At 49.5% G+C, this 116,004-nt stretch overlaps 7 protein-coding genes, 1 long non-coding RNA gene and 1 other non-coding gene across 43 annotated transcripts; 3 read left to right on the plus strand and 6 right to left on the minus strand.

Annotated features, from left to right (window-relative positions):
• Positions 1 to 11,332: 11,332 nt before the first annotated feature.
• RINL (Ras and Rab interactor like) lies at positions 11,333 to 21,828 on the minus strand. Of its 7 annotated transcripts, XR_015145947.1 has the most exons (14): positions 21,706 to 21,751; positions 19,801 to 19,876; positions 19,617 to 19,708; positions 19,258 to 19,417; positions 17,555 to 17,657; positions 16,127 to 16,199; positions 15,976 to 16,040; positions 15,335 to 15,484; positions 15,004 to 15,249; positions 14,842 to 14,923; positions 14,122 to 14,439; positions 13,741 to 13,872; positions 13,414 to 13,577; positions 11,333 to 13,331 (listed from the first exon to the last, which is right to left on the minus strand). XR_015145947.1 is itself a non-coding variant. In XM_086352378.1 (13 exons), the coding sequence occupies exons 6-13, from the start codon at positions 16,168 to 16,170 to the stop codon at positions 13,269 to 13,271; spliced, it is 1,344 nt and encodes a 447-aa protein (XP_086208504.1). In that variant the 5' UTR covers positions 16,171 to 16,199; positions 17,555 to 17,657; positions 19,258 to 19,401; positions 19,617 to 19,708; positions 19,791 to 19,876; positions 21,706 to 21,828; the 3' UTR covers positions 11,333 to 13,268. The 7 variants fall into 7 exon arrangements, 6 of the variants coding, with proteins under 6 accessions (XP_086208504.1, XP_086208500.1, XP_086208502.1 ...); XM_086352378.1 differs by having other exon boundaries at positions 14,842 to 15,249; positions 19,258 to 19,401; positions 19,791 to 19,876; positions 21,706 to 21,828; XM_086352374.1 differs by having other exon boundaries at positions 14,842 to 15,249.
• A 248-nt stretch (positions 21,829 to 22,076) lies between these two features.
• Positions 22,077 to 42,013, minus strand: SIRT2 (sirtuin 2). Its single transcript, XM_086352382.1, has 16 exons — positions 41,797 to 42,013; positions 40,918 to 40,964; positions 37,823 to 37,871; positions 37,446 to 37,559; positions 34,342 to 34,383; positions 34,104 to 34,210; positions 33,925 to 33,981; positions 33,238 to 33,306; positions 27,231 to 27,360; positions 24,854 to 24,913; positions 24,490 to 24,545; positions 24,264 to 24,340; positions 24,125 to 24,176; positions 23,134 to 23,204; positions 22,925 to 22,991; positions 22,077 to 22,807 (listed from the first exon to the last, which is right to left on the minus strand). The coding sequence occupies exons 1-16, from the start codon at positions 42,011 to 42,013 to the stop codon at positions 22,649 to 22,651; spliced, it is 1,374 nt and encodes a 457-aa protein (XP_086208508.1). The 3' UTR covers positions 22,077 to 22,648.
• Positions 42,014 to 42,143: 130 nt separating this feature from the next.
• On the plus strand, positions 42,144 to 52,816 carry NFKBIB (NFKB inhibitor beta). The gene is made up of 6 exons (XM_086352383.1): positions 42,144 to 42,427; positions 50,132 to 50,237; positions 50,319 to 50,652; positions 51,475 to 51,563; positions 51,654 to 51,923; positions 52,674 to 52,816. Exons 1-6 carry the CDS (start codon positions 42,249 to 42,251, stop codon positions 52,767 to 52,769), a joined length of 1,074 nt encoding a protein of 357 aa, XP_086208509.1. The 5' UTR covers positions 42,144 to 42,248; the 3' UTR covers positions 52,770 to 52,816.
• On the minus strand, positions 44,686 to 44,758 carry TRNAG-UCC (transfer RNA glycine (anticodon UCC)). The gene has a single exon. It is a non-coding gene; the product is annotated as a tRNA-Gly (tRNA).
• Positions 52,817 to 52,905: 89 nt separating the features above from the next.
• On the minus strand, positions 52,906 to 57,820 carry CCER2 (coiled-coil glutamate rich protein 2). Of its 3 annotated transcripts, XM_086352385.1 has the most exons (6): positions 57,216 to 57,820; positions 55,274 to 55,495; positions 54,981 to 55,021; positions 54,742 to 54,829; positions 53,891 to 54,399; positions 52,906 to 53,244 (listed from the first exon to the last, which is right to left on the minus strand). In XM_086352385.1, the coding sequence occupies exons 2-6, from the start codon at positions 55,344 to 55,346 to the stop codon at positions 53,155 to 53,157; spliced, it is 801 nt and encodes a 266-aa protein (XP_086208511.1). In that variant the 5' UTR covers positions 55,347 to 55,495; positions 57,216 to 57,820; the 3' UTR covers positions 52,906 to 53,154. The 3 variants fall into 3 exon arrangements, with proteins under 3 accessions (XP_086208511.1, XP_086208512.1, XP_086208510.1); XM_086352386.1 differs by having other exon boundaries at positions 54,779 to 54,829; positions 55,274 to 57,417; XM_086352384.1 differs by lacking the exon at positions 57,216 to 57,820 and having other exon boundaries at positions 54,779 to 55,021; positions 55,274 to 55,489.
• A 70-nt stretch (positions 57,821 to 57,890) lies between these two features.
• SARS2 (seryl-tRNA synthetase 2, mitochondrial) lies at positions 57,891 to 66,939 on the minus strand. 4 transcript variants are annotated; one of them, XR_015145948.1, is made up of 16 exons: positions 66,647 to 66,939; positions 64,277 to 64,372; positions 63,480 to 63,509; positions 62,801 to 62,941; positions 62,665 to 62,719; positions 62,326 to 62,389; positions 61,978 to 62,083; positions 61,193 to 61,240; positions 60,624 to 60,732; positions 60,315 to 60,360; positions 60,138 to 60,225; positions 59,948 to 60,057; positions 58,842 to 59,792; positions 58,647 to 58,739; positions 58,469 to 58,534; positions 57,891 to 58,369 (listed from the first exon to the last, which is right to left on the minus strand). XR_015145948.1 is itself a non-coding variant. In XM_086352380.1 (16 exons), the coding sequence occupies exons 1-16, from the start codon at positions 66,911 to 66,913 to the stop codon at positions 58,226 to 58,228; spliced, it is 1,557 nt and encodes a 518-aa protein (XP_086208506.1). In that variant the 5' UTR covers positions 66,914 to 66,939; the 3' UTR covers positions 57,891 to 58,225. The 4 variants fall into 4 exon arrangements, 1 of the variants encoding a protein (XP_086208506.1); XR_015145949.1 differs by having other exon boundaries at positions 58,842 to 58,935; positions 60,315 to 60,422; XR_015145950.1 differs by having other exon boundaries at positions 60,315 to 60,422.
• Positions 66,940 to 67,119: 180 nt separating this feature from the next.
• MRPS12 (mitochondrial ribosomal protein S12) lies at positions 67,120 to 69,182 on the plus strand. Of its 4 annotated transcripts, none has more exons than XM_086352405.1 (3): positions 67,120 to 67,240; positions 67,665 to 67,732; positions 68,378 to 69,182. In XM_086352405.1, coding segments are annotated over exons 1-3 (441 nt in total). In that variant the 5' UTR covers positions 67,120 to 67,238; the 3' UTR covers positions 68,749 to 69,182. The 4 variants fall into 4 exon arrangements, with proteins under 4 accessions (XP_086208531.1, XP_086208534.1, XP_086208535.1 ...); XM_086352408.1 differs by having other exon boundaries at positions 67,120 to 67,236; XM_086352409.1 differs by having other exon boundaries at positions 67,120 to 67,220.
• Positions 69,183 to 70,032: 850 nt separating this feature from the next.
• FBXO17 (F-box protein 17) lies at positions 70,033 to 101,929 on the minus strand. 21 transcript variants are annotated; one of them, XR_015145953.1, is made up of 9 exons: positions 101,633 to 101,848; positions 82,019 to 82,129; positions 80,575 to 80,943; positions 76,017 to 76,128; positions 75,558 to 75,614; positions 75,356 to 75,386; positions 74,075 to 74,170; positions 73,410 to 73,545; positions 70,033 to 71,346 (listed from the first exon to the last, which is right to left on the minus strand). XR_015145953.1 is itself a non-coding variant. In XM_086352393.1 (8 exons), the coding sequence occupies exons 3-8, from the start codon at positions 80,924 to 80,926 to the stop codon at positions 71,203 to 71,205; spliced, it is 897 nt and encodes a 298-aa protein (XP_086208519.1). In that variant the 5' UTR covers positions 80,927 to 80,943; positions 82,019 to 82,129; positions 101,617 to 101,857; the 3' UTR covers positions 70,033 to 71,202. The 21 variants fall into 21 exon arrangements, 16 of the variants coding, with proteins under 16 accessions (XP_086208519.1, XP_086208513.1, XP_086208523.1 ...); XM_086352393.1 differs by lacking the exon at positions 75,356 to 75,386 and having other exon boundaries at positions 101,617 to 101,857; XM_086352387.1 differs by lacking the exon at positions 75,356 to 75,386.
• A 258-nt stretch (positions 101,930 to 102,187) lies between these two features.
• LOC147353797 (uncharacterized) lies at positions 102,188 to 103,083 on the plus strand. Its single transcript, XR_015145956.1, has 2 exons — positions 102,188 to 102,726; positions 102,867 to 103,083. It is a non-coding gene; the product is annotated as an uncharacterized LOC147353797 (long non-coding RNA).
• Positions 103,084 to 116,004: the final 12,921 nt, after the last annotated feature.

A 116,004-nucleotide genomic window follows, 5' to 3' on the forward strand; every position in this document is an offset into this window, starting at 1 on the left:
GGCAACTAACCCAGGATCCCACCGCTTGTAAGTGGCAGATATAGAAGAATTTGCCGGAAAGACGCATAACCACTGCAGTGCCTGTTATGGAGTGGGGGTGGGGTGGGGCTGCAGTATACCCTGGAGATTAAGAGCGTGGGTCCCGGGGTCAGACTGTCAGCTTTCAGATGTGGACGGTGAACCTACTAGCTCTGTGGCATTGGAAAAGTGATTTCGCATTCTGGGGCCTCTGTTGGAGTTGGGTGCAGGTGCACTCAACTCACATCGTTAGCTGGTCTTGAGAGGTGCTGAGAATGTCCAAACGGAACCTCAGATCTACCTCCAGTTCAGAGACTGAGGCCGGGAGAAGGGAAAGACCAGCTGAAGATTAACTAGCCTCTGAAAAAATAAATCCTCCCCTCCTTAGCACCCCCAGGGCATAATCTAACCTTTGTGGGCCCATCTAAATCCACGCCTAACCCTTTCCCCTTGTCCTCCACGTGGCATGAACACTGGTTTTCCTTCTGTTCATCAAATACCCAAAGCTCATTCCTGATGCTGCACTGGCTACTAGTCTGTCTAGAGAACACTCTTCTCCCAAATATTTGCTCCTCATTTGACAGGCCTTGGCTCAAATGTCACTTGCTAAGCACCCTGCCTAGTTAGCCCCCATACATAATCACGGTTTCCCATCTTTGCTCTTATTGACATGTGAAAATATCTAATTATTTAATTTTTGTCACCTCACTAGCATCTGGGCTCTTTGGGAGCCAGAAGTAGGTATGTTTTAATTCCTCCAAGGACCATTCATTCATATAACAGATGTTTATTGAGCTCACACTATTTGGGGTATCTGGGATAAAATGATGAACAAGATAGGAAAAAACTCCCTCCTTCCTGGAGTTTACAATCTAGTGTAAAAGATGTACAATCCCAAGTAAAACATGTATCAGATGATGATAACTGCTATGAAGATAGTAAAATAAGGAAGGAGGATGAAACGTGCATGAGAGCAGTTGGCTCAGAAGGGTGTTCAGGGGAAGCCTCGCTGAGAAGATATTTATTTTATTATTGTATTTTAAAAATTTAAAAATTTTTTGGCTATGCCACACTTAGTTCCCCAACCAGGGATTGAACCTGAGCCCCCTGCATTGGAAGCACAAAGCCTTAACCACTGGACACCAGGGAAGTCTCTATTTTATTATTATTATTATTTACAAGATGACATTTTAGCAAAGCCTTGAAGTGGAGAGAGAGGAGGTCATGTAGATGCTGGGGGAAGAGCATTCCAAGGGAACATCCAGTGCAAAGACCCTGAGGTGACAGTGTGCCTGATGTGTTCCAGGAATTGGGGCTTCCCTATTGGCTCAGGTGGTAAAGAAACTGTCCACCATGCAGGAGATCGGGATTCGATCCCTGGGTCAGAAAGATCCCCTGGAGAAGGGAATGGCTACCAGTATTCTACAATATTCTTACCTGGAGAATCCCATGGGGTCACAAAGAATCAGACACTGCTGAGCGACTGACACTTTGTGGCAGGAGTAAAGGGAAGAAGGGGTAAATGGTAAGTGATGACATCAGGGAACAGGGAGAGGGCAGCTTGTGAGTGTCCTCCTGGGCCACAGGGAGGGGAGGACTTTGAGACGAGGTCTCAGGATGGTTATGAGCAGGGGAGGGCCCTGATCCGGGTCGGGTGTTCATGGGAGCCCTGTGGCTGTGGGCTGTGGGTGTGGGAAATTGTGGGAGGTGAGATGGGAGCAGGAAGACGGTGAGGAGGCTGAGTCAGTGGGAACGGCTGGAGAAGGTGGAAGAGATCAGGATGGGAGCCGTGGAGGGATTGAAGTGAGCAGGTTATGGATGTGTTTTGAACACCGAGCTCACAGGATGGTCTGAGGGGTCAAAATTCCTCATGATTTAAAACTATGCCATCTGCAGGGCTTGTGGTGGTTTAGTCACTAAGTCGTGTACAACCCTTGCAACCCCATGAACTGTACCCGGCCAGGCTCCTCTGTCCATGGGATTTTCCAGGCAAAAATTCTGGAGTGGGTTGCCATTTCCTTTTCCAGGGGATCTTCCTGACCCAGGGATTGAACCCACATCTCCAGCATTGCAAGTTGATTCTTTAGAGGCACAGATAATGCCTGCAGGGCTCATAGCGGTGGCCAACATCCCCAGCTATTTTTGGTCCTCTATCCACTAAGAGATGCTGCATTTTTAAGGAGAATCTCTTCTCCCTCTCCGTTTGACAAAGACCTGTTCCATGGCCTCCCAGGACCAGCTCTCCTGGGAGTGTGTCCATGTCAGTGTTGGGGGTGTGCATAACCACTCTAGAACACTTACAGCAAAACCCAATCCAGAGGGAGGTGGGGGTTCCTCTGGCTTGTAGCCTTAAAAAAAAAAACACAATTTTTTTTTTATTTTAAAATTTTATTTATGTATTTACTTTTTGACCACTGCATAGCTTGTGGGATCTGAGTTCTTGCACCAGGGATCAAACCCATGCCCCCTGTAGTAGAATCACCAATTCTTAACCACTAGACCACCAGGGAAGTCCCAGTAATTTTTTAAATTGAAGTATAGTGGATTTATGATATTGTGTGTCCCTCCCAAGGCCATACTTAGACCTTGTCTCACTAACCACAGCCTCTTTAGAACCTCAGTTTCACGTGTGTTACTCTGTATCTATTGCCTATCTGTTTCATTCCTTTCAGAAGCTCAACTCCAATAATTCATTAGCCCTACCATGTTTCCATGGCCGCTCAGCTCCCTCGTACCTTCACACAGATTAAATTCCTTGACCAACCACTGTAATCACTGCACCCGACCTTATGCCCATTCTCTATACACTCCACCCTACTCATCTTGCAAAACCACAATCCTTATTAAATCTAAGGCTCCATCTATCACATGCCTGCATCTGTGCAGGTGAATGTGGGTGGAGAAAAATACACAATCATGTTAACCGGTCTCACCTTAAATTCATTCCCATGGACTTGGAATGGATGCACAATGGTGTGTGATTTTCCTGTGTCCCCGGTCCCTTGGGCTTCCCTCATGCCTCAGATGGTAAAGAATTCGCCTGCCATGCGGGAGACCTGGGTTCAATTCCTGGGTTGGGAAGATCCCCTGGAGGAGGGCACGGCAACCCACTCCAATATTCTTGCCTAGAGAATCCCCTTGGACAGAGGTGCCTGGCGGGCTACAGTCCATGGGGTGGCAGAGTCGGACATGACTGAGCAACTAAGCATTCGTGTGCGTGCGCATATACGCACGCACGCACACATACACACATCCCTTGATTCTCCCAGAGGATATATCAGATCTTCTCCTCAAATCTCTACCAGCGGGTCTTCCCTGGTTGTCCAGTGGCTAAGACTCCATGCTCCCAATGCACAGGGCCCGGGTTCCATCCTGATCAGGAACTAGATACCACATGCCACAGCAAAGACTGAAGATCCCACGTGCTGCAACTAAAACCCAGAACAGCCAAATAAATAAAATAAATTAATCAAACCCTCTAACATCATATTCCTCTCAACAGTGTCTTTCTTCTTGCTTCCTGAGAGAACCACAGCCACCCTCCCCCCACATCCCCTCTCCTGCATCTTCACCACCCACTCCACCTTCCCACTTTTAAGTGGGGTAACTAGCCATGTTCCCATCTGCTCAGCTGCTTTTTTTTTCCCCTATGCATATTCTTATTTTTTTTTCTTCACTTATTCAAGAAATTGGTCTCCTGTGGGCTCAGGGTCTCAGGAGAGAAATGTGACAAGCCCTAAAGCAGGAATAGGTCAGCTTTCTTTTCGTTTTTTTAAAGCCTCTTCAGGGCTTTGAACGGAAATAGCTTCATGGTCTGTTGGGCCTCAAATTGAAAACTCAGATGCCTTTAGGGGTTAATGGGTAAAGCCGGCCTGGTAGGGGAAAAATTCTCAGTTGCATTACACAGTTGCAACTTAATTTTCCTCAAGCTTTATTGAGATATGCCTGACTTTCAAGAAACCATACATATTCAAAGTATACAGTTGCTGGGGACTTCCCTGGCGGTCCAGTAGTTGAGACTCCTAACGTCCAGTGCAGGGGGTACAAGTTTAATACCTGGTCAAGGAATTAACATCCTACGTGCCACACAGTGCAGCCAAAAATAATTTAAAAAAATAAAATTAAAACTATAAAGTATACAGTTGATGAGTTTTGACTTATGTATAAACCTGTGAAAATACCACCACAGTCAAGATAATGACCAAAAGAAACAAAAGACCTACTACTGTACAGCACAGGGAACTATACTCAATATTTCATGATAACCTATATGGGAAAAGAGTCTGAAAAAGAGTGTGTGTGTATATGTATGTATACATGTATACATGTATGTATGTATGTATGTATACACACACACACAGACTTCCCAGGTGATGCTAGCAGTAAAGAACCCACCTTCTAGTGCAGGAGTTCCATCCCCGGGTAAGGAAGATCCCCTGGAGAAGGAAATGGCAACCCAGTCCAGTATTTTGGCGAGGAGAATCCTATGGACAGAGGAGCCTCGTGGGCTACAATCCATATTGTTGCAAAGAGTCGGACATGACTGAAGCAATTTAGCATGCACACATGCATATATATATATATATATAATATACGAATCACTTAGCTGTACACCTGAAACTAACACATTGACATTGTAAATCAACTATACTTCAATAAAAAATAAGTTAATTAAAAAATTTTTTAAAAGGGAATCTGTAAAAGAATATATATGTGTATAACTGAAACACTGTGCTGTATACCTGAAGCTAACACAATATTATAAATCAACTATCCTTCAATTAAAAAAAAAAGGTGACTTCTCTGGTGGGCCAGTAGCTAAGACTCCATGCTCCCAACACAGGGGCCTGGTTTTGATCCCTGATCAGGAAACCGAATCCCCCATGCCACAACTAAAAGGTTCCCACATGCTACAAAGAGGATGGAAGTTCCCATGTGCCACAAGTAAGACCCAGTGCAGCCAAATAAATAACAACAACAACAAAAGAAGCAGCAGCAGCGACGGCTTAACCATGAAAACAACAAAAATTAAAAATAAATGAATAAGTTAAATGTATGTTCTGAAGAACGTCAAAAAAAAAAAAAAAAGATAATGACGCAAAACTAATGAGCATATCCATCATGTCTGAATTTCCTCCTGCTTCTTGATAAACCCTTCATCCCTCACCCTTCCACACACACACATCCCCAGACAAGCACCAATCTACTTTCTATCGCTATTGGTTAGTTTGCATTTTTTAGAATGATATTCTATAGTATGTACTCTCATGTCTGGCTTTTTCCCTTCAATATAGTTCTTTTGAGATTCGTATATGTTTAGAAATAATTCATTCTTTTTATTTCTGAGTACTGTTCCATTGCATGCAATAGTTTATTTATCAAGTCACCACAATTTGTTTACGAGTCACCCACTGGTGGGCATTTAGGTTATTTGTAATTTTTGGCAATTACAAATGAGGGTGCTATGAACATCGACGTGCATGTCTTTTTTTTTTTTTTTTTTTTAATCTTATTTATTTGGCTGAACTGGGTCTTGGTTGTGGTGTGTGAGATCTAGTTCCCTGACCAGGGATCAAACCTGGACCCAGTGCACTGGAAGCTCGGAGTCTTAACCACTGGACTACCAGGGAAGTCCTGATGTGCAAGTCTTGGTGTAGATAGTTTTCATTTTTTTTAGCCTATATACCCAGGAGTGGAATGCTTGGATCATATGGTGGGTATATATTCAACTTTTAAAGAAAAGTCATTTTCCGAAGTAGTTTACCGCAGTGTCCAACCAACGTCTATTACTTAAAAAAAAATATTATTTATTTATTTATGGCTATGTGAGGTCTTTGCTGCTGCTCAGGCTTTTCTCTAGTTGTGGAGAGCAGGGGCTATTCTCTAGTTGTGATCTTCTCATTGCAGTGGTTTCCCTTGCTTCAGAGCACAGGCTCTAGGGCGTACACGATTCAGTACTTGGGGTGTGTAGGCTAGGAGTTGCAGCTCCTGCGCTCTAGAGCACAGGCTCAGAAGCTCTTCCCCAACGAGGGATGGAACCCGTGTCTCCTGCATTGGCGTGTGGATTCTTCACTACTGAGCTACCAGGGAAGCCCTCAACTTCTATTACTTTTAAAAACAACAATAATAATAAACTGGTTGAAAGTTTAGTATTTATTTTAATTCATTCATTCCTTGATCAGACAAATATTTACTAGGTACTGCCAGACCCTGTTCTAGACACTGGGGATTCAGTAGTGAACAAGACACACAAAATTCCCACTCTTGGGCAGCTGGTGTTCAACTTAGAGCCTCTCTCAGCCCAGGTGAGTTGGTTTTCTAGGTTGGGACCACACACACGCAAAGGAGACAGATGACCTGGTCCAAATCCTGGCTCCGCCATTTCCTAACTATGTGGCCTGGGCAAGACCCCTTCCTTATCTCTGAGTCTTACACTGTGAAAAGGGGATGCTGATAATACCATCTTTACCTCCTAAAGTTGTGGCATTGTTGATTCACAAACTGGGCCCTGAACATAGAGGGTCAGAAGATGCCAAGAAAGAGGCATGTCCAGATAGAAAACTGACAGTGTTAGTCGCTCAGTCCCGTCCGACTCTTTGTGACCCCGTGGACCGTAGCTTGCCAGACTCCTCTGTCCATGAAATTCTCCAGGCAAGAATACTGGAGTGGGTTGCCATTTACTTCTACAGGGGCTCTTTGTGACTCAGGGGTCGAACTCGGGTCTCTTGCATTGCAGGCAGATCCTTTGCTGAGTCACCAGAGAAAACCTGGTGCTAGACGGCAGGTGTAACAAGCAAGGGAAAGTTTATAGGAGGCTTATCTTGGGCAGCCAAAAGATGAACAGATCTCTGCACCCACCTGCAAGAATCTTCAAACTCTATGTACAGAGGCCTTGACTGGGCCGTCAGGTATACCATCTAGATGGTCTCAACAACACCGTACTTTCCCAGAATTGTGTGCCCTTGGAACAACTCCCATTGTGGGAACAGTGGGCAGTGTACATTCCAAGGACAGGGGAGAGGGTGAGGAGCCTCTGATGGCCTGGGTCCAGCTCTCAGGTCAACTGGCAGTCATGTGTGTTCTCTTGATGACCTCCTCTAGCAGGCAGGCAAGCCACTAGACATTAGTTAGAATCTACCCTTGGGTTTCTGGGGAGCCAGAGAATAAATAAGTGAAACAAAGCATGCCTCTTTAAGGGTCATGAAATGGTGGCTTGTAGTGATTTTGATTTGCACTTCTTGAATGATGAGTGATATTTATTATCTTTTCAAGGCTTCTCTGATGGCTTGGTGGTAAAGAATCTGCTTGCAATGCAGGAGATATGGGTTCGATCTCTGGGTCAGAAAGATCCCCTGGAGGAGGAAATGGCAACCTGCTCCAATATTCTTGCCTGGGAACTCCCATGAACAGAGGAGCCTAGCGGGCTACAGTCCATGGGGTCTCAAAAGAGTTGGACACGACTGAGCACATTATCTTTTCATGAGCCTTTTAGCCACATGCATATCCTTTTTGGAGAAATCTCCATTTAATTCCTTTGCCTGTTTAAAAAACTTTATTGTTTGGGTTTTGTTGTTGTTGCTGCTGAGTTTTAGAAATCATATATATATATATCTATATCTCATATATATTCTGGATATTAACCCCTTATGATTTGCGGATACTTTCCCCTATTTCATGGGTTGATTTTACATTCTGTTGATTGTTCCCCGCCCCCCCCGCCACCTCCCTGGCCATGCTGTGTGGCTTGCAGGATCTTAGTTCCCCTAGAAGGGACTGAAACCAGCCCACAACAGTGAAAGCAACAAGTTCCCCACATTTTAAAATTTTTGATGTATTCCAGTTAATCTTTGTTGCCTGTCCTTTTGGTGTCATATCCAAGAAATCGTTGCCAAATCTAATGTCACAGAACTTTCCCCTATGTTTTCCTCTAATAGATTTATAGTTTTTACATTTAGGTCTTTCATCCATTTCAGGTTAATTTTTGTATACGTTTTTAGAAAAGGGTCCAACTTTATTCTTAAAAAAACTATTTTTAAAATTTTCTTGGCTGTGCTGCACAGCATGAGGGATCTTAGTTCTCTGACCGGGGATCTAATCTAGCCCCCTGCATTAGAAGCATGAAGTATTAACCACTGGACTGCAAGAGAAGTCCCCCAACTTAATTCTTTTGCATGTGGGTATCCACTCCAGTACTCTTGCCTGGCAAATCCCATGGACGCAGGAGCCTGGTAGGCAGCAGTCCATGGGGTCGCTAGGAGTCGGACGCTACTGAGTGACTTCCCTTTCACTTTTCACTTTCATGCATTGGAGAAGGAAATGGCAACCCACTCCAGTGTTTTTGCCTGGAGAATCCCAGGGACAGGGGAGCCTGGTGGGCTGCCGTCTCTGGGGTCGCACAGAGTCGGACTTGGCACAGACTTAGCAGTAGCATCCATCCAGTTTTCCCAATTCCATTCATTGAAAAGACGATTCTTCCCCAGTCCAATGATATGAAACCTTTGTCAAAAATCATTTGATCATACTTGCTGCTGCTGCTGCTGCTAAGTCACTTCAGTCGTGTCCGACTCTGTGCGACCCCATAGACGGCAGCCCACCAGGCTCCCCCGTCCCTGAGATTCTCCAGGCAAGAACATTGGAGTGGGTTGCCATTTCCTTCTCCAATGCATGAAAGTGAAAAGTGAAAGTGAAAAGTGAAAGTGAAATAGAAGTTGCTCAGTTGTGTCCGACTCTTAGAGACCCCATGGACTGCAGCCCACCAGGCTCCTCCGTCCATGGGATTTGCCAGGCAAGAGTACTGGAGTGGATTGCCATTGCCTTCTCCATTGACCATACTTGTGAGCATTTATTTCCAGAATTTGTATTTTTAACAAATTGCTGCTGAGAATGATTGATACATAGTATCAGATTGTTGCAGGAAGAGGTACTGCTTCTGTTACAAAGTCCAAGCTCTTTCTACTGGTCCTAGGCCATGAAAACAAGGTGTTGAGGCAAGGAATTCTACTTTATTTAGAGAGGTGACTGACCAAGAAGAGGGCAGGCTAATGTCTCAAATTAACCATCTTATCTGGGTCTCAATACCAAGTTCTTTTAAATATCAGAGAGGAGGAGGAGATAAGGAAACAAAGTAACATGGTCATTAATCTTGCAAATATCTCCTAGAATGGCAAACCTCAGGGAGATGTGTTAATTTCTTCCTTCCTGCCATCTACAGGTGGACAGGGTTCTGAGCAAAGGCACTTTAATAGTCAGGCAGAGGGGCAGGATTCTCTGAGGCAGGCCATTATGTATGATCATAATAATAAAAGCAAGTCAGAGAAACAGTTTCAACATGGAATCAGAATTGACTTCTCCATGCAACACTTCCAGGGTCTGAGTGAGGACTCTTTTCTAACACTCAGAAATGAATTTTTTGAGGAGACACCCTTGCTGATAAAGCAAAAGACTTTATTGGGAAGGGGCGCCCAGGTGCAGAGCAGCAGGTTAAGGGAACCCAGGAGAGCTGCTCTGCCACATGGCTTGCACTCTCAGGTTTTATGGTGACGGGATTAGTTCCCAGGTTGTCTCTGGCTAATCATTCTGACTCAGGGTCCTTCCTGGTGGTGTGTGCATCTTTCAACCAAGATGGATTCCAGCGAGGAAGATTCTGGGAGGTTGGCAGAACACAGCATCTCCTCCCTCCTCCTTTTGGCCCCTCCCAAATTCTTCTGAGTTAGTTTTTTTACAAGATATACAATGGGCTGGTGTCAGGACCTCCTGTTGTGAGACAACTCAGGCAAGTGGTTAGCATCATGCCTGGCCAAGGCAGGTGGTTTTGGTCAATGGTTCCCTAACAAGATAAACAGGAAGGGAGGCTGCACGTTTTGAGAAGTCATAGAGAAGATGATGCAGAGATGCGAGTTCGATCTCTGGGTGGGGAAGATCCCCTGGAGAAGGAAATGGCAACCAGCTCCAGTATTCTTGCCTGGGAAATCCCATGGACAGAGGAGCCTGGCAGGCTACCATCCATGGGGCTGCAAAAGAGCTGGACAAGTTGAATGACTAAACAACCACTGCCACAACAATAAACTTTGAGCCTTATTCTATGCTCATTGTAACACATTAGCATATGTTAAATGACATACCCCAGGCACCAGGACAGTTCCAAGGCTGACCATAAAAGGGTGGATTTCCCAAGATTGCTCTCACTTTCTGAGATGACCCTCTTTCTGCTTGTGGAATGTGTTTCTCTCTAAATAGAGTTGCTTTCACTTTACCACGGCTTGCTCTTAAATTCTTTTCTGCCCAAAGCCATGGACCATAACTTGGCAGCCCATCCCGAATCCTTGGCAGCCTACCCCATCAAGACCTGGGATGTGACCATTCTCTCACTCCCCCTTCTCCTGCAACACAGGTAGGGGAAAGTCTGGCAAAGGCCCTGGGCTGGGTGGATGCCTGGCAGGTGTGGGGAGCAATGAGGAGGTGAGTGAGGCTGAAGCAGGTGAATGAGGGGGCGAGTGGGAGGAGATGAGAGTCTGGCAGGCCCTATGGGAACTTGTGGGCTTCAAGGGCCCTGGGCAGCACTCAGGCCTTCACCTGGAGTGAGCTGGGCTACGTGACCTGGGCAAACAGTGGAACATCAGGATGAGAAGAGGCCTCAAGATCAAGACGGTGGGTTGTCTCCAGCTGACTTCTGTGACCAGGCCCTAGGATGAACCGGGGGGAAGTGGGAGGCTTATTGTATTAAACAAACAAATTAAAATTTCCTCTCAGGTTAAAATTTCTTCCCAACATGGTGGGAGGAGGGCTCAGCTTAGATATCAAAGAATAAAAAAATAAAATTGTGTTTCTTGCAAACCTAATTTTTGGCCTGAGAGGTAGATCTCTGATCTATTTTTAAAATTTCCTCTGGCTGCCACTTGGAGGGCATGGGACAGGATTCCCAGGACTGGGAGCCAGGAGGCAGGGGGAGGCTGGGGCTGGACCATGATGGAGCTGTGGAAGGGGAGGAAGTGGGGGGAAGCGGGAGGAGAGGAAGAGTCCAGGATGAGGCTTGGGCTCTGGTCTAGGGACTTGGGGATCATGAGGGCCCCCTGAAATGTGGACTAGAAGGAGGAATGGGTTTCTTGGAGATGCTGTGGCCAGTTTGGGACATCATGGGAATGGGAGTCCAAGAGGAGGTATCCGGTAGGAAGCCCAGAGCTTCAGAGTGAAGCCAAAGCCATAATTAACCAATGATACTCCAAACATCAGCCATTTAGTCTCACTTTCCCATACTTTGCCTCGTATCCATGTGTCACCTATACACTTAGCTACTTAATCATTTTCTTTAAATCAATTCACTTTTTAAAAAATTAAACACATTTATTTATACAGGAAACATCATTTCACTCCAGGAAGTGGAAAACTGCCATAAACAGAATAGAATAGTACAAATAAATCCAATGATTCAGCAAGGATCAAAGAGAGGTGTTGAGAGCATGGGCTAAAAAGTTGTTGGTGGGCAAGTTAGTCAGGGTCTCAAGATACCACCACAGAGTGTCAAAAAGCCGAATTGTGTTCCCTCCCCAAATTTATATGTTCAAGTCCTAACCCCGGAACTCAGAATGTGACTATATTTGGAGAAAGGGCTTTTAAGAGGTGGGTGATTAAGTGAAAGTGAAGTCATACAGATGGGCTCTGATGCAACATGAAAGAAAAGAAAGAAAGACAGTGAAGTCGCTCAGTCGTGTCCGACTCTGCGATCCCATGGACTGTAGTCTACCAGGCTTCTCTGTCCATGGGATTTTCCAGGCAAGAGTACTGGAGTGGGTTGCCATTTCCTTCTCCAGGGATGCAACATGAGTGGTGTCCTTACACGAAGAGGAGATTAAAACGCAGACACACACGCAAAAGAAAGACCATGTTGGGACTTCCCTGGTAGTCCGGAGGCTAACACTGCACTCCCAATGCAGGGGGCCTGGGTTTGATCCCTGGTCAGGGAACTAGATCCCACATGTTGCAACTAAGGGTTCACATGCTGCAACTAAAAATCCCCTCATGTTGCAACTAAGACCCAGCACAGCCAAATAAATAAAATAAATATTAAAAAAAATACCCACTCCAGTATTCTTGCCTGGAGAATCCCATGGACAGAGGAGCTTGGTGCTTGGCAGACTATGGTCCATGGGGTCGCAAAGAGTTGGACACAACTGAAGTGACTGAGTAAGAGTACTGTATATAAAGTAGGTAAACAACAAGGACCAAGTGCATAGCACAGGGAACTGTACTTAGCATCTCATAATAACCTGTGATGGAAAAGAATCTGAAGAATATATATATATTCTTTAAATATTCTTAAAACTAACACAACACTGTAAATTAATTATACTTCAGTTTTAAAAAACAAAGTCAAAAGCTGAGTCCCCTTCAGTTTTAAAAAACAAAGTCAAAAGCTGAGTCCCCGCTGAGATTCCAGGGGAAAATCCATTCCTTGTCTTTTCCAGCTTCTAGAGGATGCCTACATTCTTTGGCTCCTAGCCACATCACTCCAACCTCTGTGTGCATCATCATATCTCTTTCTCTGACTCTGATCTCCTTGCCTCGCTCTTATAAGGGGATTACATTGGGCCCACCTGAATCCAGGATAATCTCCCCATAGCAAGATCCTTAATTTAATCACATCGGTAAAGTCCCTTTTGGGCTTCTCTGGTGGCTCTGATGGTAAAGAATTCACCTGCAATGCAGGACACCCAGGTTTGATCCCTGGGTCAGGAAGATCTCTGGGAGAAGTGAATGGCAATCCACTCCAGTATTCTTGCCTGGGAAATCCAATGGACAGAGGAGCCTGGTGGGCTACAGTTCATGGAGTCTCAAAGAGTTGGACACGACTGAGAGACTAACACTATCACTTTTCAAAGTCCCTTTTACCACTTAAGGTAAAATATTCACAGATTATGGGTATTAGCAGGTGGACATCTTGGGAGGGGCATTATTCTGTTTACCCCAGGGAGGATCCAGTCAGAGAAGCTGTAGTTTTAGACAGCAGTGCCTGAGACAGCCTCACTAAGAAGGTGATGTCTACCTAAGGGTCTGAAAGAAGAGAAGGAAGGAGCAAGGTGGATATTGGGGAATGGCATGCCAGGAAACAGGAACAGCCAATGTAAAGGTTCAGAGGTCTTTAGGCCTGTTTCCTTTTCCTGGAAACCCCTGCCTCTAAATGACAGGGGTCAGAAGTTGGTGCTGTCCCAGATGCCTCCTGAATCTTGCTTGTGGGGCAGAAGTGTCTGAGATCTTTAATCATCTTTGGTCTCTTGCATAATCTCCATCGCCCATGGTTCCTCAAAGGGCAGCTTGGCCTGTGGGGAGAGGTAGGAGCCTGGGTCAGAAAGGAAACAGGTCCAGCCCTCCCTGCCACCCGCAGTCCTAAGGAGTGATCACCTGGTCCCCGGAGGGGCTCTGTCTGTGCAGCGTCCGCCTGCGGTGCCACTGGCGCAGAGAGGCCCGGACCTCAGAGCTGAGCCCCTTGTGCGCACGGGCCGTGTCAGGCTCGTAGTGGGCAATGTGGTACAGCGCCCCAAACCACGTGGTCAGGTAGTACCCGGCTACGGGCAAGAAGAGGAGGTCAGCGCAGCCATCTCAACTCCCCCGAAGCCCAACACCACCTCCCCCCCACCCCGCGCAGGTTGCCAGCCTTCCCTCCCACTGCAGGCAGGGGGCCTAGGGTGCCTCTTGTCGGGTCCCGGGGTTCTGAGGCTGGGGGCTCACCTTCTCCCCGTAGTTCGTCCGGATCCAGGAGCTCCATGAGAAACTCTACGTCCAGCTGCGTCTCCCCAATGTCTGGACTCCAGATCAGTTCCTCTGTCAGCGCTGGCAGGAAGGCGTCGGCCCCCAGGGGCTCTAAGGGAGGGGAGGACAGGCTCTGGGGTTGGAGGGGACGTGCTGGCAACTTCCATCCCATCCACAAGACCGCGAGTGCTGGCTACCCTTCCACTTTGCGGGATATGCAAACGACCCTCACTAGATTCCCGAGGTCCGCGTAAAGCTTGCCATCTTCTCCCGCTCGACGTGTGCACAACCGCCTGCTGCCTGGGTCTCACAACCCTCAAGTCACTCCACATCCAGGTAGACTCAAGACCCCTACTTTACCTTGGTTCTCCCCACGAGCCAGACCCTCGTATACGTCACTGCACACCGCCAGCAGGAGCGACACCTTGCGGCGCGGGGCGCAGGCGGCGTGGAGGTGCGCCAGGCGCTCATGAATGCGGCTCCGTAGGGCAGGGGCGGGGCTTCGCTTCTCACGCCCCGCCCCCTGGGCTCCCGGAGGCCCCGCCTCCGCCCGCAGGGCTACCTGTCGCCGCCGTAGTTGCCGCAGCTCTGGGGCGCGGAGCGTGCGGAGTCGCATCCACAGGGCGGGCTTCAGAGGCGCCAGCACCGCGCGGTACAAGGCCGCCTCCACTGCGGGGCCTGCAAGGGTTGAGATGGGGTTAGGCAGGGCCGCCAGGTTGACCCATGCCACGTTCTCTCCACTGACCCACCATCACCAATCACCACCCCTCCTTAGCCTCTGTCCACCCGCTTGTGTACACGTAGGTGTGAGCACATGTGGAAGAAGGATCCTGGGTATGAACAACCGCTTGGGAGAGAGAATATGCGCTGTCACACATGCGTGAAACGGAGCAGTGGTGAACAGAGTAGGTGTTGCTACTTGTGGGAAAGGGAGCGTGAGTAGAAAAGGAAACAGATGCGCTCAGAGATGGAGAGAACGAAGTTGGATGTGAACACCGATGTAGGGCCAAGAGATGGCAAATGTGAACCTGTGGGGGTTTGGAGAGTGTCCCTCGATTCCCTCTCAGTCCTCCCCCTTACCTAGCTCCTCCTCCTTCTGGGGGGCCCCAGGTCCCCTGCTTGCGAAGACAGCCCTGACATCGGGATCCTTTGCTAAGTGATCCTGGAGGTCAGTAAGGAGGTGCCGGACGTCCTGAAGCAGCTCCGTGGCCGGGTCCCCAGGCCTGTGGGGGCCCCCAGCACCTGAGGTGAGGCGCGCCCGGAAGCTCCGGAACTGCTTGGCCACGTAGCTGCTCCGGGCCCTGGCTAGAGCCCGGACGTGCTGAGTGAGCATGTCCTCAGGTCCTTCTTCATCATCTTTGTCATCCTCCTCCTCCTCATCCTCCTTCTCCTCCACCAGGCTGGCCAGAGCTGGCCTAAGATGGTGTTCCTCTGGGCTGAGTGGGCCCTCCACCCAGGAGACACGGTGAGGGGCTGGGTTCCTGGGGGCTGATGTGGGGAGAGGGTTGGGTTCCACAGAACAGCAGCAGCAGCTTCTTCATCCCTCAGGGGCCCCGGGCCCTGCTTATCTAACCTGGACCGTGTCTCTCCGCAGTCTCTGGAGTTGTCTCTGGCAGGGTCTGCTCCATCCCCCATCCTCTGTGGGTCTCCAGGTAGAGGTTGTTCACCAGGAAGAGCACCCTCCTTGAGGTGCTGAGTTGGATGCTGCCGATCTGCAGAGGATCTGGGGGACAGCAGGAGTGAGGTATCCCAGGTGTCCAAGGGGCCAGCCTTGGAGTCTTAGTGTTCAGCCTCATTACTGGAGGAACTGAGATTCAGTTTCTGGTACCTCCTCACTCAGACCCAGGAGCTGAGCACCACCCCCCTCAACTTTTTCAGGTCCCCTTGTGCTGTGTGCTTAGTCGCTCAGTCATGTCCAACTCTTTGCAATGCCATGGACTGTAGCCTGCCAAGTTCCTCTGTCCATGAGGATTCTCTAGGCAAGAATACTGGAGTGGATTGCCATGTCCTCCTCCAGGGGATCTTCTCAACTAGGGAATGAACCCAGGTCTCCCGCATTGTGGGAGGATTCTTTACCATCTGAGCCACCAGGGAAGCCCCTCCAGTCCCCTTTATCCTCCCTCAAACCCTGTAGTTTGGTCCCCCAGGTACCATCCTCCTGGATCGAAGAGGTGGATAGGTGGGCTCTTTCTCCCTTAGAGTATCATGTCTCACCTGTGTTTTGGTCTTCGGGCCCCAGGGTAGGAGGGGGCAAGAGCAATGTTCTAGGCAAAATATCCCTGAGAAAAGATAAGCAGGGGCCACAGTGTGGGTGGGGTGTCATAGGGAAGGATCCTCCTTAGCACCTTTAATGGATGACCTGTACCTGCTGGCTGATAGGAAGGCCAGGAGATGGGGCAGATCTGGCATGCAGAGCTTAGAGGATTCCAGACACACACCTGGGGTAGTGGAAGGGAAAGAGGGCAAGAAGGAATAAGTTAGAAAACTTGAGGGGTAGCAGCATTCTTTTTTCTGGGACTCTCTCTTCCCCAATCCTGCAGTTCCCCCCAAGAACCTTCAGAACAGAAAAATTTCTAGCCATTGCAGTCCCCTTCTTTTCCTGTATTCTTATGCTAGCATCCCACTTATGCCACCAGATATGATTCATTGATTAGGCAATATTTATTAAGATAACTATTTTCAGGCATTGGAGATATATTTGTCAAAAGACAGATACATTCACTGCCTACCTGTAGCTTACCTTTTAGTGGAGGGAGATGAATGAGCAAACAAATAATGCTAAGTGTATAGTGTATTGAGTGCAAGAAATGAAATAGAGTGATTGAAAGTGACTAGGCCTATCATTAGCTGTGGTGGTCAAAGAAGATTACATTTCTATAGAGGTAGAAAAGATGGAGACTAAACTAGCCATTCAAGGAAGGGCACTCATACAGGAAAAACAAATACAAAGGCCCTGAAGTTAGGACACATTTAGCCTGCTCAAGGAACAGAAAAAACAGTCTCTAGAGCAGAGAGAATGATGGGCAGTAGTGAGCAAGTGCTAATCATAATCTTATAGGCCATGATAAGGAGTTTATCTTTTAAATATTTATTTATTTGGCCATACTGGGTCTTAGTTGCAGCCTGTGGGATCTTCATTTTGGCATGAAAACAGTTGCAGCATGTACGATCTAGTTTCTCAACCAGGGATTGAACCCGGGCCCCCTGCATTGGGAGCATGGAGTCTCAGCCACTGGACCACCAGGGAAGTCCCATGAGGAGTTTAATGTTTATCTAAAATGTTGCAGGGCTTCCCTGGTGGCTCAGAGAGTAAAGCGTCTGCCTGCAATTCGGGAGACCCGGGTTTGATCTCTGGGTTGGGAATATCTCCTGGAGAAGGAAATGGCAACCCACTCCAGTATTCTTGCCTGGAGAATCCCATGGATGGAGGAGCCTAGTAGGCTACAGCCCACGGGGTCGCAAAGAGTCCGACACAACTGAGCGACTTCACTTTTTTTAAAGATGTTGCATGTCCTTTGCAGGGTTTAAGGCAGGAATGTATATCATCTGGTTGGTGTTTCAAAAGACCACTCTGGCTGCTGTGTCCAGAATGGACTGCAGGAAGAAAAGGGTGGGAGCACAGAGACCAGAGAGGTGGCTGCTGCAATTGTCTGGGCAAGAAGTGATGGTGGTTAGGATTAGGGTATGGAGGTAGAGAGGATTAGGAAGATTCAGGAGATATTTTACAATAAAAAATGACTGATCTTGGTGATAAATTTGTTGTGGACTGGAAACTTGAGGGTAGGCTCCTCACCTCCAGGAAGCTTCTGGATCTGGTAGGTGTTGACTTCCCCTGGTGAAGATCCTGTCTTCAACACCAGGACCTGTCTGGGATGATGTCCTATGACCAGGAAACTCTTGGGGAAGGGAGACAAAGGCCAGGTTGAAGAGGAATTCTGCAGAAGTCTATTACTATTGCCTGCCTAGTATCCATTTCCTTTATTTTGGGTCCCACACCCCAAATTTCCTTTAGAAAACTCTATTCCACTCTCTACTTTAGGTCCTGCAGGTTGGACTAACTCTCCCAAGAGCCCTAAGTGTGGGTCCATGACCTGACCTAGCCAATAGGATTGAGTGTTCTCTGACCACTGTGGTTAGTTCAGAGATGTGCATGTGAACCAGATCCAGCCAATGGAAATCTCCCATGGGAGCTCTTTGGAAAGAGGCCTCTTTTTACACTGGGGTTGCTAACCTGGTAAGATGTGGCCCTGTGCTTGGGCCAGCCATCTAGAATTGCTTTATCCAAATCTATTCCCTACTCCTTGCAGAACTCTAGCTTTGTTCAGGGCATTAACAGGCCCAGCCATAGAAGATAGGTAGTGATCGATGTAGGCACTGGTTCTCACCTCTGGCTACATAACTCCCAGGAGAGCTTTTATTTTTTGGTTTGTTTGCTTTCTGGCTGCACAGCATGGCTTGTAGGATCTTAGGTCCTCCACCAGGGGTCAAACCCGAGCCCTCAGCAGTGAAAGCTCAGAGTCCTAACCACTGGACTGCCAGGGAATCCTTTCCAGGTGAACTTTTAAAAAATATTGCTACCTGGGCCTTGTCTGTATATTCTGGATCAATTGTGAAGGCTTTTGTTTTTGCTGGTAAAAGGAAAAAATGCAGCTGGTGCCTCCTTTCTTCCTTCCTCCTGCTTGGAATGCACACATGTGCTTGGGTCTGGGGCAGCCACTGGGCAACCGTAAGGGAAGTCTAGGAGAACTGCTGAGATGTCCTTGATGTCGTTTGAGGAGCAGAACTAGAACCTTCAGCTGTCTTTCTGGTTATGTTAGAAAGATAAATGCCTACTTATCAGGATATTGAAGAACAAGTGTTTATTTGCAGTGAAAAATATTTAGAATTTCCCAAAGTTTAAAGCAAAGCCAAGGAAATCCCTGGAGGTCCAGTGTTAGGACTCTGCACTTCCATTGCAGGGGGCCTGGGTTCAAGCCTTGGTCAGGAAATTAAGATCTCAGAAGCTGTGCAGTGTGGTTAAGAAAACAACAACAACAAGAAATGGGATGAAGAGAAATATATATATATATATATAGTCTGATGTTCAAGATTCAGATATCCCTAAAATTACTTTTACTTCTGGACTTTTTGTGCTTCCCTGGTAGCTCAGATGATAAAGAATCTGCTTATAATGCAGGAGACCCGAGTTCGATCCCTGGGAAAATCCCTTGGAGAAGGAAATGACTACCCACTCTAGTATGCTTGCCTGGAAAATCCCAAAGACAGAGGAACCTGGCAGGTTACAATCCATGGGGTCGCAGAGAGTCAGACATGACTGAGCGACTAACACTTTCACTTTCACTGGTCTTTTCTGGACTTTTCAGTCATGTGAATCAATAAGCAGGATTTCAGTTTGCCTGGTTTGTGTTGTGCTTGTCCCTGGCAACCGGCAGGGTCCTAACTGGTTCAGGGTGTCATGGGGAGGGTCAGAGAGGGTGCCTGGGGGTGAGTACTTACCCCTGGTGGCCACAGGTCCAGAAGGGCTTTCGCACTGTGGGCATCCAGCTCTGGAATCTGCCACACCCCCCATGTCCTCTGAAGGCGAAGGAGTGACTCTGGGGTCCCAAGGACCCTTAAGGGGGTCTCACCAGCTCCATTCGCCTGTGATGGGATTAGTCTGGGACAGGCAGGGACCAGGAGACCAGGGGACAGAGGAAGGCAGTTGGACACTGAGATGGGGTCAGAGGTACAGGAAGGGGAAGCCTGGGGGCAAAGGGTAAGAGATGGGGTTCTGGGTCCTGTCTGGGGGTGGGTGGGAGTTGGATGGAAGGGGCTTCTGAATCCAGGGAGGCAGAGATGGCCTCAGCAACCCTCACCTCTCCTGGTCCGTGGGGCCTGCTGAGGCCTTGTCCTCTGGCTGGGCCGTCATCCTCAGGATGCAGGAGGCCAGGGAGCCATGGTCTGGCCTCTGGCAGGGAGGAAAGTATGTCTCAAGGCTGTTCCAGCCCAGGGGTAATATTCTAAATATTTACAACCCACATGGCAGAGACCTTGACCAACCAGGATGGACTTGAGATCCCTCGCTGTGCCAGGTGTTAATTCTTCAGTTCCTGGGTGGTGGGGAGATCTGGGGATCCTAGTGGGGAGGCCGGTAGGGGGAGAGGGAGGGGGAGGTAGGGGGAAAGGAAGAGGACTCAAAGTAGCAGCTATTTACCAAGTGGTAGGGTAATATTTTTTTAGGGAAGCCCAGGTGCTCAGCTGTAAAGAATCTGCCTGCCAATGCAGGAGAAGCAGATTTGATGCCTGGGTCAGGCTGACCCCCTGGAGAATGAAATGGCAACCCACTCCAGTATTCTTTTTTTTTTAATTGAAAAAATATTTACTTGGCTGCACCAGGTCTCATTTGCGGCATGTGGGCCCTTCAACGTTTGCCGCAGCCTGCAGTTTCTTCAGCTGTGGCATGTAGGATCTAGTTCCCTGACCGGGGATCAAACATGGGCCGCCTGCATTGGGAATGTGCAGTCTTAGCTACTGGACCACCGGGGAAGTTCCCCACTCCAGTGTTCTTCCCTGGGAAATCCTATGGACAGAGGAGCCTACAGTCCATAGGATCACAAAAGAATTGGACAGGACTTAGTGACTAAACAACAGGGTAATATTTTATATTTTAACATCCAGTGAAGCCTTATGAAAGTGGACCAAATGAATAACAACCATTGTCAAAACCCAGGGCCTGGAAAAGGGCTCTGCCCATTGGACAGTCTGTAAATGTGATCAATGTTATACGATGTCTCTTCTTCCTCCCTTCCCTGATCACAAAGGGGCCTTCAAATATTTTCTCCCAAGGTTTTATCATGAGAGATCTCAAACAGAAAAATTAAAATAGGAACTTCCCTGGTGGTCCAGTGGTTAAGAATTGGCCTTCCGATGCAGGGGATTCAGCTTTCATTCCTGGTCCGGGAACTAAGACCCCCACACGAAAGTGAAAGTGTTAGTCGCTCAGTCGTGTGGGACTCTGCGACCCCATAGACTGTCGCCCGCCACAGCCTCCTCTGTCCATGGGATTTCCCAGGCAAGAATACTGGAGTGGGTTGCCATTCCCTTCTCCAGGGGATCTTCCCCACTCAGGGATCGAATGTGGGTCTCCCACATTGCAGGTAGACTCTTTACCTTCTGGGCCACCAGGGAAGCCCAAGATACCACGCTGCAGAGCAAGTAAGCCCATGTGCACTGCAAATACTGAGCCCAGGAGTTCTAGACCATGCTGCTCAACAAGAGAAGCCCTCATGCCCAAATGAAGACCCAGTGCAGCCAAAATAAGCAAATTAAAAAAAACTGAAATGATTTTACAGGGAACATTTATGTACCCACTACCTAGATTCTACTATTGACATTTTACTCTTTTTGCTTTGTTGCACATCTGTCCCTCTAGCCACTGGATCCCAACTCTTAACCGGGTATAGCTTCCTATGGTGGGTTATCAGTTAAGGAGGGCATTCTAAAATATTTTCCTTGCAGCAGTCCCAGGAGCAGGAATCCATCCATCTATCCATGCACCCATACATTCAATAAATATTTACTGAAGTACAGGACCACAATTAGGCGCCTGGGGAAAGGGTGATGGGCAGAATAGGCCCCTGCTCCCAGGCGCTTCCCTTCTTCTTGGGGTGGGTATAAGGGATGGATAATAAACAGCTAAACCAATCCATCAGCCCACTGTCCCGAAGTCCAGGGTGTTAGGAAGTGGGGGACAGAGAGCAGGTGCCCTGCTTAGGGGAGAGCAGGCAGGAAGGGTGGGGAGAGGGAGGCAGAGGCTTGCCTGGGCCCCATGAGAAAGCAGAAGGAGACGAGGGGTGCTGGGCAGGGTGTGATGGGGGCAGCTGCCTGATGCCACAGGGAGGCTGCAGGTCAGTGTAGCGGAGTGGGGTGGTGATGCCAGCTGCTCGGTCCCCTGGGGGCCCCTACCTGTTCTCCGAGGGGAGGCCTGAAGTAGCAGGAAGTGAAAGTTCCTCACAGAGAGAGAGAGGAAGCTGAGCTGGCAGGGGAAGAGGCGGGGCTGGGGGGATCTGAAATGGACCCTCCTCCCTCTTTTTGGGGGCTCAGGTCTTAGGTGACCCGGCTTTGGAGGAAGGGACTCTGGCAGGTGTCTGGGAGTCCAGGGGTAACAGCCACGACCCGAGGCTCCCACGGCCCCAGGAGTCCGCTCTCGGCACCTTTCAGCGCTCTTCACTCTGCTTCTCACGATGGTTTCCTTAGCGGCCGGAGATCTAACCCCCTTCCTCCGACAGCTTCCCTCTGGGCCCCAGAAAAGAACAGCGAGGCCAGACAGCTAATCGTTAGTTGTTTTTTGTTTTTAATTCATCTCTAATAAGCAACACCATCTGCCCACCCCTGCCTGGGAAGGGGGATCCAAGAGAGGGGCCTAGCACCCACTTTCAGAGTTGGAGGCAGAGGCCTGGGAGGCCTTGAGGCTCGGATCTCCCCACTGGGTGCGTGGAGGGCACAACTCCCCACCCAGGGTAGGTTAGGTTTTATCTACTTGGCCACAGACCCTTGGGAGCAGTAGAGAGCGTGTGGGCCCTGGGGCTCTTGTCCTGGGACAGTTAGCAGTTTGGAGGTACCTGTGGCCCCCTGAGCAGTTAAGAGATTAGGGGGGCTGATCCTTGGCTGTAGGGGTGGTTAGAGGCTGTGGGCTGTTAGAGACAGGCTGCCCAAGCCTCTGCCCCCAAGAATGTTAGAGATTTGGTGAGGTCAGGGGTGCTGGGACACCAGTTTTGGGAGGGAATCGTTAATACATTGAAGAAATGTTCTGAGCTCCCCAGAAAAGAGCTGTAAGTTAGAGGAGGGCCAGGGCTGGTTGGGGCTCAGCTGTCCCAAGGCTGGGTGTCCTGCCTGGGAGACGCAGTGGTCACTGGGGTTTCTCTCCCTCAGTGGTCCTGGGCTCCTCCTTGGTGGGAGGTGGTGGAGAATTCCTGGGGGAAGCTGAAGTAGCGGGGTTGGAGGCCCCCGACCCCGACTGGGCATCTATGCTGGCATGCTCCTTCCGAACAAGGTCCTCCAGCTCCTTCTGCAGGGGGCAAAGTTCATAGAGGTCGGAGGTCATCGTGTGTCATTGGGTCGGAGGACCTGTGGGAGGGGGATCCAGGGACTGGGCTCGGGGTGAGCTGGGGTGATAGCTCCTCACCTTCCATCCAAGGAGGTCGGCGAGGGCCAGGCAGCCCTGGTCACAGTCGCCCAGCCAGGCCACGTCCCTGAGGGCGAGGGAAGAGTCTAAGCTCCCAGGCTTGTCCCAGCACCGGTGGTTCTGCCTGTCCTTTGCCTCCGTGCCTTCCCGCCCACCTGGGCCCTGTCCCTCGCAGGCTCCACCTCACCCGCTGCAGGCCCGGGCCTCACCTGTAGGCCTTCTTGGAGTCAAAGTCCATGCCTCCTCCGAGGGCCATCATCATCCCGAGGAAAGGGTCAGTCTGTGGGGGAGGGGGAGCTCAGAGCACAGACTCCGGAGCCAGGGGGCCTGGGTTTGAATCCCAGCTCTGTGACTTCACTCAAGTGGCCTGGCCTCTCTGAACCTCAGTTTCCTTCTCTGCAGAGTGGGGGTAATCACCACACCCACTCCTAAGATGACACTGTCAGAGAAAAAGCTGAGCACAGTGTCTGCCACACAGTATGTTTTTTGCCTGCTGGAGGAAACAGCTGTCCCCGGGAGGGAGCCCCTCCTGGGACAGAGGTCACCTCAGTTTGAAAAGAGAGCTGAGAGACGGCACAGCGACTCCAGGTGGCACTGCGGCCGGCCCGGGGACCAGCGAGCCCAGACTCTTCAGTCACAGGAAGCTCAAGGTTCCTGTTTTGGCTTAAGTTGCTTTGGGCTGGGGTTCTATCATCCCCTCAAAAGGGTGAATGGGACTTCCCTGGCGGTCCAGTGGTTAAGAATCCGCCTGCCAATGTAGGGGACATGGGTTCCATTCCTGGTCTGGGAAGATCCCACATGCTGTGGGACAACTAAGCCTGTGTACCCCAACTACTGAGCCCGTACCCTAGAGGCTGTGCTCTGAACAGGAGAAGCCACTGCAGTGAGAAGCCCGCCATGCACTGCAGTTAGAGTAGCCCCTGCTAGCCACAACTAGAGAGAGCCCAAGTACAGCAACGAAGGCCTACTATAGACAAAAAAGAGGATCAAAAAGGGTGACTGACCCAGAGGCCTGTGGAACCCTGGAGTCGAGGTAGCCTGGAATCTGACCCCTGAGGATTCCAAGATCCCCAGGTCTGAGCTGAGGGGCCCAGAGTATTGGGCTTCCCCAGAGACCTGTCCCCTGGTTCCCGGGGAGCCTGGGAGAGGTGATGTGGGGCTCGTGTGTGGGGGTGGCGGGGTAGGACGAAGAGGACTCACCTGGCCAGTTTTCTCCTTGTTGATGAGCAGGCGCGGGGTCGACAGGGGCGCCCTGGGGGATGGTGAGCTGAGTGGTGAGGGCCTGTCGCGGCTCCCCTGGCCTCCCAGCAGCCTCCCACGGCCCCAGCCCCCAACCTACTTGCCGATGAGGGACGCGAAGGGCTGCACCTGCAGGGAGGTGCCCATGATGATAAGGAGGTCCACCTTCAGGAAGTCCTACGAAGCGGGAGTGGCCAATGAGGTCGGCTGCTGGCCCCTGCCCCCCACTGCAAGCCCACCCGCAGCTATTTGGGGAAGCCACCTGCCACAGGGCAGGACCTAGGCTGCCCCCGTGTGGGCCGAGACGGGGCGGCTGGGACACTTACTGACTGCATGCAGGAGAAGAAACGCGCTGGGAGGTTCTCGCCGAAGAACACGATATCTGAGGGGGAGACAGACGGACAGACAGACACGGGGACAGAAAGAGATGGTGAAAAAGCGGCAGACAGAGACAGGGAGTGGGAGAGAGAATGGGCAGGAGAAGGCGGACCCCAGGGCTGGGGCGGGAGTGTGGACGGGGCAGTGGGGAATAGGCCAGGGGGCTATGGCACCCCCTCCCCTAGTTAGGGAGAGAGGGTGACCAGGGTGGGGTGGACGGATGGGGAGCGTGGCCTTCTTGGGAAGTGGTTGGCGGGTGTGCAGGGTCCCAGCCCGCATCTACCTTGGTTGGTCCCAGGCCCCAAGGCTCACCAGGCTTCACCACACTCTGACATTTCTCACACTTGGGAGTCACCTCGGAGAAGATCTTCTCTGGGCGTGGGGAAGGGGAGGAGGAGGAGGAGGTAAGAGGCCCTGGGTTGGGGCTGCAGCCTGCCCACACCACCCCCTTCATTGTCAATACAAATACATCTCAGTCATGGCAGAGCCTCCAGGGGCATTTGCCCTGCCCAGGAAGGACCTCCTCCCAGCAGCAGTCCACAGCTATTACATGAAAGAACAAACAAATAAGCAGACACTTGTCCCCAAAAGGGGCAACTGGGTTCCGCCAACCCCCAACTTGGGGAATCTGGACTTGGGAGTGAAGTTCTTCCCATGGGTCTTTTTTTTTTTTTTTTTTGATTTTTGGCCGTGCTGGGTCTTCATTGCTACACGGGCTTTTCTCTAGTTTCTGTGAGTGGGGGGCTACTCTCTAGTTGCGGTGCACGAGCTTCTCATTGAGGTGGCTTTTCTTGGAGCATGGGTTCTAGGGCTCATGGGCTTCAGTAGTTGAGGCTGCCGGACTCTACAGCACAGGCTCAATAGTTGTGGCGCACACATGGGCTTAGTTGCTCCACAGCATGTGGGATCTTCCCAGAGCAGAGATCAAACCTATGTCTTCTGCACTGGCAAGTGGATTCTTCACCACTGAGCCACCGGGGAAGCCCTTCCCATGGGTCCTTGAGGGCAGCCCTACTTCCATCATGGGTCAGGTCAGAGAGACCTGGTGGGTGCTAGGTTAGAGAGGGAAGAATTATGCAGATAATCCTGGGATGGGGACAAAACCTTAGGTCCAGGTGCTTCCCACTCTTAGGCTCAGTGACAGACCCCCTCCCCCCAACACACACACCATGCTATGACAATCCTCCTCCTTATTGCCTATTGATCAAAGCTGTAAAGGCCTCTGTCACTTGCAACCCACAGAATCCTAGCTTGTTCATTCAGATATTCACTCATTCCTTCAATATTTATATAGAGCAATGCGTTAAGGTCTGCCATTTACTTTAAAATATTTCTGCATTGACAGCTCATGATATTTTGTGGGTGATGCTCATGTCACTGCTGCAAGGGACACATAATGGGGTAATGTTAATTGTACATGACCCCCAGCTGCTTGTACTTGGGCTATTCAGGAACCCTTGCCCCAGGGGCAGTCAGCTGGCATTTTGTCAGAAGGGCTACATTCCAAAAGCCCTACTATCAGCACTGCAGCTGTCCTTGTCCCACATGGACACCAGAGGCTTTGTGAAATCAGCATAAAGGTCAGAAATGGGTTTGCATGGATGAAATAAGTGGCTTCTTAATTAGCACAATGGATATCAGAAATCAACTCTCACTGGCATTCTAGAAATGTGGATTGACTGGGGTTTTTTTTTTCTTTTCTTCTTCTCTTTTTGGACACTCTGCCCTCACGTGAACAGGGACAATGACTTTAGCAAGCCCTGGAGTCTCTTCCCTTAGAGACAGCCCCCACCAGCCTTCATACCAGCGCTGTGCGCAGCTTCACATGTCATGGGCTCCACTCACCTGAATCAGGCTAATGGGCTGGTTGAACCCTGTGTCTCCAGGGCAGTGCTGTCCAATATGGTGGTTAGAGCCACATGTGGCTTTTACATTTTAATTAATACAAGCTGAAGAAAGTTAGAGATTCGGTTCCTTGGTCATTTTAGCCACATTATAAGAGCTCAATTGCCTCATGGAGCAGATGGCTGCTATGTTGGACAGTGAAGATATATATAGAACATGCCCCTCACCACAGAAAGTTCTCCTGATACTTCTGCTCTTCTTAGAATGTAGTTGTGTTGGCCTGGATGAGGCCGTCATGTAAGAAGGGGTCAGAGCACCCAAAGGACAAAGGGCTAGGGTTTCATGACCTCACGCAACAGGCTGCATGACCACATGGAGGCCAGTATGCTAACACATGTTGCTGTGTCTGGAGCCTGCATCCGTTATACCCTGGCTATGAGATGGAGTTGGGAGCAGAGAACCCCCACTGCCACCTCACATCTTTAGGGGCTGCCATTACCTGCTAAAAAGAGCCGCAGGGACTTCCCTGGCAGTCCAGTGACTGAGACTCCACACTCCCAATGCAGGAGGCCTGGGTTTGATTCCTGGTCAGGGAACTAGATCCCACATGCCCCAACTAAAGACCCCACATGCTATAATAAAGGTTAAAGATCCTGCATGCCTCGATTGAAACCTGGCACAGCCAAATAAATAAACAAATAAATTTTAAAAAAAGAGAGAAAGGAAGAGCTGCAGAACTGCATAGGACAGAGCTGGTGTCTGTGTATGGAGACCCTTTCCCTGGTGCTGAGGAGCAGACAGAGGACAGGAAGCCTACCCTCGGGGGTAACCTCCAGCCCCTCACCTTTCATCCAGCTTAGTGAGTACTCCTGCCGGCAGCCTGAGCTGATGCAGTGGGATGTGTAGAAGGTGCCGTGGGCCTCCACCAGGTCTTCGGGCTCCAGCCCAGCCACTCGCTCCAGGGTGTCTATGTTCTGGAGGGAGACACAGAGGGGAGAGGGTCAGGAGTGAACCACCTTCCCTTCCCAGGGGTCAGAAGACAGAGCAGGGGACTGCAGCTGAGAGAGGCAAGTGGGATAGGCTGAGAAGAGAGGAGGGGAGAGGCAAGGGACAGAGGTGTGTCTAAAACTCTTTGGTTCCCCCTGATGGTGCCTCTGAAAAGTCAGTCATGGACGCTTCAAGTCAGGGGCCCAAACTCAAATGCCTATGAACCCAGGTCACTGCCACCAACCAGCCCTGGTGTTTTTCTGCAAAATCAGGTCATTTTCCTTCCCTTTTGTGGAAAATTTGTTCTGTTAGAACCAGACACTCTAGTGGCACCAGCCAGAAATTTGGTGAAATAAATGTACCAATCTTCAGTGTCTCTACTGTAAACACAGCCCTCTCAGATATGGCATCCTTGTGCAGTGCCCAACCTGCACAGCTGTCTGTGGCAGGCTTGGCCAGACATTAACACAAATCAATGAATCAGGAAGTTTTTTTGAGTTTATTTACAGTTTTCCTATTTAACAGTCGGGTTTCTTACTGTGATCTGCTGCATAGATAGTATATTAACTTGTATTCCTTTCAGACAGAATTACTTTCCTTAGTCAACACACAAGGATATTTGTCTCTTTCACATTTGTGGTTTCTCCAGCCATTTTGGAGCAGCTTTTGTTTGCCCACGAGGAATGCCAATGAGGCAGGTGCTTCTGGAGGACCTAGCAGATGTTACAGAGATGGCCAGGAACGTGTAGTCCACAGCTGACCCAATAAGGTTTCCCAGAGACTCTGCGAACCACCATTCCATTTCCAACTGCCCTCTGCTTCTAGTCAGCCATCAGTTTACCCCCGAAACATGCAGACAAGAGTCTGTGTTTCCAGACTTCCTGCAGCTCTCCCCTGCCCCAGCCTAGTAGAAGTTTCCAGACCTTCTGCAGCTTTCCCCTGCCCCAGCCTAGTAGAAATGCTAGTTTTGCCTTTGTTCCTCGACTTAGTTTGCCGACTTCCTCACACGCGAGTAAGCAGCGTGTGTGCAGATAACTGGGCTTCCCTGGTGTTCGGATGGTAAAGAAGGTGGAGACCTGGTTTTGATGGCTGGGTGGGGAAGATTCCCCTGGAGAAAGGAATGGCAACCCACTCCAGTATTCTTGCCTGGAGAATCCCATGGACAGAGGAACCTGGTGGGCTACAGTCCGTGCATGGGATTGCAGAGAGTTGGACACGACTGAGCAACTAACACTACTCAGTACTACTCATGCAAATAACTAAACGGCATATCAAAGGACTACCTACGTGCCTCTGTGGTACCTTTTGATGCCCCTTAAAAGAAATTATTTATTTGGTTGCACCAGGTTGTGGCATGAGGGATCTTTGATCGTCGTTGCTGCATGCAGGACCTTTGGTCGTGGCACGCAGGATTTTGTTCTCTGACCAGGGATAGAACCTGGGCTCCCTGCAATGGGAGCTTGGAGTCAGCCACTGGACCACCAGGGAAGTCCCCTGATGCCACTTTTGATGGGGCACCCACAAATAAACAAAAATGAATGTGGCTGGGGGAGTTCCCTGGTAGTCTAGTGCTTAGGACTTGGTCCTTTCACTGCCATGGCCTGGGTTCAATCCCTGGTTGGGGAACTAAGATCTTGTAAGCTGTGAGCACAGCCAAAAAGAAAAAAGAATGTGCCCAGACTTCCTGAGTGTTCTAGTGGTTAAGCATCTGCTGACAATGCAGGGGACATGAGTTCGATCCCTGGGCTGGGAAGATTCCACATGCCTTGGGGCAACTAAGCCCATGGGTCACAACTACTGAGCCTGTGCTCTAGAGCCCATGCACCACAACTACTGAAGCCACCACATCGAGAAGCCTTGGCACCACAATGAAGAGTGCAACTAGAATGCACTCTTCAACTAGAGTGCAGCCAATGAAGAGTAGCCCCTGCTCACGGCAACTAGAGAAGCCCGCATGTAGCAACAAAGACTCAGCGCAGCCAAAAAACAAACAAATAAATCTTGGGGGGAAAAAAAAATCTATCTTAAAAAAAAAAAAATGACGTGGCTGACCCGTATGTACTGGTATGAAGGAAATCTCTCCAAGATGTTAGAAGGCCCTGTGTACAAGATGTGGAAAAAATCAACATATGAATTTGTGTGTTTGCTTGCCTAAGTGTGGACTATTTTCAAAGGAAACCCAAGAAGCAGGCAACAGTAGTGGCCTCCAGAGAGGAAGCTGGGGCTGGGGAATACGGCCCAAGAGGCTCAGTATAAAGGACAAGCAGCAGTGACCGCATGGAGACACAGAGCAGCTGGTGTCTGGCCTCAGTGCCAGGCAGGGAACAGGGTGTGGTGAGGAGGTGGGCCATTCAGCTCTAGTCAACTGCTCCCTCCTCCACCCACCCCAGAAAGCCACCCGGGGTGCACCCAGTTCTTCCAGATCTTCAAGAGGAGCCTGAAGTCTGAGTTTTCATCTGCAATCTCTTTTGATTGTCAAACCTTAGCTCACTTTCGGTTTCAAGACATCACGTCTCTGACACGCTTTTGAAAAGCATGAATTGTGCTTCTCCAGTGGCTCAGTGTTAAAATATTCGTGTGCCGATGCAGATGTGAGTTTGATCCCTGGGGAAGATGTCACATGCCAAGGGACAACTAGGGACAACTTAACAATTACTGAGCCCATACAAAGCCCCTAAAGTCCGTGCTCCCGAACAAGAGAAATCACTGCAACGAGAAGCCTACGCACTGCAACTAGAGAGCAGCCCCTGCTTGCTGCAACTAGAGAAAAGCCTGTGCAGCAACGAAGATCCAGCACAGCCAAAAAAAAAAATATATAGGCTTCTCTGCTATAAATGGGAAATTTATTTTTAAATTAATAAAAAGCATGAAGCTGCTATGTGGCTGAGTATAAGGAAGGGTCTTCTAGATAAGGGCTTAAGGGAAAGAAAGCTGAGTATAAATCCAACGTATAATGTGAATGCCACAGATATAGATTTAAGAGTGGAGATCACAGGGACTTGACTGAAGGAGACAACTGTTCTGTTTGAATGGATACTCGGGTCTTGAGATAAAAATAGCATGGCTTCAAAAGTGCTACATCGTCACAATTCAGGAAGACATGAAGACAGTATGTTGCAGAAAACTGGGTCGATGACTCAAAAAGTGGCTGAGGTTGAAGAAGAGGGTGAGGAGGAGTTGAAAAAAAGAATGGCTACAAGAAACATGAGAGTGGAAAAAATGTTTCCACCTGTGTGTAATGTAATGCGCCAGTGTGAATATATATGTAGACTTAAATCTGTGCGTGAAATATTATAAGGGGAAATGCCACCACATTTCACACTGACCCGAGAACTTATTCATGTTGGCTTTCATGTAAAAATACCCTGCAGCTGGTGTGCTTTTGTGGTTTGGGGCAGGGGAGGGGGGTGCCCCATATGGAGGTGGGGAGTCAGCCCTCTGAGCATCTGGGATGAACCACATGGTCCTGGGCCTGTGTTTCTCGTGCTGGGACCCCTGTGATCTCCTGGTCTCCCTTGCTCTCCAGCTTGAGTCCAGATGCCTTAGTGTCTGGCTATCTGCCTACAGCTCCACATGGCTGTCTAATGGGCATCTCAACCTCGACGTGCCTTCAACCAAACTCCTCCTCTGCCCCCAACGCCTGCACATCTCACCATCTCAGTAAAAGACATCAGGTGCTCAGGCTGAGAGATGTCCGGCCATCCCTGACTCTTCTCCTCCTCTCAAGAACCACTCATTCAAACCAACAGCAAGTCCTGTTGGCTCCACCTTCAAAACGGGTTCACAAGTCACCCACTTCTCCCCTTGGACAGCCCTCTCCCCGGCCCAGCCTCCATCCTCTCCTGCTTGGACCATCACCGCAGCCCCCTTCCTGGCCTCTGTACCCACCCCCTACCCCCATTGCTCCCTCCCACAGTCTGCCCTCCACATGCAGCCAGAGGGACCCTGTGAACACCTGGGGCAGGTCATGTCTCGGCCCTGCCCAGAGCCCTCCTGTGGTTCCATCTCCCACCAGGGAAAAGACAAAGCCCTCCCAGTGGCCCCCAAATGCCCACATGGTCCACCTGTCACCTCCTGACCTCATCTCCTCTGTCCTTTCCTACTACTGTCCTCCTCGCTCACTCAGATCCAGCTATTTGAACACGCCAAGTGCAGCCTCACCTCAGGGCCTTTGCACTGGCTGTTCCCTTTGCCTCTCTCCCTGAGATGATCCCATGGCTCCCTCCCTCCCCTTAGGTCTTTGTTTAAATGTCCCTTTTTTCCACGAGGCCTTTCCTGACTTATTGTTCACAACAGCACCCTTCTCCCCACTCACACACAGAACTTCTGATTCCCCTTCTCTGTTCAGCCCAGTGCTCCACAGACATCTCAGCATTAAACAGACTAGATACTCAATTCATCCTTCTTGTCTACTGTCCCTCCCCACCTTAGAGTGTTAGCTCCCGGAGGACAGGGATGTCTGCTCCTTCTGTCTATTGCCTGCAGGGCCTGGCACTGGTTGGCACTTAGTAAACACCTGGACAGAAGCTGACAAACAGGATTGACAGCAGGGCCGTGGTGAAGATTTCATGAAATCACACAGAAGGTGCTTGGCTTCAGGTGAGCTGTTTGTATCATGTCTGAGTGTATTCCATGGATAAAACTGACTCTCTGAGAAGAAAGGTCAAGTTTATCCTGAGCTGGGGCTCCCCCTCAACCCCCACCAGCCCTAGGTGGGAGTACTTGCCCCCTTCTGAGAATTCTGGACCTGAACAAAAAGACTTCATCCTCCCCCTGGTGGCAGATTCTGAGGCTGCAGGCTCCAGATTGCCAGGCCAGGAAGAAAATAATAGAACACCTATTTCTATCCATGGGTTCTCTCTCTATTTTATAAATTTGGGTTCTGAGATATGAATTAGAGTAGGCATGGTATCACTGCTCTAGTAGATCATGTAATTCAACACGTATTTATAAAACAAAAGTAGAGGGACGCTTTTCACTATTGGGTGTGCGAGACCCCAAAAGTCTCACCAACTAGGAAGCCAAGAATGCGAGCTGTCCTTACCTGAGGACCTCTGGGTGAGGCCCTCAGCTAAGTGCCTGCCATACATAAGCCGTGGCCCATGGCCCACACAAGGCCTTTGTGCAAATTAGAAGAAGGTGCCCCTTTCTTAAGACTCTATAGCCACCAACTGGAAAACTGTCAGGGTGCAGCGGCCGTGGGAGCTTCCCTGATGCCTCGGATGGTAAAGAATCTGCCTGCAACGTGGGAGACCTGGGTTCAATCCCTGGATGGGGAAGATCCCCTGGAGAAGGAAATGGCAACCCACTCCAGTATTCTTGCCTGAGAAATCCCATGGACAGAGGAGCCTGGTGGGCTACAGTCCACGGGGTCACAAAGAGTCAGACACGACTGAGCGACGAACACTTTTACGCTTCAGTGATCATGCTAAACCAAGTCACTTCAGATCATCCGATGGAAAACCCAAAAAACTATGGTGCCAAAGGTGTCTGCTCAGAGAAGGGGTCCTTTCTCAGTACTCATGGGGTGGCCCTGAGGGAGGTCACCGCCACGTTACCACAGGCCTGAGAGGGTGAAGTGGTTCTGGCCTCTGCTTTTTTTTTTCACCCATCCTGTGGGGCGTGTGGAATCCTTGTTCCCTGAACAGGGATCAAACCTGTGTCTCCTGCATTGGAAGCAGCATGGAGTCATAACCACTGGATTGCCAGGGAAGTCCCTGGCCTCTGTTTCACAGAAAGGGAAACTTAAGGCTGAGAGAGGGGATGTGACTCACTGCAAGTCACACAACAGAGAGGCTGCGGCCTGAGCTCCTGACCCCTCCCGCCCGGCCTCTTCCTCCCAGGATGCCCGAGGTCCTGCCTACCTGTGTGTAGCAGCGCAGGAGCAGTCCTTTTTCCTTCAGCAGGCGGATGAAGTAGTGGCAGATGGTGGGCTGGAGGGAAGCAAGCATGGCAATGCTGAATGTGCACCGCCCTGTGCCAGGAACTGTTCCAGACCTGTTTCTCCTCATGGAATCTTCACACCATGAGGCACAGACCTTCATTATCCCCATTTCACAGGTAGGGAACTGAGGCTCAGGGAGGGTGACTGTCTGGCCAGAGTCACACAAACTGTGGAGTTGGGGTTAGCACAGAAGCAGCCTGGCTCCAGAGTCTGGGCTCTTACATGTGTCATTAGCTCATTTAAGCCTCACAGTATTTCTTTTCATGGACTATTATCTGCTCCATTTTACAGATGGGAAAACTGAGGTCCAAGGACACAAGAGCAGGAAACGAGAGAACAGGACTTGGACTCCGGTGATCTGGGCCCAAAGCCCACTCTGTTTTGTTCTGTTTTTTACTTTGCTTCAAGGCTTGCAGGATCTCAGTTTCCTGAACAGGGATTGAACCTGGGCCATGGCAGTGAAAACCCAGAATCCTAAAGATTAGGCCACCAGGGCCCATGTATTTAATGGTTGTAGGATATTTGTCTAAAGGGCCCTGAAGGGGTCCTTCCCATGCTTGCTGGCCCCCAATTTTTCCTGTCCCCACTTCCACAAAAAAGAGCTCACCTTGAACTGCCCAGGATAGAGTTCCTTGGCGAGAGCAAAGAAGGGCTCTGGATGTTTCTGTGGGAGAGAGAGCCGGAGGGCAGGTGGGCACCCAGATGCCCCCGGTGAGATGTGAGCAGGAGCCAGGAGGCCCCGTCCACCCCCATCACTATAGACCCTCCTCCCTGTGTGACACGTACCTTGAAGTAGCTGATTTCAAAGATGGCCTCCGGGTAGGGAAGACGGTATTTCTCCAGGTTGGCATAGAGGCCCGTGTTTGGGGACCGAAAGTCAGGGATACCCGCGGCTGGGGGAGGAGGGGTAATCAGTAAGGAACTCTGGCCCCTTTTCTTTCACACCCCCCAACACAGCTCCTCCCCAGGCCCTCACAGGGGCGCCCCAACCAGGAAGTGGCTTTTGGGGGAGGGGAGCACTTACAAGTGGAGATTCCAGCTCCCACCAAACAGATGACCCTGCGACCTGGAGGAGGAGAGTTTAGGCAGCATGTGCTTTTCTTGTTTTCAACTTACATTTGTTAATTGTTGCTTTGAACATCAAACATTGCTCCAAAATATGAACCATTTATCTTCAGAGAGTTGTCTTTGCCATAAATTAAGTACTGAGCTGATTGATGTTTACAATTGATTTTTGACAACTTAAAAAACTTATTAGTGGCACTGCTGTCTAGTAATCAGATATATTATCATAGACTGAATATAATGATTAAGAAAGTAAAGTTTAAAGAAAAAAAAGAGCAATGTGTCCCCTTCCCGTTCTTACCTTTAAGTAATTTCACCTATCACAGTCCCTGAAGCCATTTACTCTGTGCCAAGCCCTGTGGCGAGCACTTCAGATCCTTGAATGGGTCTCCCAGCCATCTCAAGGTGGGTGGTGTTAACATTCCCATTTTACAGATGAGGAAACTGAGGCTTAGACAGGGGAAGGGGTCATACAGCTGACTGAAGGAAGAGCCAGCATGGGGTCAAAGAATCCATTGGTTAAGATTACACCAGTGTAGTAAGATTCATAAAAAGGCTACTTGGAGAGAAATTTCTCCTCCTAGCTAGATCTAGACAAACACAGGAGATCTTAGTGAGAGGTAGATCTTAGGGAGAAGGCCGGGAGGGTGTGTTCCCATGGAAGTGCTGCATGTTATTGTGAAAAACAATCTCTGACCACCTCTTTATCTTCTGGACACAATATTGGACAGCCATCTATTTCCAGCATATGATACACATTCCTCCATCCTATTCCTTCCTTCTATAATCAAATGCATGTTAGCCACCAGAAGTCAATTAATTTTCAAGTGAGGATCCAAGCTGGGCCATTCTCAGCTCACACCCAGTGAGCAGCAGAGTGGATAAGGGCTTCCAATCCTGGCTTTCCTGTGCACCAGCAGAGTTGTGGAGGGGGTGGGGCGGGGGTGGGTCTTACTTCAGATCACCACGCTGGGCTTTAGCTTCCTGCTCTGTAAAATGGGCACAATCACTGCACTGGCCTCGAGGGGGCTGTTGAGAGAAGGAATTCTCTCCTGTGAAGCTGAGATCAATGCCTAGCACTAATGATTCTTCGAGACACTAGTACTCAACTTCTTCAGATCCGTGATTTGTATCCCTATGAGCACTTTGTTCCCCCAATGTCACCAGCTTTTGGAAAAGATGGGAAGGTGTGGGAGGGGAGAGGTGGAATCATTTCCCAAGCACGCAGGGCTGTGCGGAAGTAGCCTGGCTGCCTCTCTGGTGGCTGGCCAGTGGAATCATCTCACAAGCACGCAGGGCTGTGCGGAAGTAGCCTGGCTGCCTCTCTGGTGGCTGCTGGCAGCCCTGCTGCACAGCGCCCTTGGCATCTGTCAGTCGGCTGATGGACACACACGAGTGTGAGGGCCTCTGGGGTGTCAGGATGCCATCGGACCAGGCCTGGCACACCCAGTGGACCCAGTGGAAGGGAGTGAGTGTGCACTCTAGATTCAGGAGCCCTGACTGCCTCTTGCCCGTTGTGTAACCCCGCACCAGGTTACAACCTCTCTGTGTCTCAGTTTCCTCCTCTGCCCAGCTGACTCCTCACAGGTCTCCTGTGACGATCATATGAGGGGACGCCTGTCAAGTGCATAGCCCAGTGCCTGGCAAAAGGTGAGAGCCCAGTTCATTGTTATTAGTTATTACTATCCCCTCACAGGCACCATCAATAATTCTAAAACCCAGGTGCAGGAGGACGGACGGAACGAAAGCTTTGTAGCCACTGCCTGTATTCTCTTTGGGGCCCACCCAAGCCAGAAGATGAAGCTTCCTGAGTAGCTCCGTGGTAAAGAATCCACCTGCTAATGTGGGCTCGATCCCTGGGTCAGGAAGATCCCCTGGAGAAGGAAAGGGCAACTGACTCCAATATTCTTGCCTGGGAAATCCTATGGACAGAGGAGCCTGGCGGGCTACAATCCGTGGCATTGCAAAAGAGTCGGACATGGTTTGACTAAATGACAACAACAAAGGCAGGAGATGGCTGAAGGCCGCCGCTCCAGGAGAGGGGGGCTCAGGGCGTCCGGCCTGGCTGCCTGAGGAGAGATGGCAGCAGCTAGAGGACAGGGAAACTGCAGGAGACGTCCTCAACAAAAGGCTGTTCAGGACCCTCAAAGGGTCGATTGTTCTAGTCAAGGGCTGCTTAGGGCTCGGTTTCTCAGACTCTGGTGACTTCAACTCGAGGCAAGAAATATAAATTACCCGGTGACCGGGTAAAAAGATCTCTACACCACACCAGGAACAAGCCTCCTATAAGAATCGTCACGGGGAACACTTAGGCAACGCTTGCTCTGTTTCAGGCATTTATCTATGAATTTATGTAATCCCTCTTCATAATCCTGGGGCTTCCCTGGTGGCTCAGATGGTAAAGAGTCTGCCTGCAACGCAGGAGATGAGGGTTTGATCCCCGGCTCAGGAAGATCCCCTGGAGAAGGGCATGGCAACCCAGTCCAGTATTCTTGCCCGGAGAATCCCATGGCCAGAGGAGCCTGGCAGGCTACAGTCCATGTGGTCCCAAAGAGAAGGAAGGAAGCCATGGGGATACCTGGGGGAAGAGTCTATTCCATAATCTTATAAGGTAATTACTATAATATACTATTATTAGCATCTTCACTCTAGTAAACAAGCCTGACCAATAGAAACATGGTGATTGGTTCGGGGGGTAGGACTGTGACCCAAGCTGGGCCAATCGGAGCCAATCTCTGCTCTTGTGCTTGAACCACTGGGAGAAAGATGCTGTTTTTCAGTGGGAGCTGCTAGGCTGGTGGAACTTGTTTTTACAGCTGCCAGGAGCTCCGAATACAGAGAAGAGCCAAGAAAGGGCTCAGCATAGAAGTTGCTGAATCCAGCCACACTTCAGGATCAACAGTTACAGGATCAACACACTCCCTTTTTGGCACCAGACAGTTTGAGTTGGGTTTCTTGTGACTTGCAGACGTAAGCTGTGAATGGTTTGGGGCTGAGAAGTCATGAGAAGAAGTGGGGGTGGGGGGGAGTCATGCAGGAAGGGGCCCAGGGTGGGGAACTCACAGCGCTCGCTCTGCATGTAGCGGCTCACTCCTTCCAGGGTTAGTTCATCCAGGAGTCGCTCCTTCTGGGTGCCCAGGCCCAGAGTCTGGGAGAAGAAATTCCGCAGGAAGTCCACTGGCCAAAAAGAAGAGAGACAGCGGTTGGGTGGGTGTTTGTTCAAGGGGACACAGAGGCCCCGAGTGCCCCTGCCCAGCCCCGGGGTCTCCTGTCTTCCCACGACTAAAGGTTGGATGCCTGGCCCGGCCAGGGATCCCGAAATGCTGCATCTGTTCTTACACACTTTGCATGTCACCCCTGGTGGAGGTGAACACCCGGATCCCTGCCTTAAACCACCCTCCAGCACCCCCCAGAACCATGCTCCCAAGGCAGATACTCACTCTCTGCTTCTCCGCCAGTGGCTCCTGCCTCAGTGTCTGAATCTGAGTCCTGGAAGGGGTGGAGGTGGGGTGACGAGGCCCCAGAAGTGGTGTTAGGGAGGGGAAGAGGGGATGACACCAGGGTTCCAGGGTGTGGCTGGGAGGTGGGCCCGAGGGAGTGAGGAGCAGCGGGGACCACGCTGGGGGCGCGTGTGGGCTCTAGGACAGGCTGCCTGTGTTGGAAACCCAACTCTGCAACTCGAGAGGAGCGCGGCCTCCTATGGGTGACTGCGTTTTTTCTGAGGCTCCGAGCTCCTCCTCTCACAAGTGGAGCTCGGAGGACTGAGGAAGGCCACCTGGAGGGCTGTGAGCAGTGAGTTCCAATGTGAGGCTCTCAGAACAGCCATGGTTGGGGCGGCAGTGGTGGTGAGTGCTCAGGAAGTGCTCGTTACTGCTCTCATCACCTCCCATGGTCCACGTCCTCAACTTATATCCCCTCCAGTCCCCTGCCCTGCCCAGCCGCCCCGCAGCCCGCCTCACCTACGTCAATAACGCTGGTAGAAACGCCTCGGTCCTCACCCTGTGGCCGTCAGCCCTCTGGCTTAAAGCACCCCTACTCCACCTTTCCAACCCTTCCGTCTCCTTTATCAACTCCTCTCCTCGGCCAGGCGCCCAAATCGCGGGTCTGGGACTCCGTCCCGGGCCCTCCCTCCCGTTTCTGTCCGCCTTCCCTGGGCCAGCTCCCCCATGCACACCAGTGGTCTCAGCCTAGTTTCTGAGGATGCCACCTTTCTGTCTCCAGATCCGGGGTTTCCACAGCCCCCAGATGCCTCCCCCTAAGTGTGACCCCAGACCCCTCACTCTCACGGTGTCCCAAACTGGCCTCAGTATCTCTTCCAAACCTGCTCCTCCCCCTGGGCCCCTAACTCAGTGTGGCTTCTGTCCCCGTGTTTGCCAGATGTCTCCTGCCTCCCTCGCCTGCCCTCCTGTGGGAGCACGTCCCCTCCCCGGGGCTCCACGTGGGCCAGCCTGTCCCTCCAGGGGCCCTGCCCCGGCCTCCGCCGTAGCTCCCGGTCTCAGTCTGCATCTCTGATCTGCTCTCCTGCTGTTGACTTGTCTGGGTCCACCCTTTGCCCTCCACATCAAAGGCCTTTCTCTTTGGCTTCCCCAGTTTAATCATCTGATCACAAAAATCTGTGGCGTTTACCATGATGCCGGCTCCAAGAAGTCTGGGATTTTTCATGGTCACCACTGGGTAAAAATGTGTTAAGTCCCTCAGTTGTGTCCTACTCTTTGCAACCCCATGGACTGTAGCCCTCCAGGCTCCTCTGTCCATAGGATTCTCCAGGCAAGAATATTGGAGTGGGTTGCCATGCCCTTCTCCAGGGATCTTCCCAACCCAGGTCTCCTGCATTGCAGGCAGATTCTTTACTGTTTGAGCCACCAGGAAAGCCAGGTTTCCTTGCTTTAAGATTGTGTCTATAAGCTTTACAAAACTCTGACCGTTAGACAATGTATAACTTGAAGGTGCTTGCCTCCTGAGTCCCTCACCCACAGCCCCGCCTCCCCCACCCCATCCTCCCCTTCAAGATAGCCACTATTAACAGTACAGTGGTAATTACTCCAGATTTTTTAATCTGAATTGGTGATGGACAGGGAAGCCTGGCATGCTGCAGTCCACGGGGTTGCAAAGAGTTGGACATGACTGAGTGACTGAACTGAACTGAAAACTCATTATTTCCCCAGAAATGGGTCACCCCACAGTACAATGCTGCGCCTCGCATTTTCCACCAAACAATATATCACAGACCCGCCAGCTACAGAGTGTTGCATTGTACAGTTCATAGTTCATTTAACCCATCAACTGACAGTCGTTTGGGCTGTTTCCAGTTTGGCTGTATTGCACAATGCTGCAATTTACACCCTCGGATCTCTCTCTTTGGGACTGAGGGTCCCTTTTCCACATGAAACCTTTTTCTCTGACAGTGGCCAGGCTTTGGGAGCCAGGCGAGGGAGAAGCCTGGCCTGACAGGGAGCTCTTGTCCCCTTGGTGTGGCTCGGCCGCGCATCTGTGGGGTGCTCTCGTCACAGCTTCTGCTCTGCCCTACATGTGAACCGCGACCTCGTGTCTGTGGGTGGGCTGGCACGCTTTCAGGCTGCAGACAGTGAAGCTCTGTGGAAGGAGGCGAGGGCCCTGCCCAGCACGTGGGAGCAACTTGGTCTCAGGGGGGAGCTGAAGGTGATGGTGAAGCCTCTGTGACCCGTTTCCAGTGAAGTGTCTGGGAGGCAATATGTCAAGGCGCCGAGGGTTGCAAACCTGTCCCTGCTCTTCTAGCCAGTGGACAGAGGACAAGTTGTTAAAGAACTCAGTTTCCAATTCCTTGGCTATAAAATGACCACAGTAGACCTGCACCCCTCCCCTCCACCACTGCCCCCGGGATGCTAGGATGCCCATCAAACACGAAGCAGAGTACCCAGTTGGCTTAAATACTCGGTAAATGCTAACCATCAAGGTAATCAGCCACCTGAATCCTGAACACATGACACTCTTTCATGCCCCCCAGTATACCCTCTGCCTGGGACACCATTTCTCACCTTGCCTAAGAAAATCCTAAGTTACTCTACACTGACTACCATGTGCTGTATCTCAGTCCGACTCTGGATTGGCCTGTGGATTCTTCCCGGGAAGGGACTGGCTGGGAACTGTGTGATCTCACACAGTTTACTCCGTGCTCCCAAAGTGCCCTGCCCTATTTTCATGATCACCAGTAGAGCATTGTCGAGTCACACGTCTATGAGATCTGTGAATTCAGGAACCAAATCTCTTCCAAGCCCACTGGGAATGAGGTTCAGGAGGGAAGGTGGGTGGGAGGGGTGTACAGGGAGAAAGGAAAGTTTGCAAGGGCAGGCCTAGGCTTGAGGCCGCACACCCTTCTCTGACAGGCCCCAGAATCCACCATTCCCCCAGGAGCTGAACCACAAGGGGAGGTGGGGTGAGGGGCTGGGGCAGTGAGCTGAGGGCCCTGGGATATCTGACTCCCCTCTGCCACCTCCCCCCGGTGTGGGGTGTGGGAAGTCCATCTCTCTCCTTCCCTCCACCCTTGTCCCCATCTCACCTGAGCCTCCTGCACCTTCCCTGCCTGGGTCTCCTCAGGGTCAGAGGCTGGGGGAGGAGGGGGAGCAGACGTGGTTACGGTGAAGGGAGTGGTTAACGGGGAATGAAGGGCTTCCAAGTTGGGGTGCAGAGAGGGGCAACAAGACCCTCCAACCTAGTTATACGGGGTGGGGGTATAAAAAGGGAGTAGATGGAGGGAGGGAAAGGAAGAAAAGCAGATTTTATTAGAGTGGAGAGTGTTGGGAGGAGAGGTGGTTGGTGAAGGACAAAGAGGCTGGGACAAGGAGGCTTAGGAAAGCAAAAAGAAAGTAAAGCATATAAGGGCATGAAGGAAGACTTAGGAGGAGTTAGGAAAGACAGTAGTGTGTGAGTGTGTGCTGGGAGGGTTAGGTTTACAAGCAGAAAAAATGTAGAAAGAAAGAGAAGATAAGGGATACTGGGCCTGGAGGCAGGTTTGCAAGAAGAGGTGGCGGGGGCGGAACGGATGGGCGAGATGGTAGGTTTAGAAGAGGAAGGAAGGGATAGGAGGGGACACTAGGGGTCCACCTAGCACCCTACAGTTCCCACTAACAACCAGGTACCCTTAGCAACCCGGACAGCGGTATTCTAAGTCCCTAGTAACAAGGGTCCTTAGCAACTAAGGTGCGAGACACACGCTATCATTAGTAACTTAGGGGACATGGCAAATGGACCCTTAAAACCTCGCGACCCAGAAACCCACCAATCTAGCAATATGTATCACAACGGCTCCCTGAACCTCATTCCCCTCCATGCAGCCCCCATCTCATGCCCCACCACTCCCGCCCTCGGGCCCCGGGGCCTGCAGCCCTCAGCCAGGCCCCGGCGCGGCCCGACCCTCCCACCAGGGCCCCCGACTCACGATCCGGATCGGCCATGGGCGCGGGGCGGGGGCCCTCGGGACTGTCACCGACTGCTCTATCCCGTGACGGCACCGGAAACAGGAGGGGGCCGAGATAGGTCAAAGAACTACAACTCCCAGGAGCCATAGAAAACGTCCCGAGCGTGCTCCTCTGAGGTAAGAGGAGACACGCGAGAGCCGGACTACGAATCCCAGAGTGCCTCACGTCCGCAGCCATGTTGGTAAAGGGCGCGCGGAATGAGTGGGAAAGGGTAGAGAGTCGCAGTCCATCTGAATACTCTGATTGGTCATGGTGTATAATAAGGGCGGGGCGCTTACTATTTAGCCGACTCTGATTGGATGAGTCCGGGGGCAGTGTTGGGGAATTCCCAGCAGGGCGGAAGCATCAGAATTCCAGGCAGAGCCCAGCGACTGGCGGGCAGCCGCTGGGGTCCCCTGAGGCTTTGGGGGCTATGGCCGGGGTCGCGTGTTTGGGGAAAGCTGCGGACGCCGATGAATGGTGCGACAGCGGCCTGGGCTCTCTGGGTCCGGACGCGGCGGCCCCCGGAGGACCTGGGCTAGGCGCGGAGCTGGGCCCGGGGCTGTCGTGGGCGCCCCTCGTTTTCGGCTACGTCACTGAGGACGGCGACACGTGAGTGAACCTTAGCCTGCCCCACCGAGCCTTAGGATCCCATATCTGATTCCCTGTTAGTCCCTGATACTGATTTTCCAACCTCTTAATCCTAAATCTGTCTTCTAATGCTTACTCTGACCTCTAACCCCCAAGTCTAACCCTTGATAAAATCAGTTTCCAAACTAGTTTTTATCATAACCCCGTCCTTTCTGAAACTCTGGTCCTCAGAGTTTCACATCCATTGATTGATTCCACATTCAAAGCTCAATTTGAGCTTCCTGACCCCAGTCCTGAGACCTATCTTAAAACTATAGCTCACAGGCTCCTTCTGACATCTCACCTCCAAATATGATCTTTGATCCCTAGCTCCTAATTTAGGAGCTTTAAATTTTGATTTCCAAAATTAACATTTGGCTTTTGACTTTAAGGTCCCACTTTCTGAGCACTGATCTTCAAATCCTACACTGAAAGAGAAAATGTAAACTCTGTGACAGCAAGGATTCATCTGTTAAACAAGTATTTATCTAGCACCTACAACGTTTCAGGCCAAGTTGTAGATGCTGGTGATAAGGCAGTGAAGAAAGCACAACAACTTATGCCTTGTGGAGCTTACATTCTAGTGTGGGAGTCTATAAATGGAAGGGCAGACAGACTGACAGAAAGGAAGAAAGGAACGGTGGGAGGAACAAAAAAGAAAGAGAAGGAAAGAAAGAAACAGAAAGCCGTATAGACACAAAGTAAGAAAGAGAAGGAAAGAGAGAAGAAACAGAAAAATGAAAGAAAAAAAATGGTTTGTCAGAAGACAGTAATTTCCTTGGTGAAAAATAAAGCAGGAAAGAATGAGACAAGTAGATTATCTGGGGAGAACATTCCAGGTAGAAGGAACAATGTCATAAAGACCTAATTGAGGGAATGTACCTGGGGTTTTTGTCTGTTGTGTTTACTGTTATAGCCCCAGTGACAGAACAGTGCCTGACCCATAGGAGGCACTCAAGAAACACCGATCTTCTCAAAGAACCAGCTGTGGTTTCATTTATTTTCTCTCTCTTTTTTTGCTTTCTGTTGTGTTTATCTCAGTTTTGACTTTCGTTATTTACTTTCTTCTGCTTACTTTGAGTTTATTTTTGTTCTTTTTCCAGTCTCTTAAGGTGAAAGCTGAGGTCATTGATTTGAGGCCTTCCTATTTTTCTAATATAGGTTTCATGTAAATTTCCCAAAGTAGTGCTTTAGCTGTATCTCATCAATTCTAATGTGCTGTGCTTTCATTTCCACTTAATTCAGGATAGTTTCTAATTTCTCCTTTGATTTCTTCTTTGGGCGGTAGATTATTTAGGAGTATGTTATTTAGTTTCCAGATATTCCAAATATCTTCCTTTTATTGGTTTTTAGTTAAATTCTATCGTGCGTGCAGTTGAAAAGAATGTCCGTTATCTTGTCGTTCAGTGTAGTTCTTCAGATGTCAGTTAGAGGTTGTGTGGGTTTCTTTTCTAAAACTTTTATTTATTTATTTTTGGCTGTGCTGCGTCTTTCTTGCTGCCCACGGACTTTCTCTAGTTCCGGTGAGCCGGGGCTCCTCTAGTTGCCGTGCGAGGGCTTCTCATTTTGGTGGCTTCTCTGGTTGCGGAGCAGTGTCTCTAGGGCACAGGCGCAGTAGTTGCTGTGCATTGGCTTAGTTTCCCCGAGGCATGTGGGGTCTTCCCGGATTAAACATTGAGCCTGTGTTCCCTTGGCAGGTGGATTCAGGTGGATTCTTGGGCACTAGACCACCAGTACGTCCTGTGCTGGTTTCTTTGGTTCTTCTCTTTTTCAAGTCTACTATATCCTTGCCGGTAATTTCTGTCTATTTGATCTCAGTTATTGAGAGTGGGATATTGAAATCTTCAATAATAATTGTGGATTTCCTTGTTGTTTTATCAGGTTTTCCTTCATGTGATTGGATGCTCTGTTATAAAGGGTGCAAATGTTTTTGGTTTATTGTGTCCTCTTCCTGAACTGACCTCTTAATCATTGTGAAATAATCTTCACTATCCTGGGTAATATTCCTTGCTCTGAAATCTACTCTCATTTTAAAAAACTCCTACTTTCTTTTGACTGACAGGCGTTAGCATGGTATATCTTTTTCCATCTTTTTATTCTTAACCTACTTTTAAATTTATTTGAAAAGCTGTTACTTATAGGCATCATATAGTTAGGTTTTTCTTTTTTTTTCTTTTTTTAATATTTATTTTTAATTTATTTGGCTGCATCAGCTCCTAGTTGCAGCATGTGGGATCTTGTTCCCTGACCAGGGATTGAACCCTGGCCCTCTGCATTGGAAGTGCAATGTCTTAACCACTGAACCATCAGGGAAGACCCTAGGTTTTGCTTTTTTATCCAGTCTGACAGCTTCTCCCTTTTTGAACATTTGTGTTTATTTAGCTGTTTATTTTTGGCTGCACTGGGTCTTGGTTGCTGCGCACAGGCTTCGTCTAGTTGTGGCGAGTGGCGTCTGCTCTCAGCTGTGCTGTGCAGGCTTCGCACGGTGCTGGTCTCTCTTGTTGGGGAGCACGGGCTCTAGAGCACACGGGCAGCTGTGGCATATGGCATTAGTTGCCCCACAGCACGTGGAATCTTCCCAGACCAGGGATCAAACCCATGCCCCCTGACTGCCAGTGCGTTGGCAGGTGGATTCTTAACCACTAGACCACCAGGGAAGTCCAGTGTCTACCTTTCAATTGGAGTGTTTAGACTATTTGTATTTAATTAATTATTGATATGGTTACGTCTGTCATCTCGTTATTAGTCTTCTGCTTATCTCTCCTTTGTTTACCTTTTTTTTCTGCCTGTTGGAATGAGCAAATTTTGTTCCATTGCATTTCTTTTTTCAGCTTGTTACCTTTTACTCATTATTTTTTATTTTAGTGGTTGCTGTGAAAGATAGGTTGGCAAACTGGCCTCCAGGCAAAATCCCGCCAGCCGCCAGCTTTTGTATGGCTGTGAGCTAAGAATGGTTTTTTACCTTTTTAACCGGTTGGAGCAAAGTCAAAAGAAGAACGTTTCATGGCAAGTGAAAATTACATGAAATCCAAATTTTAGACTCCATAAAGTAAGTTCTGTTAGAATCCAGCCGTGCCGCCCATTCATTTATCAATACATATCAATGGCTGCTTTTGTATCCTAACAGCACAGCTGAATAGTAATAGACAGACCATAGCATCCACTAAGCCTGAATTATTTATCTGGCCCTTTACAGAAAATGTTTGCTGACTCCTGCTTTAGGGCTTATAGTGGCCCGTGGGCTTAGTACACGCTCCCCAACCAGGGATCGAACCTGCATCCCCTGCATTGTGCGGCAGATTCTTAACCACTGGACCACCAGGGAAGTCCCCACTTTAGCTTTATTATGTGCCACCTTTACGTGCTGTTATGCTCCTTCTCATGACATAAAAGAACCTTAGAATTGTGTGTTTCCATTTGTCTCTTCCTGGCCTTTAGTGTGTTGCTGTCATAGACTTCCTTTATCCGTGTATTCTAAACTTCAGACGTTGTTATTTTTGCTTAAACACTCATTTCTTTTTAAGACCTATCAAAAGATAGAAGATTTACATATTGAGAAAGAAAAAATCTTATGTACTTATCCATATAGTGACTGTTTTCAGTGTTCTTTACTCTTTGGTTTTCCATGTTTTTGTTTGATGTCATCTTCCTTTTTGCTTACAAGTGTCCTTGGACATTTCTAGTGATGTGGGTCGGGTGGTGATGAGTTCCGCTAACTTCTGTGTAGTTGAAAGCATGTAATTTTGTCTCCGTCTTTGAAAAATATTTTGGCTGAGTTAAAGAATTCTAGGTTGACAGCCTGTCTTTGAGTACTTTAAAGAAGTGGCTCTGCTGTGTTCTCTTGCATTATTTCCTTTGTGAAATCTGCTGTCATGCTTATTTTTATTCTTCTGTACTTAAGGTATCTTTTCCTCTGGCTGCTTTGAAGGTATTTGTCTTTATTGTTGGTTTCGAACAGAGTTTCCATGTTGGGCCCTGGTGTGTGTGTGTGTGTGTGTGTTAAGTTGCTCTCGCTGTATCCGCCTCTTTGCAACCCTATGGACTGTAGCCCACCAGGCTCCTCTGTCCATGGGATTCTCCAGGCAAGAACACTGGAGTGGGGTGCCATGCCCTCCTCCAGGGGATCTTCTGACCCAGGGATCAAACTTGTGTCTTCTGTGACTCCTGCATTGGCAGGCAGATTCTTTACCGCTGAGCCACTGGGGAAGCCCCATGCTTCCTTCAGTTACAGGTATATTGGGCTGCTTATATACAGATATATCCCATGGCTCACTGATGTTCTTTCCATTTTTAAATATTTCTCTTTGTTTTTTTGTTTCATTCTGGACAGTTGCTATTGTGAACTCCTGAAGTTTGCTAATCTATTTTCTGCAACATGTAACCTGTTGTTAATGCCATCCAGTATATTTTTCGTTTTAGGTGCTGTAGTGTTTTTTGTTATTTTTTTAAATATTTATTTATTTGCCTGCACCAGGTCGTAGTTGCAGCGTGTGGGATCTAGCTCCCTGATCAGCGATCGAACCCGAGCCCCCTGCATTGGGAGCACGCAGTCTTAGCCGCTGGACCACCAGGGAAGTCCCTGTGTCTGATCTTTTTCTTCGATTTGAGAGGGGCATGAAACCTGGTCCACGTTACTTCTTCTTGGGAGGGAGTAGAAGTCCTGCTTAGTAAACATTGGAGACTTCCCTGGTGGTCCAGTGGTTAAGACTCCTTGCTTCCACTGCAGGGGGCGAGGATTCCATCTCTGGTTAGGGACCTAAGATCCCACATGCCGCACAGTGCAGCCAAAAACAAAAAATGAAATAAAACACCAAAGAAACCAAAAATACCAAACCAAACCAAAGCAAAACAAAAAAACACATTGATTAAATAAATTTGCTGAATTAACTCTGACCTGACCCTTCCAGATTCCTGACAGCTGGTTCTAGAGCTGTGGGTCATCATGCTTCACACAGTGGGCCCTCCACGTTTGTTGAAGGAATGAATGCAAGAGTGCTTGTCCTCATAAGAAGGAAAACAAACAAACAACCCCTCCACCCACCAAAAACACAAAACCCAGTTCAGTTCAGTTCAGTTGTTCAGTCGTGTCCGACTCTTTGCTACCCTATGAATCGCAGCACGCCAGGCCTCCCTGTCCATCACCAACTCCCGGAGCCTACTAAACTCATGTCCATAGAGTCTGTGATGCCATCCAGCCATCTCATCCTCTTGTCCCCTTCTCCTCCTGCCCGCAATCCCTCCCAGCATCAGGGTCTTTTCCAGTAAGTCAACTCTTCGCATGAGGTGGCCAAAGTATTGGAGTTTCAGCTTTAGCATCAGTCCTTCCAGTGAACACCCAGGACTGATCTCCTTTAGGATGGACTGGTTGGACCTCCTTGTAGTCCAAGGGACTCTCAAGAGTCTTCTCCAACACCACAGTTCAAAAGCATCAATTCTTCGGCACTCAGCTTTCTTCATAGTCCAACACTCACATTCATACATGACCACTGGAAAAACCAAAGCTTGACTAGATGGACCTTTGTTGGCAAAGTAATGTCTCTGCTTTTGAATATGCTATCTAGGTTGGTCATAACTTTCCTTCCAAGGAGTAAACATCTTTTAATTTCCTGGCTGCAATCACCATCTGCAGTGATTTTGGAGCCCTGCAAAATGAAGTCTGACATTGTTTCCACTGTTTCCCCATCTATTTCCCATGAAGTGATGGGACCAGATGCCATGATCTTTGTTTTCTGAATGTTGAGCTTTAAGCCAACTTTTTCACTGTCCTCTTTCACTTTCATCAAGAGGCTTTTTAGTTCCTCTTCACTTTCTACCATAAGGGTGGTGTCATCTGCATATCTGAGGTTATTGATATTTCTCCCGGCAATCTTGATTCCAGCTTGTGTTTCTTCCACTCCAGTGTTTCTCATGATGTACTCTGCATAGAAGTTAAATAAGCAGGGTGACAATATACAGCCTTGACGTACTCCTTTTCCTGTTTGGAACCAGTCTGTTGTTCCATGGCCAGTTCTAACTGTTGCTTCCTGACCTGCATACAGGTTTCTCAAGAGGCAGGTCAGGTGGTCTGGTATTCCCATCTCTTTCAGAATTTTCCACAGTTTATTGTGATCCACACAAAGGCTTTGGCATAGTCAATAAAGCAGAAGTAGATGTTTTTCTGGAACTCTCTTGCTTTTTCCATGGTCCAGCGGATGTTGGCAATTTGATCTCTGGTTCCTCTGCCTTTTCTAAAACCAGCTTGAACATCTGAAAGTTCACGGTTCACATACTGCTGAAGCCTAGCTTGGAGAATTTTGAGCATTACTTTACTAGCATGTGAGATGAGTGCAATTGTGCAGTAGTTTGAGCATGCTTTGGCATTGCCTTTCTTTGGGATTGGAATGAAAACTGACCTTTTCCAGTCTTGTGGCCACTGCTGAGTTTTCCAAATTTGCTGGCATATTGAGTGCAGCACTTTCACAGCATCATCTTTCAGGACTTGAAATGGCTCAACTGGAATTCCGTCACCTCCGCTAGCTTTGTTCGTAGTGATGCTTTCTAAGGCCCACTTGACTTCACATTCCAGGATATCTGGCTCTAGGTGAGTGATCACACCGTCGTGATTATCTGAGTCATGAAGCTCTTTTTTGTACAGTTCTTCTGTGTATTCTTGCCACCTCTTTTTAATATCTTCTGCTTCTGTTAGGTCCATACCATTTCTGTCCTTTATCGAGCCCATCTTTGCATGAAATGTTCCCTTGGTATCTCTAATATTCTTGAAGAGATCTCTAGTTTTTCCCATTCTATTGTTTTCCTCTATTTCTTTGCATTGATCGCTGAGGAAGGCTTTCTTATCTCTCCTTGCTATTCTTTGGAACTCTGCATTTGGATGCTTATATCTTTTCTTTTCTCCTTTGCTTTTCGCTTCTCTTCATTTCACAGCTATTTGTAAGGCCTCCTCAGACAGCCATTTTGCTTTTTTGCATTTCTTTTCCATGGGGATGGTCTTGATCCCTGTCTCCTGTATAATGTCATGAACTTCCATCCATAGTTCATTAGGCATTCTGTCTATCAGATCTAGTCCCTTAAATCTATTTCTCACTTCCACTGTATAATCATAAGGGATTTGATTTAGGTCATACCTGAATGGTCTAGTGGTTTTCCCTACTTTCTTCAATTTAAGTCTGAATTTGGTAATAAGGAGTTCATGATCTGAGCCACAGTCAGCTCCTGGTCTTGTTTTTGTTGACTGTATAGAGCTTGTCCATCTTTGGCTGCAAAGAATATAATCAGTCTGATTTTGGTGTTGACCATTTGCTGATGTCTATGTGTAGAGTCTTCTCTTGTGTTGTTGGAAGAGGGTGTTTGCTATGACCAGTGCGTTTTCTTGGCAAAACTCTTATTAGTCTTTGCCCTGCTTCATTCCGTATTCCAAGGCCAAATGTGCCTGTTACTCCAGGTGTTTCTTGACTTCCTACTTATGCATTCCAGTCCCCTACAATGAAAAAGACATCTTTTTTGGGTGTTAGTTCTAAAAGGTCTTGTAGGTCTTCATAGAACCGTTCAACTTCAGCTTCTTCAGCGTTACTGGTTGGAGCATAGGCTTGGATTACCGTGTTATTGAATGGTTTACCTTGGAAATGAAAGCAAGCAAACCATAAAAAGAATACTTGACCTCTGCCTTCTGACCCTGGTCCTTGTCCTCAGGGCACTGCACTTGGCAGTGATTCATCAGCATGAGCCCTTCCTGGACTTCCTTCTAGGCTTTGCAGCTGGTACCGAGTACCTGGACCTGCAGAATGACTTGGGCCAGGTGAGCCGCCTGTGGACAGCGTAGGGCTTGGGGGCCAGGATTCTCAGTATGGCCCCTCATCCCTGCCTTCTGCTCCTGCAGACGGCCCTGCACCTGGCCGCCATCCTGGAGGAGGCGTCCGCGGTAGAGAAGTTGTATGCAGCAGGCTCCAGTTTGCTGGTGGCGGAGCGTGGAGGCCACACGGCGCTGCACCTGGCCTGCCGCGTGGGGGCCCACACCTGCGCTCGCGTGCTGCTCCAGCCTCGCCCCCAGCGCCCCAGGGGAGCCCCCAAAACCTACCTCGCTCAGGGCTCTGACCATACCCCTGACACCGACCACACCCCTGTTGCCCTGTACTCTGAACCTGATGTGGAGAAAGAAGAGTATGAGAGTGAAGAGGACTGGAAACTGCAGCTGGAGGCTGAAGACTATGAGGGTGAGGGTCCCCAGTCACCATGAAGGGCCCAGGCTCCCAAGAAGAGCGAGGGCAGCTGGGTTCAGCTGGCTCTGGGCTCAGCTCTCCTGATGCAGAGCTTGGCTGCTTGGGAAACAATCCCAGTAATAATAATACTACTCAAGGGACCCAGGCATCAGGACCAAGGACGCCTGCTCAGCCCCAGGTTATTGAGAACCACAGGCCCCAGCCCACGTGGGACAAGGGAACTCAAAGGCAAGGCCCTCTGAAACTCTGGCGACTCAGGTTCCCAGAGGCTGATATCGGGGTTCAGGGACAGCTGTCTTCAGCCAGACCTCATGGGAAAATAGATTCAGCCGTCTTCAGCCAGACCTCATGGGAAAATAGATTCTGTCTACCCAGGGCCCTCGCATCAGAGTCTTAGCTACCCCGTCTCTAAGCCCAACTATTTAATACTTGGCACCAGACCCCCACCACAGGTGGAAGGTGAGGACCCAGGGTTCAGGGACCACCTCACCCCCCAAGGACATGGACCCAGGAATTTGGGGACCTGATTCTTTGTGAAGTAAGACCAAAGACTCAGGTCCCCTGTCCGAAGCCCCTGGGCTCTTCACCCCTAGCCTCCAGACAACCTCACAACCCAGGCATTGGCACTGCCAGCAAGTTCCAGATCACCTGAGACTTAGGGATTTGGGATACAGGGCCTCTTTGATATACCCAGGAATGCAGAAGTCAGACCCAAACTCCATCAACCTCAGGTCACCAAACCTTCCCTGAAGATAGTGGCATTGGGGGCCCAGTCCCCACCCCTCCATCATCTGACGTCGGTCACTCTGTCCCTAGGCCACACCCCACTCCACGTGGCTGTCATCCACAGAGACGCAGAGATGGTCCGACTGCTCCAGGAGGCAGGAGCCGACCTCAACAAACCCGTGAGCTGCCCTGCGGAGAAGATGTGGCAGGGTGGGAGGTCGTCCCCGCGTGGGGCAGGGCCCCAGTGACCTCTCTGCTGCACCCCTCAGGAGCCCACCTGTGGCCGGAGCCCCCTGCACTTGGCTGTGGAGGCCCAAGCAGCTGACGTACTGGAGCTTCTCCTGAAGGCCGGTGCGGACCCCGCCGTCCGCATGTATGGTGGCCGCACCCCACTCGGCAGTGCCATGCTCCGGCCCAACGCCATCCTCGCCCGCCTCCTCCGTGCTCATGGAGCCCCAGAGCCCGAGGACGAGGACAAGCCTGGCCCCTGCAGCAGCAGCAGCAGCAGCAGCAGCGACAGCGAGAGCGGGGATGAGGGCGTGAGTCAGGAGAGAGCGGGCAGCCCAGCTGGGGGGCCAGGGTAAAAGCGGGCAGGTGGAAGGGGGAGAGGAGACATTGTGCAGCTCACTGAGACCCGCTGATGTTGGGGCTGCTCTGATTAGAGAGCTCAGGCAGCCATGCAGGCAGTATCAGGGGAGACCTGGACAGGGGTGGTGGGGAGAGCTCAGGCACCAGCCGGTGAGAAGTGAAGGCAGTGGCAGAGGCAGAACTCAAGCGGAGAGAGAGATAAGACCTCGGACGTAGTGGTTGGTAAACATAGGCAGCAGAGGATGGCTGCAGGAGATTTTTTTTCGGGGAGCAAGAGCGGGAGAACGCAGGCTGTGGGAAGGTGACCTTGGGCAGCAGTGATTCGAACACTGGCAGCAGTGGGGAACGACCTCAGCCAGTGGTGAAGGGGCTTCCTTGGAGAGCCCAGTCAGCGAGACATGACTGTGGGCAGGGATTGTCGCTGACTGGCAGGGGTTGAGGAATTTGGGTAAAGGGAGAGGGAAGTGGGGCAGAGGGGGAGACCCTCCTGCGGCGGCTGAAGGACTGGCGAGGCCGCGGGCCGGGAGAACACAGGTGACCTTGGAAGAGGTGGTGAGAGAACTAGGAGGTGGGATTTAGACTTAGGAGCGGGGACCTCGGGCTTCGACGCAGCACCCGGTTCCCACGGTGGGTGGGGGAACTTGGGCAGTGGGCAAGGTGGCAGCTGCCTGAGCCCCTCTGCCTGGCCCCTCTGCCCCCAGGATGAATACGATGACATCGTAGTCCACAGTGGCCGGAGCCCCAACCAGCTACCTCCCACCCCAGCGTCAAAACCGCTCCCTGACGACCCCATCTGACTTAACTGTTAATAGTTTCCAATTTAATAAAATGTCAGTTCCGACAACCAGTGACTAGATCAGCAGTCGCCTTCCCAGGCCTCCAGGTGGTTCCTGAGCCCCTGTCCCTCTAAAATCAAGTGCGATGCCATCAGCCTTGGTTTTCTCTGTGCTTTATTCACTCGGGGTCGGGGGTTGGAACGGGTTAGGGCATCTGGGCTGTGTCCTGAGTCAGGCGGAGCCCAGCCCCTCCACCCAGCTCAGACTTGGCCCCTCAGGCCTGGTTTCAAGGCACACCCTTCTCCCCACTCCTGCTGGTTGGGGAGCAGGGTGGGGTGGTAGGTTGGAGGTCAGCGGTACTAAGCTGTATAGGGTGTGTGGGAGGAGGAGGACGTGAGGTCAGGGGTCAGCCCCCCCTCCTGAGCTCCTCTCGCAGCATCTCCGTCGCCTTCTTCAGCTCATCGCTCATGTGCTCCAGCCGCTCCACATCATGCCCCTGGCGGCAACAGAAGCGGGGTCTCAGCACCCACCTTCAAAGGCAGGCCACCTCAGTGGTTGTCCACAAATGTGGGCCAGGTCAGTTCACACAGTGGCAACCGCAGCAGTCTCCTTGGTCATCGTGGACTACAATGGTGACCCCGCTGGTTGACCCTGGAAGAGTCACGTGGGCTAACATGGCCAGCTGTGAGGCCCACGGTGTCTGCCATAGCCAGTGCGGCGGACGGAGGGCTAGCACAGGCACTCACCTTGGATGCCATGACCCATCTGTGAGGTGAGGGCCATTTCTGTCACTGCTGTTGATCATGGTGACAGCTCTACTCTCCACGACCCACCAGTGGTGTCCGCCTATGGCCCAGTGAACTGGGCACAGCCGCTACTTTTCATGGGGCCACCCAACACACTGGTCACAGACCAGCAATGGTAGCTAACTCTGGCGCTTCTGGGCAATAAGGGTGGCTTCTTGGTTGCTGTATGGGGAGTAGGCATGGAAGCCCTCCTGGTCAGGTGAAGGCCCTGCTTAGGTGTTGCTACCTACTCCTTGTGTCAGCCTATTCATGGTGGATGTTGCTGTTGGTGACTACTTGGAAGGATGTCCACTGACATCTGGTCTACCCTGCTCCCCCATTGCCGCCTCCACTCACCTGCCTGTCTGAAGCCTCTTCCTTCTCCTCCTGCTGGGGCTCGGCTTCTGGCTGGCGGGAGTGGTGGCGGTCCTCACGTCTCTCTCCGCCCGCCTCGACCCCCTGCCACAGGCTGCGGCCCTCGCCCAGCACCTGCACTCCCTTCTCCTCTGCCTCGAACTGGGCCGTCTCCTCATCGCTGGCCTGCTCTGCCACCTGCTTCTGGGGGCCCCTGCCGCCCTCCAGACGCTTCTTCCACAGGCCCTCCAAGGTCTCCACGGGCCCCCTCTTCTTTTCTTCCTCTTTCTCCTCTTCGTGGTCCTGGTGGAGCCGGCTGTGGAGCTGCTCACGGACAGCCTGTTCCCGCACCTCAGACTTGTGGGTCCTTTCTGCTGCCTCCTCCTCCTCTTCCTCGTCCCTCACCTCCTGACTAGACCTCATCTTCCCAGCCTCTGGCTTTTTAAAATCCCCAAGCAGTAGGCCATTATCTTCAGTGGACCGACAGCCATAGGGCTCTGTCTCACACATTTCTGATGGAAAGAGGGGATGTTCTCTGTGCAGCTAATCAGGAGACAGACCTAGAGGAGTTCCGGGGGGTGGGGTGCCCGAGGTCCCCCAGGTGACAGCCCACACCTGGGAGAGGAGGGTCAGTACCGGGAGACACTCTGCCCCCATCCTGTACCCTTGCAGGGAGCCCCAAGGGTGGGGCTGTGGGCCAGGCTCCTTCAGTCTGGACATGCTTAACGGTGCCATGCCAGTCCAGACAGTGGCTCTGGGATGAGAAGGGGATGCCACTGCCTCGAGGCAGCCCTGGGCAGACCCCTGGTGGGGCGGGGGCTCCTAAGAGGAACTGGAGCTTGAGCCCCCCTTACCTCTGTGGAGGAGAGCCAGGCAGGGGCCTCGCCTCACCTGGCCCAGCGTCAGCACTTCTGTGACCACCTCTGCCAGACAGCGCGTCAGCTGGGGGTGAAGGATGAAGGGTCAGAGGGGAGATTGAGGGCAATGCAGATGGGGAGAATGAGAACGTAGGAGGGTTGGAAGGGAGATGGAGATGGTGGAGGGGGCTGGGGTCCCAGGGAGATGAGGTGGGGTGAAAGGCCACAGTCCTTACCTCCTCCTTGGAGGGTCTGGGTGCCAGGGGAGCTGCAGTGGCTGTGGGGGAAGGAGGTGGGTGCTGGGCTCGGACCCTGGGCACTGTCCCTGGTGCTGATTCCAGTTCCAAGGTCGTCCCGGTACCCACAAGTCCACTCCCCCAGCCACCTGCCAGGGGCACTGGCTCTACTTGGAAGCTCAGTCAGGAAAGCTCTAGTCTGGCCCCACTGGGTGCACTGTCCCCATTCCTGGTCACCTGAGTCCCTGCTCCCCCAGCTGGCTGCTGAGTTTGCCCTGATCTCTGGCACTCACCAGCCCCCAGCAGCAGCGCCAGCAGAGCAGGCAGCAACAGCAAGAGCAGCATGGTGGACCCTTGGCGCTGCATGGTTGGGCGTCCAGACCAGGGTCCTTGGCGCTGTGTGGCCGGGGTGGCAGCTCCTTATAACCCGCACCTGCCCTCCCCCGTTGAGTAGCCCCCACAGGGGAGGAAGTGATGTCACCACCTCCCCCTTGCCGCCTGAGGCAGGGCAACAGCTGTGGGGCGGAGAGAGACCTGTCTGAGACCCTCAATTATTCATGGGGGCCCACTGCCCTGCACCCTCCTCTCCAGCTTCCAGCCCCTGAATGCCTGCTTGGAAGGTGAGGGCTTCTCTTCCCACATAAACAGGGTCTGACTGGGGCTTCCCTGGTGGCTCAGACAGTAAAGAATCTGCCTGCAATGCAGGAGACCCGGGTTCAATCCCTGGGTCAGGAAGATCCCCTGGAGAAGGGAATGGCTACTCACTTCAGTATTCTTGCCTGGAGAATCCCATGGACAGAAGCTGGCTATAGCCCACAGGGTCACATAGAAGTGGACATGTTAGCATGAGCTTAAGGCCCCGCTGGGAGGTTACAGACCATCCTCAGGCAATGCCTTGCCTTCTGGAAAGCAGGTCTCATAAACCTACTTCCTCAGAGTTGTAACTGGGCCCCACCTGAGTTGCAGCTCCTCTGCTACCAGCAGTGCAGCCCTGGGACAACTGCTTCATCCAACCTGTTAACTCACTTGTGAAACGGGGCTGGTGACAACCTATTCCACAGCTGATGGGGAAGATTAAAGTGATGCACATACATATTAGCTTGGGCAGTGCCTGGCATGGAGAACTACACGGGCCCGGGCTCCTTCATCCCAGTAATTTTTCTTGGACACACACTATATGTCCAGTCCTCTTCTAGACACTGGGGCTACAACAGAGAATGAGGCTACGGGCAAACCTCCCTGGCCTCTTGGAGTGGACATTTGAGAGGGGAAGACAGACAACACTCAAGGAAGGAGGAGGGACTTCCATGGTGGTCCAGCGGTTAAGAATCCGTCTTGCAATGCAGGGGACACAGGTTTGACCCCTGGTCGGGGAACTAAGTCCCACATGCCCCGGGGCCAACCAAGCCTTCGAGGCAACTTCTGAAGTCCACCTGGGCTACAACTGGGGAATCCGCGCACCACGATGAAAGATCCTGCATGCTGGAAGTAAGATCAACGCTGCAACTAAGACCAGAGGCTGCCGAATTAAAAAAAAATCTGCCTTCTAATGTTCCAGTGCAAGGGGTGTGGGTTTGATTACTGATCAGGGAACTAAGATCCCACATGCCATGGGGCAACTGAGCCCTTGTGCTCTGGAGCCTGCGTACCACACCTAGGCAGAAGCCTCCGCACTGCAACCAAGATCCGACACAGTCAAAAAATATTAAAAAAAAAAAAGGGGGGGGGGCAAGGAGGAAATGGCTGTGGCACATCACAGGAGCATGGCAGCTACAGCCTGGGGTTTTTGGCCAGGCTAGTCAGGGGAGCCCTCTCTGAGGAGGTGACGTTTGGGCTAAGACCTGAAGGATAAAATGCAGGCAATCTCACAAGATTTAGGGGGAAGAACAGCTAGGATAGGAAAGAGTCGAGCAAGTGCCTGAGTTGGGATTGAGTCTGAGCGAACAGGCAGGCAGGTTGGAGGGCTGGCCAGAGCACAACAGGGAAGAGGCCATCAGAAAGGAAGGAGGGAGGCAGTTCCCGGGGGCCCCGGTGACAACTTGTCCTTCCCTCCCAGGGAGATGGAGCCACAGGAGGGCTCTGAGCAGGGAGGCACATGACCTGATGCAGTTGCCCACAGGGTCCCTCTGGCTTTGCGTGGGGGGGCAGAAAGCAAGAAGAGGCTGCTACGATACAGGACAGCGGACGAGACAGCAAAGGCAGGATTTGGGAATTTTTTTTTTTTTTAAGATTTACTTATTTTTGGCTGCACTGCGTCTTTATTGCTGCATACAGGCTTCTTCTGGTTGTAGAGAGTACAGGTTCTAGGCATGCAGGCTCAGTGGTTGCAGTTCTTGGGCTCCAGAGCTTGGGCTCAGTAGCGGTGGAGTACAGCCTTAGTTGTTCCATGGCATGTGGGATCTTCCATGAACTTGTGTCCTCTGCATTGGCAAGTGGATTCTTAACCACCGGGCAACCAGAGACCCCCTGGAAATATTTTGGAGGAGGAGCTGCCAGGGTTTGCTGAAGGATGGGATGTGGATGTGAGAATAGCCTAGGATGACTTGAAGTGCTGCAGTTGGAGGAGCTGCGAAAGCAGTTCCAGGTATGGAGATGGGGGCTCCAAGGGGAGGAGTGGGTTCTGGCTTCACCGAGTTCAGGCTGCTTCCCGCCCCACCTGGGGCTGGGGACCGAGGCGGAAGGTTGGGTGTGAGGTACCACTTACCCCAGGGTCAGGGGAGAGGCCTCAGCATCCTCTTGGTTCCCTCAGTGACCCCCAAGCTACCCTCTACATGCTCCGGGGGTGCTGGACACTTCTGGCATGGTCCCTGCAGCCACAGACCCCTGGATGGTTCAGCACCTCTGAGAAACTGGCCAGCATCCTGGCAAGTCGGCCAGGCCACCTCCCTCACTCACAGACCCACACAAGCCTTTGTTCTGACCATTTATTAGGGAACCTTCTCTTAATCACTGAGGGTGGGAAGAAGGAAGGAGGCATGGAGGCCTCCTCTCCCTCTCCTCTGCCCTCCCCCAGACCTCCAAGTCCCTTTGGAGGAACCACTGCTTCTCACTGCAGGCTGGGACCCCCAATGACAACAGGGTCTCTGACTGATCCCCAGGAACCCTGGAGTCCAGAGGCCCAGGTGGGGAGTGGACATGAAGAAGGTAGATGTCGGGACAGACTCAGGACACCAGGTCCCAGGGGCCCAGGGACCCCTAAGCTCCAGGAAGTGGTGACAACCCTACTGGCCAACAAGGATGAGTCCTCAGCTCGAGGCAGGCTGGCCCGGGAGCCTGGGCTTCTGGGGCTGGTTGGGGCCGATGTACTGGAGAGGCACGTGGGTGGGGGTGGTGATCCGATCGGTGCCGAGGTAGGGCTGGAGGGCAGGGGGCACGAGCACTGAGCCGTCCTGGGGAGAGAGCAGGCCTCAGGCGGCTGCCCAGCCGGCCTTCCAGCCTCCGGCCCCCGCCTCCCACCATGGGATCCTCCCGCCGCCCCCGCCCCTCACCTTCTGCTGATAGCTCTCCAGGAGGGCGATGAGGAGACGAGGGACAGCACAGCCCGTGGCATTCACCTGAGAGGAGGGGACACTCAGATCCAGGCTCCAGTGGGCCCAGGGGAGGGGCTGCAGTGGTGGGTCTCCGGCGTGGGGGTGCAGGGCAGGGCGGGCAAGGGTGTGGGCTCACCGTGTGTGCGAACTGCAGCTCCCCGGCCTCGGTCTGGAACATGATGTGTAGACGGCGGCTCTGGAAGTCCGTGCAGTTGGAAGCACTGGTGACCTGGGCGTGGGGGTTGGGGTGGGCTGAGACGATGGGCTGTGGGGAGCAGTGAGGGGGGGTCCTCTTTCCCACCCTGAGGGCCCCGCTGGACAGGGGGCTCACCTCACCGAACCGGCCTCGCCCTGGCATCCAGGCCTCAATGTCGAACTTGCGGTAGGCGGGCAGGCCCAGCTCCTGTGTGGGCATGTCCAGGACTCTGCAGCCCCGGAGAAAGACAGGGCAAAGGGCAGTGGGTGAGAGGTGGGGGGGTGGGGTGCAGTGGGAGGTGATGGAAGGGTAGGAAGCCCCAAAAGAGGGAAACGGAGGTAACAAAGAGATGACGGTGGCAAAGGGGACAAGATGGCCAAGACACCGGGCTGTTTGTTCACCAGGGCTCTTCTTCCTTCTATAGATAGCAACAGCACCCCCAGATTTCTGTAATGGGTCACTCAGAAAAAAGTCCACCCTCCTCAGCCTCTCCTGAAAATGTGTGACTGACAGGGTGAGCGAGGCGGTGGGGCTCGCGCCGTCCGGTCACCCCCTTAGAGGGAAGGGGTGTGCCCTCTCCCCAACCTCCCCTTCCCACTGGAAGGTAAAAAGCCGTCCTGGGGCTTCCCTGGTGGCTCAGTGGTTAAGAATCCACCTGCCAATGCAGGGAACATGGCTTCGGTCTCTGATCCAGGAAGATCTCACATGCTGTGGAGCAGCAGAGCACACGCGCCGCAACTACTGAGCCTGCGCTCTGGAGCCCGGGAGCTGCTACCACTGAACCCTCGCATTTCAACTATGGAAGCCTGAGCTTCCAGAGCCCATGCTCCACGAGAGAAGTCACTGCAAGGAGAAGCCCGCACACGGCCACTGGACAGCAGCTCCCGCTCACTGCGACTGGAGAAAAGCCCGCACAGCAGTGAAGAGCCAGCACCGCCAATAACAACAATAAGTAAACAAAACAGTATCTTAAAAAGCCATCTTGGACCAGGCAGATGAGACAGCACGCTAGGGTCGGGGAGTCACAGGAGGGAAGGGAGCTTGTCTTGACACTGGACTTGATAGATAGACATCCTATATACAATCCTAACACGGGCAAAAGGGGGCAGGGGAGAAAAGGCGGTGAGGGTTTTCAAGATGGGGGAGCACCCAGCCAGCCTTTCCCTCCTCCCCAACCCCTCACCCTCTGTCCCCGACCCCAGACCCCACCATCCATCTCAGCCCCTGGCCCCTCCCCGCACCGGAAGTGCAAGCCCAGCTCTGTCAAGATCTCCATCTGAAGGGACAGGAACTCCTCCAGCAGCTCTGAGCTCTGCTCCAGCCCGGGGCCTGTCACCCCAAACATCTCCACCTGGGGCAGGGTGAGGGGCACAGGAGTCAGGAGGCACTAGGCTGTTGGGGTGTCCCCGCCACAGTCCTAGCTATGCCAACCTTGGTGAAGTGGTGTACTCGATACAGCCCCCACGGCTCCTTCCCCGTGTCTGTTTCCGCCCGGTAGCAGGTACTGGAACAAACCATCCTGGCGGGGGGTGGGGTGGGTAAGTGGGGTCAGGGAGAGGACAGGGGATGTCACAGGTGGGGACAAGTTCTACAGGAACAAGGCATCACCTGATTGGCAGGTCCCTGAAGGCCACGGAGTGGTCCATGAAGTAGCCTGGGAGGAGAAGGGGACAGAAGGGGTCAGCCAGGGCCACCATCCATCCATCCACAGGAAACCTTTGTGGGAATTAGAAAAGGTGTCCCTTCTGGCAGACACAACCTCATGTCAGGACACGTGGCTGAACAACCTACACAACTGTACGCATAGGCCCTGGGCGTGCAGCCATCACCCCCGGGATGCTCCTGGCTGCCCCTTCCCTCCCGCGCCGAGGACCTGAGGGGCTCTCGCCCTGCTCTGGCCCCCAGGTGCACTCTCACCTGCAAGTCCTACCTCCGCTGTCCCGGCCAGGTTGAGGTCTTCAAAGCGGGAGGGGTCGATGTTGTAAATTTGGGATGGTTTGGCATTTGGTGTCATCCCACAGCCTTCCTGGGGAGGAGGCCAGAGGACAGGTAACCTCGGGGGGCCCCATTCTGTCATCATATCCCCTGCTCCTCCCCTGGAAGGAAGGGAAGCACCCTGCATGCATGTGCGTGCTCAGTCACTCAGCCATGCTGACTCCTTTGACCCCATGGACTGCCGCCCGCCAGGCTCCTCTGTCCACGGAATTTTCCAGGCAAGAAGACTGGAGGGAGTTGCCATTTCCTCCTCCAGGGGATTATCCTGACCCAGGGATCAAACCCACAGCTCCTGCATTGGCAGGCAGATTCTTTACCACTGAGCCGCCTGGGAAGCCCCAGATTCACCCTGAGTTCCCTATTATGACGCGACCCCTTCAACCCAACCCCAGGGCAGTTTCTTCAGTGGAGACAGGCTGGTCTTGCTGCCTGGGGCCCCCATAACATGGCCTGACACATGGCTGGGCATGGGGAACGGAGTCCTCACTTACAAACACAACTCCTCGGAGAAGGTCTGGCACCGTCATGGGGGTGAAGCCCTGGGAAGGGGTAGGGAAGGGGTGAGGAGCACAGCCAGGACCCCCACCAGACCCCAAGCTCAGGCCTGAAGAACGGACACTGCAGAGGGGACTAACAGCTCCCCCGTGTCACTCTGAAGCCCATTCCACTGGAGAGGACACTGAGGCAGGCCCGAGCAGTGGGCATGGAGCTGGCCCTGGGGTGCTGGGGCCCTGTCACTGGGGCCTCCCGATGTCCTCACTCAGGTTACCATACAGGGCAGTGGAGGTGTAGTTCTCCGTACAGATGTGACTGTGTCCCCCACCAGTGAACACCCTCTGTGACTCCCAGTGCCCTCAGGACAGTCCGGGTCCCTCACTGTGACCAGCGTCCCATTGGTCGCTGCATGACCAGCCCTCAGCCCTTGCCGACCCCCCCAGTTTCAGCAGACACTGTTCTTTCCCCAACACTCGCTGTCCACTGCAGGCAGGCAGTGAGGGCCAATGGTGACAGGTGCAGGCTCTCGGGCGAGCCCCACACGTGAGCCAGAGGTCCTGGACAGTTCCTCCCTCTCCAGGCCTCAATTTCTCCATCTCTAAAGGGGACAGTAACAGCACGCTCCTCTTAACGCTGCCCTAAGAATGAAGTATGCCAATGATACACATAAGCTCTGAAAACAGTGACTGGAGTAGAGGCACCCCCTCCTCTCCACCTTGAGCCTTTGGAGCTCAGCGTCGATGCCACCCCCTCCAGGCAGCCCTCCCATCCTGGCCCATACCCGGTGGATGAGCTTGTTGAGTGTGAAGTTGACCAGGCCGTGCTGCAGGAGGGCCCCAGCCCCGCGCAGGTAATAGGAGCGGTGGCCAGACACATGGGACAGGCGCCTGGGAGACAGATGGGCAGACAGGTGGGGGCCTGTAGGCCGGGGCTGGTGGGGGAAGAAGGGGGACTCTAGCACTCCGGGGCAGAGGCCCAGCTGCCAGGCGGGAGGCCGGTCATCAAACATTCATGCCGGGCGAGGCCCTGGTGGTTCCACATCCCATGCTGAGCCCAGTGAAGTGGAGCCGGCAGCCAGCTGCTGGGGTGGGGGGTTGCTGAATGGCAGGGTCTGGGAGGGGGGGCTCACTTCTGACGGATGATGTCGAGTTTCTCGGCTATTTCCAGGTGGCCCCGGGGTTGGAAGGAGAAAGCTGTATATGGATGAAAAGCAATGGGGTAAGAGGAGAAGAGACAGGGAACAGGGGATAGAGAGAAAGAGGATTAGAGAGACAGTGGGGGAAGAGGGAGGGAGAGAAAAGGAGAGAGAGGGGAGGAGAAAGAGCCAGACACACACACACACACACAGGAACACACACACACGAGACAGTGTGAGAAAGCCCAGGGCTCTACAGGCTCCGGCCACAGTCCCAGACCCCAGGAGCCCCCGCCCTCAGCCTGGGGTCCCCCAGCCTGGGCTATGGCCTACCTGGCTTGTCTCCAACCACATGGAGCACGCGGGCCTGGCTTTCGTCCCCGACAGGCTGTGGGAAACAGTGGGTGTCAGAGGGAAGGTGGCGCCGGACAGGGCCCTGGCCTCCCCTGCCGCCCGGCGAGGTGCTCACCACGTCTGGGTGGGTCTGGTTGGGCAGCCTCAGCGCCCGCAGGTAGAACTGCTCTTCGAGCTGGGCCTCCTTGGGGTAGAGGAGTGTGAGCTGCTTCCGGATCTCCCGGCCACGTGCCCGCAGACTCTGATATTGGGGGTCCTGGGAACGGGACACGTGGGGTCAGCCCAGGAGAGGGTGGGGTCCTGGCTAGGATAACCTCTGTGGTGGACTTTGTTGCTTCTTCTTCAGGCTCAACATCCTGAATTTCCTTTCAGGAACCTCCCCTCACCACCTCGTGGCACGTCCACAAGGACATGCCTCTGGCTTGGCCTACTAGAACATTCCATTGCTTGGCCAAAGTGATTGGCTTAAAGACAGGCACGTGATCCAAGACAAACTCATGACAATCAGCCCCAGGGCTTTGTCTGGAAGTATCAAGAAAATGGTCCTCTTTGCACCAGACCTTGTCTTCCGTGCCCTCAAGGGGAGAAAGCTGAACCAAATATGGAGGAGCCAGGAGCTGGATCCAGCTGTACCTGAAGCCAGGATTTTTATGAATCAACACAGCCTGTTGTTATTTTTCTTACTCTTACTTGAGTTACGTTTTCCATCACATACAATGGAGACTGTATGACTGATAATGGTTATCTGTGCTGCCCACCCCGATCAGGGACAGGATATCAACTCTCTGTAGTACCTGCTGCACTTGACTGTTGTCCTGGTTTACCTGGTAGAAAAGAGATGAGGAGGTGATTAGAGTGATGGAGTTGGGGATGAGGGGGAGGGGAAAGAGGGGTGAAAGGGTAGGGCTAGGGGATCTGAATTCCTTGCTCTGCCAGTGCCTGGCTGGACCCTCCTCCACCCTGTACCTCAGTTTCTCTATTAGTAAAACTGGGAGGAGGCAAGATAACATAACAGCAATCACACCCTGTAGCTCAGTTTAGTGCTGCCTCATGTCTAGCCATGGGCAGAGGACTCTCAGATGATCCTTTTTCTTCATAACCCCCACTATAAGGTTCGTATCAATGTGATTCCCATTTTGTTGATGAGAAAACTGAGACTCGGAATGGTAAAGTCTATGAGCATGCACATGGAGGCCTGACACCAATGGTCTTTGATGCTCGGAAACTTCTGTGTTCCTGAGCACCAGGGAATGCAGCAGAACTGGGTCTGAAAGTTGGGTGCCAACCAGAGTGTGCTCTTGGGCAAATCTCTTCCCCTCTCCAAGCCTTGGTATCCTGGTCTGTGAAATGGGCTGAGGGCAGGAGCTCCCCAGTCAGGCTGTTGCATGGTGTCCCCCAGATGATGAGCTAGGGACTTCCCTGGTGGTCCAGTGGTTAAGAATCAGCCCCAGGGATGCCTGGGCCCTGGACGGTTGTGGTGTGAGACGATGAATGTCCATATCCTTCAAACTCCTGAAACTGGGTTTCCCGTTACCTGTAGCCAGAGGCATCTTGCTGCCAGCCCCACACCTGCTCAGGACCCCGTGCTCACCACCAGGGCCCGCACTGCCTCTGTCACAGCCTCCTTCTCCTCCTCCAGGCTCCGGATCTGTTCCCGCAGCTGCCTCAGCTCCTGCCATGTCGAGATCTGGGATAAAATATACATAGAATTTTGCACATTAACTGTTTTTTAAGTGTACATTTCAGTGGCATTAAATACATTTATATTGTGCTAGCATCACAACTACCCATCTCCGGAACCACTGAACCTTCCCAAACTGAAACTGTACCCATTAGACATTCCTGCACCTGCCAACTACCATTCTATATTCCGTCTCTGTGGATTTGACTGAGACAAATCCAGAAGCCTCACAGAACTGGAATCACACAGTGCTTGCCCTTTTGCGACTGGCTTACTTCACCTAGCATAACGAATTTAAGATAAATCCATTTTGCAGTATGGGCTTCCCAGGTGGCTCAGTGCTAAAGAATCCACCTGCCAATGCAGGAGACACAGGGGTCGGGAAGATCCCCTGGAGGAGGAAATGGCAACCCACTCTAGTGTTCTTGCTGGAAAATCTCATGGACGGAGGAGGCTGGCAGGCTACAGTCCATGGAGTTGCAAAGAGGCAGACATGACTGATCAGCTGAGCACTCACATTGTAGCATGTGTCGGAATTTCCTTCCTTTTTAAGGCTGAATGTTATTCCATTGCAAGTATTTACCACATTTTCTTACAAGATTCTTTTTGATGTGGACCATTTTTAAAGTCTTTATTGTACTGGTCACAGTATTGCTTCTGTTTCACGTTTTGGTTTTTGGCCTCAGTGCTCGTGGGGTCTTAGGTTCCTGGCCAGGGATCGAACCTGCATCCCCTGCTTTGGACCATGAAGTCTTAACCACTGGATTACCAGGCAAGTCCCTACCACATTTTCTCTATCCATTCATTGATTAGTGGACACTTGGGTTACTTCCACCTTTTGGCCACTGTGAATAATGCTGCTATAAACACGAACATACAGGTAGGTATCTGTTTGAGTCCCTGCTTTTCTTTTTTTTTTTTTGGGGGGGGGTATGTACTCAGAAGTGGGATTGCTGGATTACATAGTAATTCTATGTTTAATTTTTTGAGGAACTGCCATATGTTTGTTTCTTTTTAAATTAGCTTCTCTGAGCCTTAGTTTCCCCTCTGTTAAAATTGTGGATATAATGGCACCCGTCTCATAGGGTTGCTGTGAAACTTAAAGGGGACTCATCTGCATAAAGCACTTATACTAGATTGGATGTATGGGTGGCGGGGGGCGGTCCAAGAGAGGGCTGGGAGGATTTGGGGTCCCCATCACCCCCAGCATTTCAACAGGGTCTAGAAATATGGCAATTCCAGTCCTAGCTCACCAGCATGTAGTATTATGTATGTGCTGGCCTTATGAGTAGTAGCACAGTATGAATGTGTGTGTTAGTTGCTTAGTCGTGTCCAACTCTTTGCGATGCTATGGACTGTAGCCCACCAGGCTCTTCTGCCCTTTTCCAGGGAATCTTCCCGACCTAGGGATCAAGCCTGGGTCTCCTGCATTACAGGCAGATTCTTTACCGTCTGAACCACCAGGGAAGCCCAATAATATGATTATTAATATTCACTGCCTTATTCTCAACATCAGGTACAGAACATACGCACTCCCTAAATATGTTCAAAAACACATTTGTTCATAAAATAACACTACTTAACTGCCTGATCGGAGAAGGCAATGGCACTCCTCTCCAGTAGTCTTGCCTGGAAAATCCCATGGACGGAGGAGCCTGGTAGGCTGCAGTCCATGGGGTCGCTAAGAGTCGGACACGACTGAGCGACCTCACTTTCACTTTCATGCATTGGAGAAGGAAATGGCAACTCACTCGAGTGCTCTTGCCTGGAGAATCCCAGGGACGGGGGAGCCTGGTGGGCTTCCGTCTATGGGGTCACACAGAGTCGGACACGACTGAAGCGACTTACCAGTAGCAGCAGCAACTGCCTGATACTTGTGGGGTAAGTGCATAACTCTTCCTCTCACTCCCCAAAGGCAAGGGTCTCCCCTTACCCACTGATTCATATCTCTGTTCCCCGTTTTCCTTTGTGGCTTTACCATAAGCCTGGCAAGAGGTCTGAGCACAAAGGACGCGGGAAGACAGTAAGTTCCCAGCACGCTTTATGGACTAGGAGCATCATGCCTATATGGACAGTAGGGCCTTAGCACTCCGTGGTATCTGACACGTACCTAGGTGCCAGGCACAACACATTGGCTAAACTGGGAAGGAATTAAAATTCTTGCGATCAGAACGCCCCCTGCGGGACAGAATCTTGTAAGCCCATTTCGTCCGTAAAGCGAACAGCCAATAGGCAAAGCGGACCGGCCCCGCGGTGGTTGGGCCGCGCAAGCGCACTCACGATGCCGGGCAGATCCTTAGACCGCAACTCCCCCTTGCGGAGATCCAGCGCGCGCGCGGCATCTTCCGGGTATGCGCACAGTGATTCCATATCCAGCAGAGGGAGCGCGCTGTAGCCCTCACGCGCGTGTTCGTACAGGAGGTTCCGGTCCTGTCTCTCCGTAGCGAAACTTCTCTTGAAGCTCTGGTTACAGACACAGCCTCCTCGAAGCCGCAGGCCCCGACCAGCTACTAGAGGACCCAAGCGCCGCACCATGGACGCAGCCATCTTGGAAGGCGGACAAGGAGTCACGCACCCCCCTCGTCCCGCCCACTACTCATTTAGACCAATTACAAAGCTGCTGTTCTGCTCGAGACTAGCCAATCAGACCCTGGGAGGGGTGAAGCCCTTCTATGCCTCAAAAAAACACAATTCAATGAGAACAGTTGCCCGAGATTGACACTATCGTTGTCCAATCGTTCTCTGTTCCCCGCAGATCGAGCTAGAGATCGGTTTCGGCGTGTCGGCGGACCGGGCTAGGGTCGGTAAAGTCTACAGAGCTCGAGTTCTCCAAACCTCCGGGGTCTCCCCTCAGGTTCCCGTTTTATTCTGTATGTGAGCAGAGACTGTTGGCTCCCCGAGAGCTTATTCAGTGCAAGCCTAAACTTACGGAGGGACTTTCTCTTAGCAGCGTTAGGGGTTGCGGTTATACGGTAGAGGAAATTGCTTAGATTTGACCGGAAGGCTAAATAGGGAGGGTGGGGGAGAATTGGGGCTTCCATTGTGGCTCAGCTGGTAAAGAATCCGCCTGCAGTGTGGGGCACCTGGGTTCGATCTTTGGGTTTGGAAGATCCCCTGGAGAAGGGAAAGGCTGCCCACTCCAGTATTCTGGCGTGGAGAATTCCATGACCTGTATAGTCCATGGGGTCACAAAGAGTCGGACACGACTGAGTGACTTTCATTTCACTAAATAGGGAGAGTTGGGGAGAATTTGGACCCTACCCCAATGAAGGCCACTTTATCTTATCGCCTTATACAGGGACTCTGCAGGCGGTGGGATGTCTTGGTCCGGCCTTCTCCGTGGCCTTAGCATGTCCCTAAATTATGGTAAGTGGGGGGCTTGGGGTTCCTCTGGGTGGGAATTTGGCTCTTCATCGGACTGAGATGGAGCCATAGGGAGGCTCTGAGCAGGGGAGGAATGTATCTGACCCAGTGTCCACAGGGTACCTCTGGCTGCATGTGGGGAGCAGACAGTAGAAATAGGGAGACCTGGGAGGAGGAGGACAGGAGAGTCCAGTGAGAATCAAGGGTAGACAGGACCAGGGTGGATGCTGTGGAGGAGGAAGGGGATTCCGATCAGTTGTGAAGTCTCAGTTGACAGAATCTGCTCATGGGGATGGAAGTGGGGTGACAGGGGGAGTGACACGGCCCAGAGACCAGCCTCCCGTCCACCTCATAGGGTGGCTGTGGGGCGGTGTGTGTTAATGTAGATACGAGGCATAGAACAGTACAGGACACAGTGGAAACCTGTAAGTTAATTCTTACGAAATGCTTAAAAAAGAACCCGACACATGGTGATTGCTCCATAAATGTTATTAATATTACTCTCAGCCATGAGTACCCCCAGCCATAAACAAATATAGCCCTGGGAAGTACTTGGAACGGTGCCTCAAACAAAAGAGCGAGTGGCTGATGCTGTTATCTGTTCGCTGGGATAATAATCTCTCTTCCGCCCTCCTGGTGTCTCTCCAGGCCTAGCCCTGGCCCCCCGGCCTTGGGGCACGCGTCCCATGGCCACCCTGAACCAGCTACACCGTCGGGGCCCCCCGAAGTTTCTGCCTTCGAAACCAGGCCCGACGGAGGGCCGGCCACAGCTGAAGGGCGTGGTCCTGCGCACCTTTATCCGCAAGCCCAAGAAGCCCAACTCAGCCAACCGCAAGTGTTGCCGCGTGAGGCTCAGCACTGGCCGGGAGGCCGTCTGCTTCATCCCTGGAGAGGGCCACAACCTGCAGGAGCACCACGTGGTCCTCGTACAGGGCGGCCGCACGCAGGACCTGCCGGGTGTCAAGCTCAAGGTCGTGCGCGGCAAGTACGACTGTGGCCACGTGCAGAAGAAGAAGTGACTGTGGGGACCCGGTGGGTGGATCATCACGCAGAACTTTCTTTCCCTTGGTGCACCTGCAGTGCCCTGAGGAAGCAAGTCCAGCTCTAGAAGTAGCTGGTCTGGGTTCAAAGCCCAGCCCAGTGGACCCTTAACCCATAGGGGTCCTGGGCGCCCCTCTCCCAACACCGTTGGCTTCCATGCTGGCTCCAACAACCTCTTCTGCTGGGACAAGACTCTGTACTGCCATCTTCTGGGGAGGGGTTGCAATAAAGACCCCAGCCCCCAAGGTTTGTGACCTGAACCCTCTTGTGTGGTATTCACCCTCTTTGTGGTCTTGGCAACTGGACATCCCCCCGGCCTCAATTTCCTTCACCAGAAAAAAAATAACTCCGCTCACAGTATCCCCTCTGTTGGATTTGGTGACGATTAAACCAGATGCTTTTACGTGTATAATAGCACGTGCAGTGACTGCTGTTACAAGCTTTGGAATCAGGTGGGCAGCGCTGAGGTCCAGTTCCCCTTCCTTCAGGCCAAGGGCCTGGACATGAAAGCCCTCCTGTCAAGCTTCCTCATCTGAAAAGTGCCAGTAATTGTAACATTGGCAGCAAAAGGGTGTTGCTGGGATTGGTTGGCGTGCATGGCTCTGCTCAGACACACACACCTGTGTTCAAATCCTACCTCCTCTGCCTCTTCCTTGCTCTGTGACTGTGGGTATATTTGTTCCCCACTCTGGCTCCATTTCCATGGCACTGAGAGTGATGCGGACCTCACCCAATCACGTGCTTGGCCAGGTTAGAGTTTTTTTTCTCTCTTTTTTGGCCACACTGCGCTGCATGTGGGATCTTAATTCTTCTACCAAGGATTGAACTCTCTCCCCTTGGACTGGAAGTGCAGCGTCTTGCCCACTGGACCACTGGGGAAGTCCCGTGGTTTTAAGATTTGGGAGCTGAGCATATATCATTGGGCTCTGGAGCCCAACGTCTGGTTCAAGTCTGGCTTCCCCTACTTCCTGGCCAGGTGACCCTGGGCAGGCCTTTTAAACTCTGAACCTGTTTCCTTCTGGACCAAATGGCAGTGACAATGGGGTACCTCCCTGAGAACTGCTGGGAGAACAGCTGAGAACTGGCAGGGGAGCTGTTGGCTGAGTCCTGGTGACCTATCTGTGTTCTTGAAACTCACCCACTTCTTGCATGGCACTTAGCACCCCTGAGGTTCTCACTATTGGAAATAACCCACATGGCCTTTTAGGGTCAGAGCTGGGGGCAGACAAGCACATCAGTTACAGATAAAATCCCCCATCAGCTCACACTCTGCACCAATTTTTTATTAAGCTGGCTTGTCAGCTGCACTCAGCTAGGGAAACTGGGAGACATCAGGGGAGCGTTGCTCCCGGAGTCCTTCTCCAAGTGGGCTCAGGTGTGGAGAAAAGGAGGCTGTCGTCTTGGCAGAAGGAGGGGCTGCCCGACACAGGGCCAGGAGGTGGGGGTAGAGGATACAGTTTGGGGGTCAGTGCAGACTGGGCGTTAGGAATTCTGAAAGAAATGGCACCTGTATGGCTCAGAGGAGAGGAGCTGTTGGGTGTGGTGCTGGAGGAGCTTGCATGGGCCCCACTACCGAGTCCCAGAGATTACCGCAAACGAGAGGATGGGTTCCCTTTGAGGCCCCTGTTGGTCCCCCCGAGGACAACTCTGCTCCCTGCCAGCAATTGCCTTAACCCCAAAATATGCTGACAAGAGTCCTTGTCCAGGATTGTTAGCAGCATTCCTCTATTTTTAACCTGGGTTTGGCCTTTGCTTTTTGACTCAGTGGGTTCGATCCCTGGGTTGGGAAGATCCTCTGGAGAAGGGAAAGGCAATCCACTCCAGTATTCTTACCTGGAGAATCCTATGGATGGAGAAGCCTGGTGGGCTACAGTCCATGGGGTCACAAAGACTTGGACACGACTGAGCAACTAACACATCAACTGATGGGATTTCCCTGGTGGCTCTGTCACTAAAGAATCCACCTGCCAGTGCAGGAGATGTGGGTTTGATCCCTGGGTCAGGAAGATGGCCTGGAGAAGGAAATGGCAATCCACTCCAGTATTCTTGCCTGGGAAATCCCATAGACAGAGGAGCCTGGTGGGCTACAGTCCAAGGGGTCACAAGAATTGGACACGACTTGGTGACTAAACCAGCATCAACTGATCAGCACACATGTGAGAAAGAAATTTACAAGTACAGTACAGGTCTCTGAGTTACTCTTTGACACTGCCCTGGGGGAGCAAGTGACCAGCCCGGTTGGATCCCTGGTTTCTTGGTTGAAGCAGCAGCAAGTGGGGTTCACTGGAAGAGTGCCAGGAACAGGCCACACAGGACCTCCCCCGACCCTTCCACAGGCATCCTCTGGCTCCTGGCTGCAAAAGCCGCCCTTGATTGACGTTAGTGTCCGGCAGATGGCAGTCTGTCCTGGAAGGCTGGGTCAGGCTGGTTAGCTAGGACAGGCGGATCCTGACCCTCACACTGGAGTGGGTCACAAGGGTGCCGTAGTGCCCCACCCAGGAACGCGTGTCTCTTCCATACTGCTCAAAAGACACGTAGCGGATACCCTTGCCAAAGTTGGTAAAGACGTGGGAGACCTGCGTAGGGAAGGAGAGGGAGGGAGTGAGGCTCCAGGGGCTCCTCTTCCTCCGCCTCCTTGACATATCGTCTCCATCACCTGACCCTGCTCCAGGCACTGGGGATATCGCAATGAAGAAAGCAGCCCAAAGAGCTCATCCTGGGACTTCCTTCTAGTCCAGTGGTTGAGAATCTGCCTGCCAAGGCAGAGGACATAGGTTCGAGCCCAGGTCCGGGAAGATCCCACATGCCCTGGAGCAACTAAGCCCGTGTGCTGCTGCTGCTGAACCCACAAACCCTAAAGCCTGTGCTCTGCAGCAAAAGAAGCCACCGCTGTGAGAAGTCTATGCACTGTAACTGGAGAGTAACCCCCGCTTGCTGTAACTAGAGAACAGCCTTCATGCAGCAATGAAGACCCATTGCTGCCAAAAATAAATAAATCTTTTCCTGGTGAAGCTGAGAGTCTAGATTCTGACGCTGAAGACAGAGGGGGGGAAAGGGTGGAGGAAATTCTGCAAGTGGGTGGGGTTGTAATATGAGTAAGCAAGGGCTGCGCTGAGATGACATTTGAGCAGAGACCTAGTGGAGGTGGGGATCTGGAGGAAGAGTGGTCCAGACAGAGGAACAGTGCAAAAGCCCTGAGGTGGCCGCGTGCCGCAAGCAGAGTGAGAGAAGTAGGAAAGGGTGTCAAGGAGGCAGTGGGCAGAGCACGTGGGGCATTTGAGATGGGCCCCAGAAGAACTTCGGCTTCTGGCTTTTAATTTTTTGAGGCTATGCCACTGGGCTTGTGGGATCTTAGTTCCCCCACCAGGGATGGAACTTCCGCCTCCTGTAGTGGAAGCAGAGTCTTAACCACAGGGAAGTCCCTTGCTTCTGGCTTTTTTGGTAATTTTTTAAATTGAGCTGAAATTCAAATTCACCTAACATACCATTTAAGACTACAATTCAGTGTATTTTTTTTTTTTTTGCACATTTGTAATATTATGCAACCATCAGCACTATCTAAATCTAGAACATTTCATCACCCTAGGAAAAAACCTCAAATCCATTAGCTGTCATTTCCAATTCCTCCCTCCCTCTGTCCTCTGGCAACCACTAATCTATCTGCTTTTTGTCTCTATGTTGTTCAGTCACTAAGTCATGTCTGACTCTTTGCAACCCAATGGATTGCAGCATGTCAGGCTTTCCTGTCCTTAACTATCTCCTGGAGTTCGTTGAACTCATGTCCATTGACTTGGTGATGCCATCCAACCCTCTCATCCTTTGTCGCCCCTTTCTCCTCCTGCCCTCAGTCTTTTCCAGCATCAGTCTTTTCCAGTGAGTTGGCTCTTTGCATGTGTCTCTAGGGCTTTGCTTATTCTGGAAATTTCATATAAATGTTATCATACAATATGTGGCCTCTTTCATTTAGCACAATGTTTTCATGGGTCACCCATGTTGAGGTGTGAATCTGTACTTCACTCCTTTTTATAACTGCATGATAGGATATTGGCTTTTGTTCTGAGATGTAGCCGTGGGACGGTTACAGGCAGGTGAAATCTGTGGTCTGATTTTTTTTTTTTATTCACTTTTTAATAGCTTTCTAGATGCTGAGTCTGTGTGTTGGGTTGGGATTGGAGGGAGAAGATCAGGAATTGAACCAGAAGACCAAAGGTTACTTTGATAAGTGAGGTATGATGACCGTGACAGCTTAGGCTCAGGAGCCACTGTGGCTTTGAATCAAGCCCTGCATGCTTTAGGGTGAGTTTGGGTGTCACTTCCGTCCCTTAGTTTTCCCAACTCTAGAATGGGGAAGGAGCAAGGATTTTGGTTCACCACTGTATTCCAAGCAACTACAGCAGTGCCCAGTACACAGTAGGTGCTCAATAAATGTCTATTGAATAACTAGGTCATTGTGCTAATGAAATAAATTAATGGGTAAAACTTTTGGACAGGCCTATAATAAGGGCTTAATAATTGTTAGCTGTTGTTATTATAGATACAGATGGTGGTGCTGAGAGCTGAGAACCGAATTTGAGCAGGGTGAGAAGTGGATGTGCCCCTGGACAGGTCAAGGGTGGTGTGGAAGGCGGTCTGGACCCACCTGTCGGCAGCCTCTTTCAGTCCACTGAAGGACTGGGTTGGGTGAGGCCGAGAACTTGACCACTTCATTTTCATACACGTCCAGGAGGCGGACCCGAAGCCGGTAGATGCAGCCGCAGTTCTCCCGGGCACCCCACCTGCCAGGTGGTGGTGAGCCTTCACGTCTCCGCTACCCACTTAGGTCTCTGGCCTCCAGGAACTTTGATGATGCCAGGCCTGAGAACCTAGGGGGAGGAGACTAGGTGCCCCTGAGGGGGAGCCAAAGCCTGGAGGAGGAGCCTGGGTGTTCCTGGGGTGGGGCCAGAGCTTGGGGCAGGAGCCTGGGTGTTCCAGGGTGGAGCCAAAACTTGGGGGAGGAGCCTGGGTGTTCTTGAAGTGGGGCCAGAGTCTGGGGGAGGAGTCTGAGTGTTCTTGGGGTGGAGCCAGAGCTGGGGGAGGAGCCTGGATGTTCCTAGGGTGGAGCCAGAGCCTGGGCTCGCTAAAGGTCCGTCCCTGCCTGGCTCTGCTACTATGAGAGCAGAGCTTCCCTTCTTTCAGCCTCACTATGAAGGGGACACAGTAGCAGTGCCAGCCCATGGGAGTGACAGGGTGTGAAATGAGCCCCTTCTGTAGACCTACCACCTCCACCGGGGTGGCGGTGCGGGCAGGTTGCCACTCTTCACTCACCAGTCGGCCACACAGATCTCGATTTGGGCGCTGTCGAGCAGCTCCTGCCACACCCCTTCCATCACCAAGTCCACAAGCTGCCTCTTAAAGCACCATCTAGGAAGAGGGGGATAATGCGGGGTGGAGGGCCAAGAGTTCCATCATTCAAATCACAGCCCAGAAATCACCTCCTCCTGGAAGCCTCCCCTGACTATCCTGTCTGAAGCGGCCCCTTAGGGCTGCTCTACCAGACAAGACGTATAATGGGCTGTGGGCATCCCTGTTGGCCTCTCAGATTCCCCTCCATCATTCACTCCGCTGTGGCACCAGGAGGCTGGACCGTATGCAGGCTTGCCCCTTATATTTGTGGGGACCAGAACATGAAAGCAAATAGAGGCACACCATAGTAGACATCTGAGCGAGAGTTCTGAGGTCTCCTCACGATCCAAGAGGCCCCCCGTCTAAGATTGTGCTGCCTGTATGGAAGGGTCTCCCTTCCCCTCTACTTCCTGTTGGGTCAGTCAGTGGGAAGCTTTAGCAGCAGATAGAAGGGAGAAGGCCATGGCACCCCACTCCAGTATTTATGCCTGGAAAATCTCATGGCTGGAGAAGCCTGGTAGGCTGCAGTGCATGGGGTCACTAGAGTCGGACAAGACTGAGCGATTTCACTTTCACTTTTCACTTTCATGCATTGGAGAAGGAAATGGCAACCCACTCCAGTGTTCTTGCCTGGAGAATCCCAGGGACGGGGAAGCCTGGTGGGCCGCCGTCTATGGGGTCGAAAAGAGTCGGACACGACTGAAGCGACTTAGCAGCAGCAGCAGAAGGGAGAAGAGAGTGGAATCAGGGTATTTATCCTCCTGGCTCCCTCCCAAGGGATCATAGTGGGGCTTTGTGTCTCTCCAAGAAAGGACCCTCTCCACAGTGCCCTCTCCTCCCAGCTTTCTCTGTCATCATGTTTCAATAACTGTTTTCTCCCTTACCCCTGCCAGGCCTAGGGGTAATAACGTCCCTTCCCCCTAGCCTAGGGTCCTGCAGTATCTCTTGTGTTCTGCCTGTACCTTTGTAAATAGTCCTTCTTGAATTTCAATGTGCCATAATAACAGAAATAGTGATTTATCATGAGAACTGATAAACTGACCTGAACAGAGTGCTCAAGGACACACCTAGCTATGTATGGGAACTTCATAAATGATGGAGGTGGCGCTGACATTCCATGGTGAAAGGAAGGATTCTTTAGTACATGGTGTTGGGAAAACTGGCTCAGTATATAGAGGGAAAAACAAAAAACTGTATCCTTACCGAACATCACATTCAAAGGTGGATTAAAGATCTAAATGTAAAAGATAAAACTATGAGGTTACTAGAAAAGAGCAGAAGTGAACACTGTTAGGATCTAAGGGGAGGGAAGGATTTTTTAAACAAAATTTCAAAAACAAATTCTAAAGCAAAAAGATGAATTTGATCATATGAAAATAACAAAGAATACCATGGACACACTTACTTCATATGGTAGAGTGGGAGATTTCTGTAAAGTCCAGGATGGACAAACAACTGACATCTAGAATATATAGGAATTCTTGTATATCAACGAGAATAAGACATCAACCTTAATAAAAATATGAACAGGCAGGGACTTCCCTGGTGGTCCAGTGGCTAAGACTCCATGCTCCCAGTGCAGGGGGCCTGGGTTCCATCCCTGGTCAGGGAACTAGATCCCACATGCTGCAACTGAGAGTTTGTATGCCGCAACTAAGACCTGATGCAGCCAAATAAATAAAGTAAGTGGTAAAAATAGGAACAGGTAACTGACAAAAGAGGGAATTCAAAAGGCTGACAATTATTAGTCGAATGACTGAGTACATGCATGTGGGAAGGAGAGTGTGAACGTGGGTGAGGGTGAGGATGAGGACCGTAGGGTAGGGTTCCCCCTCCCTCGCCCCAGTGATCAAGGGCCACTCACTCGAACGAAGTCACGAAGCAGGTCTGGGAAGGAGCGCCCGGCATCATTATGAGGTTCTTTTCCACGGCCCAGCCATTCCCGCCGTGCTCCACCTCCCAGCCTCTGAAGCCCTCTGTGGGATATAATAGGGTTAAACACGGGGGATTCGCGCTCCAGCTTGCCCAGGAGAGAGCCCACCACTACCTAATGTGCTCGGTCCACCGGCCCCTCCCTCCCAGCAGGCAGTCTTTGTGGACCCACCCCCCGACCGCCTCACTCAGCTCGGTGCATCCACTCAGCTTCTTCTCAGCCTCCCTGGGCCCAGTCCCCTGCCCTGCCTCTCTTAAATCTCTTGAACCACTGGACTTTAATTCTGGCCCCGCCCGCCCGGGGTGCTACCTCTGGGATCCTCCAGCCTTGACCCCGCCCATTTACTCAGTTCCCCTTCCCACAGCCTCTCAAAAAGGCCTGATAGTTCTATGCAAGCTCCGCCCCTTGTCAGAGCCCAGTCGGTTTCTCCCCAGCCCTCCCCTGACCCCTCACCCTTTAACTACTGCCCACTGAGTTGAGGGGACTTCCCCAGTGGTCCAGTGGCAAACAGCCTCTTCCAACAACACAAGAGAAGACTCTACACATGGACATCACCAGATGGTCAATACCGAAATCAGATTGATTATATTCTTTGCAGCGGAAGATGAAGAAGCTTTTGACAATCAGCAAAAACAAGACCTGGAGCTGACTGTAACTCAGATCATCAGCTCCTTATTGCAAAATTGAAGAAAGTAGGGAAAACCACTAGACCATGCAGGCACGACCTAAATCAAATCCCTTATGATTATACAGTGGAGGTGATGAATAGATTCAAAGGATTAGATCTGGTAGACAGATAACTATGAACGGAGGTTTGTAATGTACAGGAGGCAGTGACCATAACCATCCCAAAGAAAAAGAAATGCAAGAAGGCAAAGTGGTTGTCTGAGCTGAGAGAAGACGAGAAGCGAAACGCAAAGGAGAAAGGGAAAGATACCCATTTGAATGCAGAGTACCAAAGAACCGCAAGGCTTCAGCAATATGTGAACCGTGAACTTCCAGATGTTCAAGCTGGTTTTAGAAAAGGCAGAGCAACCAGAGATCAAATTGCCAACATCCGCTGGACCATGGAAAAAGCAAGAGAGTTCCAGAAAAACATTTCTGCTTCATTGACTATGGCAAAGCCTTTGACTGTGTGGATCACAATAAACTGTGGAGAATTCTTCAAGAGATGGGAATACCAGACCACCTGACCTGCCTCTTGAGAAACCTATATGCAGGTCAGGAAGCAACAGTTAGAACTGGACATGGAACAACAGACTGGTTCCAAATAGGAAAAAGAGTACGTCAAGGCTGTATATTGTCACCCTGCTTATTTAACTTGTACACAGAGTACATCATGAGAAATGCTGGGCTGGAAGAAGCACAAGCTGGAATCAAGATTGCCGGGAGAAATATCAATAACCTCAGATATACAGATGACACCACCCTTATGGCATAAAGTGAAGAGGAACTAAAAAGCCTCTTGATGAAAGTGAAAGAGGAGAGTGAAAATGTTGGCTTAAAGCTCAACATTCAGAAAACAAAGATCACGGCATCTGGTCCCATCACTTCATGGGAAATAGATGGGGAAATAGTGGAAACAGTGTCAGACTTTATTTTTGGGGGCTCCAAAATCACTGCAGATGGTGACTGCAGCCATGAAATTAAAAGACGCTTACTCCTTGAAAGGAAAGTTATGACCAACCTAGATAGCACATTCAAAAGCAGAGATATTACTTTGCCAAGAAAGGTTCGTCTAGTCAAGGCTATGGTTTTTCCAGTGGTCATGTATGGATGTGAGAGTTGGACTGTGAAGAAAGCTGAGCGTCGAAGAATTGATGCTTTTGAACTGTGGTGTTGGAGAAGTCTCTTGAGAGTCCCTTGGACTGCAAGGAGATCCAACCAGTCCATTCTAAAGGTGATCAGCCCTGGGTGTTCTTTGGAAGGAATGATGCTAAAGCTGAAACTCCAGTACTTTGGCCACCTTATGCGAAGAGTTGACTTACTGGAAAAGACTGTGATGCTGGGAGGGATTGGGGGCAGGAGGAGAAGGGGATGACAGAGGATGAGATGGCTGGATGGCATCACCGACTCGATGGACATAAGTCTGAGTGAACTCCAGGAGTTGGTGATGGACAGGGAGGCCTGGTGTGCTGCGATTCATGGGGTCACAAAGAGTCAGACACGACTGAGCAACTGAACTGAACTGAACTGAAAGAACAGCAAGGAGAGGAAAGAAAGCCTTTTTAAGTGAATGATGCAAAGAAATAGAGGAAAACAATAGAATGGGAAAGACTAGAGATCTCTTCAAGAAATTTGGATACCAAGGGCACATTTCATTCAAGGGATGGGACAGAAACCATAAGGGACTAATTGAAGCAAAAGAGATTAAAAGGAGGTGGCAAGAATACACAGAAGAACTATACAAATAAAGGTCTTAATGACTGGGAAAACCACAATGGTGTGGTCACTCAGAGCCAGATATCTGGAGTGTGAAGTCAAGTGGGCCTTAGAAAGCATTACTATGAACAAAGCTAGTGGAGGTGATGGAATTCTAGCTGAGCTATTTCAAATCCTAAAAGATGATGCTGTTAAAATGCTGCACTCATTATGCCAGCAAATTTGGAAAACTCGGTAGTGGCCACAGGACTGGAAAAGATCAGTTTTCATTCCAATCCCAAAGAAGAGCATTGCCAAAGTTAATGTTCAAACTACCGCACAATCCAATCAACTCACAAGCTATCAAGGTAATGCTCAAAATCCCTCAAGCTAGGCTTCGACAGTATGTAAACCAAAATCTTTCAGATATACAAGCTGGATTTAGAAAAGACAGAGGAACCAGAGATCAAATTGCCAACATCCAGTAGATCATAAAAAAAGCAAGGGAATTCCAGAAAAACATCTACTTCCGCTTCATTGACTACACTAAAGCCTTTAACTGTGTGGATCACAACAAACTGTGGAAATTATAAAAAGATGGGAATACCAGACCACTTTACCTGCCTCCTGAGAAACCTGTACGCAGGTCAAGAAGCAACAGTTAGAACCAGACATGAAACAACAGACTGGTTCAAAACTGGGAAAAGAGTACATCAAGGCTATATATTTTCACCCTGCTTACTTAACTTCTATACAGAGTACATCATGTAAAATGCCGGGTTGGATGAATCACAAGCTGGAATCAAGATTTCTGGGAGAAATATCAACAACCTCTGATATGCAGATGATACCACTCTAATGGCAAAAAGCAAAGAAGAACTAAAGAGCCCCTTGATGAAAGTGAAACAGGAGGTGAATAAGCTGGCTTAAAACTCAATATTAAAAAAACTAAGATCATGGCATCCAGTCCCATCACTTCATGGCAAATAGATGGGGAAAAGCGGAAACAGTGGCAGATTTTATTTTCTTGGGCTCTAAAATCACCATGGATAGTGACTGTAGCCAGGAAATTAAAAGACGCTTGCTCCTTGGAAGAAAAGCTATGTGTATTAAAAAGCAGAGATATCACTTTTCTGACAAAGGTCTGTATAGTCAAAGACTATAGCTTGTATAGTCAAAGCTATGGTTTTTCCAGTAATCACGTATGGATGTGAGAGTTGGATCATAAAGAAGGCTGAGTGCTGAAGATTTCATGTTTTCGAATTGTGGTGCTGAAGAAGACTCTTGAGAGTCCCTTGGACTGCAAAATCAAACCAGTCAATCCTAAAGGAAATCAACCCTGAATATTCATTGGAAGGACTGATGCTGAAGCTCCAATACTTCGGCCACCTAATGGGAAGACCCGACTCATTGGGAAAAACCCTGATGCTGGGAAAGCTTGAGGGCAGGAGGAGAAGGGGACGACAGTGGATGAGATGGTTGGATAGCGTCACCGACTCAATGGATGAGTTTGAGGAAATTCCAGGAGATGGTGAAGGACAGGGAAGCCTGGCGTGCTGCAGTCCACGGGGTCACAATGAGTTGGACATGATTTAGTGACTGAACAACTGAGTCTACAGTTCCAGCAGAGCGTCACCTCTGCCACAGCTCCGCCCCTTGGCGCCTCCTCCTCTGTCTTGCCAAACAATTTGTACTCCCTCCATTGAAGCTCCAATTCTTTGGCCACCTGATGCCAAAGCCGATGCATTGGAAAAGACCCTGATGCTGGGAAAGATTGAAGGTAGGAGGACAAGGGCACGACGTAAGACGAGATGTTTGGATGGCATCACTGACTCAATGGACATGAGTTTGAGCAAGCTCCGGAGATGATGAAGGACAGGGAGGCCTGGCGTCCTGCAGTCCATGGGACCGCAAACAGTTGGACACGAGCGAGCAACTGAACAACACTGCCCACAGTCCCTGGCTCCTCCCACTCAGTCTGTACCTTCCCAGCTCCTCCCTGGCCTCGCCCACCCAGTTTGTCAAGGACTATGTCCCTTGGCTCCTGGCCCCGCCCACCCACCCCTGGGGTCTCTTCGGTCCCACCCGTGACCCCGCCCCTCCCCTCGGCCCCACCCCCGGCACCCACGCTCTCCGCAGGAGTTGAAGATGAGGTTGCGGCCTAGGGGCGCTCTCAGGCAGTAGCGCGCCAGAGCGCATAGCGGGAACTCCTCCTCATCCTCGCTGTTGGGCGGGCAGCGCTGGGCCACTGAATAGAGGGCGCGGCCCTCCGCGCTGCGGTCGCGAGCCAGCTGCAGCAGCCAGACGGTGGGCCCGTCCACCACGTCGCGCCAGGCGCGGCACACCGGGCGGCAGCGCATCACTAACGCGCGCGGGGGCACGTGGCTCAGCACCTGCACGAGCAGCTCCGGGGGCAGCGCGTCCAAGGCTATGGGCGGGTCCGCGGGCAGCCGCCGCCGCCTCGAGGGCCGGGCGCCCATCTCCGGCCTCCAGAGTCCTGCAGATAGAGAGGGGTCGGCGGGTTAGGGCAGCCTGGCCTCCCTCCAGCTCTCCTTCCAGGACGCAAGGAGAGCTTAACCGTGACCTCACCAGGTACACGGGCGACCGGGAGGCTGCCAGCTCCAAGAAATTCAGCATCTGGTTCCTGCCACTTGGCTCCAGACGGCGACCGGTTTCTCCCCAACTTTACCCCTTGACCAACAAACCCCTAAGCCTGATCATGACCCCAGGAGGGCTGCTTCCTGCTCAGGCCGGTGGACTTGTGTCAGGCTGAGCACTTTACATATGACCACACGCTCACTGAAGACCTATGAGAAAAACCCACAGAGAGAGAAACCATTCCCCAGATGTCCCCTCTCTGGCCTTTGGAATCCATGACCTGTCCTCCTGCAAAATCCATTTCCTCAATCTCTTCGCTGAACATTCTTGTCACCTTCTTGCTGTAATCAGAACCCAGATGTCCTGTGACCCTTCCAAGTGGGTACATCTTGCTTCTTGGTACTGTTTTCAGATCATTCTCTCTCCCTCAAACGCCCCAGCTCATCAGGGTTGATCGTTTGTCAGCTTGTCAGCATAAACTGGTGACCCAGATGACGACTCATCACTTCTCCATGATTTTAGCTCTAGGCTCATTGCCACTCAGGTTGCTCTTATCAACATTCCGGGTGATTTCCGGATCCAGGTTGATGATCCTCCCGTCTACCATCCGGGCCTCTCTTGATCCCTGACCAGCTGTCCTCCTAGCCCCTTTCCTGTGGTTGCACCTACGCCTTGTCTCAATGGCCTCTTCAGAGCCTCCGTCTCAGGCTTCTCACTTTCCAGTCATCACCTCCTCTCCTTCCAGCTCTGTCCCTCCAGTGCCCCAGACCCTCCACAGTCCTGCCAACCCACTATGATCTCCCATCCTTTGTCCCTACCTCTTTTTCATTGCCCCCCATGCCATCAATTCTCAGTTCTTCTTTATCCAGCTTAAGTTCCTTGGTTAATCATTAAAAACATTTTTTTGCGTACACCCTGGCCTCCTCTGGCTTCCTCCCACACATGACCTGGTTAAATCCAAGCCCTCCACTTACCTGTGCCTGTACTCACTCGGTTTAAAGCAGCTGAAGAACAACACACAACTCCACTGGCCAGCTCCACTTCAAGTTTGTGAACTTGATGCTCAAGCGTGCCTGCAGCGCTGTCTGGCAATGAGATTACATTTCTCTTATCCAGTAGCTCTTCCTCTCTATACATAGTTATTTCACACCTTCTCCCCTACCCTCCAACACATCACACTTCCTTCCACCTTTTCACTCTTTTCTTGCTTCTTCTTCTTTATTTTTGGCCATGTGGTATGGCATGTAGGTTCTTACTTAGTTCCCCCTGAAGAGGTGGAAGCACAGAGTCCTAACCTCTGGACCACCATGAAAGCCCCTCCTTGCTTCTTATTTTGCAGGAAAAAAAAATCGATAGAAAGTGAATGTCTACAGACCCCCACTGCCCCATAGACCCTCCCTGCCCTCTGCTTTCCCGCCATAACTGTGCCTATTCCAGGCCACTGTCTCATAGTTCTCTCTGCTGCACCTTCAGCTTCCCTCTCTGAACTGGGTCATTCTCATCAGCCCACAGAGTCATCTCATATGAAAATGAATGAAAATACTCTTGATTCCAGCTCCCTTTCCAGCTATGACCCCATTTCTTTGGTCCTCTTTATAGTAAAACTTCTCCAAAAAGTTGTCACACTCACTGCCTCCACATGGCCTACTGCTATTCTTACTCAAACCTTCTCTAATCAGGCTTTGCCCTCCTTAAAATGTTAATTGCTCAGTTGTGTCCGACTCTTTGCGACCCCATGGACTGTAGCCTGCCAGGCTCCTCTGTCCATGGAATTCTCCAGGCAAGAATACGGGAGTGGGTAGCCATTCCGTTCTCCAGGGGATCTACCTGACCCAGGGATTGAATCTGGGTCTGCGGCATTGCAGACAGATCCCCTGAGCCACCAGGGAAGCCCCTCCTTCTCTACCCCGAAATGTCAGGGTCACCCACCAGTGACCTCCCTTGGTGCTTAACCAGTAGTCACTGTTCGCTCAGTCTTCACTTTGCTTGACTTGTTAACAGCACCTGACACAGGGGTCACTCTGTCTTCACTTCACTCCTCTGAGCCACCACATCCCTCTGGACCCCTTCCGGCTGCCTGGTGGCTCCCAGTCAGTCTCCTTGGCTGTTTCTTCCTCCTTCCTCTGATCTCAGGGTCAGGGATTAGTCTTTGAACCTCCTCTATTCTCCACCAGTACTCACTCCCTTGGAGATTTCATCCACTCTCATCACCTCTCACCTGGACCATTGCTGTCTCCCTGCTCCTTTCCCCAACAGCCTGTTTCCCACAAGCAGCCAGGACAGGTGTGAACACCTGAGTTTGGGTCCAGTCCCTGCCTGCTCAGAGCCCTGCTGGGCTCTACTCATCAGGGTCAGGGAAAGGTGCTCACTGTGGCCCACAAGCCCCACGTGATCAGCACTTGTCATCTCCCTGCCCTCATTTCCCTTGCTCACTCTGCCCCAGCCATACCAGCCTCCATACCTCAGAGCCTTTGCACAGGCTGTTTTCATCACCTAGATCCAGAGTACTTCTTTGTTCACCTCCACACTTCCTTCAAACCTTGGCTCAGCTTCTCCACGAGACTGTCTCTGGCCACCATATTTACAATTTCAGGGCCTCATGACCATCACCTACTTCTCCTTCCCTTTTCCCTACTTTATTCTTTTCTAACACTCCTATCACACCACACACATAAGTACAGGCGGATTCTTTACCATCTGAGCCACCAGGGAAGCCCATATATTGATATAATTTACTTAATTAAGTAAATCTTCTGTACTGTCTGTTCCCCTAGCCACACTGTAATAATCACGAGGGCAGAATTGCTGCTGATTTTGCACACTGCACACCAGTGTCCACACCAGTGTGTGACACATAATAAGTGTTCAATAAAGAGATATTAAGTGACTGAGTGAACGAACTGTCACATCAGAAACCCACTTCACAGATGAGGAAACTGAGGCATAACAAAACGAAACACCTGTATTTAAAACAAAACAAAACACCTTGGCAAAAGAGCTTAGTGATGAAATGCTGATTCCTGAGTACAGCCAGCCTGGGTTGAGTCCCAGCTAAGCCTCTTGCCTCAAGAGCAAACCTCTTCATCTTTTTGTGCCTCACTTTCTTCTTCTGAAAATGAGGGTGTTAACCATACTTCCTTCATAGGGTTGTTGTGAGAATGAAATGAATTAATATTGGTAAAGCACTCAAGAAATAACCTCCGGTATCTCGTAAATAAAAGTGATATTAATATATGACACTAAATTTAGTTGCAGTTATTATTACATACCATAAAAAGATGACGAGCAACCATTTAGCTATGATATTTCCATCTGGTGACATTTATTGGGCCCTTCCTAAACCACTGTGCTGAGCATTTAAGCTGCATCATTGCACTGAATTTCATCATTGTGTTTTAATGGCCAAAACGATCCTCGGAGGTTGCCCTGGGTTAAGAGCCTTCAATGATCTAATGCTTGTTATATCATCTAGTGCCAGTAAGTGCTCGATTCATGTCAGCCGTTACTATTTTAAAATAAATTGATTAACGTCTTGTTAAGAATTAAGCCTTTATCAGGCAAGCGGTCTGTGGACATGGCACAAAGCCTGACTCCGCTTTGCCCCCACAACAGAGAACTGAAGTTGTGGAGCCAGGCTTTAGAGACTAGAGTGTATTTTGCCCCCAGGTGGTTATTAGTTGTATTAATAATTAGCTGCAATTTACAAGTGAGTCCACCAGCTTGCCTGGCAGGGACATGAAACTCACCAGAGCCTCATTCCCTGGGTCAGCTCTCCTTAGGAATGTGCCAACTGCTGGTGAGTGCGGGATTTCTGGACCTGAGAGTGGTCCCCTCACACCACTAGGGCAGCCGGACTTCACTGGGGAGCAAGGACTTTCAAGTGATGTACTGTATGAGCCCCTGGGTATTCAAAATGCTTATCTGTGATACTCTCCTGAGGACCATGATGTGCCTTGTAGCCACCATGTCCAGCCCAGCTGAATGCCAGCTACTGGCTGGGTCAGAATGGCAGGTCACTGCCTGCTGCCAGGGTGTTTGGATGTGTGTGTGTGTCTGTGTGTGTTTAGCGGGGAGGATAATTGTATTGGTTGTCACAGTGACTGGGGGATGACACTGGTATTCAGTTTCTAGGGACCTGTGACGCACAGCAGACATCTTCTCCAAAAGCCTATAACAACGTATCCAATCTGACTTGCTCTTTTCCACTTGATCATTCTCCATTCACACCCCTCCCCTTCACATGGGCAGGCCTTTGGGACTGCTTCACTTTTCAGAGCATCACAGAAGTGATGTCGCTAAGGGGTTTTGGAGGTTGTGTTGTCTGGGGATGCATGCCTGGGGAGCCGTGAGTCCAGTGGTGTGCTCCTAAATGTTTAACAACGGACTCTTGGACTTTCCTGGGGATCCCGTGGTTGAGACTTTGCCTTCCAATCCAGGGTGTGCAGTTTCGATCCCCGATTGGGGGATCCATGAAAGACATGGTTTTCAGAGCTTTTAGATTTAGGAATTGTAGCATTTGCTGATTTCTGTGGTGTGACTATACTGCCCATGGCTGATGGCAAGCTACCAACATGATGTCTCTGAACTTTGGAGTTGGAAAGCACTGTCCACAGTGAGCTCCCAGGATCTGGTGTGAACCAGTTCCAGCACAGCACCGCCTGAGTCACCGTGTGAGTCTGGCTGTCCTGTATATATATATATGCTTGGGGAGCCTCAGCTGTTTGAGTCTTCCCATCCTACGTGCTGGTGGCTCAGTGGTAAAGAATCCAGGTTTGATCCCTGGGTGAGGAAGTTCCCCTGGAGGAGGGCATGGCAACCCACTCCAGTTTTCTTGCCTGGAGAATCCCATGGACAGAGGAGCCTGGTGGGCTACCGGGGTCGAAAAAGAGCTGGACACGACTTAGCAACTGAACAACAACGACATCCCAGGTGCTAGACAGGGAAGCTAATGAGCCCTCGGATGACCCAGGCCCAATCACCGCCTGCTGGGACCTGCACAGCAGCCCCTGAGAATTGCTTAGCTGAGCCCAGTCAGTCCCAGAGCCATCAGAATAATAAAGGAATGGGTATTGTTTTAAGTCACCGCATTCTGAGTGGTCTCTCATGCAGCACTTACTAAATGCAACGATGGTCAGGGACTTGTATTGCAGGGGACAGGTACTACTCACAGAGGAAGGCCGAGAGAACCCCAGGCAGGATTAAAAGTTCCATTTGGAATGGATAAAGATGGGGTCCATATGTATAATAGAATACTACTCAGTCATAAAAAAGAAGGAAATAATGTCATTTGCAGCAACATAGGTAGGCCCAGAGATGATTATACTAAGTGAAGTAAGAGACAAATGCCATGTAATATCACTTACACGTGGAATCTAAACTACAACCCAAGTGAACTTCTCTATAAAACAGATACAGACTCACAGACAGAGAGAACAGACTTGCAGTTCCCAAGAGGGAGGGGAATGAGGGAAGGAGGGATTGAGAGTTTGGGATTAGCAGATGCAAACTATTGTAAGTAGAATGGATAAACAAGATCCTGGGGTTTCCCTGGTGGTCCATTGACTGTCTCTGTGCTCCTAATGCAGGGGGCCTGAGTTCGATTCCTGGTCAGGGAACTAGATCCCACATGCTGCAACTAAGACTCAGTGCAGCCAAATAAATAATACATAATTTTTAAAAAATATTTTAAAAAACCCACTAAGGTTCTAATGTGTACCACAGAAAACTATGTTCAATATCCTGGGATAAGCCATAATGGAAAGGAATATGAAAAAAGAAGGTGTATGTATGTATAACTGAACCACTTTGCTGTAGAGCAGAAATTAACCCAACATTGTAAATCAACTATATTCTCTTTTTGTTTGCTTTTTTTCCTTAAATCAACTATATTTTAATAAAATAAGTTTTTAAAAAAGTTCCATCTGGGCAAAGGTACTCATTTGAAAGTTGTTGTTTTTTTCTTCCTGTTTCTTGATCTAAAGTTGGGTTACATGTGTGTTCATTTGTGAAAATTCGTCAGGCTGTACAGTTTGTTTCTAGAAAAGGTTTACTGGAAACAATAACAATAAAAACAGAGATGGTAGTCCATGGAAAGGAACCAAAAGATATCCAAAAGGCTCTCTGCAAAGTTATTAAAAAATAGGATGAGGACGATGATGACGATTTTAAAAAGTGAAAGTGTTAGTTGCTCAGTCATGTCTGACTTTTTTCGACCCCATGAACTGTGTAGCCTGCCAGGCTCCTCTGTCCATGGAATTCTCCAGGCAAGAATACTGGACTGGGTTGCCATTCCCTTCTCTAGGGGATCTTCCCCACCCAGGGATGGAAGCTGGGTCTCCCGAATTGCAGGCAGATTCTTTACCATCTGAGCGACAAGTGAAGCTGCTTCACAAATACAGCATGCTAGTCTTCTCTGTATGGTTCCAATTTTAGTATATATGTGCTGCCCAAAGTGACCACAAAAGGATTATTTTTAAATTCAAGAACCCTTGAAACTATTAAGAGGTAGCTTCTCTCTTTCCTCGGTGGTTCCTCGAATTGTGTAGGGCCTTTTTAGAGTGACTGGAAAATTTCGCATAAAAATACCCCCATGACTCAGTGGTAAAACCATTGCCATGGTATAATAAGCATTGTTTTATGATTTTTTTTGGTGGTCCCGGGGACTACCTGGGCTCAGCCACACGGTTCTCAGGGGCTCTTGTGCTGTGGTCCTCAGGCAGAGCATGGCACTTGGTCATCTTCTGAAACTTCGTCACTCCTCCGCTGAGCGCTGGACCAGGGGACTCCGGCTGGGAATTCCCCAGGCAGTTCTCCATCTCCACGTGGTCTCTCCTGCTAGCTGCACACTTTCCCCAGAGTAGTTACTCTTGATGAAGATCCAATAATATCATTTCATTTTCACAGGTCATGATTCATTAAACCATCTTCATTTTATATAGTGTTTTTGAAAGTAATTTTATTTATTATTCTTATTTTTGGCTATGCTGGGTCTTCACTGCTCCTCGGGCTTTTCTCTAGTTGCAGAGTGGTCTAGGGCGCAAGGGTTTCAGTAGTTGCGGCTCCCAGGCTCTAGAGCACAGGCTCCATAGTTGTGACGCACGGGCTTAGTTGTCTGGAGGCATCTGGAATCTTCTCGGATCAGGAATTGAATCTGTGTCTCCTACATTGGCAGGCAGATTCTTTACCACCACGCCACCTGGGAAGCCCTATAGCATCATTTTTACTTGGTTAATTTTCTCCCTTAACTTTGTTAATTTTATCTTTATTAAATTTAGCAAGTATACTTCCATCGATTTTGAAATTACTTTTATGATTTGATCAACTAATAACATTGGGATAACTTAGGTGCAACCATTGCTTATTTATTATTTATTAATTTTGGGGGGCTGGGCCATGCAGCGTGCAAGATCTTTAGCTCCCCCACTAGGGATCAAACCCTTGCCCCCTGCAGTGAGACCGCAGGGTCTTAACTGCTGAACCACCAGGGAAGTCCCAACCTTTGTATATTTATAAATGTATGATTGTACTTGCTGTGGTATTTATACATTTTTGTACTTGAAGTGTCATGTCACTAACTTTTGTTTTATGAATTTGGAATACTGAACAAACAGTTGCTCTGAATGGCAATGTTTCAGTATCAGTCTAAAAAAATACACAGGCATTGTCCTTGTCTCCCTATCTTAGGAGTCACTGTATAATTATTTGAGCGTTTCTGTATGCCTGAATTTTTTCAGAATACAATCATGGGGGTAGAAAAGATTTGACTGTCAAAGACGCAATATTGGTAAATCCTATTAGGACCCTCTGCTGGGGGCAGGGAGCGGCTGAGGGTTTCCAGGACTCTCGGCTGCTGCTCCCAGCAGGACAGCTGGTGGTCAGGAGCTCCCACTATAGAGGCAGATAATCCAGGTTCAAATCCTGGTTCTGGGCTTCCCTGGTGGCTCAAGGGTAAAGAATCCACCTGCCAAGGCAGGAGACACGGGTTCAGTCCCTGATCAGGGAAGATCTCGGAGCAACTAAGTCCATGCTCCACAATAATGAGCCTGTGCTCTGCAACGAGAAGCCACTGCAATGAGAAGCCCGAATGTCGCAACTAGAGAGTAGCCCCTGCTCGTTGCAACTAGAGAAAAACCAGACCAGCAACAAAGACTCAGCACAGCCGGAAAAAAAAAAAAAAAATCTGGTTCTGCCTTTTCTTGGGCAGGCCATCACTTTAGCATGTTGCTGGCCTCTGAGCCTCAGTTTTCTTGTCTGTAACATGTGCCATAGGAATAACTATTCTATCTCAAGGGCTGGATGTGAGCAGTGAAGGAGAAATATCCTTAAGTCATGTCTGGGACTCAAGGAATAAGTAAGACCCAATGTCATACAAGAACTAATAGGATTTCACTCTTTGGATGAAGATCTGGTAATCTGAACCTAGTGATATGCCCTTTGTGGATCTCCCTTGGGGAGAAGGGAAATGGGAGAGGCGGGTGGGCACATGTCCAACTCATCTCCCTTTCAAAACTCTTGCCAACTACCTAGGGCACCCATGCTGAACTTGAACTCCTGAGGGAGAATGCATGAACAGGCACCAATCCGAAGCCAGGAATTACCTCCAGTAACACTTCACGGAGATACAGTGAATGCACCGGGATAAGCGAGGGAATCTCAGTGGTGGGATTTGGGGCACATTGCTGTGGTTCTTTCCTGGTAGCTCAGCTGGTAAAGAATCCGCCTGCAATGAGGGAGACCTGGGTTCGACCCCTGGTTTGGGAAGATCCCCTAAAGAAGGGAATGGCTATCCACTTCAGTATTCTGGCCTGGAGAATTCCATGGACTGTATAGTCCATGGGGTTGCAAACAGTCGGGCACGACTGAGCGACTTTCTGTGGTGTGTGCATGCATGCATATATTCCATTTATATTTGCCCAAGAGTCCTATTTCCCAGAAATTTTTAAAAATTAAAAAAAAATTCACGGATGTCTAATTTACATCCAATAAAATGCAAACATTTCAAGTGTACAGTCTGTGTTCTAACAACTGTATGTGATGGTACAACCATCCTCATAAACAAGAGGTGGCATTTCTGTTACTCTAGAATGTTTACCCTTTCCCACCTCCACCCCAACCACTAATTTGCTTTTTGTCACTACAAGTTTTCTTTTCTAGAGTTTCATATAAATGGAATCATATGGTGTGCCAGTTGCCAATTTACTGCCTCACAGCTCCAAGTTGAGAAACTGGAGTTTAGGCATTTAAATCTTCTTCCTTCGCCGGCTGCCATGTTAAAGTTTTCCAGTAGAGGGAGCCAGAGAGGTGTTGCAGGCGGAAACGGTTTTGCTTCTAGCTTCCAGTTCAGTTCAATTCAGTTCAGTTGCTCAGTCGTGTCCGACTCATTGCGACCCAATGAATCGCAGCATGCCAGGCCTCCCTGTCCATCACCAACTCCCGGAGTTCACTCAGACTCACGTCCATCGAGTCAGTGATGCCATCCAGCCATCTCATCCTCTGTCGTCCCCTTCTCCTCCTGCCCCCAATCCCTCCCAACATCAGAGTCTTTTCCAATGAGTCAACTCTTCGCATGAGGTGGCCAAAGTACTGGAGTTTCAGCTTTAGCATCAGTCCTTCCAAAGAACACCCAGGACTGATCTCCTTTAGAATGGACTGGTTGGATCTCCCTGCAGTCCAAGGGACTCTCAAGAGTCTTCTCTAACACTATAGTTCAAAAGCATCAATTCTTCGGCGCTCAGCTTTCTTCACAGTCCAACTCTCACATCCATACATGACCACTGGAAAAACCATAGCCTTGACTAGACGGACCTTTCTTGGCAAAGTAATGTCTCTGCTTTTGAATATGCTGTCTAGGTTGGTCATAACTTTCCTTCCAAGGAGTAAGCGTCTTTTAATTTCATGGCTGCAGTCACCATCTGCAGTGATTTTGGAGCCTCAAAAAATAAAGTCTGACACTATTTCCACTGTTTCCCCATCTATTTCCCATGAAGTGGTGGGACCAGATGCCATGATCTTAGTTTTCTTCCTAAATGTTGAGCTTTAACCGTCTAGCTTCCAGACAGTTCCCCAAAGGCAGGCAGCTTTTCCTGCGACATTCACAAGGGTGTAGGCTTCTCCAGTGCCTGGCAGTGAGGAGCATCCCTCAGCCAGCATCTTGCCCTGGCACCCACCTCAGCTGGTTTCTTGGCTGAGTGCTTCTGGTGAGACACTTCCTTGTGAACTGTTTTCCCTAGCATCCTTAAAGGACCGACTTCTGGCAAGTTCCAGAGGGTGGATTTCCAGCAAGTTCCACAGCCGGAGCACTAAAGGGACTCCTTTGCCCCTTAGTGAGCCATGTCCAAGTGTTCTCCCAAAGCGTCAGGGTCTAGAGACTTCCCTGGTGCTCCAGTGGTTTAAGGCTCCATGTCCCAATACAGGGAGCCAGGGTTCAACCCCTGGTCAGGGAACTAGATCCTGCATGCCACAGCTAAGACCTGGCGTAGCCAAATAAATAAAAATAAATGTTAAACAAAAACAAAAACCCCCAAAGCGTGAGGGATTCTGGGACTGCCAAGGACAGTCTGGAGCTGACACCTTTCTCAAGCTCTCTATCTTAGATCTTAGTTGTAGAGGCTGCTCCCTGTATTTGCCATTTTATATTCTTTACCATTCTCTTTATTTCTCCGTAGCTACTCCTTCTAACTCTAATCCCCTGCTATGATGAATAAATCTGTATATTAAACATTCTCCCTTCAATTACTGTGTGGTTTCAGTCTCTGGATTGGACCCTGAGTGATAACCATAGGAGGCACCCCTGTATCTTCTTTCCTTTGGCAGAATAGTGTGTGATTCAGTCACATCATTGCTGTATTAATCGCCAGCTCACTCCTGTTTATCACTGAGTAGTACTCCATTGAACAGATAAACCACAATCTGTTTACTCACTCGGCATGATGGACATTTGGATTGTTTCCAGCTTGAGGCTGTTATGAATAAAGCTTCTATCAACAATCACATTCAAGTGGTTGTCTGGACATATGTTTTCATTTCCCACGAGTAAATATGTAGGAGTGGAATTCTTGGATCACATGTTCTTTACGAGAACGCACCCAAGCGTTTTTTTTCAGCATGACTGTGCACTCCCACCAACATGTATGACAGCTGCACTTCCTAGCACCTTGTATGGTCAATCTTTTCCATTTTAGGTAGAATGGCTTCCGTTTCATTCCTTGGAGAGATCTTCCTCTACCTGACATTCTCCCTTATCAATTTTAACACTTTACTCTTGAACAGTGGCTCCGGTGTTGTCTCTATTTTATTTTTTGGCCACATTGTGCTACTTACGGGATCTTAGTTCCCCAACCTGGGATTGAACCCGAGCCCTCAGCGGTGAAAGTGCCCAGTCCTAATCACTGGACTGTCAGGGAGGGAAGTCCTGCCAGTGTTGTTCCTAACCTACAACAAATGGTTGCAGAAATATCACCAAGAAACAGGATTGAGATGTCTCTGGTGGTCCGGTGGCTAAGACCCTGAGCTGCCAATGCAGGGGGCCCAGGTTCAATTCCTGGTCAGGGAACTAGAGCCCATAAGCCCCAACTAAGAGTTCACATGCTGCCGCAGCTGGGACCCAATGAAGGCAAATAAGGGCTTTCCAGGTGGTGTTAGCGGTAAAGAGCCCACCTGCCAATGTAGAGAGGCAGGTTTGATCCCCGGGTTGGGAAGATCCCCTGGAAAAGGGCATGGCAACTCACTCCAGTATTCTTGCCTGGAGAATCCCAAGGATAAAGGAACCTGGCGGGCAGCAGTCCATAGGTTTGCCAAGAGTTGGACACAATTGAAGCGACTTAGCATGCATGCATGCAGCCAAATAAATAAAAAATAAAAAACAAATGAAATATATAAGCGACAAGGGTATACTGTACAGCACAGGGAATTATAGTCAAACAAACAAACAGAAAAACCCCCAAAAAACAAGATTGAAAATTTCTTGCTCTTTAGAATTATTTGCATGTACAAAGATTTGGCATGCCTTCTCCTTCAAGAAGGAAGACTGAGCTATAGATAATCAGGGCCTGCACTGGCCTGTAAGAGTCTTTAGGTAGATTTTTTTTTTTTTTTTTAAGGCACCTCTTCTGGGTAGCATGACCTGGTGACTGGAGCAAGGCATGGATTTGAGTCCCCACTCATACCACCGCCCCTGGCTGGCCTCACAATTACAACAGCTGGTCCTGTGCTGCGTGCGTGCTAAGTCACGTCCAAAACACTTTGTGACCCTGTGGACTGTAAGCTGCCAGGTTCCTCCATCCATGGGATTCTCCAGGCAAGGATACAGTGTGGGCTGCCATGCTCTCCTCCAGGGGATCTTCCCGACCCAGGTATGGAACCCAGGTCTCTTATGTCTCCTGCATTGGCAGGCAGGTTCTTTACCACTAACACCACCTGGGGTTCTGTCTCTAAGTGAGGCGGACTGGGTGCAAGCCAACAGGGAGTGGTGGCGCCTCTGTCAGTCTGGAGAGAAGAGCCCAGCGTGGAGGCACTCACTCTGGCTGACTTACTGCCCAGTAGGAAGGTGGGCCTAGTTTGGCCACATCTTCCAGTTTGTCAAGAGACTGGAAATCCCTGTGTTTATGTGAAATCACCTGATTTTTAAATGTTAGCAGTGCATTTAAAGGAAAAAAAATTATTATAGCACAGTGTAGGCCAGAAGAGACAGATCTTCAAACCCAGGAACGGACTGGGGATGATCGTTTGTGGCTTCTGTATTATTCCCATTGATTGTCACAACATGAGGAAACTGAGGCCCAAAGACGTGAAATGATGTACAAGCAGTCAGAAGTGGAGTGGCATGGACTTCCCTGGTGGCCCAGAAGTTAAGAATCCACCTTGCAATGCAGGGTACATGAGTTCAATCCCTAGTCGGGGAACTAAGATCTCACATGCCTGAGAGCAACTAAGCCTGTGGGCCACAACTAGACATCCCACATGTTGCAACTAAGACCTGATGCGGCTAAATAAACAAATATTAAAAAAAAAAAAGATTTCTTGGATATAATACCAAAAGTATGATTTATAAAAGAAAAATGGGTTAATTAAACATTATCAAAATTTTAAACCTTTGTACTTCAAAAGACATTATTAAGAAAATGAAAGACAAGCTATAGATTGGCAGAAAATATTTGTATATCACACACTTGATAAAAGACTTAAATCTAGAATATATAAAGAACACTTAAAATTCAATAATATGACATATCAATTTAAAAATTGACAAAAGATTTGAATAGACATTTCACCAAAGAAGAAATACAAAGGACTAATAAGCAAATGCGGGCTTCCCAGCTGGCACTAGTTGTAAAGAACCCACCTGCTAATGCAAGAGACACGGGTTTGATCCCTGGGTCGGGAAAATCCCCTGGAGGAGGCCATGGCAACCCACTCTAGTACTCTTGTCTGGAGAATCTCGTGGACAGAGGAGCCTGGCTGGCTACAGTCCATAGGATCACAAAGAATCAGCATAACTGAAGCGACTTAGCACAGCAATAAGCATGTGAAAAGATGCTCAACATCATTAGTCATGAAGGAAATGCAAATTAAAATCACAGTGAGATGCCACGTCATGCTCTCTAGAATAGCTGCTGTCCAAAAGATTGGTGAGGACAGGGAGAACCCGGGACCCTTATACACCACTGATGGGAATGTAAAATGGTAAAGCCTCTTTGGAAAACAGTTTCTATAAAAGTTGAACATTAAAAAAAAAGAAGTGAAATATAAATTTACCATGAAATCCAACAATTCTTTAAAAATATATATATATATATATGTATTTATTTATTTTGGCTTCAAGGAATATGGGATCCTAGTTCCTCAACCAGGGATCAAACTTGTGCCCCCTGCATTGGAAGCCTGGAGTCTTAACCACTGGAAGTTTGAAACACAGCAATTCTACCACTAGGCTATCTACCCAAGAGAAATGAAAAGGTATGTCACACAAAGACTGACTTGACTGCCAAAGTGCACAGCAGCATTACATATTGGAAAACAACCCAGGTGTCTATCAACTGGTGAATGGTAAGCAATATGTGATCTATCCATATAGTGGAATACTGTTCAACACTGAAAGGAAAGAGGACTCCCCTGGTGGTGCAGTGTTTTAAGAATCTGCCTACAAAAAAAAAAAAAAAAAAGAACCTGCCTGCAGGGGACACGGGTTTGATCCCTAGTCGGGGAAGATTCCACAAGCCGTGGGTCAACTGCTGAAACCTCCTGCTGCAACCGCTGAACCCCAGCACCCTAGAGCTGCTGCTTAATGGCAACTAGAGAAAGACCACACACAGCAAGGAAGACCCAGTGCAGCCAAAAGTCAAAACAAAACAAAACAATAAAAGGAATGGAGTAATGGTACAGGATACAGGGAGAATGAACCCTAAGACAGCACGCTAAGTCAAAGTGCTGGATACAAAAGGCTACATATTGTGTGAAATGTCCAGAAAAGACCGATCTAAATATAGGGAAAGATGAGGAGTTGCTGTGACTGGGCGTGGGAACAAGGAGTGACCACAACTAGGCACAATGGCTATTTTGGAGGTGATAGAAATGCTCTAAAACTGTAGTGTTGGCTGCCAAACTCGGAAAACTCACTAAATCACTGAATCGTACACTCAACAGGGCTGAATTTTATGGTACGTAAATTACTTCAATAAAGCTGTCACACACACACACACACAAAACCCAAATCCTGCACACTTTACAGTTACAGCATGTAAGACTTAAATAGGGTAATAGAACAGACTATAGATATAATCAGCCTTGATGGTGTGAAAGCAAATGCATTACCGACAAGATGGGAAAAGAAAGGTGGGGGAGGGGAAGCCAAGACACTCCTCTCTCTCACTCAGTATCATGGGAATCAAAAGTTGCCAGGATAAAAAAAATACAAGTGAAGCATAAAATGTAAAGTCTCAAAGGTAAATAACAAATGATCTTAAAAAAAGTACAAGTGTTAAAAATTAGTGGAGTGAATACACATTGAGCTAAATACCATCTTTCATAGCTGACAGTAATAGATGATTTTGAATTCCTCTATTTCTCTGTCATTTTCACCATCATCACCTTCTCAGTTATCCAACTGCCTTCTGAACCACAGCATGGGTGAGATGAGAGGCAAAGTTACTTTGCATTTTGGTATATTCTAGTTTAAATGTCATGGATATCATGTGTATTAAAGAATACACTTTTATAAAAAAAAAAAAAACCAACCAACCAATAATACAACGTTACCATAATTTACAATCAGTGAGAACTCCCATACACACCTGATGAGAGTAAAAATTGGTGCAACCACTTTGGAAACTAGTTGGGGATTTTTTTTTTTAAACTGAAGTTAGAAAAGTGCCTTTCCAACAAGCTGGCAATTTGACCCTAAAGCCAGGAAACATATACTAGAATATTCACGACAGCATTGACCCTCATAGCTCCAACCTGGAAATGATCCAGGTACCCACATAGGGTGTATAAATGAATGAAGGCAGTCATAGAATGGAAGACTAAGTAGCAGTAACAATAAGTAGACACAACAGCACAAATGGACCTCAAAAGCATAATTTGGGGTGAAATTTACCAGAGACACAAGTCATCCAGAGTGTGAGTCCCAGGACAAGCAGACAATCGGGGTGGCCTGGGGCAGGCCTGATTTACACCTAGTGTCCCAGGGTAATTAGGGTAAATATCAGTGACCCCTATCGCTTCCAAAATTACCTGGTTTGAAAACTGGATGATAAATTATATTCTCACACCAGTGATTTTTAGAAAGTTTACAAACAGGCTAAACTAATAAATGCTATTTACGAATGTACATACAGGTACTGAAATCATATATATATATATCAATTCAGTCGCTCAATTGTGTCTGACTCTTTGTGACCCCAAGGACTGCAGCACACCAGGCTTCCCTGTCCATTACCATCACTGGCGCTTGCCCAAAATAATGTCCATTGCATCGGTGATGCCATCCAATCATCTCATCCTCTGTCGTCCCCTTCTCCTCCCGCCTGTATATTCATATATATATAAAACAAGCAGAAACTTCCCTGGTGATCTAGTGGCTAAGACTCCATGCTCCTAATGCAGGGGAAAGTGTTAGTCGCTCAGTTGTGTCTGACTCTCTGCGACCCCCATGGACCATAGCCTGCCAGGTTCCCCGTCCATGGGATTCTCCAGACAAGAATACTGGAATGGGTAGCCATTCCCTTCTCCAGGGGATCTTCCTGACCCAGAGATGGAACCCAGATCTCCTGCATAGCACGCATATTCTTTACCATCTGAGCCACCAAGGGGGCTTGGGTTCAGCTCCTGCTTGGGGAACTAGATCCCACATGCCACAACAAAGACTGAAGATCCTGTGTGCCACAACTAAGACCCAGTGCAGCCAAATAAACAAATACTAAATATTAAAAACACACACACACAACAACACAAAACAAAACCAAGCCAGGAAACGAGCATTATAAAAGTCAGGATGCTGGTTCCCTCTGTGGGGAAGGAGAAGGCTACTAACCAGAGAAACATCTAGGGGGCTGGCAATGTTCTCCTTATTGGCCTGGGTGCTGCTTATATACTTTGTTATATATTTCATGTAGTTTTCTGTATGAGTGTTATATTTTACAATTTAAAAAATTATTAATGCTATCAATGATTATTTAAGTCAAAGAAGGGAACAGTCGAATTGCATCTTAGTACAGATTAACAGTTCACATTTGTCGATGCTTTCGTGGTGTGAGGCACCCTGGGAAATTCTTTACGTGCATCATCTCATTCCCTGGAGGCAGCACTGACATTTCTGGGGCATCACAGGGCCAGCCAGGGACACTGGTTCTGGGAACTGCTGGTGACAGCCTGCAGAGGAGATGGCACTGTGGAGAGGTGAAACTTTGTCAGCTGCATATTCAGCCAGCCCCAGGTTAGCCTCAGCCCAAACTCAAACTTTTTCGTGAACTTCGGCAAATGGGTTTCCCTCTCTCAGCGTAGATTTCTCCTCTGGAAAATGGGATGTGAATGTCCACATGTCCTCTCCAGGCTTCACTGGTGGCTCAGTCAGTAAAGAATCTGCCTGCAATGCAGGAGACCTGGGTGTGATCCCTAGGTTGGGAAGATCCCTTGGAGGAGGAAATGCCAAGTCACTCCTGTATTCTTGCCTGGGAAATCCCATGGACAGAGGAGCCTGGTGGGTTACAGTCCATGGGGTCGCAAAGTTGGACACGACTGAGTGACTAAACCACCACCACACTCCACAATCCCTAAATCCAAAAGCTCTGAAAACCAAGGCTTTCATAGACCCACTTGGTGGCAGAACTGCCTGGAACTGATGGAAGGTTTTATTTATGATATGAACATGCATTTCACTGAAGAAGTATCTGTGTGTTTGATCACTCCCCAGTCCTGCTAGGGATTTTTTTGGAAAAAATTTTAAGTAATTATTTATTTTTGGCTGCCCTATGGCTTTGTTGCTGCACGCAGGATTCTCTGTTTTCGGAGAACAGGGGCTGCTCTCTGGTTTCCGTGGGCGGGCTTTTTATTGTGGGAGTTTCTCTTGTCCTGGAAGAGCCCCACGCCTTGTCTTGTCTAGGCGTGGGGCTCCAGTAGTTGTGGCTTGTGGGCTCTAGAGTGTGGGATCAGTAGCTGTGATGCACAGGCTTCGTTGCCTCTTCGCATGTGGAATCCTCCCGGACCAGGATCTAACCTGTGTCTCTTGCATTAGCAAGCAGATTCCCAACCATTGGACCATCAGGGAAGTCTACCCCGATAAGAATCATATGTAATACACAGGATGGTTCTTTGTGACTTGCCTTATATTCAGTTCCTGCACTGAATAGCAAAAGTTTTGGCTAACACGCAGTGGACTTGTAGTAACTCTCACTTCCCACGGTGATGGGGAAATTCAACAAGATCAAGGCTGGTCTTCAACAAGTGTTAGCTGCCATTGTGACTGCTGTGACAATGATTAGCAGTCAAGGCCAGCTATGGGACTGGAGTCTGGGGCTGCACCTCCTTATGTCAGAATCATGCAGTCACTGAAACCACGCCTGAAGGAATGTAGGTTCAGGGGATTCGTGCCTAGGAAGGAACGAAATACAGCGGGACAGAAAACTGCACCAATGGCAAGATCAGAGCCACCTGGTGAATTTTAAAAAAGGCAAAAGATGGACAGTCCTAGTGGTTCAGCGGTTAAGAATCTGCCTTCCAGTGCAGGGGACGCAGGTTCATCCCTGGTCGGAAAACTAAGATCCCGTATGCTTCAGGGGCAGCTAAGCCTGTGCGCTACAATTATTGAGCCCCAAGAGCAGTTATGATGTTATGGATAATTATTCACAGGTGAGCTGACCATGGTTGTTAAGAAAAACCCTTCACAAAATACTAACAGCTACTGTTAACTGAACACTAAATCCTCCAGGCACGTACGTGGAAAGTGCTTTCCAAGATCTCACAGAAGTCTCACCAACAACCCCTTGAGGCCGGTGCTATTTTCAGCTGGGGAAACTGAGGCTTGGAGGAGGGAAGCAATCAACCCAGGGTCACCCAACAAGCAAGGGGCAGATTGGGGTGGAGGACTCCAGGGTCGTGCAGCTGTGCATGCATTCATCTCTGAGTTTCTAAACTTTTATCTTACTTTATTTTTTATATGTGTTTATTTTTCTGTCTCAATGCATTTTATTTATTTATTTTTATTGGAGTATAGATGCTTTACAATGTTGTGTTAGTTTCTGCTGGTAAATCGTCTTTATCTTCCCCAGATTTCACTATAAAAATGTCACCATACAGAAAAGCTGAAAATATAGTTAAAATGGATATCTGTTTCATATTTTGCCATATTTGCTTTCTCTCTCTCTTTTGATGAACTATTAAATACCTGAATATGCATCTCCTAAGAAAGAATAAGAACCCTTTATAGGTCTATTATCTCTCAACCCACTAAGAGAAATTCAATCTACTATCTAATGCTTCGTCTATGAACACTTTTTCTCATTGTTCCAAGGTCTTCTGGAATTGTATCTTCCAAACAAAGATGGGACTCACACACTGCTGGGGGTGCTCATTTCTCTCTAATCTCTTTTAATCTAAAAGACTGCCCCTGGGAAGTACGTAGAAGTCCAGGGGTTAGGAGTCCAAAATCTCACTGCCAAGGGCCGGGTGTTTTGGATACCTGGTCTAGGAGCTAGTATCACCAAAACAAAACAAAAACAAAAAACACTGCCCCGGCCTTTTCCATTTTTGTTAAACGGATTATATTACTTTTATCATAGGGAAAAAATACGGCAGTCTTGTTTATATTTGATTTGTGAACTGTATGTATATCTTGATTGGATTGAAAAATTAGAATTTAAATAAATATGAAAACTTTATTAAAAGGAGAATCAACAGATTCTGTATATGTATTGGAGAAGGAAATGGCAACCCAGTCCAGTATTCTTGCCTGGAGAATCCCATGGATGGAGGAGCCTGGTGGGCTACAGTCCACGGGGTCACAAAGAGTTGGACACAACTGAGCTACTTCACATAGAATATACAAATATATATAGATATGCTTAAAGAAAAAGAAAAGTTTACAAAAAATTATTTCTTTAGAGAAGCCAAAAGGAATGTTGTGATTATACAGGGAGGAGAGAAACCCTGGAGATGATAAGCTTCTGTCCCCATCTATTTTTAGCAAAAGATTACAGACATTGTGTAAAAGTTGATAAACTAACAAATAACAATGGAATAATTTGCTTTAAAGATTTGGAAGGAACTACCAGAGGAATAAAGAGCAAAAAAAGGTTTAAAACGACACACCACGGATCACAAGTTACTTCTGCCATCTCTGAAAAGTAATTTAATTACAAAATTTAAAAACTGGCTGCAGAGGAGACTGCGCTTGTTTAAAGGATTGATATTGCATGCAAACCTTTGTCGTTTGTACTTGTGTTACTGGGACACTAAAAAAAATGTTATTGTCTATTTTAAAAGTAGATTGGTAATACTATAGTCTTTCAAAATAGCGGTAAACAGCTGCCGTCTAAAGTTGAAAGATCAAGACATGGAACATTAACAAATATGACCGGTCACTGCAAAAGTTAACTCAGAACAAAGTTTAAATTGGGTAGAGCGGCAGCAGCTAAAAACAAACTGTGCCCAAGTTGCTAAAGCAAGAAACGGTGCTCTAAGATCTTCCGATTCGTAGATTTTCCTGCCAGCCAGAGGACACAAAAAACAGAATTGGTAAAAAGTGGTCAGGCCTTTCACCAGCTGCTGTTGAACACGTGTTGGTCGAGTACGTGGGGGGTGGGGGTGGTGTTTAATAGTGGCCTCCTCAGACCAGCAGGCGGGCGGAGAGGCGAGGGCTTTAGAGGACCGGTTTTATAGCCAAGCCCTTTTCCTATAGTCTGGGGCTTTCAAACGTGCGTTCGTGTAACTCTGGACTTAAAGGGGCAGAAGCGGGGGAAGGCGTGATGGGGCGCAGGACTCCAGGGACACGCCACTCCGGGCAGGGCCTGGGACGGAAATCCTCCCCGGGGCGCCCTAGCTGCGAGTGTGGACGGACACCGGTCCCGACCTCGGTCCCTACCTGTCCCGGCGCTCACCTGGCGGCCTGCTCGGAGGTGGCGGCGGACTAGGATCCCCTTCCCCACCCTGCTCTGAGAGGCAGTCCGGGGGGGTGCTCCTCGGGATCGGCCCCGCCCAGGGAGTCCTCTAGGAGGGTTGGGGGAGGGGGTGGCGGCGGCTGAAGTCTGGACCCGGGGGCTGGAGACTGTGAAGTCCAGCGGGCAGGCGGGCGGCTGCGCGGAGCCGGAGCGGGGGAGGGGCGGGGTCTGGGAGGTTGCAGGCGGAGGGGGAGGGCTCAGCTGCCGCGAGGCTGGCGGGGAGGAGACCCAATCCCTGCGCTCCCGGATTTGGGGGCCTGCTCATCGCTCCTTTGGAAAGTCTATACTTTCTCCACGTGGTTACCTGCTGCCCAGGCGCCTCGCGATCTAAGACTGGGGTGGGTCGGTGGAGGCGGGGTGGCGTGGTGGGGGGAGGACCTTCACCGCAGGCATCTCCAATGGGAGAGTTCTGCCTCCCCCCGCGGAGCCTCCTGCGATGGGAGTTGTTCCGTCTGCCCCCACTCCCCAAATTCCCCTCTTTCCTTCTTATTCCAGCTGATCTTGAATGGCTTGAAGCAGGCTCCGGCTAGAGATTGAGGTCTAGCGGTGGCAGTGAAAGCGCTGAATCCTAACACTAGACCACCAGGGAAAGTGACAAGGCCTTGGCCCATCAACTGTATAGAAATGAGTTTCCACATAGAGACGGAAAGTATTTTTTGGAAGAAAAGGGATAGACACAGGGGAGGGCCAGATGGGGGCATTTCTTCCGGGTTTCCTTTGGCCAATCATCTTGCTTTGCCTGGTTCTGAGTCTGTATTTGGTTTATTTCAGGGTCCTCCCGTCTGTAGGGGCTTGCCTGGTGGCTCAGACGGTAAAGAATCTGCCTGCAATGCCAGAGACCTGGGTTCGATCCCTGACTGGGGAAGATCCCCTGGAGAAGAATATGGCAACCCACTGCAGTATTCTTGCCTGGAAAAGTCCATGGACAGAGGAGCCTGGCAGCCTACAGTCCATGGGACCACAAAGAGTCAGACAGGATTGAGCAACTAACACTCCCATCTGTGCCTCAGTTTCTCTTAGCCAAAAGGCCTATGGTAGGTTGACATCACTTACCATGAGGTGACACCCCCTGCCTTTTGACCTCCAAGGAGCCTTTCTGCGCATGTGTAGTTGAGAATGTCTCCTTGACTTCAAGAATGAGGAACATGGGGTCTTTTATTTCTTATCTGGGCAGGGCCCAGCGCTTCTCTGGCTTCTCATCTTCAAGGACCTGCCCACAGGGGACAAACTCTGGCTGTTCAGACTGGGTCCATCTATCTCCTGCCTCACAGCCACCTGCCTCCAGCTGCCTCCAGCATTCACATCTCTTTCACCATCTGTTTACTCCTAGTAAATGGCTGAGCTGTGACTCCAACCCTGGGCCTGGTGAAAAACACTTGGACTGAAGCTTCTGTCTGCAGGAATTCTCTGGAATTTATGTTGTGTCCCCAGGGTAGTGTCTCAGAAGCCCAGGCTTGTTCTTAAGTTGAACATCTCTGCCACACAAACTCCTGGGGCGACAACCTGGGTGATGCTACATTAGAAATCTGCCCCTCCCCTAAATTGCAGGCAAGAGAATTAATCCGAGGTTCACAGTAAGGATGGGACCAAGACCCATGTCTCTCTTGACCTCTGCCGTTGCCCTTCACTGTGATTTTTTTTTTTCTGATTGCCCTAGATGGTGTGCACTCAAGGACTGACCTTACACATCCTAGAGGCAGCCTTCTGAACTCCAGGCCTCCCGTGCATGTGTGCTAAGTTGCTTCAGTCATGTCCGACTCTTTGCAACACCATGGACTGTAGCCCACCAGGCTCTTCTATCCATAGGATTCTCCAGGCAGGAATACCGCAGTGCATTGCCATGCCCTCCTCCAGGGGATCTTTCTGACCCAGGAATTGAACTTGCGTCTCTTACGTCTGCCGCATTGGTTGGCAGGCGGGTTCTTTACCACTAGCGCCACCTGAGAGGCTACTAGGAAATCACCAGCAATCCCAGTTACCCCAGTGCTCAGTCATCACAGGCACTATGGAACTGATAGAATGTGTCTCTGTACTTAGTACAGTGTAGGTGCTTCTGTCTCGGGGCAGAAAGAATTCAATGAGAGGCAGAGAGACAGGTAAGGAAAGAGTTTATTAGTATAGGAGGCTTGAGTGCTGCACCCTGAGAATTTAGTGGGCTGCAGTTTTATAATCAAAGAAAAAGTGGGGAGGGGGAGAAAACCACCTTTTTCCTCATTCTTGAGTAGATGTCAAGCTTCCATCATCAGCTCCTCCTTCATGTCAGGTGGAGTTTTCATGTCCCTACCTGGTCCAGCCAGCCCTGTTCTGGCACAATGGAAATGAGCAAAGAGGCGGTAACATATGCTAAGAATAGTAAATCATCTCAGGTTTCAGTATAATGTCACCCTTTCCTTATATTTTTATTTTTGGTGTGCCCAGAGGAGCATTTCCTAGGTATTATTAACTTACTGAGCTCACTGGACAGGATGTGGGTCTCGTTTCACCATCATTTTTACTGTTTGGGGGCATGTCTCATGCTTCTGTTGCGTGGTTTTTGTTGCTAAGCAAGTCTGCTTGGCTTTGTGCTTAAGCAAACCTGCTTTCTTCTTCTTCTTCTTCTTTTTTTAAATATTTATTTGGCCCCACTGGGTCTTAGTTTTGGCATGTGAGATCTTAGTTCCCCGATCAGGGATGGAACCTGTGCCCCCTTCATGGGGTTCCCTGTGTAGTCCTGTGCAGTCCAATGGGCCTCCCGACCGCCAGGGAAGTCTCAAACGTGCTTTCTCGAATGATCTTTGACTTAGAGGGGTCTTCCATACTTTTTGTCTCTACTTACAATCCCCCAGTGGGATGAGGGCTCCCCTGGTGACTCAGACGGTGAAGAATCTGCCTGCAATGCAGGAGACCTGGGTTGGAAAGATCCCCTGGAGGAGGGCATGGCAATCCACTCCAGTGTTCTTGCCTGGAGAATCCCCATGGACAAAGGAGCCTGGCAGGCTACAGTTCATGAGGTCACGAAGAGTCAGACATGACTGAGAGTCTAAGCACACACGCACACAGAGTGGGATGAAGTATTTAATCACCTACTTTGCCCTTATTCTGTCTCTACCAACTAGGCTAAATGCTTTATATGCAGTTCTCTGCAGCTGCTTCCTCTCCTGAGAAACTGAGGCCTAGAGATGGGTAGGCTTCACATGAGGTGTAAGTCACTTGCTTGGGGGTCACACAAAAAGGGGTTTAAGCCTCCTCTCCCCAGGTCCCCTCCACTAGAAGCCTGGGAAAGGCACCACAGCGCTGCCGTGAGGACAGTGTGAGATCGGCGTCTGTAGCAGCCATGAAATTAAAAGACACTTGCTCCTTGAAAGGAAAAAGTAGCTATGACAAATCTAGAGAACATATTAAAAAGCAGACATCACTTTGCCAACAAAGATCCATATAGTCAAAACTATGGTTTTTTCAGTAGTCATGTACAGATGTGAGATTTGGACCATAAAGAAGGCTGAGTGCCAAAGAATTGATGCTTTTGAACTGTGGTGCTGGAGAAGACTCTTGAGAGTCCCTTGGACTGCAAGGAGATCCAACCAGTCCATCCTAAAGGAAATCAACCAAGAATATTCATTGGAAGGACTGATGCTGAAGCTAAAGCTCCAATATTTGGCCACCTGAAGTGAAGAGCCGACTCGCTGGAGAAGACCCTGATGCTGGGAAAGATTGAAGGTGGGAGGAGAAAGGGATGGCAGAGGATGAGATGGTTGGATGGCATCACCAACTCAAAGGACATGAGTTTGAGCAAACTCAGGGAAGCCTAGCATGCTGCAGTCCATGGGGTCGCAAAGAGTCAGACTCAACTTAGCGACTGAACACCACCACCACCACCCAGTAAACGCTGCCTCTCATTATTTGTACCATCCACCTTTCAAAGCATTTTCTGATACAGGTTGTAAAATTGTTGTGTTATTAATAAGGCTTTCAGTATAGATCCACACACAGTCCTTTATCTGAAAGATCTAGGACTAGATAGTATGGATTTCGGATTTTTTTTTTTTTAAAGAAGTCAGTGGGTTGGAAAGATCTCCTGGAGAATGGAAAGGCTACCCACTCCAGTATTCTGGCCTGGAGAATTCCATGGACTGTATAGTCCATGGGGTCACAAAGAGTTGGACACGACTGAGTGACTTTCACTTTCCGAATGTATGTAAGGCATATACAGCATTCTGCAGCATTCCCAGAAGGGTCAGGGCAGCCGTCCATGATCACGTGATAATTCTACTTCAAAGCATGTATAGAGAGAAGTACACTCTTAGTGGAATAGTTATAAATATGTGATGTTGGTTCTGTCAGATCTTATTGCTTGAAGACTTTGGGGCCTAATTTATGAAGAAAGTTTGCGGGTAAGAGACTGTAGCAATGCTTTTTAGGTTTGTTTTTTTTTTTTAATTGATACCATTATTAGTCAGCTGCTTTGCAGACTTCAGATTATGTAGATTTACAGGCACTAAACAATTTATTTCAACAGATAATGCTGGCTTATTACAGATAAAATGGAGAAAAAACACAAGGTATCCCCCCAAAATAATTGGATTATCAGAGGATGTTAAAACCATTGCTAAAAGGCTGTTGGAGAATAGTCCAGAATTATTACCCATCAGATGACTTATTCATTAGAGAGGGGGAAAATATACCTACCAAGTGAGGGATGGTGGGTGTTGGCAGATAGACTCTTAACCAAATGATCAAATGATATCCTCAGTAGTTGGACAGCATGACCTCAAGGGTCTCTTGATGTGACACTATAAGAAGTATACAACATTGCCTAAGCAGAACGCTAGTTAAAAACATTTAAATCTCGATTTATTTTTTTAAATAATTTTATGTATTTATTTTTGGCAATGCAGGGCCTTCCTCGCTGCGTGGGCTTATCTCCAGTTGCGGCGAGTGGCGGCTGCTCTCTAGTTGTGGCGCGTGGGCTTCTCATTGCCGTGGCTGCTCTTGTTGCAGAGCAACGAGCTCTAGGGTACACAGGCTTCACTAGTCGTGGCTCGTGGGCTCTAGAGCAAGGCTCAGTAGTTGTGGCACACGGGCTTAGTTGCTCTGTGGCCTGTGGGATCTTCCTGGACTGGTGATCGAACCTGTGTCTCCTGTAGGGGCAGCCAGATTCTTTACCACTGAGTCACCAGGGAAGCCCTAAATCTACATTTAACAATATGAAGGCAATCAGTATTGAACATAATATAACTGGTCCCTGCCAAAAAATAACTGTCCAGAACTTTTCAAAAGAGTCAACATGAAAAACTAAAAAAGAGACTAAAGAGACAAGAACCAGAGTCAGTTTGTGCACCTTGGTTGGGGCTTGAATTGGTGATTTCCTTTGGGTTCTGTCTTGCTCGGGGCTGGTTTTCTTTTCCTGTCTGATGATGTAGCTTATTTCTTGCCATTCTCAACAGAGGCACAAGGCTGCTGTCTGTAGGTGATGCCTGTGCTTTCTGTTATAAATGTTGACTGTTTGCCTGCCAGGCCACGCCATGAATGCAGGCTTTGTGTCTGGGTGTGGGACTTGCCGCCGGGCTGGCCTCCCGCGTGGGTGGTAAGAGACCAGGAGTCCCACTTCCAGCTGCCCTCCCCTCCCCCGCAAGTGCCAGAACAGGACGGGCTTTTTCCAGAAGCCACCACCTAGCCTAGTGACCGCCTCAGGCTGGCAGAGAGCTGGGTCTCTTTAGGGAACCGCCCTTCAGTTCTTGTTTTCCTGCCCATGAATGCGGGGTGGCTTGTGCCCTGGGGAAGGTGGGAGGACAGGATGCAGGAAGCTTGGAGAAACCGTCATCGGAGCCTGCCTAGGCTGCATTTTCTCATTCCTGCTCATGCACTGCAGCCTGGGTCCTGCCAGGCTTGCTCTTTCCTGCAGTCCTGTCTTGAATGCACGGACCTCTTTACTCTGATTCATGTCCCCAAGCCTCTACCTCGTTTGTCTTACCAGAAATGTGTGGAATTTGGAATTTCTCACAAGTGGTGGTGTCTGTGGTAGTGAAACCTGAGGGAAGGGGACAGGGCACAACCTTTAAAATAATGACAGAGCCCGAGGATACGACATGAGCTGATTAGAACCAAATAGGTCCACGATGGTGGGCAGGTTGATTTCCACTAGACCTTGAGTATCAATATACGCTCATTTGTAACACATTTGCATATGCTAAGTTTCACACTCACCAGTGCCTTGACAGTTCCAAGGCTGACCATGGAAGACCAAAAAGTGGGCAGTGGCCTAATCCCTGGAAATCTCCACCCCCTTCCCCCAAATTTCTTGACTTCCTACTTCTGCGTTCCAGTCCCCTATGGTGAAAAGGACATCTTTTTTGGGTGTTAGTTCTAGAAGGTCTTGTAGGTCTTCATAGAACCATTCAACTTCAGCTTCTCCAGCATTGCTGGTTGGGGCATAGACTTGGATTACTGTGACATTGAATGGTTTGCCTTGGAAATGAACAGAGATCATCCTGTCATTTTTGAGATTTTCTTCTAAGGGATTCTTGCCCACAGTAATAGATATAATGGTCATCTGAATTAAATTCGCCCATTCCAGTCCATTTTAGTTCACTGTGAGAGTTGGACTATAAAGAAAGCTGAGCGCCAAAGAATTGAAGCTTTTGAACTGTAGTGCTGGAGAAGACCCTTGAGAGTCCCTTGGACTGCAAGGAGATCAAACCTGTCAAGTCAATCATAAAGGAAATCAGTCCTGAATATTCATTGGAAGGATTGATGCTGAAGCTGAAACTCTAATACTTTGGCCACCTGATGGGAAGAACTGACTCATTTGAAAAGACCCTGATGCTGGGAAAGACTGAAGGCAGGAGGAGAAGGGGATGACAGAGGATGAGATGGTTGGATGTCATCACCGACTTGATGGACATGAGTTTGAGCACACTCTGGGAGTTGGTGATGGACGGGAAAGCCTGCTGTGCTACACCAGGGGGTCACAAAGAGTTGGACATGACTGAGCGACTGAGCTGAACTCCCCCAAATAGTCGGAATAATCCTCCCACTCATTAGCCTATGAAGTTACCCAGCCCATAAAAACTATCCACACCATCACTTGTCTCTCACTGAATCTTTCTACAAAGAGACATCAGAACCCTGAGCTTCATTAAGTCCTGAGACCAGATGTGTGATCTTGGTTAAAAGATCATGGAGTCAAGTTGCAATCTGAGTTACACAGTTACACTAGGCTGAAGAAAGTCCCCCACCAAGATATCTGTGCCCTAATTCTTGGAATCTGTGAATGTTGCCTTTCTGTTGTTCAGTTGCTAAGTCATGTCCGACTCTTTGTGATCCCGTGAACTGCAACATGCCAGGCTTCCCTGTCCTTCACTATCTCCTAGCACGAATCCTCAAATTCATGCTCATTGAGTCGGTGATACTATCTAACCATCTCATCCTCTGTCGCCCCCTTCTCCTTTTGCCTTAAAGCTTTCCCAGCATCAGGGTCTTTTCCAATGAGTCGGCTCTTCGCATCAGGTGGCCAGAGTATTGGCCCATGCATACTTTTCAGTAACACTTCCAATCAATATTCAGGGTTGATTTCCTTTAGGACTTACTGGCTTGATCTCCTTGCTGTCCAAGGGGCTTTCAAGAGTCTTCTCCAGCACCATAGTTCAAAATCATCAATTTTTCAGCGCTCAGCCTCCTTTATGGTCCAACTCTCAACATCCATACATGACCACTGGAAAAACCATAGCTTTGACTAGACTGACTTTTGTTGGCAAAATGAATGTTGCCTAACACAGCAAAAAATATTATGTGGATGTGATTGAGTTAAGGATCTTTGAATGCTGAGATCACCCTGAATACAATCTCAGTATTCCTGATAGAAAGGAGACAGGAGGACTCCTTCAGAGGGAGGGCAATGTGATAACAGAAGCAGAGATGCTAGTGATGGGCTTTGAATGTGGAGGAAGGGGCCACAAGCCAACTGGAAGCTGAAAAAGGCAAGGACGTAGTCTCCCACTCAGGATCTTCTAAAGCAAACAGCCCTGAGCCCCCTTGACTATCGACCTAACTGATTTTGTACTTCTAACTTTTGCTGTGTTAAGCCATTGAGTTTATGGTAATTTGTTACAGCAGCAAAAGGAAACAAATCCAGTCTCCTTCCCCATCCCTGTGCATTGTCAGCTGATTTCCTTTTTTGTTCTATTACTTTGAGCACGTGGGAGTGCATCATACCCTCTAACGTGCTAAGAGGGTGGGCTTTGGGTCAGACTTTTTGGGTCACTGGTGACAGCAGTGATTACTGAGTGACCCAAGGCAGCTCACTCTGTCGTCTCACTGTGCTGTCAGTTTCCTTATGGTGTGAGGGTCAAATTCCAGTTTCTTTCTTTTTTATTTTTTGGGCTGTGTCATGCAGCAGAATCTTAGGTCCCCCACCAGGGATCGAACCTGTGCCTCTTGTAGTGAAAGTGCGGAGTCTTAACCACTGGGCCATCAGGGAAGTCTTGCCTCCATTTTCTTTACTTTTTAAAAAAATTTATTTTTTAATTGGAGGAAAATTGCTTTACAATGTTGTGATGGTTTCTGCCATAGGATAATGCAAATCAGCCATAATTATACATAAATCCCCTTCCTCTTGAGCCTCCCTCCCCTCCCCCTAACCTACCTCTAGATTGCCTCCATTTTCTATCAGGCCTGTATATGTTTTGTTTAGTTTTCAGTGTTTTAAAGTGTTCTCATTGAATAGGATAATTATCCTATAGGGTAATTTATTTTGAATGCTGCTAAGTCACTTCAGTCGTGTCCGACTCTGTGCGACCCCATAGACAGCAGCCCATCAGGCTCCCCCGTCCCTGGGATTCTCCAGGCAAGAACACTGGAGTGGGTTGCCATTTCCTTCTCCAATGCATGAAAATGAAAAGGGAAAGTGAAGTCGCTCAGTCGTATCGGACTCTTAGCCACCCCATGGACTGCAGCCTACCAGGCTCCTCCATCCATGGGATTTTTCAGGCAAGAGTACTGGAGTGGGGTGCCATATTTTGAATAGGATAATGTATTTATATGGTATAAGAATTTAAAAGTATAAAAATGTTTCCAGCGCTAATCTCTCGTCTACCATTGCCTTCAGCCATCCCAGTTATCCACTTGACTCAGATATGTTCTTACAGAGATTTTTCTATACATGGACAAGGAATTGCATACACACACACACAAACACACACTCACACACTCTCTCTCATCAAATGAACAATCACATACCATATGCTCCCTGCTTGACACTTTGCTTTTATCATATATTTTTTAAGAATTCTTTTCTACTATGGCTTATTACAGGATTTTGAATATAGCTCCCTGTGCTATCACAATAGGACCTTGTTATCTATCCATTCTATATATAGTTTGCATCTGCTAGTCCCAAACTCCCAATGTATCCCTTCTCCCCACCGCCTCTCATTTAGTATATTTTTTATTATCTTTCCATATCATTACATAGAGAATTTCTTTTTAATTTTTTTTTTTAATTGGCCATTTGGCTTGTGGGAGCTTAATTCTCCAGCCAAAGATGGGGCCTGCGCCCTTGGCAGTGAAAGTCAGAGTCCTCACTCCTGGACCACTGGGGAATTCCCATCCTTACTTATTTATTTTTATATGAAGATACCTGATACTTTTCTCTTGTCCTTTACTGATAGAAAGAAAAAAGAGTATTTCTAATAGTGCCATATACAATGTGCGTATATATTTCTAAAAGTGACTCAGTCACAAGATATGTGCATGGTTGTGATTTTACTTTAAATTTTTTAAAATTTATTTTTCTTTTTTGGTTGTGCCATGGGGTGGGATCTTAGTTCCACTACCTAGGATGGAACCTGTGACACCCCCTGTAGTGGAAGCTCGAAGTCGTAACCTCTGGACTGCCAGGGAGGTCCCTTGGTGGTAATTTTTAAAAGGAACAATGATAAGTGTTGCTGAGTGTGTGGGTAAATTGGAACCCTCATACATTGCTGCTGGTGAAAATGTAAAATGATGTGGCTGCTTTGAACTACACCAGTCTGGAAAAGGTCCTCAAAAAGTTGAACATAGAGTTCTCACATAATCCTCAGTTCCACTCTGAGGTATACACCATAGAGAAAGGAAAACATATGTCCACACAAATACCTGTACACAAGTGTTCATCGCAAGATTATTCATAACAGCCAAAAGACAGAAACAACCCAGGTGTCCATTAATGAATGAATAGATTAACATAATGTGATATTTCGATGCAATGGAATTCTATTATTATTATTATTATTGGCCTCTCTGTGCAGCATGCAGGATCTTAGTTCCCTGACCAGGGATTGAACCTGAGCCCCCTGCATTGGGAATGCTGAGTCTTAACCACTGGACCACCAGGGAAGTCCTGCAATGAAATTCTTGAAACGGGATTATTGAGCCAGAAAAAGAAATGAAGTACGAATACATGTTGCCACCAGGATGAAACTTGAAATAATTATGATAAGTTAAAGGACCCAGGACAGAAAGCCACATGCAGTACTGATCCCATTTATTTAAGAATGACCAAAACAGGCAAATCCACAGAGACGCAAAGTAGACTAGTGGTTGCCAAGGGGGGCTTCCCAGGTGGCACTAGTGGTAAAGAATCTGCCTGCCAATGCAGGAGACGTAAGAGACGTGGGTTCGACCCCTGGGTTGGGAAGATCCCCTGGAGTAGGAAGTGGCAACCCTCTCCAGTATTCTTGCCTAGAGAGTCCTGTGGAAAGAGGAGCCTGATGGGCTACAGTCCATGGGATTGCAAAGAATGCCTGGTGGGCTACAGTCCATAGGGTTGCAAAGAGTCGGACATGACTGAAGCAATACACACACACACACACATCCGAGGGAACTGCAGAGAAAGGAGAGATGTTAAGGTTCTAGAATCAGATAATGGGTGATGGTTGCACAGTATTGTGTACATACTAGAAACCACTGCTGCTGCTGCTGCTGCTAAGTCGCTTCAGTCGTGTCCGACTCTGTGCGACCCCATAGACGGCAGCCCACCAGGCTCCCCCGTCCTTGGGATTCTCCAGGCAAGAACACTGGAGTGGGTTGCCATTTCCTTCTCTAATGCATGAAAGTGAAAAGTGAAAGTCAAGTTGTTCAGTCGTGTCTGACTCTTCTCGACCCGATGAACTGCGGCCCACCAGGCTCCTCCATCCATGGGATTTTCCAGGCAAGAGTACTGGAGTGGGGTGCCATTGCCTTCTCCAGAAACCACAGAGTCACACAATTTAATATGATGAATTGTTTTGTTATATGAATTCTATCTCAATAAAAAATACAATACTTTATAAAATGGTACATGCATAAAATTTTCTTACTTACTGCAGAATTACCCATTGCTCAGCAATGTATGCAAGCAACCATTTTTCCACGCTGCTGGATTTGCCAACAGCCATGGGGCTTGTGTGTGAATAGGAATACTAACTAATCTTTGTTCTTTGATAAAATCACTAAGCAGTTATTCTTCTGTATCAGATTTCCCTAATCCATTAAACAGTCCTTCCAAATGCTATCACTTAAACCCTTCACAAATCTAATATCAGATCCTTGTAAATGTTGTAAGTACCTTAATGGATAGACGAGGCGATCGTGTGATATTATAATGATTATGAAACTGATGACTGTATTGACTCATGTCACCAATGTGCTGACACCGCGGGTGTGAATTTGTTGTTTCTTTATGATGGCTGTTCCAATGTGTATTCTTCTTTCATGTTGGAAGTATGATTTTATTTGCCTGATGGGAAGAGTCAGGGTTACTGGCTCAGAGTTGCCAAGCTTTTGGGTGGAGGTGGAGCCAGTTTGGAGTGAGCCAACGGTTCAGGATCAGTGATGAGATGGGGGAGCACCCATCACGGCAGCCCACCAATGTGGTCATTCCCCAGGAACTGTCCACAGGATCAGCTCTGAACACGTAGAAAGGCTTTATTTACGACCCCATTGGGCATGACCCCTGCTGCCTCCCATCACATATGTTCTGAGCATCTTCTCATAGCATATAGGCTGGCACTTTTTGTTCTGAGCAGGACCTGTTTCTTTTTAAAATATTTATTTGACTGCATTGGGTGTTGGTGGTGGCATGTGGGATCTTTGATCTTCTTGCAGCATGGGGGATCTTTAGTTTTGGCATGCAAACTCTTAGCTGCTGCATGTAGGATCTAGTTTCCTGATCAGGGATCAAACCCGGGCTCCCTGCTCGGGGAATGCGGAGTCTCAGCCACTGGGCCACCAGGGAAGTCCCTGAGCAGGATTTGCTTCTACCCAGTTAAATCCAAAGTCAGTATGGTTTGACAAAACTCCAGCTATTTTTTTTAACTGAGGTAAAAAATATATAACAGAAAAGTTGCCAATTTAGTCCTTTTTAAGTGTATTCTGCTGCAGCACTGGTTGCCTTCTTAATACCTTGCAAACATCACCTTTCTCTATTTCCCAAATATTTCATCATTTCAAACAGAAACTCTATATCCATTAAGCAATAATTCCTATTCCTTCCTCCCTTCAGCCCCTGCTAACATCTAATTTACTTTCTCTATGAATTGCCAGTTCTAGATATTTCATGTTAGTGGAATCATATGGTGTTTTTTCTTTCGTGTCTGGCTTACTTCACTTTGCATAATGCTTCCAAGGTTCATCCACGTGGTAGCACACATCTGAGCCTCATTCCTTTTGATGGCTGAAGAGTATTCCTCTGCGTGGATGTACTGTATTTTGTTTATCCCTTCATCAGAAATGTTTGGTTTGTGCCTGCCCTTGGGCTACTGTAGATAAAGCTGCTATGAACATTCACTTACAGGTCTCTGCTTGAGTTCCTGTTTCCAATTCTTTATGGGTATATACCTAGGAGAGGAATTGCTCATGTGATTACGGTAATTCTATGTTTCACTTTTTGATAACCAACTGGACAGTTTCCCACGGCATCTGCACTATTTTACATTCCCACTAGCAACATACGAGGGTTCCAGTTTCACCACGTCCTCGCCAGCACTTACTCTCCATTTTTACCATTATTATGGCCAAAAGAGTAGTCATACAGTGTTATACAACCTCAGATTTAATTTTTTCTGCCGCACTGCATGACAGGCATGTGGGATCTCAGTTCCCCAACCAGGGATCAAACCCATTCCCCCTGCATTAGAAGCAGGAATCTTAACCACTAGACTGCCAGGCAAGTCCCTAACCCCAGCTTTTATCCTCATCAACCATCAAGACCTGAAATGACAAGCTGCTACATGTTTTCTAGTTCGGTGTCTTATCAAATGTTTTCAATCGTTTCCTAAGACATGACAAATGGTAACTTGCCCAGTCTTACTTTGCATTTCTCTTGGGGTGAGGAAGTGGATCTTCTTCTGTTTAAGAATTGCTCCTGTTTCTTTTCCATGATTTTTCTGTTCATCAACCTTTGCCCACTTTCCTGCGGTTACTGGTCATATGCTGTGTTTTAAAAATGAAGCATTGGCTGCAAACACTGAAAGCTCCAGGGGTGACATCACACAAAAATCGAATTTTCCAGCTTCTTTTGGAAGTGCCCTAGCCTGCACACTCACAAGGCAGGGAGTGACTGGAAGAGGCTGCTCTGTAGGCTACACCGTCCCCCACCTGCATTCTAATATGCCTGGGCCCATTACCTGTCACATGACCTGCCTGGCCCTGTGGGCATTTGTGGTGGCAGCTCCTGGGATACTCCTTTCAAAGCACTCAGTCCAGAGCCTGGCCCTGCAGAAAATTCAAAACAGTTAGATAGAAAAGAAATTTCAAAAACAGAGCTGGCCAGTCTCATCTCAGTGATTGATGGTGGTTAAGGCACCAGTTAATAAACTAGAAGCACATCTGTTCAGTGATGGTGTGCAGAGTTGGAGGGCAGAGAGTTCCAATGAAAACACATTCAATCGAGGAAAACCTTCTGAATGAAAAGGCAAGTTGCAAATGATGCGGTTCAGGACATGCAGCCCTCAAATGTGGCACGTTGGCATTCTGATTATTTTAAGCTTAGGGAGTTTGAAAACGGCAGAAGTAGGGAGATCACTCTGACCTCCTCCTTTCTTTGCCCTTCTTCCCTGAAGTAGGTCATAAAATCGTCATGTGAGAGGTGTTCCCACCCCACCCCCCATTCCCCCCCATCCCCAACCCCTCACCCCGACATGGAGGAAAAGAGCATGGCATTTGTGAAGACAGTGGGAGAAAAAGAAGGGTCCTAATAGACCTGCTGTGAGTTTTAATTGCTCAGTCCCACTTGCATAATCTAGGAGAATCTCCCCATCTCAGGACTCTGTAGGGACTTCCCTGATGGTTCAGTGGCTAAGACTCTAAGCTCCCAATGC

This window comes from Bos grunniens, chromosome 18, assembly GCF_055505025.1.
Source record: "Bos grunniens cultivar Pamir isolate PY7600 chromosome 18, Bosgru_T2T1.0, whole genome shotgun sequence".
Classification (NCBI taxonomy): Eukaryota; Metazoa; Chordata; class Mammalia; order Artiodactyla; family Bovidae; genus Bos; species Bos grunniens.

Excerpts from the sequence above, each read along its gene's own strand:
- RINL (XM_086352374.1), bottom strand. The coding sequence starts at position 19,669 with ATGACGGCCCAGCCAGAGGACAAGGCCTCAGCAGGCCCCACGGACCAG. Across the intron at positions 19,418-19,616 it reads GGCCCCACGGACCAGGAGAG|ACTAATCCCATCACAGGCGA; the intron begins GTGAGGGTTGCT and ends TGCCTGTCCCAG. Across the intron at positions 16,041-16,126 it reads GCCTTCCTATCAGCCAGCAG|GGATATTTTGCCTAGAACAT; the intron begins GTACAGGTCATC and ends ATCTTTTCTCAG.
- SIRT2 (XM_086352382.1), bottom strand. The coding sequence starts at position 42,013 with ATGGCTGCGGACGTGAGGCACTCTGGGATTCGTAGTCCGGCTCTCGCG. Across the intron at positions 24,341-24,489 it reads TCTTCTCCTGCATGCAGTCA|GACTTCCTGAAGGTGGACCT; the intron begins GTAAGTGTCCCA and ends CCCGCTTCGTAG. Across the intron at positions 22,992-23,133 it reads GACTCCAAGAAGGCCTACAG|GGACGTGGCCTGGCTGGGCG; the intron begins GTGAGGCCCGGG and ends CCTCGCCCTCAG.
- NFKBIB (XM_086352383.1), top strand. The coding sequence starts at position 42,249 with ATGGCCGGGGTCGCGTGTTTGGGGAAAGCTGCGGACGCCGATGAATGG. Across the intron at positions 42,428-50,131 it reads GTCACTGAGGACGGCGACAC|GGCACTGCACTTGGCAGTGA; the intron begins GTGAGTGAACCT and ends CCTTGTCCTCAG. Across the intron at positions 50,653-51,474 it reads GGAGGCTGAAGACTATGAGG|GCCACACCCCACTCCACGTG; the intron begins GTGAGGGTCCCC and ends CTCTGTCCCTAG.
- CCER2 (XM_086352384.1), bottom strand. The coding sequence starts at position 55,346 with ATGCAGCGCCAAGGGTCCACCATGCTGCTCTTGCTGTTGCTGCCTGCT. Across the intron at positions 54,400-54,778 it reads AAGTGCTGACGCTGGGCCAG|AAATGTGTGAGACAGAGCCC; the intron begins GTGAGGCGAGGC and ends TCTTTCCATCAG. Across the intron at positions 53,245-53,890 it reads AAGAGGCTTCAGACAGGCAG|GGGCATGATGTGGAGCGGCT; the intron begins GTGAGTGGAGGC and ends TGTTGCCGCCAG.
- SARS2 (XM_086352380.1), bottom strand. The coding sequence starts at position 66,913 with ATGGCTGCGTCCATGGTGCGGCGCTTGGGTCCTCTAGTAGCTGGTCGG. Across the intron at positions 58,740-58,841 it reads GGCGAGGCCGGTTCGGTGAG|GTCACCAGTGCTTCCAACTG; the intron begins GTGAGCCCCCTG and ends CCCCACGCCCAG. Across the intron at positions 58,370-58,468 it reads TGGAGAGCTATCAGCAGAAG|GACGGCTCAGTGCTCGTGCC; the intron begins GTGAGGGGCGGG and ends CTCTCTCCCCAG.
- MRPS12 (XM_086352405.1), top strand. Across the intron at positions 67,733-68,377 it reads TAGCATGTCCCTAAATTATG|GCCTAGCCCTGGCCCCCCGG; the intron begins GTAAGTGGGGGG and ends GTGTCTCTCCAG.
- FBXO17 (XM_086352393.1), bottom strand. The coding sequence starts at position 80,926 with ATGGGCGCCCGGCCCTCGAGGCGGCGGCGGCTGCCCGCGGACCCGCCC. Across the intron at positions 74,171-75,557 it reads CTCCCACTCTACCATATGAA|ATGGTGCTTTAAGAGGCAGC; the intron begins GTAAGTGTGTCC and ends CCCTCTTCCTAG. Across the intron at positions 73,546-74,074 it reads GAGATCTGTGTGGCCGACTG|GTGGGGTGCCCGGGAGAACT; the intron begins GTGAGTGAAGAG and ends ACCACCTGGCAG.